Below are 144,179 nucleotides of genomic sequence, written 5' to 3'. Positions count from 1 at the left end.
AATGATCACTCCAAAAGGTCAACAGTATTTCTCATCATGTACTCTCCCACACCACACCGTGGTAAAGGAGGACAGTACAACGACCAAAGTTTGGGTGGTGTACAATGCATCATGTACCACTTCGAACAGAAAATCCGTTTAAGACATATTGTGCATCGGCCCACTGCTACAAAATGATTTAGGAGGAGTCTTCATAAAGTGGAGGCTAAATCGTTACGTGTATGAAGCAGATATCCAACGAATGTATCGCTGTATCGACATGCACCAGGATGATGCTCAATTTCAACGCATCATGGTGGAATGATCAAAACGAAATAGCCGAGTACAGCGTACATACTTTCACTTTTGGTACTGCATCAGCACCGTACACAGCCATACGCGTGCTCCATTAACTCGCTTAAGACGAACAACATCGCTTAGTAACTCCAGTCTTATTAAATGAAGTATATGTCGACGACGTGCAAACTGGTCACAATACTATTCATGGAGCATAGGAAATACGAGATCAACTTATCGCTACATTTAAACCGGCAGGAATGGAAATCAGCAAATGGGCATCAAATCATCCACAGATCTTATTCGGAGTTCCTGACCAACACATGGCTCAAAAAAGAAATGTAAAGGTAAATTTCCAGAAGATTATTAAAACTCTGGGACTTTATTGGAGCCCACACGAGAATGTCTATAGCTTCAAGGTTCGATTTGACCTTCCTGCCTTCTTTACTAAACGTTCCTTTTTTTTTAGTAGTCGCTAGCCTCTATGATCCCTTAGGCTTTATAGTTCCTGTCACTACTGTTGCCAAGAGTATTCAAAAGGACATCTGGCCGTAGCGACCCGCGACATCCGACAAAAACCAATCCGCTCTCGATTGGGACGGCCTGTTACATTCAATTCTTCAAGCCCAATGGGAAGAATTCCGACATCATTTACCAAACATTGAAAAGTTGAAAATACCTCGATGGCTTGGTCACCAGACCGGTAAACCACAGTCACATCAACTACCCGCCTTTTGTAACGGCTCCTCGCAAGCATAGGCTGCCTGTGTTTATCTCCGAATCTAACATCAATCCGGTAGAGTGAGCACGGCCCTATTGGCAGCACGGAGTCGAGTCACGCCCACGAAGCCACTAACAATTCCTCGAATCGAACTCTCTGGTGCAGTGTTGGCTGCCCAACTGACTAAATGGGTACTAACGCAGTGTTCATCCACCGGAACTCCCATATCCATTAATTTCTGAGCTGATGCATCAATCGTTTTATATTGGATTAAAGGAAATCCGACACGTTGGAAGACTTTCGTTTCCAACCGAAATGGCAAAATTTTGGAACTAAAAGCCAATCGCAGCACGTACCTTCGGGAGAAAACCCATCCGATTGCGCTTCAAGGGGACTTACCTCTCACCAGCTAGCCAGGCATGACATCTGGTGGTTCGGTGCCGATTGGCTACGAGAGAATGAGAATCGGTGGCCGAAGAACACGTACTCTCACCCCCCTGACCAACATCACAAAGAAAAAAGACAACCAAACAACATCACAGCACATGTTTGTTCAGTTGGCGACTCAATCAGTTGGTTCATCACCTCTTATTCATCATATAACAAATTGTTACGCCACCCACAAGGACTTCGTCATGTGGACGCGATTCGAGTACCAGAATTACGAGAAGCTATGCCTCAAGTCGTAAGGATGGTGCAGAAAGAAGCCTTTTCTCCAGAGATCAGCCGAGTCCTGGCACATAAATCTTTATCCAGGCACAGTGCCCTCAGCACTCTTTGCCCGTTTTTAGACGACTGGGATTCTGCAAATCAAAGGTCGACTAGAGAACGCTCAACAACGCTTTGAAGCCACTGGCGTAGGCCACACGGGCGCCTTTTACCCACTCTTACGACCCGTGGAATACAATGGCAATTCAGCCCACCGCCCCCAGAAACCATCTCATGCTGATCCCAGCATTCCGGGGGCGGTATGTACGGGCGTTATTTAACTTATTGATTTATCGCTCCATCAATAAAGCATAATTTGGGTGGAAATGATGAAATATTTGCAGGGAATTGTGAAATAGAACAGAGGTAAAAACTAGGCAATGGCTTGAGCGAGGCCGTCGTCTCATGATAGAGGAACGCGAAACAACCAGGTAGACGACTTGTGATGTAAGAATTATACAGAATAATTAAAAAGAAGATATACCGTTTTTATTTAATAATGTGTATAGTTTTAATTTTATAATTTTTACAATTGTAATGTAACATATTTGCTGCGTTGTAACGATGATTAATTTTTTTACAACAGATTGAATTATATTTCTGGATAAAAAAAATGGGACGCGATCGTGACATTGGTAGAAAATTTGAAAGTGGAGGGTCCTAAGCCAAAAAAAGAAAAATACGAGATTTATTATTCAAGAAACAAGAGGGTACCATCGAAAAATGTTTTTCTTGTCCATGAACGAGTAAATCTTCAAATACTCTCATTGTTGGGGACTCCCAAAAATCTCTTAAACATACCTTACTATCACAGGACAGAAACAACAATTTAACAACAACAATGGTTGCCATTGACGACTTCCGTAACAATTTTTATCGTTAAATTTGACCCAACAAAATATTACAGATGCTTGCAGAGATGCATATGACGGAGCAAATAAAGGTATTTCAGACACTGAAAATATTAATGAAAGTTTGAATGTAACTTTAAGAATTAGAGACCAATAAGCGCATTTGATCGTAGTAAAGACTCATCGGACGTTGATGGTAATTCTTATATTTCGGCCCGTTAAAATGATCGTTTATACATATTTGTATTATTTCCATAAATTTGTGCATCTAAGATTGTGTTAAAAGTAAATTTATAGTATTTATAAATATTTCGGATCAGCCAGCAAAAAAAAATTCGTCAGATCATTCGACAAAAATTTAAACAAATCTTAATAACCCTGGAGAATGGTCTAAAAATTTGACAATTTCGCAAATTGAAATTATTGTTGAGAAAGGCCCAGAGTTTAAAATATCCAATATCGTCGAAACGTTGAGGATCGTAATTTTTCCGATTTTCACTACTGTCGCGTTTTATCAAACGGAGAACGTGTCGATCGACAATGGCTAGTCTCTCCATAAAAAAAGATTTTTTATTCTTCTTTTGTTGTAAAATTTTTCAAATCGGCGCAAAAACAACTTATCGACTTGCAGTTCTTGGGTTTCAAGACAGGAAACATACAACTTCAGCAATAGAGAGCCACGAGTTATCACAAACTCACTTGCTAAACTTCCAAAGGTATACTGACTATTTTAATTTTTAAATTACATTCAAACAGTTTTATTAATGTGTTCCACTAAAACGTTTGATTGCTTAACAGATGATTCGTATGAAATACTTTGTAGAGAGAATAGCCTAATCTTGACTTGATTAACGACAGTAGCAAATATTCGCTTTGAGTTACCGTAAAACATACCTTAACACCAGGGCCGTAGCTAGAGCCTCGGGGGCCCTGGGGCAACAAGTAAATTTGGGGCCTCCTATACGGAAGTCTTTTGCCCCGGTGGGGCCCCTTCCCTTCGGGGGCCCTGGGGCACCGCCCCACCTGCCCCATGCTAGCTACGGCCCTGCTTAACACAATTGTGGAGTGATTATAACCTCAATTTGAAAAAAGAATGCGCATTCTACCGCAAAATCCATAAACCGACATTCTGTAAATAATTCATCGTTACATTGCAGGTGGAAAGAATCTGGATTAAGAATTAAACAAGTATCAGGCATTGATAAAAAACTTCAAAAATTATACTGGATGAAACGATGCATTGAAGTATTGCATATCACGTTGTACTTAGCAGAACATAATTTGGCAACTTTTTGGGGCTTGTCGAGATGATTGCACGGAAAAAAACTTGGAATCTCATCCCAAGAAATACACGATCATTATCTCGGAAAGGACACGCAGAACGAATTTATAGCTTTGTTGGGAACTACTGTTCGCGATAAAATCTGTTTAAGGATTTCTTCAGCCAAATACTTCGCCTTGATTCTTGATTGTACGCCTGACACGAGTCGCCAAGAACAAATATCTTTTGTCATCCGATTCGTCGATATGGAAACTAAAGATTTTCGAGTTAAAGAAAGCTTTTAGACTTCGTACCGGTTTTATCTTCCACTGGTCAAAATTTGACGAATGTGACTTGTACTGAGTTGGACAAATTGGGTCTTCCTATTGCAGATTGTCGGGGTCAGGGTTACGACAATGCATTGTCGGGAAATGAAGGGAAACAAATCAGGGGTTCAAGCACGAATCTTGGAAATGAATCCTCGAGCATTCTACATCTCCTGCGCATGTCACAGCTTAAAATTAGTGTTATGAGACATGGCTTCCGAAAATCGTCAAGCAGATTATGTTTTTGGCATCCTGAATAAAGTTTACTGCATTTTTGGATCATCAACTCAGAGATGGTCGATTTTGCATAAAAATGTTGCGATTGGTGTAAAAAACTCGTCTGAAACAAGATGGGAGAGTCGTAAAAACAGTGTCAAAGCAGTAAGGTCTGAGTATTCTTGTTTAGAGTCAGATCTTGTAAATAAACACAAAGTTGAGGCTATAGTAGAAAATATGATGAAAATGGAATTCCTCGTAGGTCTAGTTGTTTGGTACGATATTTTGCACGCTGTAAATGTCGTGAGAAAAAAAATGCAGTCAAAAGATATGGTACTTGATGATGCTGTGAAAGGGCTAAAAGGTATTAAAAGTTTATTATCCGAATATCGCTGGTTTGCACGGTTTGAACGGTTTGAGCAATTCGAGAATTACGACAATCTTTTTGGATTTCTGTACGATCCGAAAAGATTGAAAAAAATGCCTGAAGACGATTTATAAAAGTATTGTAAGGACCTCGAATTAGCGCTACGTTACGAGAACGAGAAGGACCTGGATGGTGCTAAGCTTTTTACGGAACTCATAATTTTCCGACATTTCATTACGGATGAAACGCAAATCAGGTTCTTCGATTTCTCCGTTCTTACGGAAGTGGTTTCCCGAACACTATTATTGGATATCGTATATTATTGACTATTCCCATATCTGTAGCTAGCGGTGAGAGATCGTTCTCAAAATTAAAATTAATTAAAAACTATTTGAGATCAAGTATGGCTCACAATCGAAAAGATTGTTTCACGTTCGACTGATTTCGACACTGTCATCGACACATTCGCGCAAAAAAAAAGCTGGAAAGTTTGACTTACATGTCTAAATTGAAACAAATAAATTTAATTGAGTTAAACGAATGTAAAAATATTTCTTTTAATTATATCAATAAGGCCTCGCGATAAATCCACGGCCCTGGGTCTCGCGTTGGCTAACGCCGGCCCTCAAAAATACCCATTCAAAAATAATTGTAACATAAACAACATTAAATAATTAGCAAGTAAATAAATAAATGAAGTTCAATGCATAACTCTGGCTAGTCGTTTGGATTCAAAACCCCCGAGCAGAACTGTGCTCAACTATGACATTCCGCCCATGAAAGGCATATCTCACAACAGACTCCTTTGGCCTTATTAACCATTGTGGAAATATTAGCAAATTTAAGTTTAGTGTCTAATAGGACGCCGAGATCATTAACCTGAGTAAATTTCTCTAAGGCAATCTCATAGAGAGTAAACGTAGCCTGCAGAGGGCAGAACGATACAAAGACAGAAGCTTGCATTATCTTAAGTTCTTCTTAAGTTTCTTTAATTATTCAAGTATCAAATCTTTAGCTTAAAACCATTTTTTGAAATTTTCAAGATCAGACTGAAGACTGCTTTAGGCAGAAATAGATTTTTACTGAAGACAAAGCTTTACATCATCTGCATACATAAGAACTAGAGAGTTCGTTAAAGCAGGGGGCAAGTCATTTATAACAAGAAAAGAAAGCTAACTTCGGGCAGAGCCAAAGTAGATATACCCTTTCAGTTGAAACCGGATATATATTGCAATAATCGGATATAGTTGGCGGATCCTTATGAGAGTTTCATAATATAACCAATTTATTACAAAATACCAAATCTTAAAAAAGTCCCAAACTTCTATATTCAAAAAAATCAATGTTTTCATTTTTACCAAATACCACTTCCGATCGTTCAAATATATGGCAACTGTAAGATATAGGCGGCCGATCGTTATAAAATTTGGAAAGTAGGGTCAACTGACCAAAAACAGAATCTGTACGAAGTTCCAACTTTTTTTTCAAAAACACACAGTTGGGCAATTTCCGATTGTTCAATTATATGGCAGCTATAGGATATAGTCGGCCGATCCTTATGAAATTCGGTGAAAATATTTCGCCAAAAGTAGCAATCATGCAAAATTCAAACTCTGTCGCTCTAAAAGCACTGAAGTTATAGCACTGAAGTCCTTCACTGCGTTGCACACTTTTGACCAAAATTATAATACCCCCTCTGCAAGGGTATAAAAAGAGTAAATAATAACGGGCCAAGATGACTTGGGACGCCAGATGTAGCACGGACCAAACGGGTATGAATGTTTTAAATAAAACTCTTTGTGTTCTTCCATCTAAGTAGATGGAATTCCACGTTAAGAGGTCTGTAGAAAATCCCAAAAGATTCAGTTTACTCAACAAAAGTCCGTAAAAACCTGAAGCAATTTCTTTACTAAAGTCTGTGTAAATAAAATCAGTTTGAAATCCTTCCCTTCTTTTGGAAGCCATCTATGAGGAAGGATGTCAACTCCAGTAAATTTGTGGTGGTGGAGCGACGCTTAATGAAGCCATGCTGACATGGAGAGATGATCGAAGAGCAAATGAGGAGTTAATAATTTTTTAAATAACTCTGGAGTTGCCGACAATTTAGAGATGCCTCAGTTGTTGGCAGCATCGGACTTTTTCCCTTTTTTATTTATTTAGTTATGAAAAATTCCTTCCACTTAAGGGGAAAAATCGAGGTTTCCAAAGATAAGTTAAAAATTCTATGTAGAAGTTTGCACAGATCCCTGATACTCCATCTGGGCCTGGCGAATAAGTGGGTTTCTGTAACATTCAGCGTTATGCATGGTAAAATATGACCGAGCTAGTAGATATCTTGAAAAATCTATACTTCTGCGGGTTTTTTATATTTAAGTAAGAGCGTATTTTTAGTATTTTGTAGGACAGCGAATCTTATTTGCCACGCATGGAAACTACTAATCGATACCAAAAATGGTTTCGATAAAGACCTCCAGCGTGGGGATCCATATTAGATCCTCTGGGGTTGAAATGGAAATAGCTCTGAAGAGAGTGTTAGGATTCCTCATTCGATTCGCCCACAGCTGCAACCTGGTCACGATCAGTCATAAGATTAAAAACACATTGAATAGCGGACAAATGATGTCAATATGCGGGTGGTTCGGATGAAGGTGGTATATATGAACATGTAATGTATAAAGATTTAGAGGAAAAAATGATTGTAAAGCAAATAAATTCTATATCACCAAACTCTTGTGATTTCACCTCTTCAGAAGCAAGTTGCGAGTCTACCGAAATGAGAACTCCACCCCCCATTCGCTGAGGTCGATTACGTCTAAAAGTGGTGTACTTACTTGAAAAAAATTTCGGAGCTAAAGATCTCCGGATTTAGCCAATTTTCTGTAAAGGGTATAATATGGGATGCAAAGAAAGAACTATCAAAATATAGTTTAGGGAGTTTGCTACGTAGCCCCCTAGTATTCTGATAGGCAAAAGTGACGGAATTAGTTACGATATTAGTTTTTTGGATAAGTGGACGAAGAAGAGGTGGAAGGTTGGTTCGTGGTTCTAATATGGGGAAGTTTACTCCCAGTGGTTTTAAAACTTTTTCTTTACTGTACTGGGCTGATATTGTTAGACAAAAATGTTTTCTGGCCAAAAACTGGGTGGAAAAATTGTTTTGAACATCAGCGCGGGTACACGAATCTTGAAAGAAGACGTGCGCCTTATATAATTATATTTTAATTTAGCCGTGTCCTCTACCTTTATATCGGCTTTTGTTTTGGCTTTGATATAAGCCGAGATATCAATCTTTGAAGTACCAGGGACAAGCCGAGAAACAAATATATGCTTCGATGGAGGAATCACCTGTAAGGGTTTTCGCAAGTCCGAAAACGGCAGCGTCTGTCGGTGACTGCTGTCCGGACTATGAAATACCCCGTTGGGTAACTCTAACGGGGGTTTCATTCACTAGGGCAAAAATTTTAACAAAAAAAATTTGACAAAAATTTCTTACACCGATTTCGTTTTTTGATGCATTTGTATTGGAGTTTGCTCTGCCATTAGCAAAGATTGGGCACCATTGCTTTAAAGTTTAATGATTTTGAAAGCTCATAAGGTGAAAGACTGTTTACTCTGAAGTAGTGAATTTGTAAACTGTGTAAATTTTGAATCTGTGATATTTGTATATAGCTACATCAATAGGAATTAAAATTTTCTTTTACTCAAAAATGTTGTAAAGTAATTATTGTAGCGCCATCTAGCGTTTTTCGTGGCTTTCGATTTCAATTATTTAAACCAATAAATCTCAGGTTTATTATCTATTTGCGCATGTTCTACAATAAGCAACAAAGTGCACACAAAACTGGGAACAAGACGGACAAAAATAAATGCTGATAACAAGCCGCTACTGAAAATTTTTTTTTAACCAACAAGCTACCCCCTATTTCGAGATAAAGTCGGTATGCGACCAACAAAGCGAAAACCATTAATAAAGATAAAACTTTAAGCTACTGCATGCCATACTCCCACAGTCCCACTCTAGCAACGCCCGTTGATGCTCATCGCCGTATGGACTTTTTCTTTCTTTTATAATTTTTATTTTTTTTCTTTAATTGTAGTATTATTAAAGAAATTATTAGTAATTAAATGATAAGTATTAGAATTAAATTATTCTTAGTTACTAAACATTATATCCGGCTAATAAAATTTCAAGGTAGTCCGTCCGGCATTTCGTCATCCGACACGTCCGTCACTTATTTTTACAACAATTGTAATACAATGCAATTCAAAATAATAATAATGTAAATATGAAAAGTAAAAAAAAACTATTAATAAAAAAATAAAAGTAAAAAAAAAAATAATAAAAAAATATAAGAAAAAACAAAAAAAAAAGGAAATATAAAAATAATCATAAAACTAAAGCTTTCTAAAAAATCAAACCACCGCCCACTAATGGAATCGAACCCAGGACCCCAAGTATAAGTATCGCGCCCTTTTCATCTAGGCTACCCTCCAATTTTATTTAATGAGACTTAAAATTGGTTTTGAAGTAAGCGCGAGAATCCATACCGAAAACAGAGCTGAAAAGTAAAGATAGTAGAAGATATTTCAGATCTCTTTGAAGAATTTCTTAGTCTGTCTCATGAACGACCTCATTTCGTCTTAAACAAAATGACAATTATCACAGCAATAATGTAAACGAGACCTACGGGAAATGGCATCCGAAACTGAGTCAGTGAATCCGGCACACTTGGCGTGTACGACGTTTTGACATAGCCAGCCATGGATGGTAGGCTGGGACGAGGAGATTGTCTTGTTACGAGACATTGTCTTCATTGAACGGACGAGCTTAAATTCCATTTTAAAAACTAGGAATATAAAAAAAATATTAAAAGATAAAAAAAATACTATACCTCGAACCACTGTGCCAAATAGAAGCCAAAGCGGGAGCTTTGGAGAGAGCAAGGAAAAATACAGAAATAGAGATTGCACAATAGAGATTGCATACGAAAGAAACAAAAAACGGGGAAGAAGCAGAGCTAATCTATGCTTGGAATTGAATTTGAACAAATTATTAAGGGGTTACGCCACCCTGACCGCGTGGAAACGGGACGGTTTTTCAGGAATTTCTTGTGACTAAACTAGTTGAGATAGAATTTTTCCACTTTTATTTCTATTCAATACAAGTAATGAGCTTTAAAAATTCTAAAAAATAACTTGTTTTTAATGCTAAATGGCGGATATAGGAACCTCGGCGATCATCGGTTTTTTCGGAGTGCTCCTTGATGGTGGGCATGATTCACGTGTCAATTTTCATCTAAAACAAGTAAACAACATTTTTTTTTTAAAAAGTGATAAATTTGGAACAGAGTGACGTAGCCGTTTAGGAAAAAAAAAATTACGCAAATGAGAGCACTTCAAAAATTGACTCAATTTTTTGGGCAAAAAATTTCGTACTAAAAATTGCATAAAAAATTTCTATCCATTGAATCGAAAAAATCCTACGTTACTCTATGGAAAATCTATGTAAGAAGATGTGTTTCAATTTTCAAGTCAATCGGTTGAACAATTTTATCATTTAATTTTATCATTTTTATCGACAATTTTTAGCGTTATCATGCCCACCGTCTTGAAAAAAGTGGTTTCCAGAAAAACGCAAAAGAAGAAAAAGAAGTGTCTTAGGTGCCCTCCTGACGCGCCGACTTCAAATGAACATAACTTCCATAATTATCAAGATATTGTCTTCGGGGACGTGTTAAAATACGCGTAAGAATATAGTCTTTAAAATTAAGTCGAAAAAAATCTTTTTGAAAATTTCAGGGTGGCGTAACCCCTTAATTCGCCTCCAAATATACAGCAGAACACCCGAAGCGATACGGCTTAAGTTAAAACTGAAGTTTCTCAAAAAATGTGATTTTCAAGCAAGTAAAAACCGGTTTACCAATATTTATCATAAACGCAGTGCGCAAAAAAAAAACAAGACCGTTCGCTTAATAGGAAAAAATAAAGAAGTTTTCCGACCATATTTCCCATTCAATCCGGGCGCTAACATAGTCATGTTGGAATGAACACTAAAATAGTGCATATTAATAAAAAAAACAAGAATGGAAAGCTAACTTCGGGCGGAGCCGAAGTTTATATACCTTTGCAGCTAAAACCGGATATATATCGCAAACATCGGATATAGTCGGCCGATCCTAATGAAATTTTGGTAGGTTGGATCAACTGACCAAAAATAGAATTTGTACTAAATTCCAGCTTTCTATCTTCAAAAACACGAAAGTTGGGTCATTTCCGATCGTTCAGTTATATGGCAGCTATAGGATATAGTCGGCCGATCCTTATGAAATTTGGCATGTCGTATTATTTTGCCAAAAATAGCTCTCATGTAAACTCTAAAAAAACAAAAGTTATACTATTTCCGATCAATCAATTATATGGCAGCTATAGGATATATTCGGCCGATCCCGGTCGACCCGACTTATATACTGCGTGCAAGGGATAGAAAGGTGTAGAAACAGACAGACAGACAGACGGACTGACGGACATGCTCATATCAACTCAGGAGGTGATTCTGATCAAGAATATATATACCATATAGGGTCGGAGATGTCTCCTTCACTGCGTTGCACACATTTGGACAAAATTATAATACCCTCTGCAAGGGTATAATAAAAGTAAAAAAAGAAATCATATAAAATATATAAGAAAAAAGAAAAATAAAAAAAAAGTAAATATAAAAATAATCATAAAATTAAAGCTTTCTAAAAAATCAAAGAATAAGTATCGCGCCCTTATTTAACGATACTTAAAATTGGTTTTAAAGTAAGCGCCAGAATCCATACCAAAAACAGAGCTGAAGACCGTTCGCTTAATAGGAAAAAATAATGAAGTTTTCCGACCATATTTCCCATTAAATCCGGGCGCTAACATAGTCATGTTGGAATGATCACTAAAATAGTGCATTTTATTATAAGAAAAGAAAGATTTTCTAGCAACAGTTCTTAAATAAATGAAAAACTACGTGTCCCTATCTATATTTTCTCTGAAGAAAACTTTTTTCAACCAAATTTTTTATGCATGCATCAGAACAATGATGCACGTCGTTTTCTTACACAACCCTATTAGTGGTGATCTAAATAGCCAGCATCTTAGTTTCTTGTAGAAGAAATAGAAACTTTTGTCCCCTACTCTTTAGGCATTGTAGTTCGACATGATCCAGCATGATCCCTTTAAGGCAGGGGTGGGCAAGCCCATAGCTCCTCGGGCTCTCAAGGCTCCCCCCGTTATTCGTAATTTTTGGCGCCAGCAAATCGGGCCAGACGATCGAGTCGCGCGGTCAGTGAGCCGTGAAGATTTACAAAAACAATTTACAAAACAATTTCGAAGCAGGTAGCGGGCCCGACCCCTCGGTCCCGAGTTTGCAACAACAATTATTAAGGGTGCGTTTGGCACAACGCGACGACAACCATCGCGAGGGTGGTGGTTGTTGTTGTAATTTGTTGTCTGGCCGAGCTGCGGCTCCGACCGTTAGATTTCGTGCCCACCACTGCTTTAAAGTATAATCAAATATTATGCAGTACATAGATGGGACATCTCATAGCTGCAACGCTGCTGAAACAAGTGGGTTCTACAGCGCACAAGTTAGGTTTAAGAATTTTTTCGCGCGACAATGAATAATTAAAAAAAAAAAATTTTTTTAAATCACCCACTGGCAGGCCGCGTTGTGGGACCCGCTGAAAATTAAAACAAATTAAAACACAAACGGCTGGCAAATAAATGAAAAAAGAGATAATTTTATTTTGTGAACGTAACATCTTAGGAACGATAACGTTCACATCGAACCAGTATCGATTGTAGCGAGTAGCGAGAGAGCGAGTAGCGTGGTACCTAGGTGGTCGCTAACATCACTGACCGAGATGGAGATCTATCGTGTCCGAGGCCACAGGATCTTGGTGTCAATTACTCTGCTCGACATTCCGTGTGGCACCTCTAAGGACGATTACGGTGCCAAAGCTAGAGTTCTTACAATCGGGTACCGAGTTGTTGGCTTGAATTATATAGCCGAGTTGAAGGTCTACCCTGGGGAATATTTTTGCTAGTGAAATTCTGATGTGGCGCTGTCTTGTATTCAAGATGAAACCGCTCGTTTTAATAGTTTCGTCGCCAATCGACGGTCACGGTTCTCCATATCTACTTGGAGCCAAAAACCGCAAACCACGGTCTCTTCTGGGATTCCCATCCCATCGTTGCGTGCAAGAGTTTTGCTCATCCAGCCGTACTTCCCAAATCCAATTCACGAGATCAGTTTGGCAACGCAAACCGTCTTGTCGAGTCAGGCAACAGAAAACTTCTAGTTTTAAACAATAATAATTAATAATTCATAATGCACGCATTGTTGGTCACAAGCCGACTCTTTCTCGGCTGCTCATCTTTAACTGATTTAGCATCTTAAGATAAAAAGTTTTCGCTCAGCAAATTATCTAATGAGAAATTAACAAAATGGCCGGATAGTCGCCATGTTCAATGACGTCAAGGCCATCCACGGGAGCTTAAGAATTTGGATATTTCGGAGCTCGAAGCGACGATGTTTGCCCGATGACCACGAGACGTCACATCGCTCTGCTACAGGGTTAAGTCAAAAATTTCAATCTTTAAAGCGGTGGATATTTGGAATGGTGTGAGTTCTACTCGATTCTCTCTACAATCGTCGGCAGCAATCCGCGTATCAGTAAGGTATCAGTAAGTCCGCTTTTGAAGCAGTTCATTGCTTGGAAGTCTCCGACTACAATTATGATATGCCACTGAATTTTTGGGGAAACGATTTAATAACCGTCGCCTAATATTTCAGGCTCATGTGAACGAGATTCAACGAGTCTTTTGGAAAGTGGCTCAACAGCAGCTCTTTCAGAGCTTTCGGAAAAATTCAATGCCCATATGAAAGCCTTGAAGAAATCGGGTACGACAATTCAGAACGTCAGCTGCATCATTGTCCAGGTGCTTCTTCTTGTGAAGCAGCGATGAAGGATGCTGGAGTGCGCTAAGGTGAAAAGGCGTCGAGTTTCAAGTAATAGTTGATCATCTTTTATTATTACTAATTTACCTCCCTCTGCCTGTACTTTATGCGGTGCATGGTCCCATGTAATGTCTGCATGCCACCTGAGATCCGCCTTGGTGAGGCTTAGCGACTCGGTCTTTGTCGGAAAAGTCTCCAAATGGCTTATAAATTGCGAGACTTTTTGCCAATTGTCGCAGTTGTGGAAGGAGGCATCCAGCCTGCTTCATTTTCTGGAATTGCAGTTTTCTAGCGGCCAGCCTTCGGGAGTCTTTCCTAAGAGTCGTTCGAGAAGTTGCCGTGAGAAGTTGTTCTGGGATAAAATTCTTCCTACTTTTAGGAATAAGATTTGTTGCAGCTTTGGTTGGGCGCAGCGCACCGAATTCTTTTGAATGTCGCTGACACCGAGATAAAGGATTCTTTGATTCACCATTGAGGCGTATGGTGCTTGCGAGTATGTCGTGTCGTGCAAGTCATTTATTCTGCTTGAAGGGTCTGCAAGTCATTTATTCTGCTCGAAGTCCCGGGTCGCGCCTTTAAAGACGGTTACGGTGCCAAAGCTGAAGTTATCGGGAGCCGAGGTATTGGCTCGACTTATGTCGGAAGTAGCGCAGTTAAAGTTCTAGGTTGGGAAGTATTTTTGCTGGTGCGGTTCTGCTGTGGCTCTATCTTGGATTCAAAAAGACTTCTCTCACTTTAATATTTTTATCGTCAATCGAGTTTGGACCATTCAGGAGTTAATTAGAGCAATGGAGTGGCGGTATGTTCCCTCTTCTCTGAGCCATACGGCAGACATACGGTCGCGCGGTGCGATTTGAATTGATTAAGAATAATCTGTGGTCTGATAGTTCTCCATTTCTACTTAGAGCCCAAGACCGCCAACCGCGGTACCATCTGAGAGATCGACCATGGAAATACATGCATGGGTCTTCCTCATTCAATCTCCTTACGTTGATATAACAACGAGCCCTAAGTACTTTTATTAGTTTTCAACACTGCACAGTTCATTTTTTAACTGGTGGTCCGTAGAAGTACCTTTTTCAGCAGCGCTTTAAATGGCGTGTCTCCGGTCCTGCCTTGACCCTGGCCCGATGTGGGGCTATTCAAAATGAGAAATAACCCCCAACAAAATGACTGCTTGCGAGAATTATCGAGCTAATCCCTGATCGAGATGGAGTCTTTCGATGGCGGTGACATACCTAAACCGCATCTGGAATTACCAAGCGCGCAGTGTCTATGCTGTGCATATCTCGCGAAGAATTCTGTGACATTCAGCCGCTTTTTTCTTTTGATGGAACATGAAACATCACTTCCCGCAAATGGCTTTTTCCAGGCACAAAATTACTCATTTTCAAAGGCAAAAATTGGCAAGACCACGATAAATTTTCGATTGTTGTTATGCACTGTTTTGACACTTATATCAGTGGCAAACAAAACGTCATAGAGGTTATTAGCAAAAACAACGCGTGTGGGCTAGCGACATCTATTAAGAAAACCGGCAAGGACTTTCCGGTACACCTGGTTATTGCCTCTTAAGGATGACGTTGAAGTAGAAGCCCCAGCTGGGGGGAGAATTTCGGGAAATCGCATCATTAAACAACAAGCCGAAATTGAAAAGACTGCAGCCGGGTCTGATCTATAGCGAAAGCGCCAACGAAAAGGCGAACATGACTTAGTGGAAGAACCGTTGTACAAATGGTTTGAGCAACAGGAAACAAACAACGTAATTCTTGATCGGCATGTAATTTTAGCTAAGGCACAAGAGTTTTGTCTAAGGTTGTAACGAACAGTGAGGTGGCATCTCTGGATATATCGGACGAGAGGAAGGGGTTGCACGCTGTGTCCGGCCAGATCTCGCCGGCTAGTGGGTGGGTTCTGAAACACCCCCTTCTCTCCCCTCGATGCTGCCTCGGGAATCATAAATTAAATCGATAATGATGCGTGCACGACCTCACGAACAGCGTGGGTCAAACCTGAGCTCGTCAGAAAAGAGCATATTAGGATACTTCGGAGATCCCTAAGAAGGTACATGGCATAGGTTGGCGGCAGGGCGGTGGCGACCCAAACGAGGCGAAATATGTTTTCTTACTCCATTATAAACTTCATTGTTTTATTCCTTAACAAAAGACCTTAAAATTCTAGATGACATCCTTATTCTAGCTCCCTAACTATTTCAATACTTCAATATATGATCTTTCTGACTATGCTTAATAATATCTTATTGCTAAAGATTTGCGAACTTAAATGTATATTCGATTTGGTAGGATTTGCGGACTCGCGTTCAATATCATGACATCGGATTTTTAGTTGCTAAGAGAGCGCTACTATAAGGACCACGCGTGTGGTTGATCGTCTAACCGGTGAAGCCTCTTGGGCTGGAACTCGGAAAACGAGGAAAAAATATTGATCGGAGAATTCCGCATCACTTCAGCTGGCTTGGCAAAGAACGAGGATTACTCACTTTTTGTATCCGTGACGAGTCGTTGAAGCGCTTCCACCACTCGAGGCTGGAAAAGATAATATGCAATTCGGGAGGGCCTTTGCCTAACCCGTCAACAATGCCAACAACAAAACATGCAGCCAGCAGCAGTGCTCTAGCTGAAATCTCCGGACACTATTTCCGCTCTCGACACCGTTTGGCCATCAGCCGGACGAGTCTCTCCACTCCCTCGATCAATAGAGCGGCTCTTGAAAGCGCCGCAAGCGCCCTGTCCCTGCTTCCTATCATATGGCTGAAGGCTAGTCCACGCCTGCTCCTCCGAATAACGGAACGCTCCGTTAAAGCGCAGCCAGCGCTCCGCTCCCGCTACTGCTCCTATAGGAATTCGCCTATTTCGCGGCGACTCCTCCGTTCGACGGCGTGCTCCTTAACAGCGCCGCCAGCATTCCGTCCTTGTCTTTACTCCTCCAGGATGGCGCCTGTTGCACGGCTGCTCCTGTGATCGACGGGGTGCCGCTTATAAGCGCCGCCAGCACTCCGTCCTCCTTCACTACTCCAGGATGGCGCCTACTCCACGACGACTCCTGTGAGGTTAGGGCCGTACCCTATCCGAGGGGCGGAGCGCCCCTTAAAGCGTCGCGAACGCTCCAACTGCTTCCACTCGGGTCGAGTCTCACTGTATTTCCAGCTCCTACTTGGTTTTGGATGACTCCCCTCAGCCCCGCCTTGTGGGCGGCCTGACTGAGAGACTCGCGCCGCAACTGTGACCCGCTCTTCTCTTCTTCTTCTGGCCAAGCGTTGCTCGCCCTACGCCTCTTTGCCACCAGGGGTCGAGCTCGCACGCTGGTACCCCTGACCTAGCTAAACGAAAACACCTACGTCAGGCTCGCATAACCACGACCAGTCTTAAAACTCACCTAGCTTCTACGATCGCGCCCTGCCTTGACTGAGCAGTACGTACACCGCCAAATTGCCGCTTGTGGCCCTCTTTCTGTATGCCTGCTGGTCCTGCACCAGCACGATGGTTCCTCAGCGGGTAAAACTACGCTGCAGTTGCTCGAAAATTTCCGGATGCTTCTCCTAGCTTGCCCGAACTTGCTTGTTTCGTGGTTAAATTCTAAAAGAACGCCGCTCCCACGCGGTTTCCTAACCTTAGCTTTGAGCGCGTTACCAGATCGATCAGACCCTCCACGAATCGCTGAATAGGGTCCTATTACGCGATCGGGCTGCCAGAAAGGCTGAAACACCGCACCGCAACAGGCTGCCAACCCGTTCGAACTAACGCCGACGTTACAAGGTTCAACGACGACTATGAACCTGATGCCAACTGGCTTTGGCACTGGCGTAAGGTCTCAACATAAAATATGGGAAAATTCATGGTGAAATTGCGGCAAATAATTCTGTGTCGGCGAATGAATATCAACAAGACATTTTACCTGGATTAATTATAGGCTACAATCCGGAGAATATTTTTAACGCTGACGAAACTGGGCTATTTTATAAAGCAATGCCAACTGCAACATTTTACACTTGTGGAAACCATAGAAGTGGCAATAAATCGCAAAAAATTAGAATAACAATTTTGTTTGTCTGCAATGCGACTGAAAGTTATAAAAAAGACTTTCCAATCGGCAGGTCAAAATTCCCCCATTTTTTAAAAATGTCAATTTGCCACTACCGTATTATGCCAATAAAAAAGCATGGATGACTAGCGAGATTTTTCGACAAATAATCACACAAGTTAATGCAGAAATGAAATTGCAAAATCGAAAGATATTGCTCTTTATCGATAATTCATCAAGTCATTCTGCCGTAAAAGGATGTGATCACATTAATTTTTGCTTTTTGCCAACAAATAAAACGGCTCTACTGCAACCGCTTGACCAAGGCATTATTCACTCTTTCAAATTGGAATATAGACGTATGTATTTTGGTCAAACAACAATTGATTGCTGTAAATTGTGGAAAACCCACAATTGAATTTTTAAAAACACTATCTATGCTGGATGTTGTTCACTTCATATGTCAAGGATGGGCGAAAGTTAAAACTACAACTATTCAGAACTGCTTCAAGAAGGTAAGTAAGGCATATAAGTCCCATTCGCCTCAACTTACAAATGTATCTTTTCAGGCGGAATTTAATCTATGCTTTGATGTTATCGAAAGCGTTACTGATGAAGCGCAATTCGTGGAGACCGTATTTGATGCTCAAAATAATTGGGAAGAATGTGCCAATGACGACTCTATATATATATATATATATATAATATATATATATAATATATAAATATATGTATATATTTTCAAATATGAACTAATTTTACAATTCGTTTTTTCTGTTCCTTAAGAGTCCATTCTGGTTAAAGTTGTCATAAATTTCGATTTTTATGCTTTAAAAAGCTTTAAAAAGTTTTCAGTTTTCAATAAAAATCCCTCGTTCACGGACTAGCTAATATCATAATAAATAAGTGGTCAAAATTTGGTGTTGATCGGATTAGTAGTTTTTTAGTAATCGTGTCCACCGCAAAGGTAATTTCTAAAAAAAAGATTCTGAGATAATCGCGTTTAAAGTTTCACGTTTGTTCAAGTTTTATGTGCAGGTAGTGCGCTATAAATAGCTACAACTTTGGTTCTAAAGCTCCGATCGTTATGAATTTTCAGACAGTATTCTCAACAGTATATACTTAAAGAATATGTAATAAAAAAATTTTTTCATCTATCACAACTGTATATAACCCTTTAAATCGGGTAACCCCTTTTGACAACCTTATATGAACAAGTAGTATATAAAGATTTCTGCAAAGAATTATTTTAATGCAAATTCAATTCAATTCAATAATTTTGCTTTATTTTTCAATATCATTTTCAATTTTGCTTAAAGCTAACAAATTTTTTTTTACTTAGAGTTTAGACGTATTAACTATCTTTACAAATATAATATTCTATTTTTTGTTTATTTAATATTTATTTGTTCATTTTTATTTACATTTAATAACCCAAGAAAATGGTAAAACTTGGCTCAAAGGGCTTAAAGGACAAAGATAAAACTAAGACTGGTGCTTCGTGGTTACTAGCGTAATACTAGGAAGGGAAGGACCTGTCAGCACGCGGATGTGCGATATAGGATTTGCGAATATTGAATTTGTTTGTTAAATGAGAGATGAGTGCATCGATCATTTTAATATCTGCTTTTAAATGCAGAAGGTTGGTCGCATAGAAAAAAGGTAAATTATAAATCATTTTTAAGATTTTATTTTGAGCAAGTTGTAATTTATTTATATGGGTCTTGGCACTACAGCCCCAGATTTCAGATCCATAAAGCATTATGGGTAAAAATATTTGTTTATATATTGTTAGCTTATTGTGATTTGACAGATTTGATCTGCGATTTATAAAAGGGAAATATTGGCAATATTCGGATGGTCCTATTTATTTTGTCAATGGTATGACTTATGTGACCATTGAAAATAAGTTTTTTGTCAAAATTAATGCCAAGATACTTTATGGAGTTTTCCCATTTAATGCCAGTGTTATTTAGTTTAAGTTCACTATTTGGCAGAAAACACAGTTTCCGTTTTTTGGTGAAGAAAATTGATTTCGTTTTTGAAGCATTTGTTTTAATTTTCCACTTATAAAAATAAGATTTTCTATTGAATTATAAGTAGTGCCAGAGCTAAACAGGGCTGTGTCGTCGGCAAATATACATAAGCGTATGAAATCTTTGAAATAGGGGGATGTCATAGGTGTAAATGTTATAAAGAACTGGTCCGAGCACAGAGCCCTGTGGGACACCTGCTTTGATTAGTTTTTTATTCGAATTGGTACCATCAAGACTGACGTAAAAGTACCTATCTGAGATAAAACTTTGGATGATCTTTGTTAAATATATTGGGCTGTTACAAGTGATAAGCTTATGGATTAGACCAGAGGTCGGCACGGCCCTATCTCGGGGGCATAGAAAATTTCTCTGCCCGAGCTCTGCCACACACACACAGTATAAATGTGTGAAACGTCATGCTCACAGCCTACTTTCTGCTATTCGTTACTAACACTAATGCGGTAAAATCATATCAATGTATTGGGGTGCCGACCACTGGATTAGACCATGGTGCCAAACAGTACCAAAAACAGCTTCTATGACAAGCGTTACCATGCCAACTGACTCCTTTCGTGCAAAACTTTCTGTTCAAGTTTCAGTTTTGAAACGGAACTCATTGGAGTACGACCTTTATTTTGGGGCTCCTCTTAACATTTGGTCCTTCGGGGCACCCTGACGTTTTCCCCCCTGTGGTAAGAGACTCAGGGTTAAAAAATTGGCACCTATAAGGGGCTGAAGAAAAACAAAAATTCTCAGCCCATGGTAGCTAAAAAATAAGGCTGCGATCTGGGTAAAAAAGAGCCCAGTTTAAAAACCGTAGTCCTCTGTTGTTTCCCCCCAAGAGGTAAGGGACACAGAGATTGAGAATTGCCATCGAGCAATAAGTGCGTTTTTGGCTTAGCGCAGGACTGTCCGAGGCCTTACATCGGAATATTTATTGAAAATCTTTGGGCTGGAATTCAGCCATCGGATCTCCAAAGCGATACGGCGCAAGGAGTTAAAAACACAACTTGTTGTGGGAAATCAAAAATAAGATTTCAATTAAAAAGAAAAATAAGTTTTTCCGGAACAACACCGGAAATTTATAAATATTGAAAATAATATACGGCGTGTTCGAGGCCAAATATCGAGCAAAAACAAAAGGTCGGGTTCCTGGGAACAACGACAGCCAAAGTCTTTGGCATTTTATACGGCGGGACCAACGTCTGCGGCAGGACCACCGGCGAGTAGAAGAACAACATCAGCGGCTGAAAAAACAACGAGCTACACCATCAGCTGCATCAAGGGCGGATCCTTTTACATCATTTGCAGGAGGAACACGCATCAAAAAAGAAAATTTAACAACTGTATGGTATGGTCAAAAACAAAAAAAAAATATTTACAATTTAAAAAATAATGATTAAAAAAAAATCGATAAAAAAGATATTAATTATCAATTAAATTCAATTAACAAAAAAAATTAAAATTTAAAAAAAACATTAGCCCTCAGTAAAACAAAAATTTTAAAATTACAGTCCACTAAAAAATCGAAGAAAAAATTAATTTTTCAAATGAAAATGAAAAAAATAGATATACTAAGCACTTTTGTGGCCCCTTGCAGGATGTTCAAACATTAGGTTGAACATAACATATAAAAGCTTAAATAATTTTAAAATATTTATAGTTCAAATTAAATAATTCTTGCACAAATTATTAAAAGCAAAATGTATTAACAAAATACGAAAACAAACATTTATACAGTCCACTTAAAATTATAATCGAAGAAAAGGTTAAAGTAACATCAAATTTATCCAAAAAATATTAATCAAAAACACATTAAAATTACGCCTCTTTTTGTGGCCCTTTCCAGAATGTTCAAGCATTGAACACTATTTTTTATAGAAATTCCTAAGTTAGAGTTTCAAGGGATCGGACCCATGAAATATGAGTCAAACACATGGTTCAAAACCGATCCCCTGCAGCCTAACACAAACAAATACATAAGTGGTGCGCTTATCGCACTGGAGAAAGGGTCGCATAGCAGGTCAGCGTGCAGTGCGTTGACAAGAAGTTTTAAATAGATTTAAGATTCTCATGTATCGTACTTATAAGAGAACTTTGACGAATAAAATCAGTTTCCATAAGGAGCTCATTGGAGTAAGACCTATTTATTTAGGGCTCCTCTTAACACTTTCCTTTATATAGTTAGTGATTTGATCAAGTGGGTGAATACAGTTCAGAAAAGCACGAAAGCCATATTGGACTGGGGGTAAAATGTTATTCTCTTCCACATGCAGATTGAGCCTAGATTTAATTAATCTTTCAAAAATTTTTGAAAAACCACATACCAAACTTATCGGACGGTAATTGTTTGGACAATCCGGGGGCTTCCCTGGCTTAGGAATTGGAATAATTCTTGCAATTCTCCAATTTTTGGGAAAATAACAAATTTGAAGACATTTTTCATGATTAGAGCAAGAAAGTCTATCGCCTTTTTTGGTAAATTTTTTAGACAAATGTTTGGAATTTTATCAATGCCAGGTGATTTGTTATTTTTTAGTGACTTCATTATGACGTCAATATGCTTAGGAGTGATTTCAGGTGTTAGGTTATTTAACAAGCAAATTGTTAAATTCGCTTAAAGTGTTTTGTACTTCAGTTTAGGTATTATAGTCTGAGAAACTGTCAGTAATGTGATGTTTTAATTCAAAAACTTCTGCTAAGATATCTGCTTTTTATGCTCTTGTGGTAAACACTATGTCAGCTTGAAGAATATTGACCATTACATCTATTACTTCTTGCTCCGCTTCAAAATCCGGAAGAGCTTCGAGAAAAAAAGATTCTGAGATAATCGCGTTTAAAGTTTCACGTTTGTTCAAGTTTTATGTGCAGGTAGTGCGCTATAAATAGCTACAACTTTGGTTCTAAAGCTCCGATCGTTATGAATTTTCAGACAGTATTCTCAACAGTATATACTTAAAGAATATGTAATAAAAAAATTTTTTCATCTATCACAACTGTATATAACCCTTTAAATCGGGTAACCCCTTTTGACAACCTTATATGAACAAGTAGTGTTTGGTCATCGAGAGTTTTCGATGCCGTAAATAAAAAATCAGAATTTAATTAATTTCAACGTTATAAAACTTTATTCAGGCCGCATATGAAATTAGGATTTATGTACAATATTTCAAATCCAATTTAGGATGCGAGCGCAGTAAGAAGACGAACGAGAGTGGCGCCAACCTTGCAGAATAGGCTGAGCGGATGCTCGCTAACTATAAGCGCCGAAGTAGCGAAGCCGAGCGGCCGAAAGAGAGTCGGCTTGCGACCAGCAAAACATCAGTTACTTATTAATTGTTGTGTTTAAATTAGTTGCTTGCTGCTTGACCCGACATTCTCCCCCCAGTTGGGGCTTCTACTCCAACTTCATCTTTAAGGGGCAAAAGGCACAGCTTAGTCACTGCTCGCTTGGTAATTCCAGATGAGGTTTTTATCACCGCCACTCGAAAGATGCCATCCCGACCAGGGATTAACTCCATTATTCTCGCAAGCGGCCATTTCATCGGAGGTAGATTCTCGTCCTTTACTAGCACCACATCGTTCGGGGCCAAGGCAGGACCAGAGGCGCGCCATTTGGAGCGCTGCTGGAGAAGACTTAGGTACTCCTCCTTCCATCGGGACCAGAAAGACTGCTGCAGGAAAGACACGCGCTGCCAGCTGTCCAACCGGTTGAAGTTCAGCTTTGTGACATCAGGCTCGATAAAGCTGACTGACGGACCACCAGTTAAAAAATGAGCCGGGGTCAGAACATCAAGGTCTGCAGGATTTTCTGAAAGAGACAATAAGGGTCGTGAATTTATAACAGCCCCAATATGGCACAGCAGCGTTCGCAGCTCCTCGAATCCCAGAACTGCAGATCCGACAGCTCGGTAAAAATGGTGCTTGGCGGTTTTAACAGCCGCTTCCCACAGACCACCGAAATGCGGAGATCGAGGAGGAATAAAATGCCATTCGATGGACTCCATAGAGCAAAACTCCAGCAGTGACCGTTGATGCTCTTCGCTTAGAAATAATCGGCGCAGCTCCTTTAGCTCGTTTTTGGCTCCAACAAAGTTGGTTGCGTTGTCAGACCAAATATGTTGAGGACTTCGGCGGGTGCATATAAACCGCTTCAAAGCCTGCAAAAAAGACATTGTGGACAGATCCCTTACAAGCTCCAGGTGGACGGCTTTCGTAGCAAAACAAATGAAAATGCTAATGTAACATTTTACTGGAGCCTTATTACGCACTTCCGGCTTATAATAGAACGGTCCACAAAAATCCACACCAGTGACTCCGAAGACCTGGGAGCCGCTAACTCTTTCCTCCGGGAGATCAGCCATAATGTGCTGCAACAGCCGAGGCTTAGTCCGGAAGCATCGGATGCATTTGTGTAATGCCTTCGTCACGGTTTTTCTCCCCCCAATTGGCCAATATTGGGACCGAATAATTGCCAACAGTGCGCGAGGTCCCGTATGTAAATTTCGCTCATGGAGGTCAACAATTATAGCCCGCGTAACTGGATGGCTTCTTGGAAGTATAATTGGATGCTGACTATCAAAATCCAACGACGAATTTTTTAGCCGGCCGTCTACGCGCAACAGTCCAAATTTGTCCAAGAAGGGAGAGGATGAGGCAAGGGCACTGGATACCGCTATGTCTTTTCCATTTTGAAGAGCCTTTATTTCCTCCCAAAAATGCACACGTTGCACTAGCCGCAATAACAGCTGTGTTCCAGATTTTATATCGCTAGCCGTAACACCGTTGTGGTGAATTCGTTGAGAAAACTTGTATACGTAAGCGAATACCCTCTGCAGTGCTGGAAACGAATTAGCGTACTTAGAAACCGCTGTTATATCCACGTACGGAGACTGAATGAGCAGGACCCTTGCACGTAACTCCAGGGTTGATCTCTCAGATGGGACCGCGGTTGGCCACGTCTCTTGGGATCCAACGAGAAACGGAGGACCATGAGACCACAGCTTATTCTCAACCAAATTATTGGGAAGAGCACCACGCGACAGGATATCTGCTGGGTTCAAAGAAGTGGGAACATACCGCCACTCCATTTCTCTAGTTAGCTTCTGAATGGTCAAAACTCGATTGGCGACGAAAACATTAAACCGAGAGGGTTCTTCTCGAATCCAAGACAGAGCCACAGCAGAATCGCACCAGCAAAAATACTTTCCAACGTAGACCTTCAACTGCTCTACTTCCGACATAAGTCGAGCCAACAACTCGGCTCCCGATAACTCCAGCTTAGGCACCGTAACAGTCTTTAACGGCGCAACTCGGGACTTCGAACAGAGTAAATAGCTTGCAGATCCTGCGCCCTTGGACACGACATAAACGCATGCCCCATACGCCTCAATGCTGGCATCACAGAATCCATGGACCTCCACCTCGGATTTCGATGTTAGCACCCATCTAGGGAATTCGGCGCGCTGCGTACTACCAAAGCTGCTACAAATCATATTCCAGTCGCAGTGAAGAGCTTGAGGAAGACTTTCATCCCAGGACAACTTCTCACGGCACAGCTTCTGAAGAAAGATCTTTGCCTTTGAAATTACAGGACCAACAAGGCCTAAGGGGTCATAAAGCCGAGCGACTGAAGAAAGCACAATGCGCCTAGTGGGCTTTGAGATTGACTGAATCCCTTCAAAAGAAAATAGCAAGCGGTCAGATGCAGGATCCCAAGCAAGACCCAGTGTCTTTGTGAAGTTGCTACCATCATCAAACTTTAGGAAAGACTCCCGATCTTCTTCAGGCACCTTATCCAGAACGTCAGCAACATTGGAGCACCACTTCCTTAACCGAAAATGGCCTTTGGCAAGGATGGCGGATGTTTGCTGCATTATGCTAATAGCTTCATCTATAGAGTCGCCTCCGGAAAGCAGATCATCCACATAAAAGTCGCGACGCAGAATTTCGGCCCCCTTTGGAAACATTATTTGCTCATCATCTGCCAACTGATGCATTGTCCGAACTGCTAAAAATGAGGCAGGCTTCGTTCCGTAGGTGACCGTGTCCAGCTTAAAAACCTGTAACTCATCCTGGGTGGAATCCCGCCAAAGAATACACTGAAGATAGCTGTCCTCAGGAAAAACCCTGACGCAACGATACATTTTACAAATATCTCCAGTAATGGCCACCCGATGGCATCGGAACCTTAACAGAATATGCAGTAACTTTGGCTGAATAACTGGGCCAGACATCAACACGTCATTCAATGAATACCCAGAAGTTGTGACAGCAGATCCATCAAAGACAACCCTGAGCTTGGTTGTTGAACTGTCCTCCTTTAAAACACAATGGTGTGGAAAAAAGTATTGGCCAGTGACGCTCGCATCAGAAGGGACTGGAGACATGTGACCCAACTCCAGATACTCCTTTATGAAGGCAGCATATTGCTCCTTTAATTGAGGACGGCGACAGAGCTTCCTTTCGAGGGAAAGAAATCGTCGAACAGCTTGGGGGTACGACTCTCCCAGCAGCTTAGAGCCGCATTTTAACGGAAGCCGCACAGCGTAAGCGCCGGAATCCAGCCGAGCAACATGTTGCACGAAATGCGCATCGCAATCTCGCTCTTCCTTCGTCCGCTTCACAATAGGCTCGGAGCAGTCTTCGATTTCCCAAAACCGGCGGAGCAAAGAATCCAGCTGATCATCCAGCATTGTTGCGCTCTCCGGAACATCCTTGTGGGCAGTGGAAACGAGTGATCTTCTCTGGACCTGTGAACCGCCTCCACACACGACCCATCCAAGTTGAGTTTTCTGCAGCAATGGCAGGCCGGCTGAGAGCTTAATTTGCCCAACACACAACAGCTCATAAAACAGACTGGCTCCGATAAGAAGGTCGATGCGCTGTGGGCGGAAAAATTCAGGATCAGCCAAAGAAAGATTGCCAGGAATATTCCAGCTGGAGACATCCAAACTGAAGCTAGGCTGCAGGTCCGTGATATTGGCAGCGATGACGGCGTTAACCAGGGCCGAGTACTCGGAACAGTGGGAACGTAGGAGAACATCAACAGCGAATCCATCTGTCGCAAAGCCGGCATCTCCAATACCAGACACCGCCATGAATGATTTGTACCTCCGGAGCTGCAGCTGACTTGCCAACCGGGAAGTGATCACGTGCACCTGAGATCCAGAATCCAACAAAGCTCGGCATGGAACAAGGGATCCAGCGCGACTACGAACAAAAATGTTCGCTGTAGCAAGCAACGATATATCGCCGCTGTGACCTTGAGCAACTAGTGCATTAGCAGTGGACGGCGAAAAGGCTGCAGGCTCGGCGACCTCGGCTATGGCTGACGTGGGAGGACCAACCAAAGTCTGGCCGCTAGATGCCGGCGGCTCCAGGAAATGCAGCAGGCTGTGATGCCTCCTTCCACAACTGCGACAACTAGCAGCGAGGCACTCACGCATGTGATGGCCCGTTTGCAGACACTTCCGACAAAGACCGAGTCGCCTGGCCTCACCAAGGCGAATCTCAGGGGGCATTGATAGAAATCGGGGGCATGCAGACATTATATGGGACCATCCACCGCATAGAGCACAGGTAGAGGGAAGCGAATTAGTAACAATAAAGGATGATCTACCATTATTTGCACCTCGACGCCTTCCCATATGAGCGCCCGGGGCGTATGCAGCCATGGCCACGTCCATAGCCTCCAGCGTCCTACACCGCTGCTCCAAAAATTCGGCCATCGACTCCCAAGTAGGGATGGCGTCTGAACCTGAGGAGTTTTGACTCTCCTCCCACTTGGCCTGGGTAGCTGGGTCCAACCTTTGAAGCAGAACTTGGACGATGATGCAGCTGGCGATCTGAACTGAAGTACCCAAATTCTTTAAGGCTCGCATATGGGCATTAAATTTGTCCGAAAGACTTCGAAGCGCTGATATTGAGCCACTTTCCAACAGACTGAGGCCCAGAATCTCGTTCACGTGTGCCTGAAATATTAAGCGACGGTTATTAAATCGTTTCTCCAATAAATTCAGCGCAACATCATAGTTCTCGTCGGAGACTTCCAAGGAACGCACTGCTTCGAAAGCGGACTCCCGAAGGCAAGATCGCAACCTTTGCAACTTTTCCACCTTACTAATACGAGGATTGCTGCCGACGATGGTAGAGAAGATCGAGTAAAATTCAGCCCATTCCGAGTATCCACCGCTGAACGTAGGGAGCGGCAAAGGAGGCAGCACCTGAAAACTTTGACCTAAACCTGGGTCAGCCTGCATGGTGGACATTCCGTTGGAAAGGGTGGAGTGGGCAGCAATTCGAGATGAGCGAAGGGTCGTCTCGTGCTCAATTTCCGCCTGCATCGTCGCTACGAGCTCCGAAACAGTCCATCGAAGGTCACTGCTGATCTGCAAAATGTCCAAATCCTCAAGCTCCCCGTGGATGGCCTTGAAGTCGCTGAACATGGTGGCTATCTGACCATGTCGCACGTGTAGCATGGCATCGTCCACCTTGGAAATAGGCTGAAGAGCTCCTTGGATCCTCTGTAAGTCCTGGAAAATACCCAGGGTCTTGCACTTTAAAATTGCACTCCGGGTTGGAGTGGGTGCTCCTGTGACGGCGCCGCTGGAGTTCATGATTTATTATATTGAGTTCCGAACAACCGAAATAAATTTTATTTGCTCGCGGCGAACACGATCTGTCCCACTGTGCGTTCAGAACCGTAGCGGAATTGTGGAATGTATATATATATGAAGCTATGTGCGAGCGAATGCACTTGCGTTGTGGATCGTATGTTTGTATGAAGTCTATGCGCGGGCGAATGCACTTGCGTTGTGGATCGTAAATATGTATGTGTGCTTGTGAACTAACGTTATGTTTATGCCTGTATGTATGTATAATATAATAATATATTATAATTTGTTTATTATTGTAAATAAACTTATTAGACAAGTATGATAATTCGATAATGATAATTTCACATAACACTGTTTACAAAATTGTTTTGTTTTTGTTTTAGCAATTTGTTTATGTGTATATTAACGATCACGTCGGGGTCACCAATGTTTGGTCATCGAGAGTTTTCGATGCCGTAAATAAAAAATCAGAATTTAATTAATTTCAACGTTATAAAACTTTATTCAGGCCGCATATGAAATTAGGATTTATGTACAATATTTCAAATCCAATTTAGGATGCGAGCGCAGTAAGAAGACGAACGAGAGTGGCGCCAACCTTGCAGAATAGGCTGAGCGGATGCTCGCTAACTATAAGCGCCGAAGTAGCGAAGCCGAGCGGCCGAAAGAGAGTCGGCTTGCGACCAGCAAAACATCAGTTACTTATTAATTGTTGTGTTTAAATTAGTTGCTTGCTGCTTGACCCGACAAGTAGTATATAAAGATTTTCTGCAAAGAATTATTTTAATGCAAATTCAATTCAATTCAATAATTTTGCTTTATTTTTCAATATCATTTTCAATTTTGCTTAAAGCTAACAAATTTTTTTTTACTTAGAGTTTAGACGTATTAACTATCTTTACAAATATAATATTCTATTTTTTGTTTATTTAATATTTATTTGTTCATTTTTATTTACATTTAATAACCCAAGAAAATGGTAAAACTTGGCTCAAAGGGCTTAAAGGACAAAGATAAAACTAAGACTGGTGCTTCGTGGTTACTAGCGTAATACTAGGAAGGGAAGGACCTGTCAGCACGCGGATGTGCGATATAGGATTTGCGAATATTGAATTTGTTTGTTAAATGAGAGATGAGTGCATCGATCATTTTAATATCTGCTTTTAAATGCAGAAGGTTGGTCGCATAGAAAAAAGGTAAATTATAAATCATTTTTAAGATTTTATTTTGAGCAAGTTGTAATTTATTTATATGGGTCTTGGCACTACAGCCCCAGATTTCAGATCCATAAAGCATTATGGGTAAAAATATTTGTTTATATATTGTTAGCTTATTGTGATTTGACAGATTTGATCTGCGATTTATAAAAGGGAAATATTGGCAATATTCGGATGGTCCTATTTATTTTGTCAATGGTATGACTTATGTGACCATTGAAAATAAGTTTTTTGTCAAAATTAATGCCAAGATACTTTATGGAGTTTTCCCATTTAATGCCAGTGTTATTTAGTTTAAGTTCACTATTTGGCAGAAAACACAGTTTCCGTTTTTTGGTGAAGGAAATTGATTTCGTTTTTGAAGCATTTGTTTTAATTTTCCACTTATAAAAATAAGATTTTCTATTGAATTATAAGTAGTGCCAGAGCTAAACAGGGCTGTGTCGTCGGCAAATATACATAAGCGTATGAAATCTTTGAAATAGGGGGATGTCATAGGTGTAAATGTTATAAAGAACTGGTCCGAGCACAGAGCCCTGTGGGACACCTGCTTTGATTAGTTTTTTATTCGAATTGGTACCATCAAGACTGACGTAAAAGTACCTATCTGAGATAAAACTTTGGATGATCTTTGTTAAATATATTGGGCTGTTACAAGTGATAAGCTTATGGATTAGACCAGAGGTCGGCACGGCCCTATCTCGGGGGCATAGAAAATTTCTCAGCCCGAGCTCTGCCACACACACACAGTATAAATGTGTGAAACGTCATGCTCACAGCCTACTTTCTGCTATTCGTTACTAACACTAATGCGGTAAAATCATATCAATGTATTGGGGTGCCGACCACTGGATTAGACCATGGTGCCAAACAGTACCAAAAACAGCTTCTATGACAAGCGTTACCATGCCAACTGACTCCTTTCGTGCAAAACTTTCTGTTCAAGTTTCAGTTTTGAAACGGAACTCATTGGAGTACGACCTTTATTTTGGGGCTCCTCTTAACATTTGGTCCTTCGGGGCACCCTGACGTTTTCCCCCCTGTGGTAAGAGACTCAGGGTTAAAAAATTGGCACCTATAAGGGGCTGAAGAAAAACGAAAATTCTCAGCCCATGGTAGCTAAAAAATAAGGCTGCGATCTGGGTAAAAAAGAGCCCAGTTTAAAAACCGTAGTCCTCTGTTGTTTCCCCCCAAGAGGTAAGGGACACAGAGAATAAAATTATATAAATGCCAATGAGCATAAAATAAAAGAAATAATAAAAATGAGTAAAAAAAAAAGGCTCAAGGAGTATTACCAACCGTATTTTGGGGCTCCTTTTAAAATTGGCACCTAAATAGTGGCTAGATGTGCATTGACACAGTCAGTCAAAGGTAGCTAAGATGGCTGCGAACTGGGCATAAAAGAGCTCAGTGTAAAATCGTAGTCATCTGTTGTTTTCCCCCAAGTGGTAAGGGACACAGAGATTGAGAATTGCCATCGAGCAATAAGTGCGTTTTTGGCTTAGCGCAGGACTGTCCGAGGCCTTACATCGGAATATTTATTGAAAATCTTTGGGCTGGAATTCAGCCATCGGATCTCCAAAGCGATACGGCGCAAGGAGTTAAAAACACAACTTGTTGTGGGAAATCAAAAATAAGATTTCAATTAAAAAGAAAAATAAGTTTTTCCGGAACAACACCGGAAATTTATAAATATTGAAAATAATATACGGCGTGTTCGAGGCCAAATATCGAGCAAAAACAAAAGGTCGGGTTCCTGGGAACAACGACAGCCAAAGTCTTTGGCATTTTATACGGCGGGACCAACGTCTGCGGCAGGACCACCGGCGAGTAGAAGAACAACATCAGCGGCTGAAAAAACAACGAGCTACACCATCAGCAGCATCAAGGGCGGATCCTTTTACATCATTTGCAGGAGGAACACGCATCAAAAAAGAAAATTTAACAACTGTATGGTATGGTCAAAAACAAAAAAAAAATATTTACAATTTAAAAAATAATGATTAAAAAAAAATCGATAAAAAAGATATTAATTATCAATTAAATTCAATTAACAAAAAAAATTAAAATTTAAAAAAAACATTAGCCCTCAGTAAAACAAAAATTTTAAAATTACAGTCCACTAAAAAATCGAAGAAAAAATTAATTTTTCAAATCAAAATGAAAAAAATAGATATACTAAGCACTTTTGTGGCCCCTTGCAGGATGTTCAAACATTAGGTTGAACATAACATATAAAAGCTTAAATAATTTTAAAATATTTATAGTTCAAATTAAATAATTCTTGCACAAATTATTAAAAGCAAAATGTATTAACAAAATACGAAAACAAACATTTATACAGTCCACTTAAAATTATAATCGAAGAAAAGGTTAAAGTAACATCAAATTTATCCAAAAAATATTAATCAAAAACACATTAAAATTACGCCTCTTTTTGTGGCCCTTTCCAGAATGTTCAAGCATTGAACACTATTTTTTATAGAAATTCCTAAGTTAGAGTTTCAAGGGATCGGACCCATGAAATATGAGTCAAACACATGGTTCAAAACCGATCCCCTGCAGCCTAACACAAACAAATACATAAGTGGTGCGCTTATCGCACTGGAGAAAGGGTCGCATAGCAGGTCAGCGTGCAGTGCGTTGACAAGTAGTTTTAAATAGATTTAAGATTCTCATGTATCGTACTTATAAGAGAACTTTGACGAATAAAATCAGTTTCCATAAGGAGCTCATTGGAGTAAGACCTATTTATTTAGGGCTCCTCTTAACACTTTCCTTTATATAGTTAGTGATTTGATCAAGTGGGTGAATACAGTTCAGAAAAGCACGAAAGCCATATTGGACTGGGGGTAAAATGTTATTCTCTTCCACATGCAGATTGAGCCTAGATTTAATTAATCTTTCAAAAATTTTTGAAAAACCACATACCAAACTTATCGGACGGTAATTGTTTGGACAATCCGGGGGCTTCCCTGGCTTAGGAATTGGAATAATTCTTGCAATTCTCCAATTTTTGGGAAAATAACCAATTTGAAGACATTTTTCATGATTAGAGCAAGAAAGTCTATCGCCTTTTTTGGTAAATTTTTTAGACAAATGTTTGGAATTTTATCAATGCCAGGTGATTTGTTATTTTTTAGTGACTTCATTATGACGTCAATATGCTTAGGAGTGATTTCAGGTGTTAGGTTATTTAACAAGCAAATTGTTAAATTCGCTTAAAGTGTTTTGTACTTCAGTTTAGGTATTATAGTCTGAGAAACTGTCAGTAATGTGATGTTTTAATTCAAAAACTTCTGCTAAGATATCTGCTTTTTATGCTCTTGTGGTAAACACTATGTCAGCTTGAAGAATATTGACCATTACATCTATTACTTCTTGCTCCGCTTCAAAATCCGGAAGAGCTTCGAGATTGGCTAAGGTTGCAACATTGAGGATATGCTTAAATTGTTTCCAGTTTGCTTTGGAGTATTGCAAGTGTGTAACATTTTTGCAATGAACTCCTTTAGTAAACTTACAAAGTACTGGTAAATGGTCCGATGAGAGATCAGTATGCACAATTGGCTCGGAGAAATTTATCGGTGAATTTGTAAGGAAAATGTCAAGAGTTGAAGGCTTGCTACTAAAGTTAGCTGGTATTTAGGTTGGATGAAGGCAATTTCCGAGTTAGCTCTGTTCCACAATTCCATAATCGATTTCTGCAGTTCAAGTCACCACCCAATATGTAATGGGCATCATTTTGTGAAAATTTTACTAGGTCGGCCCTGAACATTGTTTTTATGTGTTTATTTGTTAAAGAAAAGTTGCATGGATTGTTTAGGCATTGAGTGAATATTTTGATACCAATAGATATGGTTTTGATATAGTAGTCACTTATTTTAATGCGGACGAGAACATCATGTAGGAACTTGGCAGTCTGTTTAAGGACAGTAATAGGTGGCATTTAGGTAACCTCTTTTGGGACGACTTCAGGTTCCTCTTCAACGTCATCAATGTTGTTGTTGTCCTCAATAGTTTGAAGCGGACGAAAGTAATTTGTGAACTCGTCACGAAGAGCTTTGTTCAAAGTAATATTTTTCCTTTGACGTGGCATTTTGTTAATAGCGGTTGATGCTAGAGCGTCGCCAGTAATTGTCTTTTGACGTTTTATGTTTATGATAATATGCACTTTCAATCGACCAATCTTTCAGATCTTTATTTAGATAGCACGATGTGCTGATCGTAATAACTAAAGATAACAAGCGTGATCAAAGTATGCAAGACAACAGTACACTCGGAGTGTATGTCAGAGACTGATTTAATGCAAATAATTCTAGCAAAATCGTCATTATCAGCCGAATCAATATAGTCATGTCCATTGTTTAGAGGAGCCCTAAATAAATAGGTCTTACTCCAATGAGATGAGAAAGATGAGAAAGAGATGAGTACCGGGTATAATATAGTCGGGAAACTTGACTATAGCCGTCCTTTCTTGTTTAATTTAAAGCCGTCGAGCCCACACAAATATTATACATACACATTTTAGACTTGCCTTTGTGTTCCAATACGTAGAATTCTCCCGTAAGCCCACACTGTTTTCGATCATTGTACTATCTATGTATTTCAAATACTCAAGTATTACACCATTTATGTTACATTTAAACGTTTTTTCAAAGTTTTAAAAATTTTAAGAGAAAAACAGCTGCGAAGTCAGCTGTTGCAATTGAGAGCGCTTGGGCTTGGTCTACACACAATTTAGTGTTGAAGAGATGAGTACCGAGCCATCCTTTCTTGCCAGAAAATATCTTAGCATCGTGTTTTTGAAGATAAGATGCTCACTCACTGTTCCATTTTATTAAAGTTCTTTTTAGTAAACCACATTTTTTGTTTTTTGATCTGACGTTGAACACGAACAAGGCGGATGGTTTTTCAACTCGTGAGCATGCAACGTCTTACTGGCCATGTGGAAAACAATGATTTTCTAAATTTATGCCGCAAACACTAAGCAATTGGCCTTGTGACTAGTTAATTGTTATTGCGAACGCAAGGGGAACTGAAGTCAAATTGAAGATTATTCGGATTCAATGGTATTCGAGGAATATATACATTTTCACCTGCGTATTTTCCGTTAATAATAGTTGCCTCAATCAAATTCGGCATAAGTATTTTAATTGAAAGTCGAGTACCGTTGCAAAGCCGCGGTGGATTCAAATTACGCAATATCATTATAACTGTACCAACTTTTAGATGCAAGTTATGTGGTGGAAATCCTGGTAACTCCAGAGAGTTTAAAAATTCCGTTGGATAATATACTACATCATCGGGATTTGTTATCGAATCAACTGATTTGTATGTCACAAAATAGCCAGCAATTTTTTATAGATTGGTGAAATTCAGTGCGTGTGCATCATTATTCTTTGCGGCAAGAATTTCTCGTTGACTTAACCAAGCATAATTCTGATAATTCTCACTAATATTTGAGAAAATATTTTCAATAAGAGCTAATTGAGAGTTTACAAATCGGCAAAAGTCGTTGGTAAGAGTAATTAATCCAGATCGGGCATCAACTGGGACTTTTCCATTTCCAACAGCTAACAATCGTTTTGAAAATTGTGCAGCACTTTGATTATTTTGAAGTTCCACTCTCATATTTGTGGTTAGCGATAATGTTTTCACGTTAAGCATAGTATTGAGTTGACGAAAATCCGCTGTTGAAATTCTGATAGCGATTTTGCACTTTATTCGGCTGCCAAGGTAGTGTGACCAAAACAATGAAGAAATAAGGTAATACTGAACAGCTGTTGTTTGTAAACAAAAAACAAATAAGCAAAAATGAATTCAAAACGATTAGATGTTGGTGTTTTGTTTATGTATTTCGCCGCTAAGGAGCTGATTAAGAAATAGAAAACTGGGTCAAAATCAAAATCCAAATCAATTACAAATCATTTCAATGCCATTTTATGGCATTAAAATGCCCCTTGTGGGTCAAATCCCATATTATGGGCTTCGTCTTGACCGCAGAAATTAATTTTAATTTGTCCTGGCTCGTCAAAAATTTTCGGGCCGACTATTTTTTTGTTTGGTCACATGAAATCAGCAGAGAACAATGAGTAGCTGTCAAACAATGTTTTACGTGTTTTACCAATAAAATATTGGTTTATAGCAGTGGTCGGCACGGCCCTATCCCGAGGGCATAGGAAATTTCTCTGCCCGAGTTCTGCCACACACACAGTATTAATGTGTGAAACATCATGCTCACAGCCTACTTTCTGCTATTCGTTACTAACACTAATGCGTTTAAATCATATCAATGTATTGGGGTGCCGACCACTGGTTTATAGTATAGTATGTTAAACCTTGCGCAGCCTGAGACCGTTCCAACGAATGCAAAACCGTATAATCGGTTCGTGCTTTCTGGAGTTATAGCGTCATAAAGGAAAACCCGAAACTCTTGAAACTTTGCAAACACCCTTCTTTCCTTTGCACGCAGTATATAAGTCGGAACGCCCGGGATTTGCCGACTATATCCTTAGCTGCCATTTAACTGATTGATCGGAAATGGTATTTAGAGTTAGAGAGTTCAGAATAAGAATTTTAAATGAGAGCTATTTTTGGCAAATTAATACGACATGCTAAATTTCATAACGATCGGGCGACTATATCTTATAGCTGCCAAAACATAAATAACATAAGTTGCTACATATGTTACTTGCTGCCAAAACATAACATAAACATAAGTTTATCAACAATATCGGGTTTTAGGCGAGTCCTGCGCTCAGAAATTATTTACCCAACTATTACATTCTATATCTAGAATACATTCTATATTGGATACATTCTATATCTAATAGATATTATCTACCATATATCGGAACAATCGGGTATGTCATCATTTTTGTGTGTACGAGGATAAAGGCTTGGTACTTTTTCAAATTCATATTATTAGAAATCGATCGGATAATGAAATTTCCATTTAGCTGCAAGGGTATGTCAAAAACTTCCGCCGGAAGTAAGTCTTTTTCGCATATTTTTCCTGACTGCTTTCATTTGACATAGTAAAGAGAGCACATTTTTCGAGAAAAATTGCATCACTTTATGATATCGCAAAGATTGTTCAAATAATTACTTAAATGACGCATCAGTTTATCTTTACTTGATAATTGATCGTCGAATTTATTCAGGTATAACAAAAAAAGTTGTTTAAAAAAAAATAAGTTTCAGTTTTCGTCCATTTCGTTTAATTTTTCAAAATTAAATACTCATATTTTATTGTTATTTTTTAATCAATTAACTGTTGTTATTTTTATTAATATTTGTTTTTTCCTTTTGTTTAGTTTATGAGAACTAAAGAATTTAGAATTAGAATTTTATTTATTTAGAATTTTGACAATCACTCTCTCTTAGAGCAGAGCGATTATTTTTATTTTTTATTTTTATACCCTTGCAGAGGGTCCAAAACTGTGCAACCCAGTGATGGAGACATCTCCGACCCTATAAAGTATATATATTCTTGATCAGGATCACCTCCTGAGTTGATATGAACATGTCCGTCTGTCCCTCTGTCTGTCTTTTTCTACGCGAACTAGTCTCTCAATTTTATAGCTATCGACTTAAAACTTTGCACACACTCTTCTTTTCTTTGAACGCAGTATATAAGTTGGAACGGCCCGGATCGGCCGACTATATCCTATAGCTGCCATATAACTGATTGATCGGAAATGGTATAACTTTGGTGTTTTTAGATTTGGAGTTTTTGGAGGTTTAAATTTTACATAAGAGCTATTTTTGGCAAAACATTACGACATGCCAAATTTCATAAAAATCGGCCGACTATATCCTATAGCTGCCATATAACTGAACGATCGGAATTGAACCAAATTTTGTGTTTTTGAAGATAGAAAGCTGGAACTTGGTACAGATTATATTTTTGGTCAGTTAATCCGACCTACCAAATTTTATAACGACCGGCTGACTATATCTTATAGCTGCCATATAACTGAACGATCGGTAACGGTATTTGGTAGAAAACTCAAGTTTCGTATTTATGAAGATAGCTGTTTGGGACTTTCTTTAGATTTCGTTTTATTGTAAATTGGGGTTTATTATATTCTCATAAGGATTTTTTTTAACTGCAAGGGTTTATCAACTTCGGTTCCGCCCGAAGTTAGCTTTCCTTTCTTGTTTTTAAAATAAAATTACTAAATCAAACTAACAAAAATACGTAAGCCTTGATTTTCAAATTTTTTTTTGTATCAAAATAAATTTGTTTCATAATCAACTGAATTTTTATTTTAATTAACGATCTATGTATGTATACAAAAAAAAGCAAGGTAAGTTACTTCATTAGCTAGAGGGATCTGCATAGCGTTTGGTGAAAGCGGAGGGCATATTTGTCTATTAAGAGTAAACGTCATATGTTTACACTTCTGTTCATTTATTATAATGCGCCAGTCATACAACCACCTTTCCACTACTATTAGATGATTATATTAGATGACTGAGGATAGCGGTATCGTTGTTAGTTGTGCCTTCGTAGGAATATCCTTAATTTACAAAACAATTAGGCATTATACAAAACATGCGCTTTCTTGTGAAACTCAAGCTTCGATTGTGTAGTCGCCCGAAGTAGCTGCGTTGTATCTCACAGAGAATACCCTATTGATTCCAGTATGATTCCAGTAGCTTGTGGGTATATGTTGGTAAATACGACCATTCCATTAAGCTAAACTCGGTCGAAAGCTTGGGATACGTCTTGCTTGAGCTTGAGATCTCTTGGCTGTTCGAAGGCTGAGCGTATTTCGGATCGAAGGCTGAGCGGATGTTAATAGGTTTACTTGCTTGATGGTTCCGTGGTTTCTTCGGAAGCCAAATCGGTGTGCCGGGATAATATTGCAAGCTTCCAGATGTGGTATTATGCGAATTAACAAGCATTTTTGAAACAATTAAGACAAACATGATAGAAGGTTTATTGGTCTGTATGATGACGGAATTTTGTCGTCTTTTCCAGGCTTCGGTATCATTATAATCATGATCAGTATCTTTTGCGTCAGTAGGTCACCACTAGGAGCCTTTTTTGGTTTTAGCCCTCTTATGACTTTTTCGATTTCGTTCGGCCGAAATGAAGGTGCAGTAAGCTGAAGGCGAGTGAGCGGGTTGCTTTCTTAAGGCGTTGCTTTTAAGCTGGTGATCTGCTGTTTTGCAAATAAACGACGCGCGCGCTTCTTTTCCTTTTCTCGCAGAGCTGTTTGATTTGAGGATTGGATTTGTAGTATTTGTTTCAGTCGACATCTTTCCCTTAAGAAGTAGAGATTCTAGCTGCTGCAAAGAGAACTTCATCCAGGGCGCCCGTAGTGTAGTGTTCCACGTTGATATTCTTAAAGTCTGCATAGATAATTAAAACTTTGTGCTACAAGCAATTGTGGTTTTGAACAAGAGTTTGCATGGTCATTTTCATGAATGACATTAGCTACATCATACATTGACTATGATGCTTATAGTTTCCGTATTGCTATGTGGCTGTTCTAGAGCAAGCTGAGCGCTTTGTGTGTCAGGCTGAATTGGATTTTCCATTCCAGTTCGTAGAGCATCGGCATAGGAGAAGCCGTTGGTGGTGTTTAGTGGACCGAATGAGGACCTCGCAGCTTTGTCGAAGAAGACGTCTGGCGCAGTTTTTGACGCAATGTACACATTCTGTGGATTTTGGTTGCTCGTTGTGGTCGCTTTACGCATGCGACTCTTTAACTCCTTGTACACCATAGTTGTCCTTGACTCTTGTCCTTGTACACTTGTCCTTGACTTTTTTTACTCCTTGCAACCTCTAGATTGCACAGTGGCCGGATTGACCGATTTTTTTTGCATACAATCCAAAAATGACCCTACAGTGCTGTAACTTGGCACAATTGATGATAAGATCACCACAAAGATATAGCCAAAATTTGAATTCGATATGACCACGCCCACACCTACCGCCCCCAATTCCATTAATATGAACAAAACCCATGTACGCAAGAATATTATTAAAAGACATTTTATATATTTTATTTTTGTTTTTAATGTTAAAACTTAATATTATTCGTAGTAGTTATATTATTTCTACGTCCAGTTCCAATGAAAAAGAATCATTCGAATCGGAGCTGGAGTCGCTGTGTTCAGCTTCAGTTGAACTTTCGCTTGTCAAATTTAAAAGAACTGTAGGACTTTCCAAAAGTTCGATTACATCATGTGGGAGAATTTTTGTTTTGTTTTTGCATAGTCTTTTGTTCAGATAAAGGCTGGACAATAAAGTATCAGAGGAGTCCGTGGACCTATATTGAAGGAGGGACCTATAAAGAAGCTATATTTCTATTGTATTTAGCTACATTTTGGCTAAAATAAATGTCGAAACTCTTGACTTTTTTCAAAATGTTGCTTTTAGCTTCCGAGTCAAGATTTTTTATGCTCAGTTTTTCCAAAATGTAATCAGATACAGCATCTTTGTTTTTGTTGCTGCGCAGCCAAACCCCAAAAAGGATGCAGTGGCTGAATTCGACCTTGCCTTTAATCGAGAACGATAGGAAATGGAGCAAAAAGGAGCAAAAGTTTTTAATAAGATTATCAAGAACAAATATACATTAATACTTCTGCAAACTCAAATGGTGACAGAAAGTGACAGAAAATTAGTTATACTCCATAATGCACAGACACTTTTAATACAAATTAACTATTTTAAGACATCACGAAAACAATTCACAGAAAAAACACATAACGCTGATAACAAATTGGTTTCATTAAATTATATTTTACATACCACAAATAACATTTTCCATTTTGTTTCGTTAAAATTGGTGCCCGTATTACAAATTGCGGAAAGTTCAAAGTCTGTGTACAGCTTTCCGCCTTTTTGTTTTCGATAACCTGCTGATCTGTTAATGAACTTTGCAGCCCTGGTAGAAGCTCAGGGATGCAGATATTTAAATAAAACTAATGGTTTATATCTAGTTGGAGAAGCTACTTTAAGAATCCATTGACCATATACGTTTGTTTTGTCATGAATATTTGGATTTTATGCAAAAAAATCGGTCAATCCGGCCACTGTGGATTGGGTGGACTTCGTTCTTCTTCAGCGACCTGCTTTCTGGCTTTTCTTTAAGGGCGGTTTTTATTTAGGCGGGGGTAACATCGGGTTCGAGTCCCTTTAATACAACTTGTGGGCCCTTACTGTTTTTTTGAGCATTGACCAGATATTTTCACTCGGTTCGGCAGTGCTCTTCAGTTGTTTCATGGATATTCCCTTTTATAAGCGGGACAACATAAAAGTTGTCACCGTTCCCGAGCAACGCCGCAATTCGGTTGACCAGGGCACTAGAGCTTTTCTCCCTGATATACATTGGTGGGGGCTTGGGTTTTTTGCGGTGTCTTGCGATGGTTGGTTTTTTTCAACCTCCTTCAGCAGGGAAAATCTATTACTGCTGGATCTGCCTGCTTCTTAGTGGATCCTCAGGACGCGGCTGATTTTTGCTTTATTGCCTGCCGGATTACTCTGCGGGCTAAACTTGCGCCTAATTTTGATGTAACGATCCATTCCAGTCTGTGTGGCCGGGGCCGCTTTGCCACATTCCGAAGTTGTTGTTTTGAATTGCAGTGGTGGCAGAAATTGTAGCACTGCTTGTTGTTGGTGCGTAATTTGATTCCGCCATTTGAGAGGGGTTTTACACTGCAAGCTCTTTGACTCGTGAGTCGGGTTTTAAGCAGAGCGGGCTAGCAAGACCGTGCTCTTTTGCTTTCAGCGATCAGTAGAGCCGGATTGCTCTTAATCGCCGTTTTTCCCTCTTCGGTATCGCGGGTTGCAAAGTAAGAGTAGAAGCCGTTTCTTTAGTTCACTGAACTTCTACCTTCGTTCTTTTGATCGTTGCTTAATGAGTTCATTGCGTGGCACCTATTTATTTAAGGGGTTATATACAGTTGTGATAAATGAAAAAATCGATTTTTTTTATTACATATTCTTTAAGTATATACTGTTGAGAATACTCTCACAAAAATTCGATCGGAACATTAGAACCGAATTTGTAGCTATTTATAGCGCACTACCTGCACATCAAACTTAAACAAACTTGAAACTTAAAACGCTTATTTATTATGATATTAGCTAGTCCGTGAACGAAGGATTTTCAATTTTTTTGAAAACTCATTTTTTAGACCATAAATATCAAAAATCTTATACCTTGAAAAAGTACATTTTTTGTTAAAACCGTCGCCATTTGTTATACCCTTGCAGAGGGTATTATAATTTTGTCCAAAAGTGTGCAACGCAGTGAAGGAGACATCTCCGACCCTATAAAGTATATATATTCTTGATCAGGATCACCTCCTGAGTTGATATGAGCATGTCCGTCTGTCCGTCTGTCTGTCCGTTTCTACGCGAACTAGTCTCTGTTTTAAAGCTATCGTCTTGAAACTTTGCACACACCCTTCTTTCCTTTGCACGCAGTATATAAGTCGGAACGGCCGGGATCGGCTGACTATATCCTATAGCTGCCATATAACTGATTGATCGGAAAAGGTATAACTTTGGTGTTTTTAGAGTTAGAGTTAGTTCAAATTTGACACGAAAGCTATTGTTGGCAAAGCATTACGACATGCCAAATTTCATAAGGATCGGCCGACTATATCTTATAGCTGCCATATAACTGAACGATCGGAAATGACCCAACTTTCGTGTTTTTGAAGATAGAAAGCTGAAACTTAATACAGATTCTATTTTTGGCCAGTTGATCCAACCTACCAAATTTCATTAGGATCGGCCGACTATATTCTATAGCTGCCATATAACTGAACGATCGGAAATGGTACTTGGTAGAAATATCAACTTTCGTATTTTTGATGATAGAAGTTTGGGACTTTTTTTAGATTTTTTATTTTAGGTAATTAGTTTTATTATGATGTAATCATAAGGATCGGCCAACTACATCTGATGTTTGCGATATATATTCGGTTTTAGCTGCAAGGGTATATAAACTTCGGCTCCGCCCGAAGTTAGCTTTCCTTTCTTGTTTTTTAATCAAATATTTTACAAATCCTTCGTTCATGGACTAGGCAATACAATATACTAACGACATTTTTTTTGAATTTTTGATTTCAGATGAACCGTTTTTGAGATATGATGTTCACCGCAAGACACCATAAAAAAAAAAAAAATCTTGAAATTCGGCTACACTAATCTACACTTTTATTATTTTTTGTTATTATTTATTATTATTATTTATTATTATTTTTAATTTAAATAAGTGAAAAAATGTAAATAAGTACCCAGAAACATGTACTAAGCAACGTCGGTAAAACATTTTTAGTAAGTATTTTCTATGGTGTCAAAAAAAATCGATTTAATTTCATTTATTTGCGCGGTACAACTGTATATAACCCCTTAAAACAGTGCACTTTTTTTGGTTTAGCACATCACAGCTGTTATAAAAAGCTTGTCTATTGCTTTTCATAAATTGTGGTTCAGCGTCTTTTCGATTATATTGGGTGATCCCAGTTTTTTTTTTGTTTGTTTGGCTGTTTTATGCTGCAAATTTCCCGGAGCTTGGGTAAAGCACGTCCGCTCAGTTCGGTAGTTCGATGAAGTTCAATGAAGGGAGTTCGGTAGTTTCGCGCCAATCCAAGGATAGCTTCTGCTTCTTCCAACATTTTTTCTTGTGCAATATAGGTTTGTATCACTATTTCTGCGTTTTCCGTTCATTTACCGTAGGTCTGGTCTCCATTATTGTTGCGATAATTATCAAGATAATTATCAATTATCAGGACGAAATGAGATGGTCCATGAGACAGACTTAGATCGGATTTTAAGATTCGATCACTGATTTTGGATAAATCCGATGTTAGTGATCCACTTTAGCCTGGTCAGAGAATAATTCGCCGCTCGAATTAATCAGTACAAATGAGCAATTATCCGCAACGTCTTCCGTGACATAGGGTAAATCACCGAACTGAACACCGGTACTGACTTATGTTGCAGTCTTCGTACCTGCGACACAAAACCCACTACAGATGATTCCCCCATCGACACATATAATATATTTGTTTCTCGGTTTGCGCCTGAAACGACAGATTTTGGTAATTTACAATTTATTTTCATGAAAATCATTTTGTCCGGTAAATGGTTATATATGACCTGTTCATATATACCTTCTTCGTCTGAACCGCCCAATTGATTGTGGCCAGCTTGTAGCTGTGGGTGACTTTAATGTCCCACAACTAAAGTGGTGACTTCACCGCGGGCATGTTTTACATGCCCTTAGGCCAAATTAAACAGATTAGAAACTCGCCAGGTCGGTTTTTAAACTTATGTTTTGTATCTGAAACTTAGGATACCACACTCTTCAGAACTTTGCCCCTTTCAACCCCAGAGGATCCATATCCCCCACGCTTGAGGTTTCAATTGAAACTATTTCTTGTATCGATCAGAAGTCTCCTTGCGAGCAAATAAGATTCGCTGTGTCCGTTAGGATGATATTCACAATTTTAATCGATACTATCGATATCATACATTTGATTGCTTCGATATTCTTGCATGCACCGAAATAAATGTCACTTTAGAAAAATTGACGCTCTTTCAATAATAATTGCGAAAATGCTCTCACAATAAAAGTAAGAAAAATACCGATTGTCCAAAAAACTCAACGTGAACGGTCTTCACATTTTTTTCCATATATTGTTATGGTGAAAAGTACACTTATTTATTCAAGTCTCTTCCCATTTTACACAACAAATTTCACAACTTCACGTGTGTAAAACAGACGCTTAACGATTACCTTGCCTATGCGTGTGAATGTAGAGAACCGGTCCGGGCGGTAAAATTTTTCAACTCCATGGGTTGGGTTGGGTGTTTGGGCACCTCTGATGTATACCAATACATACGCAAAAGACCTTTTGCTTCACTGAGCGGTCTTGGAACAACCAGAACAAAAAAGAATAGACTAAAACAGTTTCGCTTTGAGCGCGAGCGAGCTCATTCAAGCAGCCATAAACCGGTTGCTCTCTGTGTCTTTTCGTCAAAAGTCAGAAAAACACACTTATTTGCAAGCTCAGTTTTTGATTATTATTTTTACTTCTCTACTAATAATAACTTCTTTGTAATAATTCTCTAATTTCTCTAATAATTCAAAAATTTTCATTCTCACTGAAGAATTCTTTCCAAATCGTTTTTGCTCGTCAAACATATTTTTCGATCTGAGTACTAGGACTTAAGGCAGTGATCGGGACCCAATACATTCATATGATTTTAACGCATTAGTATTAGTAACGAGTAAATGAAAGTAGCCTGCAAGCATGACATTTCACACATTTATACTGTGTGTGTGTGGCAGACCTCTGGCAGAGAAATTTCCTGTGCACGCGTGATAGGGCCGTGCCGACCACTGCTTTAAGGGGAAACTAGTTTAGATGGTTTAAAATCTCGATTTTTTAAGAATATGTTCCTTAAGTCTCAAAACGAAATTCCAATTAGTTTTGATGATATAAGCACTCAGATTCCGAAGTGCTGAGGCGCGCGGTCGTGCCTTACTTGACAGCCCTAACTTAAAAAAAAATAAATGCTTTCACTAACAAAAATGTTCTCAGAAATTTGGGAGGAATATGTTTTCTCCATAGAAAATATATGTAAGGAAGTGAAGAATGGACACTATTTAAGAGCAATAGAGGTGCAAAAACATCGATGTATGGAGACATCGATGTTTTTCGATGTTTTTCCCGAAACATCGATGAAACATCGATGTTTTTAAAAATTAAAAAAATATTTTTTAAATAAGTTAAATAGATAAATAGACATACGGTTGTAATAAAATTTTAAAATTTAAAATTAAAATTTTTAAATTTTTAAAATTTTTAAATTTAAAATTTAAAATTTACGTACCTTTTCTTTGCTTGTTCTCTTGATAGTGACGGCACAAAAACATCGATGGTCAAAAAAAACATCGATGTTTTGGAAAATTCAAAAAACATCGATGCATCGATGTTTTCATCGATGTTTTTTGCACCTCTAAAGAACAAGCCATATTTAATGAGAATTAAGGCGGGATATTGCGCCAATTTCAATAAAAATTATTCTTACATTACAAGTTTATACCCCAATAGATTTAAAAACAACAAAGAACTACTCTGATAAAAAAAATATCTATTTAAATCAGTTACATACAACATTGTTAATTTTCCAATTTCAATAAATTTGACGGAATGACTGTATAACGTAACTAGAAAATATTCGTTCACACTAAGTACAGAGAAAAGATGCCTTTGCTCGTCAAACTTGTTTCTCGAGCTGAGGCTTAAGTTGGTAGAATCATGATAAAATTATACTATAATTGTATAATTAATAATACATTAATACATTATATTAATTACAATTGTATCATGGGTAGAATACACAGCACTAGCCGATATATCGATATGAAATTGAAAATGTAACCAGGGGGAATACTAGAATTTTAAAAACCTGTTCAATTAAAAAGGGTAGAAACACTGCATTATCTTACGAATGCATTCATATATCAAGGAAATTTCCGTTATTTCTTAATAATTCGAAAATGCAGAAAACGTCATTTACGAACTTAGAATCAAAACTCTAAATACGCTTATCGTAATAAATCGAGCATGTAATAAAAGTTCACACAGGACCCCATTTTTCTCATGGGTCCCAGCTCTTCCGATCAAATGTTATCGCATGATGGATGGGCTCAGTGAAATTTTCTGCTTCACATATGTATTTATGTAAAATATTTCACTGTAATCGCTTAGTGTGCAGAGTTATAATAGTAAATATAATAAAAAACATAAAAAAGTTACCAGTTTCAACTTTCCCACATTGTTGTTAACTAGGCGACGCTACTTTGACGAATACTACGTTACGTATGTATGTATATTTACGTCACTCTTCCTTTCTATCCCTGTTCATTCCTGAACTGTGATAATGAATTGGTTTCGAACTTTGGACTGTTCCAAATAAATAAAAGCCAAGGAACAGGAAGTAACTTAATATAAAAAAAAAAAAAAAATAAAAGCCAATTTATATAAAGAAAAAACGAAAGAAATATTTACTGTCTTTTTTTAGTAACATTGTTTAAAGACTATTATTGTATGTATGTTACACCAACTAATCATTAAGTGCCGCTGGATTTAAAACATTTTTACTTACAGAAAACATGGCGACGGTAGAGAAGTTATCCACTGAAAGAAAGGCAAACCCCGCCAAGTCTTTTATAACTGGTGGCTTTGGCGGAATTTGTAATGTTTTGTCGGGCCATCCCTTAGACACAATCAAGGTACGTTTGCAGACTATGCCACGACCGGCTCCTGGAGAACAGCCCATGTACAAAGGTACCTTCGACTGTGCTGCAAAGACTATTAAAAATGAAGGAGTGCGTGGCTTATACAAAGGAATGTCTGCACCTTTAACGGGTGTAGCACCAATATTTGCAATGTGCTTTGCTGGCTACGCACTAGGTAAACGACTTCAGCAACGAGGCGAGGATGCCAAACTCACGTATCCTCAAATTTTTGTCGCGGGCTCATTCTCTGGACTCTTTTCTACTCTCATCATGGCTCCTGGGGAGCGTATAAAAGTGCTTTTGCAAACTCAGCAGGGACAAGGAGGTCAGCGCAAATATAACGGAATGATCGACTGTGCCGTAAAGTTATATAAAGAGGGAGGCATTCGTAGCGTTTTTAAAGGAAGCTGCGCTACAATGCTTAGAGGTAAGTTTTTTTTTAAATTTTATTTGTTAAAACTACATAACTACAAAAAATAAATTTAAAGTCCTTGATTAACTTTATGTATTATTCAGCACTTTGGCTGCTTTTCCATGATTGCTAATGTTTCATTTTGCATTCTATTCGTGGTAACCGTTTTCCTCGACTTTTCTTGTGATACCACTTTTCGCCAATATGGCAAAGTTTTTTTGTCAATCTTATTAGGGTTAGTGTTTGTGTGGTTGCTTAGAGTCCTACATTGAAGATACCTTCGTAGGACGTAGTAGACACTACGACCATTGTAGTTGGAGCAACGAGGGACAAGAGTTTTGTCCATTTCATAGACTTTTACACTCTTGCATATGTTACTGTGTTTTATAATTCCTTTTGAGCAGGATTTAGAAGTAGGGTTATGCACAACATTAGTTAAGCGATATACCCAGTTTCTCATCTGACAAGTACATTGCCAAGGATTCTGATCAAGGCGGACCACCAGAACTGCTGGCAACATAAAAAAACTTGTTGGCAAAGATTTCAGAAGGTTTCCTTGTAATTGAACCACTTCAAGCTCTTTTTGGTCATCTAGCAGACCAGGGGGAACACTAGTTAATTGATTGTAGCTTAAGTTGAGCATTTGCAAGCGCCTTGCACCTATTAAGGCGTCCATAGATAATTCCTCTATCATACAGTGACTTATATCGAGCTCCCTTAGCTTTTCCATTTCAGCGAAAACATCGAACTGTATTCTAATTATTCTTCCATGCATTGTGAGAACTTCCAAGCCATAAAGACCCTAAAAAGTATATGTTTAAAATAATTATATATAATAATAATAAATAATTACAAAAAAATGGAATGCATACTTTAAATACACCCTGCTCTAATGATTCAGCGGAAACATTACGAAGTACCAGAGTTTTTAGCTTCTGAAGTGAGTCAAACTGTCCGAAAAAATTCCATGTTTGCAGATGAAGGGCCGCTCTAACGCTCCCTAATTGAATTTCTTTTGTATCATTCATAACCCAAAAAGTTGCTGGAATGATGGTCTCAATTGGATTGCTCCGCAAGTCAATTATTTGCAACATGGGTAAGGGTGGAAAACTTACTTCGTTTAAACCAACCAGCAAGTTATCCGACAACTGCAGATTTTCAAGCTCTAGCAGACCGGCTAAACCCAAGTAATGTAGTCTTCGTATCATATTATGGGCTAATGAAATACTCTTAAGATTTTGGGCACCCGAAAAGGCAAACGGTGGAAGCTCTTTGATGCCATTTCCCTCCAGGCTCAGGTGCATCAATTGAGCCATCCCATCAAACATTTGCCAGTGCAGGTCTTCTAGATGGCATTTATGAATCCGCAAGGTTTTTAGACGACTCCATCCATAGAAGCTTATCATTTGGACCTGCTTTTGACGCTGTACATGTTGGTCGTATACTAAAACCTGTGCAGCACTTTTTTCAATATTAAATGCATTCTTAATAGAATTATATTCACTTCGTGAAAATATTTCTATTTGAGGTTTGTATTCATATTTTTGGTTTGGAAGTTTAGCGAAGTTAGGAAGTATCAAAGATTCACCAGCTTTCAACTGTATATCCTCAAAATAAGCATGTAGGAGATGTTCAAGAGGCTCATCAATAAAAAAGGTGGCTCCAATTCCTCGAAATTCTAATGATTTCAAATGGTTAAGATGTAGGAAGCTGCTGGAATTCACTGTTGTGTGATTAAAAAATCGTATGTGTAGTACAGTAATGGAAATACTAAACTCACCTGCCAGTTTTTGTTTTTTTTTCCCCGTGTATAATAAAATCAAAGCTTGTAAATCCCATGGAAGTGCATCTAATAGTTTCTGAACCTCCCGCTGCGTCTGCAACAGGCATGTTACCAGCTTTGTTTGATCAAAAATCAAAGTGTCATCTTTTCCATGTTCTACCCACCGTCCAATTGGTAAATTCTTTAAATAATCAAGTTGGCAGACGCAATTGCGGGGGCAGTCAACAAGTTCAAAATGTGGGTTTAATTTGCCCAGAATCCTCAACGGCCATGCAAATTCCCAGACAAACTAAATTGAACACAATAAAAATCATCTTTTATATCAGTATGTTTATTTTAGAGCAGTGGTGCCTTAAACCCCATTCCACGAAGTTGGAAATTTCTCTCCCCTGCCTCTACCTGCACACCGACACCGTCAACACTGTAAAACGACTTTAAAGTGTTTTTACGGGAGAATTCTACGTATTCAAACACAAAGGAAAGTCTAACATGCAAATATGTATTTATGTGGCCACAATTGGATTAAAGTTATTTTGATGTATGTAGCTGCCATTTTACATATTGATCGGAATGGGCATAACTTTGGGGTTTTTCAAGTTATATGTATGTTATGAATATGACTTTCTAAGGGATGAGCTAACATATTCGACCTACCGAATTTCATCAGATGAAATAAATCCGACTATAGCTTTCATATAACATACTGATTGATCGGAAATGTCATGGCTTTGGTTTTTTTATACCCGGTATTTGTAGAGTTCAAGGGTATATTGTATTTATGTGAATGTATGTAACATGGAAAAGAATTTCCTCCGGTTCACTTTGGCCGCCAACTAACACTTTTCTTTTTTAATTGCTATAACGAAATGTATTTTTTGCAGGGCTTTTGCATCACTGAATTAAAATAAGATAGGACAGCTATAGTCAAGTTTCACGACTATATTATACCCTATATTTCCACCCACAGTTTAACTTACCTTTGTAGTTTAAACTTTAAAGGAATGGATTCTCAGAACTAAATTTTTATTGCATACTTTTGTGCTAGACACTACAGACAGACTACGGACAGACGTATATGTTGACCATTAATATACATATGTACATATATACTTTAGGGGAGATCATACTCTAAAAGTACCGGGTATAAAAACCCGGTTATCGAAAACGCCGGATACATTCTATATCTAATAGATATTATCTACCATATATTGGAACGATCGGGTATGTCATCATTTTTGTGTGTACGAGGATAAAAGCTTGGTATTTTTCCAAATTCATATTATTAGAAATCGATCGGATAATGAAATTTCCATTTTCTTTCGTTTAATTTTTCAAAATTAAATATTCATATTTTATTGTTATTTTTTAATTAAAAAACGAATATATAATCGTACAATATGTTTTTATCGTAGCTCGCAATTAACTGTTGTTATTTTTATTAATATTTGTTTTTTACTTTTGTTTAGTTTATGAGAATTTAGAATTAGAATTTTATTTATTTAGAATTTTTACAATCACTCTCTCTTAGAGCAGAGTGATTATTTTTATTTTTTATTTTTGTACCCTTGCTGAGGGTCCAAAACTTTGGAACCCAGTGATGGAGACATCTCCGACCCTATAAAGTATATATATTCTTGATCAGGATCACCTCCTGAGTTGATATGACCATGTCTGTCTGTCCGTCTGTCTGTTTCTACGCGAACTAGACTCTCAGTTTAAAAGCTATCGACTTGTTACTTTGCACACACCCTTCTTTCCTTTAAACGCAGTATGCAGTACTATATCCTATAGCTGCCATATAACTGATTGATCGGAAATGGTATAACTTTGGTGTTTTTGGATTTGGAGTTTTTGGAGGTTTAAATTTTACATGAGAGCTATTTTTGGCAAAACATTACGACATGCCAAATTTCATAAGGATCGGCCGACTATATCCTATAGCTGCCATATAACTGAACGATCGGAAATGACCCAACATGCGTGTTTTTGAAGATAGATAGTTAGCTTTCCTTTCTTGTTTTGTATTATTTTTATTTAAAGTTCAGCCTAACAACTTATAAACAGTTAAGGTTTTGGGTATTTATTAGACTCTGTCGTTCGCTTAGTTTAAATTTTGGGTATTTATTAAATCCCGTCGTTCGCTAAGAATATATTGTAAAGCTGAAAATGCTCTCTCAACAGATACTTGAGTAGTCGGGATGAGCAAGACTACATGTGGACGCGCACTCAAGATTGGCGATTTTAGCCTTAAATTTGTATAAAAATTTAGTATATCGTCGTTTTATGGTAGACGACGATACATTTTGTCAAAATTTTAATTTTGTTTATTTCCCGTTTGTTTTAATTGCCATTTTTGTTTTAAACATTTTCTCTGAATAACCAAATGTCACAAAGCAAAAGAAAGAAGACCCACTAACTTTCACATACAAACATACATTCAAAAAAGAACTTTGGAATCGTCTCACAAAGTCAAACGGTCGTGGAAAGAACAGAACATATGGAAACAGAAATTATTGCTCGTCATTTGAGCGAGAGCAATATTTGTATATGAGCAAAGCAAACGATTGCTCAAAGACTCATTGAACAACACTTATTTTGAGTCCCCAGCAATCGGTTAATAGTTATTTGCGAGCTATGGTTTGTGGTTATACAATTTTCTTTAATTTTTTATTTAGAGATCCCCATTTTTTTTAGATTCCCATTTATTACACTATTATTTTAAAACTGGTCGAAATTTTGTAAGCTTGATATTTAACTCTGGGAGTATTTTAGCTCATACTAAGTTTTAGTTACCATTAGAATGATGGCCAGAGTTCTGTGTTTAATTTTAAAGTTTATAAATTTCCCGCTGTTAACGATCATACTTTTTTCTGCGTGACGATACAGTCAAATGAATTTAACGAACTGAGACAGTATCGCCCCAATTCTACTATGAAAAAATTTGTGAAAGATTCAGACAGCGTCTATTAAAATTTTTTTTATATTCTTCATTTAGTTGTATATAAAAGGAAGTGCTCGATAACAACATCCTCCTAGATAAGAAATACAAACATTTTTCAAATTTATGTGTACAATGCACACTTATATATATGTATACTTACTGATCCAAGTTCGCATGAACTAAAATAAAGAAAAACAGAAAGGATAGCTAACTTTGGGCGGAGTCGAATTTGATATTCCCCTGCAATTAAGTGGCAGTATCAGATCGGATATATAATATATTGCGAAAGTATGTAAAATGTATTTGAACGATGATTTTGAGAGATACATTATAATAATAATTTTTACAATGAATGTTTATTATAAGGAAAATATTAACTAAAATCCCAAGCTTCTATCTCCAAAAATACAAAGTTGGGTCATTTAATGGGACCCCCCACATTCTCGGTTTAAAAAAATCTATTTTTTTTTTAAATTTAATTCGAACTTATAACTATTCAAGAATGTTCAAGAACTCTTGAAGATATAGCCTTAAAACATATAAAGTCATAAAACTATAAACGCGTTTTTCTCGAAACAGTGTTTTTACAACTAGTTTATGTGTTTTTACCAGGGACCGTAATTTTTATAATTAAAAAAAAAAAAAATTAAAAAATAATAATTGTTTGTTGATTTTTATGACAAAAATTGAAATATAACTCTTTCTTTGAATTTTTATAATAATAATTAAGAATAAGAATTATTTTTCAATTTTTATTAAAAAAAAAAAAAATAAAAATTATGATTCAACTTTTATTAAAAAAATTGAAAATAAGTGTTATGATTCAATTTTTATTATAAAAATTGAAAATAAAAATTGAAAATAAAAATTGAATGCGAATAACTTCTGAACCGAGTGGACTATTAAAAAACCGCTTACATATTTATGATCTGCGGCGCAGTACCTTTCAAATGATGTATCGAAAGGACAAATGTCCTCAAAGGACATAATCAAGGATTCTTCAATTATTCGATGCATCATTCGAAAGGTACTGCGTCACAGATCATAAATATGTAAGCGGTTTTTTAATAGTCCACTCGGTTCAGAAGTTATTCGCATTCAATTTTTATTTTCAATTTTTATAATAAAAATTGAATCATAACACTTATTTTCAATTTTTTTAATAAAAATTGAATCATAATTTTTATTTTTTTTTTTAAATAAAAATAAGTTGAAAAATAATTCTTATTCTTAATTATTATTATAAAAATTGAAAATAAGAGTTATATTTCAATTTTAGCAATAGAAATTGAAATAAAAGTTTATTGTGTTTCTGGATTCCCTGGAGTCTTTCTCCCACTCCCCACAAAGGCTTTTTTGTCGTTCAATTTTTTTGAACTCATAAGTCTTATTTGCAGTCCCTGGTTTTTACGACAAAAATTTATTTAAATTTAAAGGTCCGCCAATTTGTTAATTTTTATGCGAAATTAATAATTCTAGTTCATACCAGAGCCAAACATGTACTCATTCTAATCCCGTTGGAATTTTTGGTTTCGGATGTTCGGAAAAATCACATGCGCCGCCGAAACGAAGGGCTTTTGTTTGATCACAAAAAAAAAAACAACACAAACTATGTAAAATTTGTTTCTTTCCTTTTATGTCTTCAAATAAATGTATGCAAAGTTACAACCCTAAAAACTAATTTCTGTTCATTTGAAAGTCGAAATGAAAGTCGGGTTTGGCAAGATTTAGCAAAATAAAAAAATCTGCGAATTGGAATGGAATATTTTAATGCAATAAACTCCCAATTAAACATCTCCATTAGTTTTTATACCCTTGCAGAGGGTATTATAATTTTGGTCAAAAGTGTGCAACGCAGTGAAGGAGACATCTCAGACCCTATAAAGTATATATATTCTTGATCAGGATCACCTCCTGAGTTGATATGAGGATGTCCGTCTGTCCGTCTGTCTGTCCGTCTGTCTGTCCGTCTGTCTGTCCGTCTGTCTGTTTCTACGCAAACTAGTCTCTCAGTTTTAAAGCTATCGTCTTGAAATTTTGCACACACCCTTCTTTCCTTTGCACGCAGTATATAAGTCGGAACGGCCCGGATCGGCCCACTATATCCTATAGCTGCCATATAACTGATTGATCGGAAATGGTATAACTTTGGTGTTTTTAGAGTTAGAGAGTTCAAATTTGACATGAGAGCTATTTTTGGCAAAACATTACGACATGCCAGATTTCATAAGGATCGGCCGACTATATCCTATAGCTGCCATATAACTGAACGATCGGAAATGACCCAACTTCCGTGTTTTAGCAGATAGAAAACTGGAATTTAGTACAGATTCTATTTGTGGTCAGTTGATCCGACCTACCAAATTTCATTAGGATCGGCCGACTATATCCTATAGCTGTCATATAACTGAACGATCGGAAATGGTTTTTGGAAGATATACCAACTTTGGTATTGTTAAAGATAGAAGTTTGGGACTTGTTTTAAATTTTGTATTATAATAAATTGGGTTATATTATCATATTCTCATAAGGATCGGACAACAATATCCGATGCTTGCGATAAATATACGGTTTTAACTGCAAGGGTTTATCAACTTCGGCTCCGCCCGAAGTTAGCTTTGCTATCCTGTTTTGACATTTTTGTGGTATTTTAATACCCTTGCAGAGGGTATTATAATTTTGTCCAAAAGTGTGCAATGCAGTGAATGAGACATCTCCGACCCTATAAAGTATATATATTCTTGATCAGGATCACCTCCTGAGTTGATATGAGCATGTCCGTCTGTCCGTCTGTCCGTCTGTCCGTCTGTCCGTCTGTCTGTCTGTCTGTTTCTACGCGAACTAGTCTCTCAGTTTTAAAGCTATCGTCTTGAAACTTTGCACACACCCTTCTTTCCTTTGCACGCAGTATATAAGTCGGAACGACCGGGATCGGCCGACTATATCCTATAGGTGCCATATAACTGATTGATCGGAAATGGTATAACTTCGGAGTTTTTAGAGTAAGAGAGTTCAAATTTTACACGAGCGCTATTTTTGGCAAAATAATACGACATGCCAAATTTCGTAAGGATCGGCCGACTATATCCCATAGCTGTCATATAACTGAACGATCGGAAATGGTTTTTTGGAAATACCAACTTTGGTATTTTTGAAGATAGAAGCTTGAGACTTTTTTTAGATTTTGTATTGTAATAAATTGGATTATATATTCATATTCCCATAAGGATCGGCCAACTATATCCGATGTTTGCGATATATATCCGGTTTAAGCTGCAAGGGTATATAAACTTCGGCTCCGCCCGAAGTTAGTTTTCCTTTCTTGTTTTAAAATTAAATTAAGTATGGGTCGCGAACGTACAATTTTTCCATATATAATATATTTTGTTTTTTTTTTGTTGTTTACCCCTTTGTTTTTATAAATAACTAAATGTTTTCATTAAAAACATGTTTCACAAAATTTTTTTTATTTTTATTTTATTTAAGTATTGGATTTTTTTGAAAAAATCGATTTTTTTGAAAAAATCGATTTTTTTTTTTAAATGAAAGTTTCATATGTATAGAATATACGTGCCAAGGGATATTTCGATGCGACGCGTCTTGAGCTAGAGCGTGTCAAACATACCCATGATAACAAGTTTCAAAGCAAAGTTTCTAAAAACTTTAAACGCGTTTTCTCGGAACCATGTTGAAATTGTCCATGAAATTGATTTATTTTTACCAAAATTTATTCTCGTTAGGTATAAGGCATAGGAAATTCCATCAATTTTAATAAATTATATGCATTTCTAATTTAAGTTTACTACCAGCGGCCCGACACTAGACAAAGCAGAAAAATAGAGGTGGACGAGATCCGCCATTTTGAATTTCCTGAATATTGAATATATATTTTAATCGTTAATAAACAACGAATCAAAAATTCAAAAGCTTAAGTTCGTATGTCTTTTCATTTTCCCGCAATCCATTCTCAAACTTTGCTTAATTTTCGGAAAAATCCAAAAGAACCTCCCCTTAAATAACGGGTGCGTTTGTCTCTTTTATCCATCTTCAAATATTTATAAGCTTGTTAAACAAAAATAAATGTTAAAAAAAAACAAGAAAGGAAAGCTAACTTCGGGCGGAGCCGAAGTTGATATACCCTTGCAGTGAAAACCGGAATATAGAATAGAATCTGTACCAAGTTCCAGCTTTCTATCTTCAAAAACACGAAAGTTGGGTCATTTCCGATCGTTCAGTTATATGGCAGCTATAGGATATAGTCGGCCGATCTTTATGAAATTTGGTAGGTTGGATCAACTGACCAAAAATAGAATCTGTATTAAATTCCAGCTTTCTATCTTCAAAAACACGAAAGTTGGGTCATTTCCGATCGTTCAGTTATATGGCAGCTATAGGATATAGTTGGCCGATCCTTATGAAATTTGGCATGTCGTAATGTTTTGCCAAAAATAGCACTCTGTCAATTTACGCGAACTAGTTTCTCAGTTTTAAAGCTATCGACCTGAAACTTTGGACTCATTCCTTTCTTTACTTTGCACGCATTGCACCGACTATATCTTACAGCTGCAATGTAACTAAACGATCGGAAATAGTATTAGGTGTTTGGTAAAAATACCAGCTTTGATTTTTTTGAAGATAGAAGTTTAGTAAAGGAGAAGGAGACTTCTCCGACCCTATAAAGTATATATATTCTTGATCAGGATCACCTTCTGAGTTGATATGAGCACGTCCGTCTGTCTGTTTCTATGCGAACTAGTTCCTCAGTTTTAAAGCTATCGACTTTGCATACACCCTTCTTTCCTTTGCACGCAGTATATAAATCGGAACGGCCGAGATCGGCCGACTATATCCTTTAACTGCCATATAATTGATTGATCAGAAATGGTATAACTTTGGTGTTTTTAAAGTTAGAGAGTGCATGGGAGCTATTTTCGGCAGAATAATACGACATGCCAAATTTCATAAGGATCGGCCGACTATATCCTATAGCTGCCATATAACTGAACGATCGGAAATGACCCAACTTTCGTGTTTTTGAAGATAGAAAGCTGGAACTTGGTACAGATTTTAATTTTGGTCAGTTAATCCGACCTATCAAATAACGATTCATATTTAAACCGATCGGTCGACTATATTTTATAGCTGCCATATAACTGAACGATCTGAAATGGTTTTTGGTAGAAATACCAACTTTGGAATTTTTAAAGATAGAAGTTTGGGACGTTTTTTAGATTTTTTATTATAAAAAATTGGGTTTTATTATCATATACTCATCAGGATTGGCCAACAATATCCGATGTTTGCGATATATATCCGGTTTTAACTGCAAGGGTATATCAACTTTGGCTCCGCCCGAAGTTAGCTTTCCTTTCTTGTTAAAATTGATGTATACCAACTGAAATTAAAAAATTTCAGCTAACACTCACCGCATCTTTGGAATACTCATCCAAAGTTAAAATCTTCGATTTTATTCATTTATTTTTGTGCTTCTAAGATTTTTATCCATACATTTCCCTGAGGAAGAATTTTTTGGTCCTATTGAAATCAATTGATCATACAATGTTTTAATTATTTACTTCAATATAAAGTAAAAATTGGTAAATATGTGTACAGCGGAAAGTTTAGGTGATGGAACCTATGTCTGTTTTGGACTTTGCTTCAGGGAAGCCTAAAGGATATGGAGCAAGTGAAATTGTGCATTGAGATTTTTTTCTGTCGATCTGTATCATTTGTTATTGTATTATCAACAAATATCCATAGTTGTATGTTACATTCTCGAAAGCATTCGAATCAATTTGAATGTAACCTCTAATTTTCACTCAATTCGATTAAAAAGCGAATTGAAGTGAGTGAATTGATTTTGTCCGAGTAAGAATCACACAGTCGTATTTATTTATTTTCGTCTCCTCATTCTATCTTACTCAATTCATTTTCAAGGTTGTGCATTTTAATGGTGTTTCTTAGCAATGCTTTTTGTTTTTTTTTTAGCTATTAGCTACGACCTCTAGACCTCTAGAAGGAACCTGTTTTTTTTTGCATTGGTTTTGGGCAGACCAAAAGTTATTGAGCAGGTTTGTCGACATGTGATTTTGAAATAAATGAAATACTAAAGTATGTTAATTAAAAATTATTAAATTGTATTTAAATTAGTAAAATTTTTTGTAAAAGGAAATAAAACTATGAATGCCAAATTTCTTAGGGATTGTTTGAGATATCCTTTAAAAAAAAATATTTTACATTTTAATACAGTGGTGGGCAAACTCTCATTTTACATAGCACGCGAGTATAGGGTAGGAAATTCTGCCGCGGCGCTGCCGACACACTGACACACTGAGCACTCTCAAATTTTTTTTAAAAGCTCTCTCATTTGCTCTCATTTTGATTCATTTGACAGCCCAAACTAAAAATAAAAATTTTTCCACTGAGAAAAATTTTCTCAGAAATTGGATTGGAAAAACTTTCCTTCATGGAGAATATAGATAGAAATGTTGCTAGCAAAGCTTTTTTTAAAATAAAATACTCAATTTTAGTGCCCATTTCAACTTTTGAATTAACGAAAAATGAAATAAAAAAAATACGTTTTTTCGCTCAGTGAATTCTCTGCTCTCATTGTTTTTCTCTGCTACGCATACACTCAAATTTTAAACATGTGTTAGTTTTGCCCCCCACTGTTTTAATATAAGAAATAGAGTTCTCTTAAGTTAGTATAAATCAGAGAACTGCAAAAATCACTACTTTCTTGATTTAATCATACGCGAACTTTTTCAATCAACTCAACTCACTGAACGAAACACAGTGATGAGTAAAAATCAACTCATTTTGCCGTACGCATCATTCCAATCATCTTGTGTCCTCGGTTCAAAATTTCTCACTCAATTCAACTCACTGAAAAAAAACAGTGATGAGTGAAAATCAACTCATTTTGCCGTACGCATCATTCCGATCCAAAAAATGAGCAGGTGTATACGAAAGCATCAATGGGATCAACTTGAGTTGAGTGTGGATGACTAAACGATTAGCGACAAGACGACACAATGTGAGCGTTACAACTGCATGTACAATAACAATTTCTATGCCAGCTTCTTGTAGTTTAGCTTTTAGTTTGTAGCTTGTCCTTTTTTTTTGTTTTTTTTTTGTCACATTCTTCGTTTTGCTTCATATAACATTTTAGTACTTCATAATTAGTTGCATTTTGTTACTTGATGGATATGGAGGGTATTATTGAAAAAATTCGCGCAAATGAATACCAATTGGCTGCCCGACATAAGGGAAGAAGTAATATTTGGAACATATTAACAGAAATTGTTAAGGAGGATGGCGTTGTTCTGGATGGTTTTTTATATTGCCGATCTTGTCATAATCTTGTGAAATACTCACCGAAACAGACTTCAAATTTAAGCCGACACAAATGCTGCAAGTTGCTTAAAGAGTCAAAATTGTTGACTACAGCGAAACCAGAGGACAAAAAAGATGCTATTGACGCATGTGTGGAATGGGTGACACAGAACTGCCGACCCTTTTCATCAATTAATGGCAATGGATTTAGGAACATGGCAAAGTTTCTAGTCAATATTGGTGGAGGGTATAAGGAAGGAGTTGATCTTGATGACCTGCTGCCTGATGCAACGACGGTGTCTCGAGCTACGCAAAAGTTGGCGGATGCGAAAAAAAACATGATTAAAGATGAGATAGCCGAAGTTGCTAATAGTGGTGGAGCAACTGCCACAGTTGAATTGTGGACGGACAGTTACGTTCATCGCAACTTTCTTGGTGTTACCTTACACTTCCAAAAAGATTTTAAATTGGTAGATCTCATCTTAGGTGTTAAGTCAATGGACTTCGAGCGTTCAACTAGCACAAATGTTTTAAACAAGTTGAACACTTTGTTTGCTGAATTCGGCATATATAATTTGGACCAAATGAAGTTCGTTAGTGATCGAGGCACAAATATCGTCAAAGCTTTGCAGAATAATATTAGGTTAAACTGCAGCAGCCATTTGCTTGCCAACGTTTTGAAGAATTCGTTTAAGGAATCTAAAGAAGTTGATAAATTAGTGCAAAAAAATTGTCAAATATTTTAAGAAAGCTAATTTACAACATCATCTACAAACATCTGTTAAAAATCAATGCCCAACAAGATGGAATTCGAATTTCACAATGTTTAAGTCTATTGTGGACAATTGGTTCAACATTAATGAAGTTCTAATAGAAAAACAAGAAAGTCAGCGATTGTTGCTACATTGTTGTTACATATCAACCCTAAAACAATTGGTAGACTTATGTAGCGATTTCGAAATAATTTTTAAGAAGCTTCAATTCTGCAGTTCTCCATCCCTGTGTTTTGTGATACCTTCAATTGAAAAAATGAGGCATTTTGAGGCACGCACCACAAGAGGAAGATGTACCGGCACTGGTAACATTAAAAGAAAAGATATGTAATAACGTTAATGAAATTTGGATTCCAAATATTTGTGTGTGGCATAAAGCTGCTTGTTTTTTGTTTCCACCTGCGTTACGAATGCAGCCTAACGATCAAGACGCTATACGAAAATTTTGCATTTCACAAATTAAGAACTTGGACGTTCCATCAACTAGTTCTGCTCAAATTAGCCCAAGCACACCAAACGGCGATTTCTCAGAATTTTCATTTGAAAGCTCAACTTTTTCAACAAGTATCCAAGCAGACAAAGATCAGAATGTTTCTTTTTTTTTCTCCAACCTAATTAAAAAGTCCACGCTGAATAGCTTCAAAACACCTGAAGATGAGCTGGAAAGCTATTGTAAAGAAATAGTTGATATAGGAGATAACTTTGATGTTTTAAATGGTGGAAGGATAAAGATCATATAGATCACATATCCCAGACTCTCAAAATTCGCACTTAAAGTCCACTCAATTCCGGCAAGTAGTGCTGCTGCAGAGCGCGGATTTTCTTTGGCTGGAAAAAGAGGAACCGTCTTTGCCCAAAATCTGTCGACAGCATAATATTTTTAAACTCGTATTATAAAGCATTTGACCATTGATTCTGTTTTTTGATCCTTTAATATAATTTCTTAATAAATTTAAAATCAAAATTAAAACATGAAAATAAACGCTTTGTTGTAAAATCATTTTCATTGAGTTGCATTTCACCTTTTTCTTCACACATTTCATCTGTGTTTGCGTGAATGAGTAAAATCATATTTCCATGAGTAAAATCATTCGAGTTGATTTTTGTGAGTTGAGTGCTATTCTTGTTCAAAAAAATGATTGTTGAACCGAATGAGTAGCGCCCGAAATCATTATGCTGAACACGAGCCGAACAATTTGGAGTGACACAAAAAATCGCTCGCACCTGAGTGGATTTAAAATCTATAACGAAAATGTGAGCGCATGCAAGATTGATTGGCTGATCCGAACAGTGCGATTATTCGGCTGTTGAGCGCGTACGAATTTTTTTCATTCACCCGAAGCCATTCTCTGGTATAAATACGATAACTTATTACTGACTTTTTGAGCTTGTTAACAAATTTTGACTCTTGTTCAAACAATTTTGTCAAAAAAAAAAAAAAAAAAAAAAAAAAAAAAAAAAAAAAATTTGCACTTTTTCAACGTTAACAGCTTTTCAAGAATATTCAATAAATATCTAATGTAAGTAAATGCTATATTTTTAAGTTTATGATATAATTTTTATGTTGCTAAATTTTAACAGCTAAAATTATGTTTTTCAGATTTACCTGCAAATGGTTTATATTTTCTGGTATATGAATATATACAAGATTTAGCAAAAGCTAAATCTGAAACTAGCCAAATTAATACAGGATCAACTATATTTGCGGGTGGAGCTGCTGGAATGGCGTATTGGGTTATAGGAATGCCAGCCGATGTATTAAAAAGTCGACTACAATCGGGTGAGAAAATATTTTATATTTTTGTTTAGTTATATATAGTTTAATTTTTTAAATATTTATTGCTGTTTCAGCCCCTGAAGGAACTTACAGACTGGGAGTCCGTAGCGTTTTCAAGGAGTTAATTGTGAAGGATGGACCAATAGCTTTATATCGCGGTGTAACACCTATAATGATTCGCGCATTTCCAGCAAATGCTGCCTGTTTTTTTGGCATTGAGCTAGCTAACAATTTCTTTAATATTGTGGCTCCAGAATTTTAAAAGAAAATTGCTTATTTTGTGAATTTAAAAGGTGTCTTTTTATGTGATAAAGTAAATTTAAATATCGATATATTTCAAAATATATTTTGCATATATAGTGTATATATTCGAAAGTCAAAATAAGGGTTCTGAACTAATACGATTGTTGGAACCGCCAAAAGTTATATATAATACATACATATATATAACTAGCTGACCTGGAAAACGTTGTTTTGCCACCAGATGACTTTATAATTTCTGTACAAAATTTACTCAGTTCTAGACATGTATTATGAAGTCATCTGGAGCGCTGTGAAGTATGAGGGAATATAAAAAGAACAAAAGGCAAACATTATTTTTAAGTTATTATTTGATCGTAATTCAGCAAGAATGAATCAAGGTCATTATAATCACAACGTTTATCACGCGATTGGCAAGTGCGCTTCCGAAACCCTCGCCGCCCATAAAGTAGATTTGTAAAAATTTATGTGGTGCGTTTATGTGGTGCAGTGAGCCCATAAACTTGTAATGTTGACCATTTGCATTAGTATTTCGAACTATTTATGTTGCTCCGAACGATGTCATTTGAAAGCATGAATTGAATGTTCGAATTGACTTCAGAAACACGTTAGAATCTGGATCCGTGCCGATAAGTAAGCCGTTCAATGGTTCAGGTGGTGCTTCAATTTCTGGAAGTTTCACTGTTCCTGACGCGCAACACATCCCAGCTGGCTCATTTTTGAATTTCAGAGAATGACAATGCGGAGATTCCTTCTCCATAGCACCAACTATCACTTTTGAGTGAGCATAATACTCAATATCAGGCTCATACTGGAATGCTAGACGCAGCCATGAATCAGATATAAATGATTGATGTATAATACCTGTTGTCGTTGTTAGTCATTTGTTCTGCCTCTATTGACTGTGAAACGGCGTGATTGTCGTTGTTCTAATCTTCTGACTTCATTGCGTTCATTGCCTGAATCTTCTGGCTCTTATTGATGCAATTGCGCTATTCTAACACGTACATCAGTATTTCGATGCTGGATTTGTTTCTTTCGGATCTTCTATTTCGCATGTTTCGAGATCTATTTTTTATGCGATTTTTGGTATGTCGAACAGGATTTAAGAGGATGAAAAATAGACGTTGGTGGGTTTTTAGACCTACTCAATACGCTCACAAAATACCATGAGAATCGGTATAGCCGTTTCGAAGGAGTATAGTATAAAAAACTGCGACATTTATATGCGATTTTTGGTATGTCGAACAGGATTTAAGAGAATGAAAAAAAGATGTTGGCGGATTTTCAGACCTACTTAATACGCTCACAAAATATCATGAGAATCGGTATAGCCGTTTCGGAGGAGTATGATAACAAAAACTGTGACACGAAAATTTGATATATATAGATGTACATATTAACAGCTTTGACAAGGGTGAAGTTAATTGTAAATGTTCTGAATCTATTTATTATTTTTTCCGCACTACCCTATGCTCTGTCTCTGTCTCTGTTTTTATTTGGTTTATTTTTGCCCTTGCTTTTAATTTTGGTAGGTGTTTTTGAAAGTGCGTATTCTCATGTTTATTATGATTTTAATTTATAATGCAGTTAAAAGGAAAGCATCTCGGAAATGCAAAGAAAACTGATTGAGGATATAGATGCGAACATCATAAAACATGGCTATTTTGTTTACTTGTGTGACGTATAAAAGAGATTGAAGTTGAATGGGTAAGGTTAGGATGGCTATACTGTGTTCGGTTACTTGTGATACCGTATGTGAATTTACTTCTCAGCCCCTTATGAGGTACACATGGTCTAGCAATTTCTCCACCCTGAGGCATATTGGTATATATTTCTGTATCCTTTTTGGATCTATATTTGGATATTTGGATAGAGGTGTCTGATTCTGTGATGTCGTGTAGGAATCTATCCCCGAGATGTGATATTCTAAGCGACTCCTGGGCTGGGCAGTGGCAAAGAAGATGCTCATCGGTTTCATCCTCCTCTTCGTGATTACAGCAGTAGCCGTGCTAATTTGGGTCCTATCCAATCTTAATAATTGGGATGTTCTTTTCTTTGAGACATTGGGACAGAGTTGGCGAAACGGTAATTTGGGATAGATTCCCAGTCCAGTTGAATTTTTCCTTTATAGGATTTCCTAAGCTGGATTTTGTATCTGGACAAAGTTGAGTTAGGCGAGATGAAGAGGCTATAGGTATACCTGTACGCTCCATTTTAGACTGGAGTGGTGTGGTTGTACCTGTGCGAGCCAGTTCGTCTGCTATGCTGTTGTCTGTGATGTCCATGTGGCCAGGGACTAATTTCATACTGAATTGCCATCTTATAAAGAAATGATCTACAGTCTGAGATTGTTTTCGAGTTGCTGTTGATCAATGTAATTGCCGCTTGGCTGTCGCTGTATATGTTAACTTTGCGGCGTGCGAGGCTAAAAGAATTTAGATGCTTTAGTGCAGGGGTGCCCAAGGTCTGCATACGGGAGCAAACTCCTATACCAATGCAAAAAATTACCATACCTTTGGTGCGAGAATTTTTTTCGCATCCATTAGGGTGCACTAAAAAATAAAATTATAGTAACATTCACAAGGGGTTTAAAAAAATTAAGATAATAAAAAATACATTATATTATAGCAATTAACAAAGCAAGTCCCTCCATTTTTTACAACAGCTTATTATTATACTATGACAAATAATGTAGAGCTTCTTACTTTAAAAAAAATGTTTCGCAAAGAAGAAATTTATCGCTTCAGGTCGAACATTTTGGCAGAAACACAAACAAGAATGAATTTCTTCATTGTGTGAAAAGTTTTCGGCACTCCAACAACAAAATTCATTCGGATTAGCACGATTGAAGAGGAAAACACGAAAAATTTTGATTGTAATTGCCCTTTGCCAATGCTGGAAGCAACGAAGCTTATGACGTAAGCAGTCTCACACAACTCCGTATGCATGAGCATTTGTAAAAACAAATGAGCAGTGAGAGCAATGGGAGGAAAACCACTGCTTTAGTGCTTCCTTTATTGCTGTTACTTCAGCCTGGAAGACGCTGCAGTGATTGGGTAGTCTAAGACACTCTGATGCCCAGTTGTTTGGAGTCATCTGTGTAGAAGCATATTGATTTTTGAGGCCGAGGGTTTGAGCATTCCATTCCTCGATTCCGGGAATGATGAGGCTTAGAGGATTTTTATGTATTCTTCTAGTCTGTGCTGCTGGGAGTTTGGGTATCATTAAGTAAAAGAGTGGAGTGTCCGGTGTTGTTCGGGTTCAACTGGTGTGTTTCTCTTAACCTGATTGCCGGCACTTTTGCTTGCTCCATACCAGCTAGTTCTGTATTTAGTAGGTTGAGTATGACGTTTAGGGATGAGTTGCGAGTGGTTCCGAGGGCGCCACTGATGCAAAGTGCTGCAGCTTTCTGAATTTTCTTCAACTTTTTTCTTTTCTTCTTTCTTCTTCTTCTCTTTCTTCTTTCGGAATTTTCTTTCTTCTTAGACGGTTTTTTTTCAGGGCTGGCAACCATACCACGACGCCATACAGTAGTATGTGTTTTACTGGCAGTGTAGATCCAGCTCACAATGTTTGGAGACATTCCAAATTTTAGACCAATGGCCTTTTTGAAGGTAAAAAAAGCTATAGCAGCTTTCTTCGACAGGGTCCGGCACTCGAAGTGTATCCAAATTTTAGACCGCTCGGGCAACTTATGTATGGGCATCAGCTGACTTTAAGTTTGCCAAATGACAGTTAAAGATCTTATTTACCAACCTAGGTAACCAACCTGTACCTAGGGCGAACGCAAAAAAAAATATTAAAAAAAAGTGAAGAGGCAACTTGAGCGAAATCCCCGACTAGCGACAATCCCCGTGCCTCAAATGAAAGAAAGAAATAAAAATATCTGACCCTATCATCCGCCGCATACTGAAAAATGATCTTGAGGTCAAGCCTCATAAGATCGTAAAGGCTCATGATCTTACACCGAAGCAAAAGCAAGTAAGACTTAAGAGAGCAAAAGAAATGCTTTGCTTGGCCGCAAGTAAACAATTACCGAACATTGTGTTTTCTGATGAGAAAATGTTTACAATAGAGCAATTTGTAAACAAAACGATAGGGTTTATTTGATTGACAGTTCGTTCGAGAATTTCAGCCAGCTATTGGTAACGAGGAGCCACCAACCCCCACAGGTAATGGTTTGGGCCGCTGTAACCCAGGATGGACGCTCTCCAATCGGTTTTGACGAGCCTGGCGTCAAGGTAAAAGCAAAATTCTATCAGGAAAGTATTCTGAAGATTTCTTTGAAGCCTCGGGAAGACAAACCATGGACATTTCAACAGGACTCAGTACCGTCTCATAAAGCCAGAGTGAACCAAGAATGGCTGGAAAACAATGTTCCGAACCTCGAATTCACCAGATGCGAATCCGCTGGATTATTCTCTTTAAGCATTTTTGGTGAGCAAGGTCCGAACTAAAAAATACAACAGTCTCGAGGCGTTGAAAAAATCCATTGGCCGTGAGTGGGCCAAAATACCTGGAAGTCACATTCGGGCTGCTTGCAATTCGTTCTTCGACCGTCTCAAGTCAAGGCACAATTTGGTCATATCAAGCAAAAATGAATTTTTCTTATATTGTAGATTTTTTTTAAACATACTGAGCCTTAAATTAAATAAAACTAACTTTCCAAACTTAATTTATAACCTTTTTAATTCGAGTTAAACTTCCATCTTATAACTAACTTCTAACTAGGAATCTAGTACCACACATAGGTGGTGGTACTAGACCCCATACCACAATGCGCTGTCGCTGAAAGTTGTCACTGGTTGTTTAATGTTGGTGGGGTGAGTGGTGTAATTTTTTACCTTCTACTGAAGAGGGCTAGATCTGTTTTTTGTGCGTTTATTCCTAGGTCTTTCCTGCGGGTAAAATTTGTCAGGGTCTACAGTTTTGCGCTCATGATGTAGCAAAGGGACTGGGCGTTTTTTCCCGTAATAATAATGGTAACGTCGTCCGAAGGCGCCACTACTTTGCAACCTCCCTCTTCCATGTTACACAGAATCGACTTTACGGCTATGTTCCATTGGAGAGGGGAAAACCTCCTTGCGGGGTTCCACTGCTGACGGCCCTCCAAAGGGTTGATGTGCCTAGTGTAGACATCACTGTCCTGCAAATTAGAAATTGATCAATGAGTCTCACCAAGTGGCCATTTACTAGGTACGTCAGGCCGTCAGTTTTGGTACGTGGGAGAACGTTATTGAAAGCTCATCTATGTCCAGGAAGGCCAAGAGGGCATATTCGATTTGAGATATGGCTCTTTCTATCCTAGAGATGAGCGCGTGGAGGGCAGTTTCTGTAGATCATTCCTTTTTGTAAGCTTTCTGTGCTTTAGATATAGGGTTTGGGCTAGAAAGAATCAGATGGAGGCCAATGATCCTTTCTAGGGATTTAAGAAGAAGGGACGATAGGCTGATGGGCCAAAAGTCTTTTGAGGCCATATGTGTTGGTTTGCCTGGTTCGGGTATGAACTTACACTTACAAACTTACACGGGTATGAAACTTACAAAATGTCATTCATCTTTTGAAGATGTCTGAGAACCAGTTCATGGCAATTTCTGAGAATCCGGGATGTGGGTATCCAGCCACGTGGCTAGAGATCTTCACTTGAACTGGTCCATGAGCCATCTTATTTTTTATGATAGCCTAAGATTATTACTGATTGGGATAGAAGGGAGCAGAAGGAATTCCATGAGGATCGCTTCTCTTTTCGGATGGCTTTTTTCTATGTGGGCAGGGAGGCCTCATAGTCGGTCCTGAGGCTTTTCTCGCTGTTAAACATTTCTGATTACCGTTTGGGTGGCTAGCTCTCATTCGCCGGGCTTGAGCCGCTTTTTTGGCTTTGTTGTCAGCTTTTTAGTGCCTTTTTGTTGTAGGCTTCAATTTCTGCACCAGAGTGTCCAGGCTCTACGGTTTGTGGATGTGGATGGCTGAGGTGTGATTTTGTTTGCAAGGATTTGGGGATATTTATACCAGTTAAATATCCTGAGGTTTTGAGAAATTTCTTGATTTGAGCTTTTAAAAAGTAAAGAGGTTTCTATATAGATAATAATTCAATATATAAACACGGCGAATCCCTAAACACCGGCCCCGTTGAAGGGTTCATCCGGCTTCAACTAATTGGCATCCGCGCCAGCTTGTGGACTGATCTCTTATATTCCGCTCCAGACCTAGTCCTGACGACGGCGACCCTGACCCTTCCGTCCGCTACGGCGTGCATTGCTCCGTCCCTTCCGGTGAGCCACTGTTTTGGCGGTTGGTGATCCTCCACGATCATGACTATCTCGCCTGTCCGAATGTCCTCCTGTTGGAACTAATCCTTCGACCGCGCCTGTAGGTCCAAGACGGGACCATTTCTGCCAAAATGTTTGCCTGATTGACGAGAAAAGCCGCCATCGCCGCATGCACGTTAAACCTTGCTGGTCCGGGGTGAGCGGCTCGCCTGTCAACAGGTGCCCGGGACTAAGCGCCTAGCCGTCGCTTGGGTCCTGACTCCAGCTCCTCTGCGGTCAGCCGTTCCCTACCGTAAGTAGGAGTAGGTGTTTTGCAGACTTCGCACCTGCCTCCTATAGTCCGCCCATTTGCAGAGTCCGTGGCGGTATGAACGCAAATACGCATCCGTTTCTTGATGCGTATTGTGTGACCTCGTCGACCTCGTCCTCGATTCTCCGACAAAGCTCCGCAAAGTGGCGACTCGCTCTGACGAAGTTCGTCGCGTTGTGGGACTTATAGGGTGGCTAACACGAATTTTCAATTTCGTATAAATAGGGCCACCAATCAATCCCGCAAATGGAGAATAGGCGGAGAGCACGAATTCGATCTAATGCTAAATCTCCCATTCTCCCATAATCTCATACAAGTGTTCGTGGACCGACCCACATGAAAATTCGACTCGTCCAAGTACCGGACCTAGCTCTGAAAGCATGGAGAGCGTTTTGTCAACAATACTGGAAACTCGGCATTGTACGATATAGGAGCATAAGCTAGTCGCCCCCATTCCGCAAAACCAAAAAGGTAAGCCCAGCCTCTAAGGATTCATGTAAAAAGGGATTTAGCTTTTGTAGACTAGGGCAAAAAAATAATTTTTTCGGTTCTTTTCTATTTCTTTTTGATACTATTTCTTCATGCTAGACAGGAGGCTTACTTGGAAGCTTCACCTAGTCAAAAAGCGAAAGCAGTGTTAAGTAAGATTGAAGGCGTACTATTGGCTGATGTGTAGGAGGTCAAAGCTAAGGACCTCTTCGAAAATCCTAATCTACAAGGCGATTATTCGGCCAATTTGGACATACGGGATCCAACTTTGAGGCACGGCCAGCAAGACTAATATTCAGACTATCCAGACGTTTGAAAATAGAGCCCTTCGTATCGCCACTGGGGCCCACGTCTACCACGACAACCAGACAATCCAAGACATGCTTGGCTGCCCATGGGTGAGGGGGGAGATCCAGATAAACAGCAGCAAGCACATCCAGAGGCTTTACAACCACCCCAACGAGTTGGCGACCACTCTCCTCGACAACAGCGAATAAATGCGGAAGCTGCGAAGAACTCACCCGCTGGACCTCATCCGGAATAACTCTTAGACATTCTTATTTTTCCACCTCTAACTTCAGTTAAAATAAGCCAAGTTTTCTGCCACAATATTTAATGGTTGTCCCTGATGGACACTTTTAAATAATACCACACAAAAAAAAAAAAGAAAAAAAAAATTTATGGATGACGCATGCAATGCATGTGACGTAGAAAGACCATCAAGATTAAGCACTGGAGGAGGATTTTCATTCGTTGGTGGTAACGCTAAGTTATTTTCGGTCACAGTAGATCGTTGCAAAAGTTTTTATTGCAATTTTGCACAAATTTGACATCTAGTCGATTTAGGTCGAAAAGGTCACATCGCAGAAAATTTATACATAGCGATGCTGACGTTACAAACTCACACTTGGCAAGACTATGGTCTTGTGCGTTACAATAACCGCAAGCTCCTTTATTGTTGAAAGCGGAGCAAGCCAACAAACTGATATTATGTTGCTTGCTGAACCCAATTCTTTCCTGTTCAGTCTCTTCAGCTGATAGATGCTGGAAGCTACGATTTAATATTTTATCGAAATCAGCAGCAATTCTTCATAATCAAGGGATTCTTACCATTTTTGCTTAGTCACTGAAGCCACTCTAATCAAAACTAACTAAAAAATGGTATACATCTCCTATGGATTATAATGACCCGTAAATCGATGACAGCTTGTCGGTGAAAAGTCAAAGAGGTTGTTTTTGAGTGTATTCCAACTACTATTGAACTTATTTTGAGAACTTACTTTAAAGTTTTCGATCAAAATATACATATAACATTGGCACGACTATGTTGCCTCATTGGTGTAGGTGTTTTAGGCAATAAAGCTACTAACTGACGCGCTACTAAAATATTAGGTTGTTTGGTAATGACATACCGATTTTTACATTCAAATTTCGCGCTTCGCTTGTGAAGTCAAATATAATCGTATCTGGCAATGCTGTATATCGTTTGAAATGTATTGGCTCATGAGTTATCCCAAAAAAACCTTCTCGACCTTGTATCAATCTGCAAATCTGTTGACTCGACTCATTTCTGCATCGGTTAGTCACTGGTAATAAAAAATGGATCACATATGACAACATAAAGCGTGAAAGATCCTGGTCGAAGCACGGTGAGTCGTCTTGAACGGTGGCAAAGCCAGGACTGACGGATCAAAAGGTGTTGCTGAGTGTATGGTGGGATATCAGAGGAATTCTCCATTACGAAGTGTTGCCCTATGGCCAAACCATCAATTCTGACCTTTACTGTGAAAAAACTGGAGCGATTGAAGATTGCACTTGAATAGAAGCGGCCAGCCATTGCGAATCGTAAGGGGGTTGTGTTCCATCATGACAACGCCAGGCTTCATAAATCTTTGGTGACGCGTCACAAGCTACGGGAGCTTGGTTGGGAAGTGTTAATGCATCCAAGCGATTACCATCTTTGTTTTGGCCATGCAAAATTGTTTCTTTGGACAAAAATTGAGTTAAAGGGAGGATTGTGAAAATCGAATCGCCGGAAAAATCTTTAGGAGAGGCATATGCAAGTTACCATCAAAATGGCAGAAAATCATCGAAGGCAACGATACATATAGCACTTAAATCGGACAATGCTAACTAATCGCATTTGTTAAAATCGTCATCAAAATCAATATAGAAACCGGTATGTCATTACCAAAAAACCTAATACAGGGTGACAATAAATAACCCGGACAAACTTTGAAGCAATCTATTATAAATGTGGTATGATGCAGCCCTTAAATAAATGCACTTATCAATAGCTTGTGTTTTTCTGAAACAAATATATTTACATTTTTGTGATTCTCATCAATTTGATATTTGTTTCGGGATGTCTAACAATCGTTGTGCAATTTTAAAACTGTTTCAACAAGGAAATCGCCAATGCGACATTGTTCGTTTGCTTGGAATACCAAAACAAACGGTCTCTGACGCTATCCGGCGATTTAATGAGCTTGGACATGAAGTCGACCGTCCCAGACGAGGCAGACAATGCACCGCTAACACTTTTAGAATTCGCCAGATCGTGAAAAAGCGGATCACTCGGAATTGCAGAGTCTCGTCAGAAAAATAGCCCGTGAAATTGGAGTGAATCGAGAAAGTGTTTGGCTGATTGCAAAAAATGAACTTAATCTCAAGCCCTACAAGCTGCAAAAAGTGCATCTTCTTACGGATGACAATAAGCGCGTGAGACTCCAAAGATGCCGTCAGCTAAAGCGTCGGGCCGCAGATCAAAAATGGGAGCGTATTCTCTTCACGGACGAGAAGATATTCACCATCCAACAGGCGCACAATCACCAAAATGACAGAAGCTGGTCGGTTGAAGCTACAGGTACCTCTGCAATAATCGAGCGCCGTCAATATGAGCAGTCTTTAATGGTTTGGGGAAGAATATGCGCCACCGGTAAAACACCCCTTGTTTTCATCGATCAAGGGGTCAAAATCAATCAGGAAGTGTACCACCGGGACATTTTGGAAACTGTTGTGCTTCCTTGGGCCCAGCAGCACTTCGGTGATACGGAGTGAACGTTTCAACAGGATTCAGCCCATAGAGCCAAATTGACTCAGGACTGGTGCAAAGCCAATTTTCCGCACTTTATCACATCCAGTGAATGGCCACCTTACTCGCCAGATCTTAATCCGATGCACTACAGTGTTTCGTGTTTTTTTGAGTCCAGGGCATGTGCTAAACGCCACATAAGTTTGGAGGCGCTGAAGCAATCATTGCTCCGAGAATGGGATCGATTATCGGAAGAAGACGTGCGGCCCATTGCGCTAAATTTCCAGAAACGTTTAGGGCTCTGCATCGTCGCCCAAGGAATCCACTTTAAAACCGGCTGAATCTATGGTAACACAATACCTATTTAAAAGTTGTGTATCTGCTTTTTTTCTCAAATACAGTTCCTTAAAAAGTTATGATCAAAAATGTTTGTCCGGGTTATTTATTGTTACCCTGTATAATGATTGCAAGTGTTCTCTGTTTTGAGTATTCATTATGTTGAATAATAATTTTAAAAATTTTAAATTAATTTAATTTTAAATTTTAATTTTTTAAATTCGTCAATCCTCTGGTTCAGAACTCTTTATTGAAAAGCGTTGCTGTTTTTTTTTCTTCTTTTTTTTACTTTTATAATGAGTTGCTATTTTTTCTCAGCAATATGTCTGATTATAACTGCAAGGGCATATAAGCATCGGACCGAACCGAAGTTAGCTTTCCTTTATTTATTTGGTAATTGTTTCAAGGAAACATTGTCTAGAGAAGAATTTCCAAGTTAGCTTTCTGAATTCGCCTTGTGTGGCAATGTTCCTTCATTTTTTCCTAGCTCTAAGTTTGTCTGGCTACTTAACCACGTTCGAGTCGAGCTTTTGCAAGAGTAAGACGTGTTATTGGTGTTTCATCAAGTGCATATTAATAAAAAACCCAAGGCTTTCGGGAAGTTCCTTCACTGTAGGAACTTCCACAATTGTCACAATTGTCCTACCTATCTTCACGTTAGCAAGCACTGGGCCCCGGCAATTGCTGGTGGTCCATTGATCTCCACGAGGCGATCTACTGCTGAAGCTTTAATCTTTCAACCGGTTTGTGTCTGAGCTAAGAAACAGCGACACACCAGCGGACATATATCCTGCATTAGTCTAGGCGGTTGTAGGACCGGCTTAGCATTTGTCTCCCATCTTAGTCAATTACTTAACTTTATTTGGTAAAGTTTTTGCTAATTGCTAAAAATGGATAAATCTCTCCAAAAACAATCCATCGATCTTAAATCAATGAGGAATACTGCTGGAGAAACTCCCGCCGAACTACGAGCTAGTTTGCGGGACGTTATAACGGACAGCTGCTTAAATGCTGACAGTACAACCAGATGGGCTCCCACATGATGCATCACAACTTGTACTGTAACGTCTTCGTTCTCATCTTAAAGGAGAAGGAAAAAAGTGACAGCGGTCACTTTTTCAATAGAAAAAAGAAAAACTGCGGGAGTAGCGTAGCTTTTCAAAGCTTGTGTTCATGGGGGACCCTTAGAGTCCTGATAAGGTACACCGCAACACCAAACTGTAAGATCCCAACTTGCATTTTTAAACGCATTTTTGCAGTATTCGATTTACTTTCATTCAGAAAAAAAAAAAAAAAATATATATATATATATATATTATAAATTAACTTATATTTAATTGTGAATTATTTTTTCTGCTAAAAATATTTGCTTTTATTATTTGTTATGGGCAAAATTAAAATAAGAAGGCCAAGGGTCCCATCAGGCCAATCAAGAGGATGTGCAAGTAAGTGATGAAGTAGATGTTTTGGAAATGGAGGACTATGAATAGACTGGACCGAATATGAATAATTCAACGATTCAAAATAGGGTCTAGGGGTAAAATTCTCTTAAGGGGTTATATACCTTTTTTTTTCTTAAAAAAAACGAAAAATTTTTTTTTGCTGAATCCTAAAGTATATCTCCTAGAGAATATTTTCCCAAAGTTTTATGGAGATCCGACTAAAGGAAAGCAGGAAAGCAGCGTTTTGAGGCGCGGTTCGTCACGGCTGCGGACAGCGTCAAGCAACTTTGAATGCGATTATCTCAAAGTCGTGTTTTTCCAAAAGTGCCTTCGCCGTGACCACGATTACACAAAAACTATTTGATCGATCTTCTTCAATTTTTTTTTAAATTATTCGTAATGATTGTGCCGAGTTCGTGAACGATTCAGTTTTTTTGCGTCCATTTTTATTTCGCAGATAAAAATTTTTTAATAAAATTTTTAGAACTGAAAACATCAATTTTTTGGAAAAATGTTTACTGTATGCAGGAAAAACCAAATATTCTTGAAACTAATCGTTCACGAACTGGATATAATATTATACTAATAAAAAAATTTTGGTTTTTGGATTTTTGTTGACCGGCTGGACTGCTATCGTGGTCACCGCAAGCCGCTATAAAAAAAAAAGGGTTCCGAGAGAATTGCCATAACTTTGTAAATTGTTTATATTTTTTTAAGAACAAACGCTTATTGTTTCAATAAAAACATGTACTTTTAATAAAAAATAACTTCAGTGTCATAAAATAATTTCTACACACACGAAATAAAAATCCAAAGTTCCCTCAATTTTTTCGCTCAAAAAGGTATATAACCCCTTAAGGGGTTATATACAGTTGTGATATATGAAAAAATCGATTTTTTTTTATTGCATATTCCTTAAGTATATTCTATTGGAAATACTCTCACAAAAATTCAAACCGATCGGAGCATTAGAACCGAAGCTGTAGCTATTTATAGCGCACTATCTGCATATAAAACTTGAACAAACTTGAAACTTTAAACGCGATTATCTCAGAATCTTTTTTTTGGGAAATTACCTTTGCGGTGGACACGATTACTAAAAAACTACTAATCCGATCAACACCAAATTTTTACCACTTATTTATTATGATATTAGCTAGTCCGTGAACGAGGGATTTTAAATTTAAATTTTTTGAAAACTCCTTTTTTAAAGCACAAAAAACGAAAATCTTATACCTTGAAAAAGTACATTTTTTGTTAAAAACGTCGCCATTTTTTTTAAAATCAAAATTTTTAAAAATCCCTCGTTCACGGACTAGACAATACAATATACTAACTAAACTTTTTTGAATTTTGGATTTCGGATGAACTGTTTTCGAGAAATCATGTCCACCGCAAGACACCATCGAAAAAAGACGATCCGGGAATTGTGCTATAACATTTTTGTTATGTAATATTTTTTTATGAAAAAATTTAATTAAGTACCCAGAAACATGTACTAAACAATGTCGGTAAAACATTTTTCATAAATATTTTCTATGGTGTCAAAAAGAAATCCATAAAAATCCATATTTTTGCGCGGTACAACTGTATATAACCCCTTAAAAGGAAGGTACAAATAGGGATCTTCATAGGGATATGAAGTCGTCTTTTTATACCCTTGCAGAGGGTTTTTGCAGAGGGTATTATAATTTTGTCCAAAAGTGTGCAACGCAGTGAAGGAGACATCTCCGACCCTATAAAGTATATATATTCTTGATCAGGATCACCTCCTGAGTTGATATAAGCATGTCCGTCTGTCCGTCTGTCTGTCCGTCTGTCTGTCTGTTTCTACGCGAACTAGTCTCTTAGTTTTAAAGCTATCGACTTGAAACTTTGCACACACCCTTCTTTCCTTTGCACGCAGTATATAAGTCGGAACGGCCCGGATCGGCCGACTATATCCTATAGCTGCCATATAACTGATTGATCGGAAATGGTATAACTTTGACGTTTTTAAAGTTAGAGAGTTCAAATTCGACATGAGAGCATTTTTTGGCAAAACATTACGACATGCCAAATTTCATAAGGATCGGGCGATTATATCCTATAGCTGCCATATAACTGAACGATCGGAAATGACACAACTTTCGTGTTTTTGAAGATAGAAGTTTGGGACATTTTTAGGTTTTGTATTATAATAAATTGAATTGGGTTATATTATCATATTCTTATAAGAATCGGCCAACTATATCCGATGTTTGCGATATATATCCGGTTTTAACTGCAAGAGTATATAAACTTCGGCTCCGCCCGAAGTTAGCTTTCCTTTCTTGTTTACACTAAGGTTAACGTTAGTCCGTATGTTCCGTTCAGCCAATGTTATCGCGGTTTAAGGTTTAATCATTTTGCTCAAAATTGCAAACAAGCCGATCAAAAATGTAGTAGCTGTTCATTATCTTTTACCAAAAAGCAGCAATGTAGCCAATTGGTTTGCGCTAACTGCAAATAATCTCACGTAGCCACCTGCTCTGCTCTTAAAAGAGCCTATGTAATTAAAAAGTGCATGGCACTTGAAAACCTATCAAAATCAGAAGCAAAAATTAGATGTCCCTTTCTGTTTAAAATTTTACATGAAGTTGATACTAACGACATCCCTCATTTTCCGCAGCCATCATGGCAAAGGAAATGAACTACACTAATTTTAAAAAATAACACGAAATTAGCCACGCATTAGCCTAACGCAAAACCAAAACCAAAGCCTAACCAATCAATACAATAGTTTTTTAACGTTGCTTGTCTATATACTTTTCTTAAGTAAAATCCAAATAAAAAAAAAAAAGGGCTCTTAAAATCCTCCAATATAATATTCAGAGCTTAACTGCAAATAACAATAAACATTTGATAGAACTATTTTTAGTTAATAATATAGACATAGCAATTTTGTCAGAAATCTGATTCCAAACAACTCTATGTGTAGCCTAGCAAATTATAATTTTGTCTGTAAACCTCGTGCCGACGGGTATGAAGGCGTTGGAATTTATTTAAAAAAACACACACATATATTTAATATACGTTTTAGGAAAATTAAATATGACATTAATATTGAAGCAGTTGGTGTCTGTCTAAAAAACAACATAAACATTTTTAGTATCTATGCCGCACCCAATCCTGACACTAATTCTTTTGAACAAGGTTGCAACGATCTTTTTTCTATTGCGTCTCAACTGAACGGTACTGCTATTATAAGTGGCGATTTTAATGCCAAATCTAGTATTTGGGGTAAAAACACGTTTGATGCCAGAGGAGGCATTTCGGAAAACGCTGTTTTAAATTCAGGATTTTTCTGCATTAACAATGGCGATCTCACCTACTCACCTAATCCGTCCTATTTCTCTACCCTTGATGTCACTTTCACAAACAACAATCATCTTAGATTTAATTGGGCTTCAGTTAATTCTAAAATTTCGAATAGCAATCACTTTCTGGTTTTAGTGTAAGTGGATAATGGCTTCTTTCAACTCTTATAAATATAATCACCCACAAATTATTAAAGATTTCTCAAATGTTCATATTACTTCTCTAGACACCCTTTTTACTTCTTCTCAAAACATACACGCCAATAATACGATAAAATTAAATGGGAATAAAAGATACGTTCCTAAAAAAACTAGGATGAGTTTTCGAAAAACTGTTTAGGCTAAGAAACGCGTGCAGACAAAAATACGTTAAATCCAAGCTTTACACAGATAATATTGCCTATATTAACAGTAATAGAAAACTTAATAATTACTTTTATAAAATGAAAAAGAATAACCTAAACAGGCTTTTAGATTATTTATCTGACCGTACCTCAATGAAAGATATGTGGGGAAAAATTCATTCCCTTAAACTTTATAAACAAATAAAACCTCCCAAAAGTACATCTTTTGACTCGGACCACCACGCTTTTCTTTGTTAAATAGCCACAGCTCCTAACACTGCTATTTGTTCTGATGATATTTTCCCTGACGACCTACTTTACACAAATTCTATCCCTAACTTCACATATCGTGAACTTCTGGTCTTTCTCAAATCCCGTAACCCAGATTCTGCTAAAGGACTCGATAAGATTTCATATAGAATGCTCCTAGCCCTACCTACTGTGCAATTAGAAAACCTATTGTTTCCTTGCTTTATTCTACTTTAGACCAAGGTAATATTCCAGATAATTGGCGTAGAATAAAAGTTATTCCTGTACCAAAGAAATACCTTGACTCTTCTGTAATTACAAACAATAGATCTATTTGCCTTCTAAGTGTAATTTTCAAATTTTTAGAGGGCTTTATTAAATTGAGTATGGAGAATCACATTAATAGACACGTTATTCTCCCTTCAAGGTGCTATACTTTTAGGAAAAACCACTCAACATCGCAATGTATCAATGATGTCATCAACACTATAGCTAATTTAATAGCTCGTGGCTTCCATGTAACAGCAACGGTTCTTGATTTAAGCAAAGCGTTTGACGCGGTCAAAATTCTTATCCTAGGTAAAAAATTAGTTAATTTATGTTTTAACCACTCTCATATTAAATTTATTATCAATTTCTGCAACGGTTCCAACCAAATTTTTTTTCAGAACATTTTTTCAGTGGAAACATTTTTTGTTAAGTTGGGCTATCAAATCAGGAAAATGGGAGCAAATGAGAGGGCTTCTAAAAAAATTAAGAATAATAATAAGAATTTAAGAAATAGAATTTAAAGTTTAAATAATAACAGTATGGATCTAGGGGGAGCTCGGACGCTAGTATGCAAACTCTGGGGGACCGGTCGACCCCCCAGTTTTAACCAGGCTTATCGTGACAAGCGTGCTATGTCATGATGGACGAACCTTTTCCCGTCTACTTTTGGGTCCAAATATGTATTCAAATATCTTAATTAAAAACAAGGTGTTTGATTCCAGTTGTCATAACGACATTATCGATGGCTTAACTGATTTTGCACTACTCCAACCTAACTCCATTCATATTACTCACGGCAGATTTCTAGACCTTATATTTTCCAATGTGACATCCGCTATCGCTTCCTGAAGACTTTCACCATCCTACATTATTAGCCTCGGTGTTATTCGATGTACCGCATAATGATGCTGGCTTTAATGTTCAACGTTCAACCACGTTTCAAATGCTTTAAGAAGACGGATTTTATGATTGCGAACATTTAACTGAAATCGTTTTACAGATTCGTTTACGAAACAGATTCGTTTTACGAAATAATTCACAATGATTGAATAAATTTGTTCCTGAATTTTCATCATCATTGTCAACAAAACCACCTTGGTTTAATAAACACCTTTCTCGCCTTAAGATCAGGAAATCTAGAGCTTACAAAAACTTTTTAAGTCAGTATCCTTGTTTAATCAGTCAAACTTTCCATATATTTGTAATTAATTTATCATTCTTAGCAATCAACTGTATAAGCGGTATATTATGAATTGTAAGATAAACTTTTGTAGTGATCCCAGCTTGTATATGAAACGTAAATCAAATTTTATTCCTCCTCTCCTATCATATACAAATATTTCAGATTCTTCTGAGCTAGGAATACGCACTCATTGCTTTTCTAGACAAAGAAGGTGCGTTCAACAAAATCTTACCTAGCTCGATAATCAATGCCCTGACAGGACTAGGAATAGACAATCAATCCGTAAGCCTTATAGAGCAGATCCTGGTAAACAGGACTGTTGAGGCGTCCCTAGGAGGAAAATCTATTCATAGATACGTCCCCTACTCTGGAACGTGGCGGTTAATAGCCTACTGCGATCCCTAGAAGGGGGTGGTTGCAAAGTTATCGCTTAAGCGGATGATGTCGCAATTGCCTACTCTGGAAAATTTCCCCAGACTCCTCTCAACGTAGGCAGTTAGAAATGGACTAGGTCCCGTCCAAAACAGAGCTCGTCCTCTTCACCAGGAAGTACAAAATACCAAACTTAAGGCTTCCGAAACTATTAGGAGCAACACTATCCCTTAGCGATAGCGCCAAGTACGTAGGGACACTATGGATAGAGCTAACAAGGCTACAATCGCGCTCTATACTTGCAGAAAAGCCATTGGCCTTAAATGGGGAATGTCCCCAAAAATAGTAAGATGGCTTTACACATAAGATCCATCCTTTTCTACGGGGTGGTGGTCTGGTGGCCTGCTCTCACCAACTCCACAATTAGAGAGAAACTTAGGAAAACGCAAAGGATGGCGGAGGTCTGTATCACAGGCAGCCTTCGTACCACACCGACGGATGCCCTAGACTTCATACTCGACCTATCACCGGTAGAGATAATGGGGGTCAAGATAGCCACGCTATCGGCAATCAGGCTACGAGAGATGGGCACATGGAAATGGACTGACTATGGACATACCAAGTTAGATCTACACCACTGTACGCCTACGTGGTGTACAGACTACTGCGTACCTGTCGATCATCCCACCTTAAAATACAAGGTATCCATTCCAAAAAGGGAGGAATGGGCCACACAAATCCCGGGACCAGCCGCTTCCCTCCATATCTACACAGACGGTTCAAAATTGAATGGCCAGGTGGGAGGCAGTTTCCATTGCGAACGGCTGTGTCTAAATGAGTCCTTCAGACTCCCCGACCACTGTAGTGTTTTCCAAGCAGAAGTAATAGCTATCGGAGAAGCACTCAGATCCCCAGCACTTATTGGAAATCAAGACACAATCTGTATATTTTCAGACAGTCAAGCGGCACTCAAAGCCCTTGACGGATTTTCATTCAACTCCAGGACAATAAATGACTGCAGCATCATGACATCCACCTCATATTGGTACCCGGGCATAGGGACCACGACGGTAATTGCGCCGCCGACGAACTGGCAAGAGCAGGTTCTACCAATCCTCTCCTACCGGAGAAGGAACCAGTAGGTATTCCCTTAGCTACGTACGTGTGGGCTGCAGGGATCACTTTAACCGCGCATCACTTTATGACTACTGCAGGAGCTGTGGGGACGAAGAAGAGGAAGAGACATTCGCACACCTTCTGTGTCAATGCCCTGCGCTGGGGCGAAGCCGACTCAAATTCTTGGGCGCAGCAATACTCACAGACCTAACAGACCTCGCGGAGGTCGCTCCACACAGACTCGTAGCTTTCATCCGTAAATCTGGATGGGACCGCGAGCCCATTTGAAGAGACCTAGTAGGAATTGTTCATTAGGTCGAGTATGGTATAAAACCGTGTTTGAAATTTTTCTAACACCCTCAAAATCTTGATTTATTTAGGAAAAATGGCGTCAAAGTCCGAAAAACACGACAAAAATATCAGTTTCTTGCGTAAAAATGTTATCCTTTTTGTTTAAATAAATTAAATATCTATTTTTTTTTCAAAAGCTACAACTTTTAACCATTGCACTATGGGCAAAAAGTCCGAAATTTTGGCATTTTTACAATTTTTTTGTTTTTTTTTGTATTAAATAACAAACTATTTCACCTGATTAAGAAAACCATCAGGATCCCAAATATAATTTTTAAACATTTTTGAATGTTATTTTTTAGTCCGTTTTTATTAAACGAAGTCGAAAGTTTGAGATCTGGTCTCACCTTAAAGAAAAAGCGCGCAAAAGTTGTCGATCTTTGCAGTTTCATAACTTAATAATTGTGAATCAAATAAAATCAGTTGAATGTGGAATTAAAAGGTCATGGTAAGCCAAAAAAGTTATAAGCTCTAAATTTTGGTTATATGTGTTGTGTTGTCCAATATTTCAATGTGTTGTTGCTGTGCTTTTATGTCCCAACTGAAAAATTTAGATGTGTGTTTCGTGGAATGAAACTAACAAGTTGACGAGGGTTAAAGCAAGGTGAAAGTTGAAACTTAAAAACTGATATTATCTGAACCCAATAACATAAAGCTCTTTTGCTCCTTTTTGTTCCATTTGGCAATAATTTGATATGATGCAGTTGCACTTGAGTTTTGCCATTCAACGTTGCTTGATGTATGGAATGACAATAATTGGCAACAAGCACCAGTATATAACTTTATAATGGAAAATATGGGCGAAATCGATTTAAACGATGCTCAGTGCAAATTGATTAAGCAAAAACTGAAGCAGTTTTTTGGTTTTTTTAATCAGAAATTGGCGAAATGCAACAGAAATCTAGATCGCTTCAAATCAAAACATTCGCAGTGGCTCGCGTCAAGTTTAAAATTTGGTGTAATGGAAAAGGACGTGACCCATGATACACGTGGTCGAAAATCCTTGACGTATGCTGAGGCAGGACCAAGACTGATACGGAAATTAGCATCTGAACTGGCAAAAGAAAACTAAAATTCCGTGCCATTATTGTTGCATGCGGCTTCAGTCTCGGCAAAAAAAACCAAACTAATCGATAGTGCACTTTTGCTACGAAACGAAAATATTAGCGGAAATGTAAAGAGCCCTAAGCAGAATGCTTTTATAAAAATAAGTCCTGATAAGGCCTTAGCCTTTTTAATAGAAAATGGGCTAACAAAACAGCAATACATCAACATTAAAGCCATATCTAAGCAGCATGGATGCGATATCTATCCGCCGTATTCTGCGCTTACTCAAATAAAACTAAAATATAGACCCAAACAAATTTGTTATTCCGAAACAAAGGCAGAAGTATCGCTTCAAGATTTGTTAAATCATACGCAGTGTAAACTCGGATCGGATAATCCATTTTGATGGATTGAAATGTTGAAAGTTTTAATCGTCTATTATAAATATTCTAGGAATCAGACTTTATTCCTGAAAATCAAAGGCTGTTTGCCCATAGCTTTAAGGGGGCGGAACGGAAGGCGTGGTCAAAATACAAAAAAAAAAATCCGAAATTCAGGCATAATTGTTAAGACATATCTGCAAAGTTTCAAGCCTCTATCTTCAAAAATTAAATCGGTTTAAAATTACGCGCTTAGAAATTTTTAGGAGCAAAAAAGTCCCGAAAAACCGTTTTTTCTAAATAAATCAAGATTTTGAGGGTGTTAGAAAAATTTCAAACATGGTTTCATACTATATTCGACCTAATAAACAATTCCAACTAGGTCTCTTCAAAAGTTCCAAATCACTGTCGCTTTGTGTTATCATCGGCTGATCAATGTGCGCTTCATCTGGAGAAGAATCTACTGAGACTGAATAATATTTCGACTTTTTTTTACCCTTCCGACTATTTCATTGAGAAACTTCTCGCCCATCAAATTTATTAAATGATTACAAATAGTCGACGACGGATAGTTGACGCGGCCGGTTCCTCGATTGGCTCGTTTTCTCAAATGAGTCGCGAGGAATGACGCCCCGTTTGCCCCGTGCTTAATCTGGCCCTGGTTTTAATAATCTAGAATAACAGATCATAGTTAATAATAAAAAAAATTTCATAAACATCGGATATAGTTGGCCGATTAATATGAGAATATTATAATATAGCCAATTTATTTAAAAATAGATGTATGTAAATGTATCTGAAAATATACGAACTCTCTAGCTCTAACAAGAAAGAAAAGCTAACTTCGGGCGGAGCCGAAGTTGATATACGCTTGCAGTTAAAACCGGATATACATATATCGCAAAAATCGAGTGTAGTGGGCCTATCATCATGAGAATATCATAAAATAACCAATTTGTTACAATGTTTAAAAAAGTCCCCAACCTTCTATCTTAAAAAATGCAAAAATTTTGGTATTTTTACTAAACATCAAGTTCCATTTCCGATCGTTAAGTTATATGTTGTCCGAAGATATAGTCGGCCAATCGGTATGAAATTTGGTAGGTTGGATCAACTGACCAAAAGTAGAATCTGTACTAAATTCCAGCTTTCTATCTTAAAAAACACGAAAATTGGGTCATTTCCGATCGTTCAGTTATATGGCAGCTATAGGATATAGTCGGCCGATCCTTATGAAATTTGGCATGTTGTAATGTTTTGCCAAAAATAGCTCTCATGTCAAATTGGAACTCTCTAACTTGTTCGAAATTGGAAATTGTTCGAGAATACAAGCTTTGCTTAAAATTCTTAAAAAGCCATGGTCGCAGGTGCCTCTCAACTAAACTGTGCGGGATCGTAGGATGCGGATCAAGACACCATCCTTTGCTGCAAAAGGCAGTGCGAATCTTAACATTGTTTCTTCACACCGAACTATTCCATCCAATGGGGGACCAAAATATTTTCCTATCGCACCGATAAAAATATACTTTGACAACACCTATATTGCCACATTTGCATTTCTAAATGATGGTTCATTGATGTGATGGTTCACACTCACTCACATCATCCTTTGGGCCTACAAATGTTCAGCTGTCAGTACGTCAAATACTGTCACCTTATCTACAGACACTCAACGGCAACACTGCAAACTGGCTTGGGCTATGCACCCGAAAGACCCTAGAGCTGCATTGATCCAGTCATTCAGCGAGCGGCTCTATACAATCGCCAAAGCAGCATCCACAGTGACACCATCAATATACTCCACTTCAGCAACTTACACACCCTTTGTCCAGTATAGCATGGATAATCAAGGCAGCACAGGATTTCAATCCACCAACGTATAACGCTTCACAAAGAGAAATTACCCATTGCATCGCCTGCAACAGTGAACTCCATCCTATCACCGAATGCGAGGTATTCCCAAAACGAAAAGAAACATGAAATTTTTCAAGAATACAAGCTTTGCATTAAAGATACATGGTCCCAGGGCTCTCACACCCCTAAATCCGGCTAAATGTGCTAAATATTCGCTAAATGTGCCTATATTGCCACATTTGCATTTCTAAATGATGGTTCATCGGTCACATTCATCCAAGGTAGTCCAGATTTGATCTGCATGAAGTGGGAGAATCAAACGATACGGAGGGAGAACGAATCCGTTTGTTTCAACATAAGAGTCTTTCGCATACAATAATAACAATAATAATTTGGGATTACAGAAACAAACATGAAGGAGTTAACCGGTAAATACACTCTTCTGCAACGGTTACTGATTGTATCATACACTGATGCTGAACCAACGGACTGAAATAGATAAGGCCGTTAAGGTAAAATTCATCGTAAAATCCGTGTTCGAAGGACATTTCGCAGGAAACCTGCTTAAAAATCGACGGTCGTAACATAAATGCCCTTCTTCGGCGACCTACAGACAACGTACTTTTTGAAAGCTACACTAACTCACTTAAACGACTGAACTGTCTGAAAGCTAAAATTGAAAGACAGCCAGATCTACGAGTGAAAATTCAGGATCAATATGACAATCTTCTGGATGAAGGCTATGCCGTCAAGCTGTTGGAAAATGCTTACCACAACCATATTTGGTACCTTCCAATTTTCATAGCTCATATCTTGCGCCCCGGACGTATCCGAGAGCCTACGACGCCATCTCCGAAGCTTATTATGTTGACGATTCTATACGACGATTGGTTAACCATATATCCTCGGAAGTTTCACGCTTTTATGATGCATCGAATTGGTGAGATTATAGAAACAACGAGCACCACACAGTGGCGCTGGATTCCTACACATGAGAATGTCGCGGATATGGGTTCGGAAATAATCGTCAAACCTAATCATGAGCAGTCGACCAGCGGACCGTCGTTCCTGATGGAAGAGACCCAAAGACCAGTGGCCTCTGAGAGTCGATAATAACAAACTCAAAAAGATAGTTATAGCTACCGGAGTATACAGTCGAGTACTTCTAAAAAAAAAATATAGAATCGTTCTTAAACTGGAAACGTATTTACCGTGCCACAACGTTGTCCGATGAAATAGTTATACAAGGAAAGAACCTGCTGTAAAAAGTATCGCAAAGAGATACTTTCAAAGAAGAATTAGGTTCTCTTAAAAAAAACAACAATAGCCACAGCCAAAGGGCGAGCGTGCTTACTGGTACGAATATCTACCAAGACGACTGCGGTATAATTCGCGCCCAAGGAAGGTCACAAACTATATGGTCGTCCAAATACCAGGTGACACATCTCCTTGTCAAGCACTACCACGAGAGCAACCAACATTTCCTGAATAAAGGAACTATAAATATAATCAGAAGTCAGTTTTTATACCTCAGTTAAGATTGTATATGAGTCTGTTAGACGGCCGTGCCAGAAGTACAAAAACGACGCAGCATCTCCAATAGCACCGCAGATGGCACCATTGCCAGCAGCCAGGATCGCCAGCTTTCAAAGACCTTCACTTATACGTTGTACTTCCCTCTCTTTCTCTTAAGCGAACGGTCGTGTTTTTTTTTGGGCGCACTGCGTTTTATTATAATTATTTGTAAACCGGTGTTTACTCACTTTATCAATTGAATATATTGAGAATCTTAAGAATCTTAAGCTTAACCCGAATCGCTTCGCGAGTGTGGTGGTATATTTGGAGTCGAATTAATAATTTGTATAATTTCAATTCCAAGCATAGCTAAGCCCTGCTTCTTCCCCGGCTTATCTCCATCTCTATTTCTGCATTTTTCTTTTGCACTGTCAAAAGCTCCCGCTTCGGCTTCCTATTTGGCACAGTGGATCAAGGTATAGTGTTTTTTAACTTTTTATATATTAATTTTATTTTATTTATTAAAAAATATGGAATTTAAACTTGTCTGCGCTATGAAGTCTCGTAACAAGACAATTTCCTCATCCCAGCCTACCATCCATTGCTGGCTATGTAAAGTGTGCAGGGTTCACTGCCTCAGTTTCGGATGCCATTTCCCGTAGGTCTGGTATACACTATTGTTGTGAAAATTGTCGTGCTGTCCAAGGCGAAATTAAGTCGTTCATGAGACAGACCAAGAATGGATTTAAAGAGTTGATCACTGGTTTTCGTAAAGTCAATGACCAACTCTGTGCGCTTGACACTCAGTTTAGCAGCTTTCAGCTACTAACGGAGTCTCCTTAGCGTAAGAAATCCGCTGTTTGTGATCCGCCTCAGTCTACTCAGCCGTCAATAACGCAGCCGCTCATATCTCTGGCCACCCCAAGGGCTAGAACTGAGAACAATTCGCCGTCCGAATTTCTCAAAGAAAATGAGCTTTTGTCTGAGCAAATGTCCTCTGTGGTATCCCTTCAAGTGAAGGGATTCCACTAGTAAATAAAACCCCCGTCAGAGGGTATTCCAAAGTCCTGACCACCGGCACCGACTGATGCTGCAGTTCTCGTACCTGCGACACCAAAACCCTTACAGGTGATTCCTTCATCGAAACATATATTTGTTTCTCGGCTTGCCCTTCATACGTCAGAGCCAAAACAAAAGCCGATATAAAGGTGGAGGACATAACTAAATTTAAATATAATTATACACGGCGCACGTCTTCTTTCAAGATGCGTGTGCCCGCGCTGATGTTCAAGACGATTTGTTCTTCCAGTTTTTGGCCAGAGAATCTTTTCGTCCAAGAACATCAGCCTAGTTCCGTAAAGAAAAAAGTTAAAAAACCAATGGGAGTGAGACTTCCTAAAATCGGAACCACTGACTAACCCTCCACCTCTTCTTTGCCCATTAACCCAAAAAACTAGTTTCGTCACCTGTCAGAACACTAGGGTGCTCCCTAGCCAACTCCCTAAACTATATTCTGATAGTTCTTCCTTTGCATCCCACATTATAGCCTTTACAGAAACATGGGTAAAGCCGGAGATCTTTAGCTCCGAAGTTTTTCCAAGTAAGTACACCACTTTTGGGCGAGATCGACCTCAGCGAAGGGGGGGGTGGAGTCCTCATTTCGGTAGACTCTACTCTTGTTTCTGAAGAGGTGAAATCCCAAGAGTTTGGTGACATAGAATTTATTTGCGTTAAAATCACTATGTCCGTGAAATCTTTATACATTAAATGTTTATATATAGGTTCATATGTCTGAACCGCCTACATATTGACAGCATTTGTCCGCTATTCGACACTTCTTTAATCTTATGACGGATCGTGACCAACTCGTAGCGGTGGGCGACTTTAATATCCCAGAATTAAAGTGGTCCAACGTCGATAACTCACCATCTTTGTTCCTTATCACTCACCTTGACTTCACCGCGGGCATGTTTGACATGTCCCTAGGTCAGATTAACCATGTTAGAAATTCGTTAGGTCGGCTTTTAGACTTATGCTTTGTATCTGATCCTGATGGTACCGCTCTCTCTAGAGCTTTTCCCCTTTCAACCCCAGAGGATCCTTATCACCCCACGCTGGAGGTCTCTATTGAAACTATTCCTGGTATCGATCAGATGTCTCAATGCGTGGCAAATAAGATTCGCTGCTTCCGTAAAGCTGATTTTCAGAAACTTAATAGCCTTATTGATACATACGATTGGTCCGATATTCTGGCATGCACTGATCTTAACGTCACTTATGAAAAATTTTACTATACTTAAAATAAATTTTTTGACTCCTATGTGCCATGGAAATATCCGTCCGCTTCAACAAATCCTCCTTGGTATACAAGGTGCCTCACTAACCTAAAAATATTAAAAATAGGCTCTTACTAAAATACAAAAAAACCTGTAGTAGTGTTGATTTTTCAAGATACCTACTAGCTTGGTCGAATTTTACCGTGCATCACGCGGAATGTTATAGGAATTATATTGACCGCTGCCGGATACAATTTACTCAGGATTCAAAGCAGTTTTATAATTTTGTAAACACTAAGCGTAAACACGTATCTTTTTCACACCTGCTTACGTTTGAAAATTCCTCTGCGACCTATGATCAGGCCATTGCCGATCTATTCGTAGAATTTTTTCGAACAACTTATTCTCCGCCTAATTTGACGGATCAGCCTTACGCATATAACATTCAAGCAGCAAATCTTATTTTCTGCCTTTTTTTTGTTCTGAGAACAACCTATTATCTGGTCTTTTAAGGGTAAAACCCATTTATTCGCCAGGCCCCGATGGAGTACCAGGCTGTGTGCTAAAATACTGCGCCAGGGCTCTGTGCAAACCTCTTCTAAGACTTTTCAACTTATCTTTGGAAACCTCGATTTTTCCCCTTAAGTGGAAGGAATCATTCATAATTCCCCTACATAAAAAAGGGAAAAAGTCCGAGGCGGCCAAAAACAAAGGCATCTCTAAGTTGTCGGCAATTTCAAAGTTATTTGAAAAATTAATTACCCCTCACTTGCAACACCTATGCTCTTCGATTATCACTCCTTGTCAGCATGGCTTTATTAAGCGTCGCTCCACCACCACAAACTTATTGGAGTTTACATCCTTTGTCATAGATGGCTTTTGTAAGGGATATCAAACCGATGTAATTTATACAGACTTCAGCAAAGCATTTGATTCAGTTAATCACTCACTCATGTTGAGTAAACTGAATATGCTGGGTTTTCGTAAAGACCTCTTAACGTGGATCTCCAGCTACCTTGATGGAAGGACACAAAGAGTCTTATTTAAAAACATACAGTCCCGTCTGGTCCGTGCTACATCCGGCGTCCCTCAAGGAAGTCATCTTGGCCCGTTATTATTTACGCTTTTTATAAACGACTTGCCCCCTGCTTTAACGAACTCTCTAGTTCTTATGTATGCAGATGATGTAAAGCTTTGTCTTCAGTACAAATCCATCTCTGCCCAATGCAGTCTTTAGTCTGACCTTGATAACTTTCAAAAATGGTGTTTAGCTAATGATCTAATACTTAATGGATTTAAATGCAAACATATGTCTTTTTATCGTTCTTGCCCTCTGCAAGCTACTTATTCTATTAATGGGATTGCCTTAGAAAAATTAACCCAGGTTAATGATCTCGGCATCCTATTAGACATCAAACTTAAATTTGCCGACCATATTTCCTTAAGGGGTTATATACCTTCTTTGTCGAAGAAAAAGAGGAAAGTTCGGATTTTTTTTTAGGTATGTAGCAATTATTTAATAACACGGATGTTTTAATTTTTTGATAGTACACTTTATTAACAATGTTTGTGCAAAATTTGGTGGAAAAATATTAAATAGTTTTTAAAGGGTGGCTGTTTCGCTTAGAGGCTTTCTTTTTTTTAGAGCCTTGCGGTGACAGTTCCCCAGGTCAAACAGGTCAACTGAAACCATAAAAGTAAAAAAATTTCATTAGTTTAGTGTAATTCCTTGTGCTTGAACGATCGATTTTAAAATTTTTGTTCTTTTTATGTGTACGGGAACGTTTTATGCTAAAAATGAACTTTTTGGCCTCTAGAAATTTCACTAAAAAATTCATTTCGGCGAAAAAAAAGTTTGTGCGTGAAAAGTCGATCGTTCAAGCACAGAAGAATTTCATTACGAACATTTAAAAAAAAATTTGAAGTAAATCGGTTCAGTAGTTTTCCGCCAATCCATGTCACCGCAAAGTCATTTTTCAAGAAACACCATTTCGAGATATTCGCGTTTAAAGTTTCAAGTTCAGTGCAAGGCCGCGACAAGGCGCGCGGTTAGGAGCGCTGTAACTTTTTTTCTACTGCTCCAATCTCTATGAAAATTTGGGGAAATATTCTCAAGGAGTTGTTCTTCAAGATAAAGCAATAAAAAAATTTTCGATTTTTTGAAAATAAAAAAGGTATATAACCCCTTAATGGTTAATAAGGCTAAAGGAGTCCTTGGTTTTATCAAAAGGTGGTCAAAAGAATTTAATGACCCCTATATAACCAAAACATTATTCATTTCTTTGGTCCGTCCTATACTAGAGTACGGTTCATGTGTCTGGAGTCCCCAGAACTTCCCCAGAAAAGAACTTTTTAATATTTGCACTTAGAGGTCTATACTGGGATGCAAATCTTCAGCTTCCATCCTACAGTAGCAGACTTTTACTTATAAAGTTACCTAGCTTAACAAATCGTAGGACAATGCTCGGTGTAGTTTTTCTGCATAACCTTATTAACGGGGATGTAGATAGCCAGCATTTACTAACACGTTTAAAATTTAACTTTCCTAATAGAAGGACTCGAAACTTTAGTCCTGTGTTCCTTAGCCATTGTAGTTCGACATATGCACTGCATGACCCTTTTAGGGTATTATGTTCGAACTAAAATGGTCTCTAGTAGAGAGTAGAGAGGTCTGCATGAATAGCTAAAAAACGACATTCAAATGCACAACCTCGAAAATGATTTGAGTGAGATAGAATGCTGAGACGAAAATTAATAAATGAGTGAGTGCGTCTGTGTAGGTCTCACTCGCACAACATTCGGGGGATGAAAACCGAATTGAATGAGTTAGAGTTACAGTTCGCATTCGAATTGTTTCGAATGCATTCTAGAATGTACGATACAACTATGCATATTTGCCTGTATTTTTAGACGCTGTTAATAAATAATAATAAAATAATAAATAAAATAATTCAAATAATAAAATATATAAAATAATAATAAAATATATAATAATTATAAGATAATCAAATAATTCAAAAGTGAATTAAGTCTTTGTTTTTTTTCCAGAAATATTCATTACTATGCTGTATATTTTATTTTACGTATTTTACTTATATAAATGTAAAAATATTTTCAATATTTATTAATAAATAATTTTCCAGCACAATTTTGCCGCTAAAAAAATTTGCAAAATAATTTAATTTGGAAAAACTAAACAAGAAACACTAAGAAAATAATAATAACAGTTAAAAACAAAAGTAAAAAAACACTCTATCATAATTCACCTTTCGGTCAATTCCCTCATTATTAAAAAAAAAAAAAGTATTTAAGAAGCGTTTTGCGCAACAGAAGAAAATAAATGAATGCATAGAGTGTCTTAAAAACCATTCGAGACATTCGCCTGCGTTCCTTATTCCAAAAGCACTCTTTTTACTTCCCACCCCAACTCACTCTGTTTCAAAGCAAGAGAATGCCCATGAGTTACAATGCTCTCTCACTCTCTCACTCCCTCTCATTCAATTCGTTGTGTCTCTTGCACTTATTCATTCTATTCCATTCGGATGTATTCTATGGCTGAGGCAATAAGAATGTATTCCTGCAGACCTCTAGTCTCTACTCTCTACTGTATTACATCTCTTTCCTGACCCTCTAATTTAAAATATAGAATTTTAAATTTCCTTTAAAAGGAAATTTTAAAGGGGGGGGGGGGGTAAGGTATTACTTTTTTTTTCATTTTTTTTTTATTTTTTAAATTGAATGCATAATATCTGAAGAATGCATAATATTGTGTCAAAATATTAAGTCAATTAAAGCAAAAACGAAGTTATTTGTATTTTTCTACCTGCCAGATTTTTGTACATGTACCTGACCCGACCCAATTATATTTGTTTCTCTTTACAATTTTCAAGACTTTTTTTTAGGAGACTAATTAATAGTTTTAGCCAAGGTGAAGTGAAATAATACCCGGTACTTTTCAAGCCTTTTTATTGGGTAAGTCGCAAAAATTTTCTTATAAACGTTTTACACTGGATTTTTTTTTGTTTAAAACTTTAAAGCGTTTTTCCCACAACTCACGTTTTCAAAGTCGGTACCCCTCATAACTTAACAACTACTGCACCGATCCTTTTGAAATTTTAAACACTATTTCTATACATATTTTACGAGGTAACGCTGTCATAATTTTGATTTTGCAATGAGAAATTAACCGATTTTTTCCCAAAAAATTGTGTTTTTCACTTTAATAAACCGTTGGTTGAATAAATAAATTTAAACTGTGTCGTCAGGAAAAAAATCACAAAAACATGGCTTTTTTCGCATGATTTGTCCTTACCCCCACCCTTAATATGTATTAACAAATCGTTTCTCGAGCGCCCCTCGGTCGTCTGGGCCTCTAAGCTTTATGATGAATACAGGTATGCTAGTTGATGCTCTTATTGATGCACAAGCCATTTCCAAATTCTGAAACACCGCGGAAAAAAAAAAAAATACTGGAGTGGACTTTATAAGACCTATTGCCGTGAATGTGTGACGAAACCAAGAAAAAAGATGGGGTGTGATATTCACATGCCTTACATATAGAGATAGCGCATAGCCTCGACACAAGTTCATGCGTAATGTGCCTCTCAAACTTTATGGCCCGACGAGGAACACCCAGCGAGATATATTCGGATAACCGAACTAATTTTAAAAAAGTAGCCAGGGAGAAGCTGAAGAATGTCTACTTCCACAACCCAACCGTCAAGTACGACGAGATTAAATAGAACTTCAATCCTCTAGCGCTCTACGCATGTGAGGAGATTGCGATCGTGCAATACGATCAATAAAATTTGATCTAAAATGCATCTCTTCTAATTACAGCTTTAATGATGAAAGCCTAAGAAACGCACTGATGAATGCCGAATACGTGGTCAACTCTCGTCCCCTGATATTCGTATCCTTGGACTCACTAGATGACGATGCCCTCACTCTTAGTCATTAATTACAAGGGTCTGCCATTGAATACAAGCCAGATGTAACCAAGGATTCGGATGCTATGCAACGATGGCACCAGGCCAATGAGGTAACTGATCTTTTCTGGAAACGATGGGTCAAGGAGTTTTTTTTTTTTTTTTTTTTCCTTATTACTCCTCTCGGGAGCTTAGGGCCTCTACAAGGGCTCTCCACCTAACTTTATTTGCCGCTGTTTGCTTTATTGTGTCCCAGCTGATGTTCTTCCGGGATATTTCTAGGAGTTCTGTACGGCGCCAGGTCATCTTTGGGCGACCCACTCTTCTGCTTCCTTGTGGGTTCCATTCCAGAGCCATCCTTACGATGCTTCCTGGTTCCTTCCTCAGAGCGTGGCCAATCCATTTCCATTTCCGTTTCTTTATTTGCTCCTGGATTGGGACCTCTCCTGTGCAGTGCCATAAGTCCTCATTGGATATTTTATCTGGCCAGAATACCCCAAGTATTAATCTTAGGCACTTATTGATGTAAGCCTGCAACTTCATCAATATCCTTTGAGTGGTCAGCCACGTCTCCGATCCGTATAGCAGTATGGATTTTACACACAAGTTGAATATGCGCAGCTTTGTTTTTCTGTTTATCTGCTGGTTTCTCCATACTCGGTGTAGTCTTCCAAATGCAGACCTCGCTTTGCGCAGTCGGTTCTCCACATCACTTTCCACTCCACCATTTGATGTTATGATAGTACCGAGGTAGGTGAAGCTGTCGACGAAGTCGATGGTATTATCTCCGATTGTGATGTTGTTTGTGTTGGAGTTGTTGATCCGCATAGCTTTCGTTTTTGATGCGTTGATCTTTAAGCCTACTGCGCTGGCTCGGATCTCGAGGTCCCTAGATTTGGCTTGAATGTCTTCGAATTTGTGAGCCAAGAGACATATGTCATCCGCGTAATCCAAGTCTTCTAGATGTCGGGTGAAGTTCCAGGTGATTCCGCGTCTGTTCATGCATACTTCTCTCATAATTTCGTCGAAGTGGTGATAGAGGACATCCTTGCTTGACGCCTGTGTTCGTCCGGAAGGGTGCACTAATTTTCCCGTTGTGCAGTGCCGCCAGCTCAGCATCATCATACATAGCTTTCACTATGTTTATGATTTTCACTGGCACTCCCTTTCTTGCAAGTGCCCTCCATATCGCTGCTCTGTCTACCGAATCGAATGCCTTCTGGAAATCTATGAAAAGGAGGTACAGCGGCGAGCGCCATTCCACAGTTTGTTCGGTTATTGCGCGTAGTGTGTTTGCCTGGTCTACGCAGACCCTGTGTGGTCTGAAACCTCCTTGTTCATCTCGTATTATTGGCTCTATTTTTTCCTGAAGACGTTCGTTTAGTGGAGTGGCTAGTACCTTGTAACTTGTGTTCAACCGGGTAATGCCTCGCCAGTTGTTGCAGTCACTGAGGTCTCCTTTCTTCGGTAGCTTAATGATGATTCCTTTTTTTCAGGATGTTGGGATCCGCTCTCTTTCCCATATATTATTGAAATGTGGATGCAGTGTTTCGGCCATTAGTTGCGTGTTAATCTGGAGAAGTTCGGCCGGTATGCCGTCATCTCCAGCCGCTTTGTTGCGTTTTAATTTCCTGATTGCATCCTTTATTTCTCTAATTGATGGTGCCGTGGGTGATACTCTGGGGTTATTGCTCGGTACAATACTCCTGAAGTTATCTTGCGTGCTGCTCGGTTGTTCTGTGCAGCTGATCTCCATAAAGTGCTGTCGCCATCTCTGGAGTTGTGCCTCATCATCAATAAGGAGTCTTCCATCTGTGTCCCGCACTGGTTGGGTTCGTCTATGGCAGCTTCCGGTCAGTTGACAGCGAGCCTGTCCAGAAATTTCCTTTTGTCGTTTCGTGCTGATTTCTTCACCATCTTGCACAGCTCTTTGTGTTCGTCGCGAGCTCTGCAGTCATGATCTGCTTTCGTACTGCATGTTTGTTCCCATGAGTGATTCTCCGGTTGTGCTGTCATCTGTTCACGCAACCTTGTGGCCATTCTGGTGGATGGGTTGGAGTCACTCAGCCGTTGTACATTAATGGGAGGCGGTCTTCTTGTGGTCCTGTTGACAGTGTTGCTATTTCGTCTGAGCTTGATTAAAAGCTCTCCGAATATCAGCTCGTGGTCACTGTCGATAGACGCACTTCTCCTATTTCTAACATCCATTATCGAGCGTCTCCATTTCCTACTTATGCAGATGTGGTCGATTTGGTTGCGAGTATGTCCATTCGGAGAGGTCCATGTGTATTTATGGATTTCTTTGTGGGGGAATACAGTGCCACCAATAACCAGTTGGAAGGTCTGACATAAGTCGATTAGCCTGTCACCATTATTGCTGCGTGTGCCAACACCATGTCGGCCCATGGTTGTTTCCAATCCGTTGTTGTTGGGGCCGATTTTCGCATTGAAGTCTCCCATAAGAATTTTTATGTCACCTCTTTCGATCCTAGTGAATGAGGATGTGAGGGCGTTGTAGAAGTCGTCTTTGATGTCATCGCTGGCGTCTTCTGTTGGGGCATAGCACTGCACGATGGTGATGTGTCTAGCATTGCATCGGAATCTGGCAATGATGATTCTGTCGGATACTGGGCTCCAGGAAATTAGTGTTTGTTTGTACTGTTTGGACACATATATCCCGACTCCGCTCCTGCCTCCATCATTGGTCCCGCTGTGCATCACTAGATTGCCGCTTGATGATGTTGTTGTCCCGTTGCCTATCCATCTCATCTCACTGATGCCTGCGATTGCGATCTGCATTTTCTCCATTTCTCCTTCAAACTGCGCCAGTCTGGTTGGTTCCATTAAAGTCCTCACGTTCCATTGTCCAATTCGTGTCCGTTTCGATATGCGAATGGTCGTCAACGGGTTGGGGGAGTGGTTGGTTTCTTCTCTTTTTGTATTAGTTTCGTTAATCAATTGTTATTCGGTTGATCCGGTGATTAGCCAGGTGCAACCTATTCCAGAGGTGGGGCTGCCACCTGGGATATATCTGGGAATACCGTTGTTCGACCTCACATGTTTAGTAGCATCGGAAAAGAGACCACTAAGCATAATGAAGCCGAAAAACTTTGGAGGTCATGATTGCCATGAGTGGGGTTCGAACCAACGACCCAACGCTTAGCGTGCAGCTACACTACCCACTAGGCTATGGGCCTCCCCAAGGGTCAAGGAGTACATCCCTACAATTACTCGTCGCTCAAAGTGGCCACCGGAGCGGCCACCATTGCCAATTGGAAATTTCGTCTTATGGATGAGAGCCTTCCCAAAAACCTTTGGCCGCGACGGGTGGGTGCGTTTGGCTACAGTAAAGCATTATATTATATTAACGCCAGAACTAGACGGACGGACTAGAACTAGAGATATATTTTCAAAATATTGAACCAAAATATCACAGTCTCAGTAGAAGCAAACAAGAACGATTTTTTGAAGCTCACCAATTTTATAAAATAAATATTAAAACATCCTAAAAGCGTGCCATAAACCCTTGTATTCTTTCACTGCACATCCTGGGCTGCAACAATAGGTATATAAAACTACATATTAAAAACTATTCTTACACGAAACTTGTCTGTATTTTATATATTTTTGTATGCACGTGCCGAATAACAATAGTTTTAATGAGTTTAATGAATATACCTATATTGTTTTTCAAATCAATTGATCAAAAACAAAATCTAAAGAAAATCTCAACTCTCTAACTGTAATAAGTTAAAGCTATTATACCCGAATATATTGTACCCGGTACCCCTTTCTTCTAATCACACTTTAACTAAAGTTTAAAGGTATGGACTCTTAGCAAGAAAATTTTTGTTGCATACTTTTGTGCTCGGGAGAAAATACACTAAAGCTATTCAGTATGAAGCAGAATAAAAAGTCTATAACTCTAAAAATTGTCCGAAGAATACGCATTTGAATAGCTGGGCATAACAAATTTTTCAAAAACTTTTTTTATTTGGCGTGGCAAAATATTGGGCAAAATAAATATCTTGATCTGCGTAGATACCATATGATCAGGGACCGTAATCATTATGAGTTTTATTTTAAAAATCACAAAATAATCATTATTTTCTGAGCTAAAAAATAAAAATCATATTATATTTGATCTATGATATCAGCGTGTTCAAATTTTTAACACATTTGTATGGTAAATGGTATACATAGATTCCTGTATCTCCTCTAAAAATCTGCATATTGGGCTGAATTTTTTTTTTTCGAAATTAATTAAAAGTTGTCCAAAAATAAATTAACTGTACAAATAGTTTGCCATTAAAAGCTTTTGGAAGACTACCCGCGGGAGAGGGCGTGGCAAAAATTTTAAACAAACTTGAACTGGGAACAAACAAACTTAGTCATTGCAATGCATTGTAGGAGTCTCCATGCCAAATCCTATAGCTCTATCTCTTATAGAGCTATTTCTATAAAAGAAATATATTTATTTCTTTTTATTTATTTTATATTTTAATACCCTCTGCAAGGGCATAAAGACGAAAATAATTGGAAAGAGACTTATAAGGGTCACAAATAATAAAACATAAAACTTAATTTAAAAAAATTAAAAAACCCAATTTCCCTTGTTATTCCTGAGATATTGAATGTTCTGATTCTGATCTTGAGACTGATAATCTCATTCTGATTCTGATAATCCTCTTCCTAATCAGCTGTTCAAATGTTTACATTCACTCGGCACCATCTTCAGGGTCATTTCACCTTTAAAATTGCATTCGCCGCTCACGACTGCCAATTAGCACTCAGCTTGCTGGGGCTTGCACGAGTGGCGCGGCTTGTGTTTTCCTCTCAGTCGAATACGAAACTTTGGTGATAAAACTGCGGGAAAACTTCCGCCTAAGTTTTGGCATTACTTGTAGTGATAGTAGTGATAGTGCTTCCTGGTGCTTCATTATTGCTATCTAGCTTTGATAAAATCATGGAGGAGACGTATCTGTATGATCCCAGCCTGCTGAAAAAGCTTGTTTAAGCCAAGTTTAAGTCTTTCATTTCGGCAGCTAATCCCGGGGAGTCACGGATGAAGGTGAGACCCCTAAAGGATACGGACTACGACCGTGGATTCCTGCAACTACTCTCCCAATTCACGCATGTGGGCAATGTCAGTCGTACACAGTTTTTAACCCGCTTCTCGCAGATGAAAGCCAGTGGGGATTACTTTGTAACCGTTATTGAGGATACACGAAAGAATGAGATTATCGGAGCAGCATCCTTGGTGATTGAACGCAAATTTATCCATAACTCCTGCTGTGCGTGGCCGCCTCGAGGATGTGGTCAACGATACCTACCGCGGAAAACAACTTGGCAAGCTGATCGTGGTAACAGTCTCACTTCTGGCCCAAGAACTTGGCTGCTATAAAATGTCATTGATCAAGTTTTACGAATCTCTAGGCTACGTGCTCATCCCAGGAAATTCCAACTCAATGACGATTCGGTACGATGCAGGACCGACACTAAAGCGTAAAGTCACCTCATCCGGCTCCATCGGAACAGTGGGCGACTCCTGCCAAACTGTGAGCCTCGATTTTGCCTCTTGACAATTAGCCGCCAACGCTGCTCCAAAGTCCAAGCTTTGAGTGACTACCACTCATCTCAAGGCTGAAAAGTGCGCGAGGCGCAATGCAGAATATCATTTGATTGGACACACATTAAAATTAAAAATAATGCTTTACATTGTCAAAATTCCATTGCGCTGAGGGCACGATGGATTTTTGGACAGCGCTGGCCGGCGGTGGTGCCCTTCGGTTCTCACCCACCCGCGAGGACCTTACGGGAGGACCTTAATTCTTACGGAACTCTCAATTTAATAATTTTTTCTCCCCTTTTTGCTGCTGAATGTGCGGCTCAACTCTCAACCCCAAGGTTGTTGTAATATTACCTTTCAAAAGCACTTTTATCAAGTAGCACTTACATTTTATAAACACAAATAAATAAAATAATAATTTGATAACGGCTTAACAAATTAGCATTGTCCCCAATACTTTTAACAATGGCTACCTACTATTGAATAAATGGCTGCCTTCCTATTATTCAAAAAATGCCCCTACCTACTAGGAATTATAAAAATACCATCTAATTATGACACCATATGCTAGAAACAAGTCAAACTAATATATTTAATACATACCAAGAATTTTAAGATATAAAAATTTATATAGGTCTGTACCACTTAGCACTTTAACAATTAAAACATGATATAAAATGAATTATCTCTTTAAACAGACAAAAACGAGGTCTAGTAGACATTGTGGGGTGAAGCGCACACAAATATTTATTTGGTACATTAAGAGAAGATGAAAATGATTTAGAAACCCAACTGAATAAAAAAAAAAACGTAATAGACAATAATGAATTTAATGAAATCATTGGAATAACGAATAAACGAACAGAAGAAATAAATAAACTTATTAGAGAAGAAAAAGAAAATGAGGCCTTTCCTCAGTATTCTTTATAAATTTTTTATCTTTTTCTTTTCTTTATTCGTTATAAATTTAACTAAAATATATATTGAATATATTGAAGTATGTATTTTTAAGAAATGGGAATCCAGTTGACAGGAATAGGAATATTTAGTTCAAAAATATTAAAACATGAAGAAAAGATGATATTAATGAAGAGAAAATATTATCAATAAAGACTTCAGCTTGGACATGCAGCCAAATAAGCTATACAGCTATTGTCAAGTTCAGTGAAGGAAGAAAATTTTCTTTTTTGAAGAAGAAATTTCAGTGAAGGAAGCAAGAGAAGCTTCGGAAAGGAACCTATCTAACGTTGACGACCATAGCAAGCGTAAAAAGGACAATGATTTGAGAGTATGCACCTGGAACGTACGAACATTGTACAGACCTGGTGCTGCTCAACAACTAGCAGATACCCTCAACAAATGTAGGGCTGACATCACTGCTATCCAGAATATGCGATGGATAGGACAAGGCTGCATTAAGAAGAAGAACTGTGACATTTACTACAGCTGCCATCCAGAACGGCATGAATTTGGTTGCGGTTTCGTTGTAGGTGCCAGGCTGCGGCGCCGAGACTCTCACTTTCGGCCAACAAACGAGAGAATTGCAAGGATCCGAATTACTGCCAAATTCTTTAACATCAGCCTGATATGCGCACATGCCCCAAATAATGCTACCAAGGACGCTTTCTATGCGGAGCTCGACCGAGCTTATGGCCGCTGTCCTTCCCATGACATTAAAATTCTCCTCGGGCATTTTAATGCCAAGGTAGGATGAGAAGACATATTTGGTGCCACCGTCGGGCGATTTAGTCTACATAAGACCACCTCGAGCAATGGCCTCAGATTAATAGGCTTTGCAGCTGCGCATAATATGGTAGTTCGTAGTACTGGGTTCCGTCATTTGGACATCCATAAAGCATCTTGGCTTTCTCCCGATCGACTGACCAGAAATCGGATCGATCAAGTTGTGATCGATTCAAGGCACGCATCTAATATACTTGACGTGCGATCCTGTCGGGGTCCCAACATCGACTCCGACCATTATCTTATTGCAGCTGCAACACAACAGGCGAAGATTGCATTCTCCACTCACGTCTCGGGGCTATTAAGCCGAGCACCTTCAATACCTGAAGACATAAGCGATATGTGGGCTCTCATATCTCACTCCCTGCGAGCTTCGGCAGAAGAAGTGCTTGGATTCCAGCGTCCTCTAACAAGGAATCCATGGTACGACCAGGAGTATCATGACGCCAAAGCTGCAAAGGACGCTGCATACGGAAGAACACTACAGGCTGGGGCGACACGAGCTATTGTGGATGTCTACAGGTCGAGAAGAAGAGACGAAAAACGCCTTTTCAGACGCAAGAAGAAAGAGCAGGAAAGGCGAGAGTGTGAGAGCACAGAGAACAGCAGAAGCAGAAATGAAGCACGTAACTTCTACCAGAGGGTCAAGCGTCTGACCCAAGGACTTAAGACTGGTGCAGTGGCGTGCAGGGATGGAAATCTTGTCACAGAAGCAGAGGTCGTGCTGAGGTTATGGAGGGATCACTTCTTGAGTCTTTTATCTGGCTCAAGCACAGACTCTGAAGATTATGATCCACGAACCCCAATCTATGGCACTGATATTGAAGTGGCAAAGTCAAGGATGCAATCCAACGGCTTAAAAACAACAAGTCTGCAAGTGCTGACGGCCTGCCGGCAGAATTGTTTAAGGCAGCTGGTGATATGTTGGTAGGGAGCATGCACCAACTAATCAGTAAGATATGGCTCACGGAGAGCATGCCCGAAGATTGGAACCTCAGCATGATCTGTCCCATCCTGAAGAAGGGTGATGCCACGGTGCGCACCAACTACCGCGGAATTAGTCTTCTTCCAGTTGCATACAAGGACCTAACGAGCGAATTGTGTGAAAGACTGAAACCCCATGCTGAAGCACTGATTGGACCATATCAGTGCGGGTTCAGGCCTGGCAAGCCCACTGTCGCCTTTATGCCGCCATGTCTGAGCTCGGTATACCAGAAAAGCTGACTAGACTTTGCAGAATGACATTGAGCAGGAAACCCTGTCCACACTTGGTGTTATCAACTGAGGTAACCGATAAAAGGGTTGTCATGGCCATAAAATATATATAGTCGAGTTCCACAACTATATTATACCCGGTACTCATCTCTTCCACTCACAATTTTTTTTTTTTGCGGTTTTTAAGAATTTGGAAATGGTTTGTGCATCAATAAGAGCATCAGCTAGCATTCCTGTATTCATCATAAAGCTTAGAGGCCCAGACGACCGAGGGGCGCTCGAGAAACGATTTGTTAGTACATATTAAGCTATTTGAAATTTGTTAAGCTAAGAGGAGTTAGTAAGGAAATTTAAAATTCTATATTTTAAATTAGAGGGACAGGAAAGAGATGTAATAGAGTAGAGACCATTGTAGTTCGAACATAATACCCTAAAAGGGTCATGCAGTGCATATGTCGAACTACAACGGCTAAGGAACAGAGGACTAAAGTTTCGAGTCCTTCTATTAGGAATGTTGAAATTTAAGCGTGTTAGTAAATTCTGGCTATCTACATCCCCGTTAATAAGGTTATGCAGAAAAACTACACCGAGCATTGTCCTACGATTTGTTAAGCTAGGTAAGTTTATAAGTAAAAGTCTGCTACTGTAGGATGGAAGCTGAAGATTTGCATCCCAGTATAGACCTCTAAGTGCAAATATTAAATAGTTCTTTTGTACGGATTCTATGCGGTCCTTATGTACTCCATATTGGGGACTCCAGACACATGAAACGAACTCTAGTATAGGACGGACCAAAGAAATGAATAATGTTTTGGTTATATAGGGGTCATTAAATTCTTTTGACCACCTTTTGATAAAACCAAGGACTCCTTTAGCCTTGTTAACCATTAAGGAAATATGGTCGGCAAATTTAAGTTTGATGTCTAATAGGATGCCGAGATCATTTACCTGGGTTAATTTTTCTAAGGCAATCCCATTAATAGAATAAGTAGCTTGCAGAGGGCAAGAACGATAAAAAGACATATGTTTGCATTTAGATCCATTAAGTATTAGATCATTAGCTAGACACCATTTTTGAAAGTTATTAAGGTCAGACTGAAGACTGCATTGGGCGGAGATGGATTTGTACTGAAGACAAAGCTTTACATCATCTGCATACATAAGAACTAGAGAGTTCGTTAAAGCAGGGGGCAAGTCGTTTATAAAAAGCGTAAATAATAACGGGCCAAGATGACTTCCTTGAGGGACGCCGGATGTAGCACGGACCAGACGGGACTGTATGTTTTTAAATAAGACTCTTTGTGTCCTTCCATCAAGGTAGCTGGAGATCCACGTTAAGAGGTCTTTACGAAAACCCAGCATATTCAGTTTACTCAACATGAGTGAGTGATTAACTGAATCAAATGCTTTGCTGAAGTCTGTATAAATTACATCGGTTTGATATCCCTTACAAAAGCCATCTATGACAAAGGATGTCAACTCCAGTATATTTGTGGTGGTGGAGCGACGCTTAATAAAGCCATGCTGACAAGGAGTGATAATCGAAGAGCATAGGTGTTGCAAGTGAGGGGTAATTAATTTTCCAAATAACTTTGAAATTGCCGACAACTTAGAGATGCCTCTGTTTTTGGCAGCCTCGGACTTTTTCTCTTTTTTATGTAGGGGAATTATGAATGATTAGGGGGAAAAATCGAGGTTTCCAAAGATAAGTTGAAAAGTCTTAGAAGAGGTTTGCACAGAGCCCTGGCGCAGTATTTTAGCACACAGCCTGGTACTCCATCGGGGCCTGGCGAAGAAATGGGTTTTACCCTTAAAAGACCAGATAATAGGTTGTTCTCAGAACAAAAAGAGGGCAGAAAATAAGATTTGCTGCTTGAATGTTATATGCGTAAGGCTGATCCGTCAAATTAGGCGGAGAATAAGTTGTTCGAAAAAATTCTACGAATAGATCGGCAATGGCCTGATCATAGGTCGCAGAGGAATTTTCAAACGTAAGCAGGTGTGAAAAAGATACGTGTTTACGCTTAGTGTTTACAAAATTATAAAACTGCTTTGGATCCTGAGTAAATTGTATCCGGCAGCGGTCAATATAATTCCTATAACATTCCGCGTGATGCACGGTAAAATTCGACCGAGCTAGTAGGTATCTTGAAAAATCAACACTACTACAGGTTTTTTTGTATTTTAGTAAGAGCCTATTTTTAATATTTTTAGGTTAGTGAGGCACCTTGTATACCAAGGAGGATTTGTTGAAGCGGACGGATATTTCCATGGCACATAGGAGTCAAAAAATTTATTTTAAGTATAGTAAAATTTTTCATAAGTGACGTTAAGATCAGTGCATGCCAGAATATCGGACCAATCGTATGTATCAATAAGGCTATTAAGTTTCTGAAAATCAGCTTTACGGAAGCAGCGAATCTTATTTGCCACGCATTGAGACATCTGATCGATACCAGGAATAGTTTCAATAGAGACCTCCAGCGAGGGGTGATAAGGATCCTCTGGGGTTGAAAGGGGAAAAGCTCTAGAGAGAGCGGTACCATCAGGATCAGATACAAAGCATAAGTCTAAAAGCCGACCTAACGAATTTCTAACATGGTTAATCTGACCTAGGGACATGTCAAACATGCCCGCGGTGAAGTCAAGGTGAGTGATAAGGGACAAAGATGGTGAGTTATCGACGTTGGACCACTTTAATTCTGGGATATTAAAGTCGCCCACCGCTACGAGTTGGTCACGATCCGTCATAAGATTAAAGAAGTGTCGAATAGCGGACAAATGCGGTTCTGTAGGCGTAGACATATGACAAATGTAGGCGGTTCAGACATATGAACCTATATATAAACATTTAATGTATAAAGATTTCACGGACATAGTGATTTTAACGCAAATAAATTCTATGTCACCAAACTCTTGGGATTTCACCTCTTCAGAAACAAGAGTAGAGTCTACCGAAATGAGGACTCCACCCCCCCCTTCGCTGAGGTCGATCTCGCCCAAAAGTGGTGTACTTACTTGGAAAAACTTCGGAGCTAAAGATCTCCGGCCTTACCCATGTTTCTGTAAAGGCTATAATGTGGGATGCAAAGGAGGAACTATCAGAATATAGTTTAGGGAGTTGGCTAGGGAACCCCCTAGTGTTCTGACAGGTGACGAAATTAGTTTTTTGGGTTAATGGCCAAAGAAGAGGTGGAGGGTTAGTCAGTGGTTCCGATTTTAGGAAGTCTCACTCCCATTGGTTTTTTAACTTTTTTCTTTACGGAACTAGGCTGATGTTCTTGGACGAAAAGATTCTCTGGCCAAAAACTGGAAGAACAAATCGTCTTGAACATCAGCGCGGGCACACGAATCTTGAAAGAAGACGTGCGCCGTGTATAATTATATTTAAATTTAGTTATGTCCTCCACCTTTATATCGGCTTTTGTTTTGGCTCTGACGTATGAAGGGCAAGCCGAGAAACAAATATATGTTTCGATGAAGGAATCACCTGTAAGGGTTTTGGTGTCGCAGGTACGAGAACTGCAGCATCAGTCGGTGCCGGTGGTCAGTACTTTGGAATACCCTCTGACGGGGGTTTTATTTACTAGTGGAATCCCTTCACTTGAAGGGATACCACAGAGGACAGTTGCTCAGACAAAAGCTCATTTTCTTTGAGAAATTCGGACGGCGAATTGTTCTCAGTTCTAGCCCTTGGGGTGGCCAGAGATATGAGCGGCTGCGTTATTGACGGCTGAGTAGACTGAGGCGGATCACAAACAGCGGATTTCTTACGCTAAGGAGACTCCGTTAGTAGCTGAAGGCTGCTAAACTGAGTGTCAAGCGCACAGAGTTGGTCATTGGTGCCAAATAGGAAGCCGAAGCGGGAGCTTTTGACAGTGCAAAAGAAAAATGCAGAAGTAGAGATGGAGATAAGCCGGGGAAGAAGCAGAGCTGAGCTATGCTTGGAATTGAAATTATACAAATTATTAATTCGACTCCAAATATACCACAGCACTCGCGAAGCGATTCGGTTTAAGCTTAAGATTCTTAAGATTCTCAATATATTCAATTGATAAAGTGAGTAAACACCGGTTTACCAATATTTAGCAAAAAACGCAGTGCGCACAAAAAAAACACGACCGTTCGCTTAAGAAAAAGAGAGAGAATGACATATATGTACATATATTTGTATATAAATAAATATTTAGCTGCACTAAATTCAACTATTTTGTTTGGCAAAAAACGAACGAGTGGTAAAAAGGGGGGGGGGCGAGAGTGATGTGGATATGTATGTATGTTGTTTATCTATTTTACACACAGGCAGTTTGTTATTTATTTTAACCAAACTATTCAAATTGTAAGCTCTACCAATTTTAAGTACGTATGCGCCAAGAATTGAAAGGAGGGTTCAATATTCCAGCACAAGGCGTAGATTTAATTTGTCTTTCTCAACTTTCAATTTTTTGCACAAATACCTGCGGTTCTGCCTTGGGATCCTTTAATCCCGCTGCCACTTCCTTGTGCAGTCAATGCAGGTACACGGCATGAAGGTGGCGATGATGATCCTTGGATTGCGGCTTGAGGCAGTTTCACGACGCTGTGAATTTTTTTTTTTTTTTAATTAAATTGCACTTTACGGACGCGTTGCGAGCAGATCTTTGAATTTTGGTCTTTATTGTGTGTAATAACACAGTGTCACTGTCACTTTATGGTCAATTTAAAACCAACTTTATTTCAACCAATCGGGGAAGCCAAAATGTTTAATGAGATTAGTTTATCTCACACTATAAAAAAATAAAAAATAAGGTTGGCTGCTGAATATTTAAATGTGACGAAACAAAAAAACAATCTGTCCTCTTAAACGTTATAATTCCGATTATATTTTTCTCTAATCTTAAGCCTAACTTATCTATTGTGGCGAAGCGGGGCGAATTCGCACAAGAGCGAATATGAGCTTTCGCTCCCGCTCCGCCCTAAGCTATCTTAGACTAAATTTTTTTTTTTTTTTTATATTATCAATCAATCAATAGTTATATTTAAAATCTGTCCGGAGATATGGACAATAATTAAATTTTATAATGGGACCTTAACTTAATGAAATATTGAGTAGTACAATGTTTGCTTATCCTAGGAAACTAATTTTAACAGTAAACCTTAGCGATAGAATTCAAGTTATTTCGCCCGAGTGGCAGAGGTCCAATGGGTGGGTCCGTTTCAGCCTCCTTGTGGTGTAGCTGTTGTCCAAAAGATTGATGGCCTCAAATTAAGAGACTAACAACTACAAAGAACAATTCAAATTAAACCCAACTTCAAAATAATTTAAAATCTAATCAAATACGACGAATCCGTTAACATTTTTTTTAAATTCTCTCTTTATGGATTATTCTATTAATTAATATCCATTTACTTTTTTGTTAACGATCACTCTCACTTTGTAGTGTCGTTCGGTGGATTTTTTAATTTTTCCAAAAAAAATATTGAGTTGTTTGGCCGCGCATGTTCCGTTTTTGTTTAACTTATTTTTTATTAAACTATTTTTTTTTTGATATTTATGTGACGCGGCCCACGTTGGGCCAATTAAACATGTTTGTCGGGGAAATAAAAAATATAATTTTTATTTTAAATTATGAAACTTGGTGTTAAACCTTTATTTTTTAAACTCAATTACTAAAAGACACATTCATTACTCTTAATTATTTTTTGTCATCCGTTCGCAGTGTCGTTCAAAATAGGACTGCCTCTTTAATTCTTAATCTGATTCAAAGAACCTCGGCCAAGAGCTTTTCTTTTTGAACTTTAAAATTTTAATTTATTTTTAGATTAAAGATTAATTTATGTTAAGAGATTAAAAGCAATAAAGCTGATCGATGCAATTTGGGGGGAACTTGAAACACAAAAGGCGCTATTGATTGGGCTTGGAACGGAAGCTGATGTTTACTTTTGCTTTCGATTTGCTTATGGGAAAGGTTTGAAAACAGTTTGAAAATATTGTTTATGAAAGCCATAAGTGGCCTGGATTTACGGGTTGGATAACTTGTACATATAGAGTAGCGGACAATAAAATCCGGACACCTAAGTACTTGCACTAAATGTGAACTGTGCTTTAGTATGGTAGGAGCGCGTGTTACCGAGTTATAATTTTTTCGTTATATCCAAACGGTATTTAGCTTTCATGATCTGAAAGCATTTTTTTAAATTATTAAATTTCTTATGTCAAAAAAATTTTTTTTGTTAAATATGTCAAAAATTACTGAAAATTTTAAAGGGGCCATATTGGCTTTACAATCGAAAATCCTAGGCTTCCGAGGAAAAAGCTCTAACGCTGGACTAGTTAAGTCTTCTTTTGAGGATTTCGTTCAAAATTTTGGAAAAACCAGAACTCTAAAGAATTTGCCAGGATCAGGAAAGAAAAAGAAGACCAACTACCACAAGGATCGTATCCTTTCACGATTAGGCATGACTGATCGTTTCGAATCAGCAAAAAATGTATAAAGTAAGTTTTTCCAGTTGAAAGGAGTCGAAATAAGCACTCGAACCGTTCGAAGGAACATTGAGGAGGCAGGACTTCATGGCTGGCGAACAGCGAAAAACCCTGTGTTGACCGCAAAAGTGCTCCAGAAAAGGCTACAGTGGGTCAAAATGCACAAATCTTCGAATGTACATGATTGGCGAAACGTCATTTCCTTCACTGTAACTTATGATTCCCCCCAGCAACTCTAATTTCTGCAGCCCCAATCCGAGCTCGACTTCCCAGTTTGGCACTGCCAAAATTCAGTGGCAATTATTCCGAGTTTAAAAATTTTATGAGTCTCTTTGAGACAGTAGTAGACACAGATGTGAACATTCCTGTTATCGAGAGATTTAATCATTTAATTTCTTGCTTCTTGGTTGAAGCCAGAGGAACTATTAAGGCATTCCAAGACACCGAGCGTAATTATGACAAAGCAATCGCTAGTCTAAAAAGAGTTTACGATAGCGAATGTCGCATCTTTGCGAACCACATAATCAAATTATTAAGTCTTCCGAAAGTTTCCCAGCCATCTGCGTCGTCGTTAAGAGGTCTCATGAACGCTGTGTCATCGATTTACGGGACATTATTATCCATATAAGATGATACTAAACTTTCAATCTTGATGATTATTTATTTAGTTTAGAGTAGAGTTAATCCAGTGATAAGACAAAAATGGGAAGAGTCACTGGATTATGTGGAATTGCAGCACCTGTCTGCTAAAGACACTGGGAAGCCAAACCAGGACAGAACTGGGATCAGCAAGTAACATAATAGAAGTTCGTTGGCTTGCTCCGCTTCCAACAATAAACAAGCTTGCAGTTATTGTAACGCACAAGACTATAGTCTTACCCAGTGTAGTCCGTTCGCTCGCCTGCCGTAATGCAACGGTTTAAGTTTAAAAAAAAACAGCCTCACTATGTATAAATTGTCTGCGAAAAAGTCACACGGATGCGAAGGGTAAATCGACAAGGTGTAAAATTTGTGCAAGATCGCACCACAAACTTCTGCACCGATTTACTGTGACCGAAAATAGCTTGGCGTTACCACCACCAAATGAACATCCTCCTCCAGCGCTACATCTTGATGTCCCTTCAACGTCACATATTTTGCATGCGTCATCTCTAGAAAGGGTTTTGTTAGCGACGTCGATCGTAAGCGTTAGAACTAAAAATGGCGAGCACATATTGGCCCGAGCATTACTTGACTCTGGGTCACAAATGAACTTTATTATTGAAGATCTTGCTCAACGCTTACAGATCCGTAGAGAGGAATCGTGTATCAACTTGCTTGGAATTGGTCAAGCTAATTCCCAGGTTAAGAAAAAGATACACACTGTGGTGAAGTCAACAACAAATGGTAGTGAGTTAACAATCGACTTTGGATTTTAAGAATAATTTCGGGTTATCACTCTGACCACTCAGTGAATGTGAAAGATTGGGACCTACCAAAGATTTTACCGTTAGCAGACCCATATTTTTATAAACCTCAGCGGATAGACATGTTAATGGGAGCTGAGTCATTTTTCGAACTGTTGTCCGTTGGCCAAATAAAACAAGGTCCGAATCATCACTTTTCCAAAAAACTCTCCTTTGATGGATAGTATTGGAAAAATGTATGGCTAATTCCTCAACTCCTCAACAGCCTGTCTCTGCAAGAATTGCCAAGAATTACTCAAAATGCACAAATCTTCGACTGTACATGATAGATAGATAGTAATTTGATTCTGGTCGTTGGAAGAAGCACCAACTTAAAAAAAAAAACAACTTTTAAAAAAAAACCAACCAACCAACAAAAACCAACACCAACCAACTTAAAAAAAAAAAACCCTCGTTCCAGCGGGTTCCAGCATGGGAACCTGTGACGTCGCAGGGGATTATTTGAGTATAGAAAAGAACATATTGATTAAAAGTGATTAAAAGAATAGAAAATAAAAGTGTTTTGCTTTGATCACTCAAATTTTAGAGCCAAAACACTTTAATCATGAACAATCGTTTATAAGAAATATTTTAGCCTGTAAAAAGGAAATTCTGCCTTTGATTGAGAACATTCAGAGTCGATAGTTTATAAGCCTTGATCGGTTGTATCAACAGAAATGTACACTAACATTTGCTCATCTCTTAGTATTAAAGGCGCATCTGTAAGTATAATAGGAATTAGAGGTCTGCATGGATACATTCTTATTGCCTCAGCCATAGAATACATCCGAATGGAATAGAATGAATGAGTGGAAGAGACACAACGAATTGAGTGAGAGGGAGTGTGAGAGTGAGAGAGCATTCTCACTCATAAGCATTCTCTTGCTTTGAAACCGAGTGAGTGGGGGTGGGAAGCAAATAGAGTGCTTTCGGAATGCCGAATGCAACCGAATGTCTCGAATGGTTTTTAACACATTCTATGCATTCTTTTATATTCTTCAGTTGAGCAAAACGTGTAATCTCTATTTCATAATTATGAGTGAGGAACAAGTTGTTGACCCAAAGGTAAATACCCGTGTTAGGTGTGTTTATTCGCGAATGTAGGAATATTCCACATATTATATGTTTTATGTTTATGTTAAGTGTTTTTATTAATTTCTCTTTGCATTTTCTTGTGTTTCTCTTGTCTTTTTTATATTAGTTTTTCAGACTTTTTTGGCGGCAACATTTTGTTGGGAAAATACTAAAATTATAAAATTAACTATATGGGCACAACGCTGCCATTCTGATTACAAAATAAATAAATTATAATAAAATATAATAAAAAAAAACATTAAGTTAGTATTTTAATTAAAATACGATTTCTGCAATGCACCCGCTGTTGCTACCAACCTACATCATTGAGAAATATACGTATCTTTTCAAATTGTGTTGGTAGCTTAAAGGCTTAGTTGTGGACTCCTAAAACCTAAGCACGAAGGTTCAATTCCCAGTGGCGTCAATTCTTATAGAATTTTCAGCAAAGTATTTTATCGACTTATTTTTTTTGCATTATTGCAAAAACTTCGTACTGCTTATTAAAATAAGTCATAAAACAATAATAATTTTAATATAATAAATTTTTATAATAATAATAATAAAAGAAAAAAAAAGATTATTTGAAGATTTAATAATATAAAACTTAAATTGATTTTTGTCCCTGGCGTTAACTGCACCAATTAGGAACTGATGCGTTGTGATTTAGTTAGCTTGCTACCGTCATATATACCTTCTTCGTTACATGTATGTATGTGTGCGTACGTATTTATGTAATTTTTGAATTATTTTTTTTATTTATGATACTAAAGTTATAAGATATTACATAGGTTGTGATTGCTTCATCTGAAATAAAAGAAAAAATACTAAATGGAGACTACCAACTAGTAGAAAAAAGAGGGCGTAGTAATGTGTGGGAGTTTTTCGCCAAAATCAAGGACGAAAATGGAGAGGAAATTGACGGTTTTGTGGCATGCAAAATGTGCTACACCGTAATGAAATTTTCCGGCAGCACATCAAATATAGTGAAGCACAAATGCTACACAATCAATTCACACAAAGCCCAAAACGCAGCACTCGTGGAAGTGAATCCTGAAGTGAAACAGGAGGGTGTTGAAATTTTGACGGAATGGGCAATAAAAAACTGCCGATCCTTCAAAATCGTGGAGGATAGCGGTTTAAAAAAATTTGTGTCGTACATTTTAAAGGTTGGAGCAACGTTTGGGCCGAACGTTGATGTAGAAAAGCTACTTCCACATCCAACGACCATTTCGAGAAAAATTTCATCCATGTATGAGACACATTTCGGCCCAATTAAACAAGAAATAGTCACAAATAAATGCAATGGTTATGCCATAACGAGTGACATATGGACGGACAATTTTTTAAAAGCCGCATATATTTCATGCACAGTCCATTACATAAAGGATGGAGTTTTGATTGAGCGTTTGATGGCCATGAAGTCGATGAAGGATAATGCGTGCACAGGTTTGCTATTCAAGTAACTCTTAAATCCAAGATTCTTATTTTTCCCTTTATTTCATAGGTGCAAATATTTTGTTAAAAATGGATGAAATTTTAAGCGAGTTCGATTGCAATTTGGGAAATGATAAGCCAGTAATCGTTACTGATCGCGGGTCAAACATGATTGCTGCCTTCCGGGACCATAATAAAATCCACTGTATTAATCATGTGCTTAATAATACAGTGGAAAAAGCCATTAAAGAAGTTCCTGAGATGGGCGAAATGGTGACAACCTGCAGCAAACTTGTTAAATTTTTTAAAAAATCTGGGAACAATTCGCTGTTAGGCTTCACTCTAAAAAGCTTCTGTCCAACTAGATGGAACACTGTGTTCTATTTTATTAAATCAATAGAAGCCAATTGGTTGGACATAAGCAATATATTAATTGAGAAAAATCAAATTGGAAGACTAGAAGGCCTTCACATAGGTGAACTTTCATCTGTAGCAAAAATATTAGAGGTATTTGAAAACGTATCAAAAAAACTTGAGGCTAGCAAATACCCTACAATACATTTGGTAATACCCAATATCACCAAACTAAAAAAAACATGTTTGAGCGGCACAAACGACTCAAAAATAGGAGAGTCCCTAAAGATTGCCCTCTTCACAAATATTTTGGCTGTGATAGAGCCGAATATTGAAATGTGGCACAAGATCGCTCTATTTTTGTTTCCGCCAACAAACAAATTAAAAAACTTCGAAGAAAGTGAAAAATTAAAAATAATTACTGAGTGTAAACTGATTATGGAAAGTTTTAAAGATTACACCAACATCGCAGAAGCCGAGTGGAAAGAGGAAGACGACGAATTTTCAGAATTCGTTGACGAAGCTTCAATAAGCCAAGGTGTCGACGATGTTGAAAGGGAGATTACAGGATATAGCAATATTAATGTCCCTTATGCAACCAATTTTGATTGCTTAGGTTGGTGGAATATGCATAAAAATTTCTTTCCACTATTGCATAAAACGAGCTCCAAAATATTTTGCATACCAGCAAGTAGCGCATCCTCCGAAAGAATATTTTCGGATGCAAGAAATTTAATAACCGAAAAACGTTGCATATTAGCAAATAATTCAGACAATGTAAATAAAATAATGTTTTTACATTCCAATTTAAATTAGTTAGGGTATAGTAATTAAGAAATTATAGAATTATAGAAATTAAATTTAATAATACATATATGTAAATTAAACGAAATAATAATGAATTTAACCAAAACAATTTACAAGGACTTGCCTCCACTTTTCAATTTTTTTTTTCAGCGTTTAAAAATACAGGCAAATATGCATAGTTGTATCGGACATTCTAGAATGCATTCGAAACAATTCGAATGCGAACTGCAACTCTAACTCATTCAATTCGGTTTTCATCCCCCAAATGTTGTGCGAGTGAGACCTACACAGTCGCACTCACTCATTTATTAATTTTCGTCTCAGCATTCTATCTCACTCAATTCAATTTCAAGGTTGTGCATTTGAATGTCGTTTTTTAGCTATTCATGCAGACCTCTAATAGGAATCCGTGGTGTTAGTATATTTTCTTACCTCTGAACTTTCACCTCTGAACTATCCATTTAAAATGCTGGCTTCGATCACGTTTTTCATTAATTTTTGATTGACTGATCGCGTACCGTGTGCACAGCCGGGGCGGGATCAAACGCACAACGTTTCCTGACGCGCAACACATCCCAGCTGGCATGACAATGCGGACATTCCATGACCGTAGCACCACTTTTGAGTGAGCATAATACTCAATATCAGGCTCATACTGGAATGCTAGACGCAGCAATGAATCGGATATAAATGCTTGATGTATAAAACATGTTGTCGTTTGTTTTCTTACCTCTGAACTTTCACCTCTGAACTATCCATTTAAAATGCTGGCTTCGATCACGTTTTTCATTAATTTTTGATATGTTCTTCGGTTCTTTCGTATCTTCTATTTCGCATGTTTCGAGAGCTGCTTGTATCACGGCTCAAATCACCCTCTTTGCGTTTTCTTGGCATTGCTCACTGTACAAAACACTCATAAATAGAATTAATGTACTTAATTAAGGATTTTTGCCCCAGTTTAAATTGAGTTAAAATGCTATGGTAAACGTGAGTTCGTCAGTGTGATGAGGTAGTCTCCCACTTTATTTGCGATTTTTGGTGTGTCGAACAGGATTTCGGATGGATGAAAAGTAGATGTTGGCGTATTCTCAGACCTACTCAATACGCTCACAAAATTTCATGAGAATCGGTATAGTTGTTTCGGAAGAGTATGGTAATAAAAACTGTGACAAGAAAATGTTATATAATAGATTTATTATCAGGATCATATCCTGATATTATCACCCCTTTATTCGACATAGGCGATATTCCTAAATTTTTTTTTTATTTTTTAACTTTTTTTTGTAAATTTGAAATTGTTGAGAAACGGACTCCATTCTGGCGGCGTTGCCAGTGTTCGAGTTGCAGATCGACGCGTCGTCTTTTCTTAGTATTAGTTTTTCTTCTTTATACACATTCCGGCGCTGCGTCGCTTTTAGTTTTTTAAGTTACTTATTCTTCAGCAGTGAATCAGTGAACACGCCTCATAGTACATACAGTCCACTTCAATAAAATATTTTGGAAACTCAACATCGCATTACGTTTCTCATCATAGAAAAGTTTGGTCCTTCAGACCCGGATTGACTGGAAGAATAATTCGCTAGGTATTGCCTTTAATGGAGGAATACAAACTACTGGTTGCGGGCCGCCGCAGACTCAAGAGTACGATCACGAGGATCGTGTCCTTAGCTGAGCGTTTACGTGCAACACAATCAAAGGATGGAATCGAAGTTTTGCTGGAACGATTAGATTTTGCATGGAGCGAATTCGAAAAGCTTGGAGATGCATTATCCGTTCATGATCAGGTCGATGGGTATGTAGATCCTGACGACGACAACGCAGAATACGAAGGAAGGTACCTGAGGGCAAGGGAGTTCCTTGTCTCAGCAAAGCGCTCACTGGAGCCACAAGCACCATCAACAAGTCAATGCAATGACTCAATGGGCAGTGGAGTCGCACTTCTCCAGTTGCTACAACAACAACAACAGATGCTGGAACGTATGGCTGTTTCCGACGCAGCAAGTACACCTATTTCAAACAATGGCGTCGTGGACGCAGAACCAATGCACAATGAATTACCGAAAATTCAAATTAAGCGTTTTGCTGGAGACTACAAGGAATGGCCAGCATTTCGAGACATATATGACAGTACCGTTCATAAGAAACGACATCTATTAAATACGCAGAAGTTGCATTATTTGAAGTCACTGTTGACCGATGAGGCGGCAAGCCTTATTGCACATTTACCAATAACAGAAAGCGCACGAAACAGCAGTTTTGCGTTTAAATGAGAGATACGACAGACCACGCCACATTGTTTATTCCCTATTGGAGAAATTCACGAAGCTGCCGGAGACCACAAAGATTGATGTATCGGTCCTACGTAAAGTAACTGATGGAGCAAATGAGATAGTTCGAGCGTTGGATGCGATCGGAGAAAACACACGAGATTGCTGGATCATCTTTTTGATTTTGCAAAAAGTGGATGCCGAAACACGCCGTAAATGGATCGAGGACAGCCGCGATCTGAAGTCACCAAAAACCAACGATTTGTTTAAGTTCCTGGATACTCGCTGTGAGGAATTTGAACTCAGTCAACGCCAAAGCAATTGGGATGGCAAACCTAAGCAGCAGGAAAAGGCAAAAAGATCTATGCATGCCAATGCCATGCTGGCTGTCGAGAGGGGTACTTACGTCAGAGGCAATATGAACGAGCACCACTTAGCAGGCTCTGCGGACTTCCTGGCGGTGAGTGTTGAGCAACGGCTATCAATGGCAAAGGAAAAATCGGTATGTTTCAACTGTTTGAGATCGGGACATTTTACAAGGCAGTGTGAATCCAAATTCAACTGTAGAACATGCCACGGACGACATCACACGCTACTACATGTACAACAAGCTGCATCCGCGCAAGGCTTTGCAGCAACTACGAACACTTCGCAGGCTACGGTACAGGACGTACCAACTGGAAGGGAGAATCAGCGTAATCAGGACGAATCTCAAGCTACATCGGTGACAGTGAGTCACATAGCACGAGCACATGGCTCACAATCGGCTGCATACGCACAAGGCCTTGCAGGAATTACACACAAACATGGGCGTCGCCAAAGCACGCTACCGACTGCATTGGTATTTGTTCAGAACGCAAATGGAACATATACAAGCTGCCGGCTACTATTGGACAGTGGTTCTGAGTTGTCATACATTTCGGAACGTTGCATTAACGCACTTGGACTTGCACGTTCATCATCTCGGATATTGGTATCGGGAATTTCTTCCATCAAGGCTGAGGCAACCAGAGGAATCACACAGCTGAATCTAAAATCGCGATTCACAGACAGCGCACTAAAGATTACTGCACACGTTCTCAGTAAGATCACATCGTCTTTGCAGAGAAACAACATCGAACCATCATCACTCAAGGTGTTCGATGGATTCCTGATGGCGGATACCGACTTCGCAGCGGTGGCTCCGATAGACATTTTATTGGGGAGCGACTACGTTTGGAGCACGCTAACGGGCCAAAAGATGCACGACAACATGGGCAATCTTATTGCCATATCTTCGATATTTGGATGGATCATCACATCGGTTGGAGTTAATCCGTCTCCAACAACTACAACGCTATTCTCCACATGCAACATTGATAGTACACTACAACGATTTTGGGAGATAGAATAAGTCAGCAGCTACGCTCGCAAGGATCCAGACGAAGACACGGTGGAGAAGAGCGCACCAGCACTGAAGAGCGCACCCACGCTGAAGAGCGCATCCGCGCTCGCCCCTCTTTGCGCTCTCGCTCCTTCGTCGGCCGTCGTCGATCGTATTTTTTCCATTACTTTTGCCTTGTTTTCTTTCTAAGTTAAGTTTTTAATTCGATGTACGCAGCCAATAAAGCTGAACGCGCTTCTTTTGTAAATTACTGAAGACGCCCCCGACTTTTCATTTCATCCCCAATTCTGGAGTCTTTTGCGGAATCAACGCCCCCCTACAAACATTGGTCCTTCGAGCCGGATAATTACTGGATTTTCTTCTGCCAGCAGTTCTCGGCATTGTTCCGCCAAAAGATAAGTACATTTTTCCGTCCCCATCTCTCTGCCGGTCTTCAGCAGTGATCCGAACATTAAATTTCGTTCACACTGCTGCAAGATTGTTTTTCCCTCCGTGTCAACTCCAAGTCCGAGTTTTCCGACACAACGGCAGGTTGAGATTTTTCTAATAATCTATAATAATCTTAAAATTCGGCAAATTTTTCTATCCGTCTCCGTTTTGTGTGCTGCCCATATTCCTCGCCGTTTTCGGCCTCTCCGTTATTCATTCGCTTGCCAACGGTCGAGGCATATGTGCATCCGCATACATACATACGCACATACATATTTTTTTGGTGCAATTAATCCGCGAAAAATTCGCAAGTGAACAGTGAAATTGTGTGGTGACAAAAAGGAGGCATAATTAATATTGGCCACCGGTGTGAATTAGTTCCGGAATTTCCAAATTCACCGAACAGTCCGCCGCTGTCGTAATATTTGTTTTTATCTTCCTCAATCAGTGTCATTTTTTACACCACATAACTTTTCTGTTCCCCCAATTATACAGTCCACTTATCAAAGCTCCACTGTGCCAACATATGCCCACATGCCCTTACATATATCCGTACCTGCATGCATGTCCATATATTTTCTGCCTTCAATTCCAGGAAATATATAACCGATAAAATTTAACATATACAGTCCACTTATCGAAGCTCTACTGTACCATCATATGCCCCACATGCCCTTTCCCTACTTGCATGCATGTCTATATAATTTCCAAATATTTTCTGCCTCCAATTTCAGGAAATATAAAGCCGATAAAATTTAAAAAAAAATTTACATTTTCTAAAACCAACAATTATAAACCGCCATTTCACTACAAATCCGTGATTGTGTCGCTTAAATTCTCGACCTAGCCGTGTTGTGTTTTTCGGTTCTGTTTATTTTTCTATGAGGTACGTACAGGGTGCCGACGGCATAACCGGCTGCATAACAAAATAGATTAAAAAATCAATTAATTATAAATTTATGTATTTATAATTATAACTACGAAAATTTATTTAATTCTTATTTTCCGTTCGAGCAAAGGGCCAGGTTTTTTAATTCACCTTTCCGGCCACTCAATAATTAAAGTCGAAGATTTAATTATCGGAAAATTATAATTAATTAATTTAATTATCCACCTTCTGTCCGAATAGAACCGCGGTTTTTTTTTTAATTCCATCTTCCCGGCTTCGTGTTAATTAAATTCAATAATTTAAATATTTTGGTTTCAATTCCACCGTTCCAGCTTCGTGATAATTAACCTCAATTGAGTAAAAATTAAGATTTACAACTCCACCCTTCTGGCTCCATCATATTTAAATCCGACAGTTAGCCAAAAATTTATTATTTATATTTTTGTGTGTTAAATTCAAGCCAAAGTTAAGTCCACCTTCCGGCTCCGCAAATTCGAAAATAGTTAAGAATTTAATATCTCAGTATATATTAAATTCAGCACGAACCACACAAGTCGAAATATACATACATATATAGACCATCATTTTTTTCCGAACAAGCACGAATTTTCCGGTACTTTTTCCATTTTTCGTGCCTCCAACTCTGCTTCTACTCCGCATCAGGCAACATCCGCCTACAATCCGAACAAACCTCGTCCCCTTTTGGGTTTTTTCTGGTGCCTGAAGTTTTTCTTTCCACATTCGAATTGTGCCGCACACGACTTTCCTTTCCACATCGGCGCCACTAGTTCGCACTTGCTCCTTGTAATTGCCTTTCATCCGCGATCTCACCGTTCTCATCACATTAGTGCGACCGGCCACCACTTCGTACGGGGCACCTGTTGCGCGAGTCAGTCGACAAGCGCTGACCAGCGAATTGGACTCTGAGAATGCCCACGGGAGACGACAAAAAGCCGCGTTCGATCCCAGTCATCCGTTTGGACAGATCTCAATCCGCATCTCCGCGGACGCCTCTTTTGAAGCCTAAGGCTAGCAGTGCCAGTCCAAGGGCAAGGAGTGACGAATCCGTCAATACAACCTCCGGTCCTTCACAGAGGCAGACTCACTCCGTTGCAAAAATGGCTCCAAGTGCGGTCGAAGTGGCGTTGAAAAAGTTCATCGCCACAACAGATCGAATTATCCAATTTGAGGCTAACATAAGTACTCCGAGCGTCCCAGAAACGGAAATAGGCTCCCAATACATGTGCGAAGTTCATCGGGACCAAATTAAGGCACTATGGGAAAGGTGGAGAAGAGCTATGAGAGCTGCTCCGATTTGCTAGCCGTGTCCGACGACAATGCGGCCGCCTCGACAGTGCTGGAAGCGAAGTACAGCTACTGTTACTCCGTCTATTCGAGATGTATTGCCCAGCTTCGGGAGAAAATTGCTTCCCAATCCACTCAGGCTCCCGTCAATGTCCACACGCCCGCGCCTACAGGCTGCCGGTTACCTCCGGTGGATACCGAGGTCTTCGCGGGTGATTATCTTCGGTGGCCCACCTTCAGAGACTTGTTTACGACAAGTGGTGACGCCCACGCCATTGTTTCTAAGGCTCCGCTTACCCATGAGGGGTTGGTCGCCGCATGGCAAAGCCTCACAGACCGCATTGAGAACCGGCGGCTATTGGTAAACAGCCAGTTGAAGATCCTTTTCAACATCCAGGCTATTTCTCAAGAGCCCGGGGTCGCGCTGAAGGAGCTGCAAGCTACCATTCAGAGTTGTTTGACAGCCCTAGAAATGTCCTCCGTTAATGTTGAGGCTTGGGACTGTCTCCTTGTATTTATGATTTCGTCAAAGCTCCCCAAGGTCACACTTTCTATGTGGGAGCAATCCGTACATAATAAGGCCGAGATTCCAACATGGAAGGAATTAGATAACTTCCTGACAGAGCGCCATCGCACTCTGGAGGCCATCGACGACGTCAGGCCTAGTGGCTCCGTTCAATTTCCGGCAAGGTCGGGACTTCCTACTGCCCCTGCTCGGAGGCTCACTTCATACGAGACTCGAGTGGTTCCGGGCCAAAAGGGCTGCGATCTCTGTTCGAGGGAGGACCACCCCATTCGCTTATGTCCGCGTTTCCTAGAAATGGATGTAAATGGGCGCTCTCACTACATAAGGAGGAAGCAGTTATGTTTAAACTGTTTTGCCCGAGGGCACCAGCAGCGAGACTGCACGAGCGCCCATACCTGCTCTACATGCCACAGCAGACACCACACCCTCTTGCACCGCGGCAATCCATTCGCAACCGCTCCAAGTCCGCCTACGCAGCTTACCGCTCCAAGTCCGCCTACGCAGCTTACCGCTCCAAGTCCGCCTACGTCAACAAACGGCTCAGAGGATCAGTCGAATGTGCAGGTGTGTTTCGCTTCCAGGTCAGGAGCCGTCCTACTGGGCACGACCCTTATCAACGTGTGCCATTTGGGGTGCACCGTCCAGGCACGAGCACTGATAGACTCAGGCTCCGAAGCGACGTTCATAACGGAACGACTGTTCAACCTCGTCAAGCCTCCCTTCAAGACGATTCAAGCCCAAGTTTCCGGCCTCAATCAGACCATTTCCGCGCAGTCTACTAAATTGTGCCATTTTTCCATTCGGTCGCCGTCTAGACCCGAGCTACAATTAAAGACTGCGGCTTATGTTCTTCCTCAGTTGGCAGGAAATCTGCCATCATATATATCATATTTCGCGAGATCGTCTCAAGGGGCTGCCCGACATCCCCCTGGCGGACCCCAACTTCTTTGAGAGCTCCCAAGTCGATGTGTTATTAGGAGCTGACATTCTTCCGTCCATTCTCCTCGGTAATTCCAAGGCTAACATCTGCGGGTCGCTTATCGGTCAGGAGACCATTTTCGGATGGGTGCTGACAGGCCCATTATCTCCAGCCAACCCCCGCAGCGTGTCTGTTTTTTCCGCACGAGTTGCCAGCAGCCTCGGGGACTCACTGGTTCAGGGTTTCGATTCAGGATGCGAGCATAATTCTGTTACGACTCCTTCGATTTACACATCGCATCACGCTGCACGGTGGCAATCAGCTGATGATCCGACTGATCCGGGCCTAATTCTAGATTCCAAGGTCATATTCAGCACGATGTCGCCACGCCCACGCAACGCCCCGTCACTGGAAAGCAGATGTACTCGAGGTACACTATCCTACCGATGCCGAGTCTGCAAATGGGATCCATCCGTTGAAGAAGTGTCGGCGCTTCCTACGCCTTTGTGCCGAGACGTGGCTCCGGGCGGTTCTCGTGAACCGGTATTGCTCCAGCTGCCTGGCCCACGAGCACTCCGATGGATCGTGTCGGCGTGGAGACGGCTGTAGGACGTGTGGTCAGGATCACCATTCACTGCTGCACCTTGTGGAGAAGCCGCACGTCAAGAGCCGCCGCTCCATTCTGGCGGCGTTGCCAGTGTTCGGGTTGCCATGGCAATGCAGATCGACGCGTCGTCTTTTCTTAGTGTTAGTTTTTCTTCTTTATACACATTCCGGCGCTGCGTCGCTTTTAGTTTTTTAAGTTACTTATTCTTCAGCAGTGAATCCGTGAACACGCCTCATAGTACATACAGTCCACTTCAATAAAATATTTTGGAAACTCAACATCGCATTACGTTTCTCATCAGAAATTAAAACAAAATTTCTTTTTGACATTTGTAGGTTTATTTTTAAATTTGAACTGTTTTTTGCAGACTTACCCGCGAATGGATTTTATTTCCTAAGCTATGAGGCATTGACTTCAGAATATATGCGACGTTACAATAGACCTAATGTAGATCTTTTTCCTGCCATATTAGCGGGAGGAATGGCTGGAATATTTTACTGGATTGGTGGTATGCCAGCGGACGTTCTTAAAAGCCGCTTACAATCAGGTAAGTGCGAAATTAAAAACATTCTTTTTATTTTTTTTAATATATAAAAAAAAAAAATTTTATTTTCTTTATTATACAACAAGCCCCTGAAGGAAAGTTTAAGCACGGAATACGAAGCGTTTTTTCGGATCTCATTAAAAACGATGGCCTATTTGCACTTTATAGAGGAATCACACCTGTGATGCTTCGGGCTTTTCCAGCGAACGCTGCCACCTTTTTTGGCATTGAGCTGGCAAACTCATTTTTTCGTTACGCTGCACCAGAATTTTAGGCGAAACAGATTCTTTCTATTAAATCTTATACAATAAATACCAAATTTACAAATATAACTTAAGTCAAGTGTTTAGCTAAAAACTTAATTGTGTACTAAACAGATTAGTATAAGAGAAGGTAAGAAAATGTGTTTTTCTAATAGTATTTTCATTTTAGGGTATTATTTATTTTGTATTCTTTTTTTATACCTTTTCAGAGGGTGTTGTAATCTATATATATAAAAGAACAACGTGTTTTATGTTACAACACTTATAAATCAAGAACGGAAGAACAGATTTGAGTGAAAATTGGTAGGGAGGTAGCTTAGAGCCAGGAGAAGGACATAGGATACTTTTTGTCCCGTTCGACAGCGTTCCTCCCTGGCCCATACTTTTTTATTTAGGCAGACAGCTAAGAAGAAAATGTCAAATGTCAAAATGTCAGTTACAAACGAAGTCAAATTCATAGTCAGGCTCTCAAATTTAACAACGAACCAAAAAGATTGTGTTGCGCTTCCGGGAAAGTGAAATTGCCTCAACTTGAAGCACCACTAGAGCCTCTGCACTCTCTATTGATATTTGTAAGAAATCAATATTAAAACTATTTCTATTAAATAAATAATTAACAAGTGGATTGAAGTGAAGTGAAGTTTAATTAATAATGCCGCGACCAAGACGATCGAATCTTTCCCGACAAAGCCGTAATGCAAGAAGAATACAAAATACTGCATATGAAAGGACTGAAGAAGAACGAGAAATTGCACGTGAACAGAGCCGCAATAGTAAGGCTCGACTTCGTGCTTCTCAAATAGATTTTAATTTGCGACGAAAAATTTTAGCTGATTTGAATCGAGCTGCGTTTCGATACGATTGCAGCAATGATTACAGCTTGCATCCTAGCGTTTGCATTGGGCAAATGGACGTTGTTTGCGAGTATTGTGGTGCATTAAAGTTTTCCGGAGAAACGCCTGGATTATGCTGCGTTAATGATAAAGTGAAGTTGCCAGTAATTCCAAGATCTGCGGCTGCCGACGAAATAAACGCTTGCCTCAAATCGTCAAATCTATGGCGCTATGTGAAGAAACTGCAGCTGATAACAAACATGAGAGTTACATTGCTTAATGATACATCTGCTGAAGATTTCTCGGAGCAATTTCTGACTATCGGTAATGGTCAAGTACCTGTCGATGAATCGAGCGGATTAATATCATTTCCAAATAATTTTTGTAATTTTGTCTCATCAAAAGACGAACTTATCAACAATGTATTTCCAAATATTATTTCTAACTACAAAAATAATGAATGGTTGAGTGAGCGAGCAATTTTAGCGGCTAAGAATAAAGATGTAGATGACCTGAACTACATAATTCAAAATAAGATCATTGGAACAATGCATTCATTCAAATCTATTGACTGCGTCACAAATGAAGATGAAGCCACCAACTATCCAATTGAATTTTTAAACTCTTTGGACGTGCCTGGCTTACCACCGCACAATTTACGCCTAAAGGTTGGCTCCGTAGTAATCATGCTTCGAAACATAAACCAACCAAAACTGTGCAACGGTACGCGTTTGGTGGTTAGTAAATTGATGAACAATGTAATTTACGCTACGATAATGATAGGAAAATTCAAAGGTGAGGAAGTTCTAATTCCGAGGATCCCGATGATCCCAACCGATATGCCGTTTGAATTTAAAAGACTTCAATTTCCGATACGTCTTGCATTTGCCATGACAATCAACAAATCACAAGCCCAATCCTTAAAAGTTTGTGGTTTAAATCTAGAACATTCATGTTTTTCCCATGGTCAATTATACGTGGCATGTTCACGGGTCGGAAAACCATCTGCGTTGTTTGTTTTTGCGCCTGATAATAAAAAAAAAAATGTCGTGTATCACAAGGTGCTTGAGTGAAGAGCAACCTATATACTAAAATACAGAAATAATAATGAATGATTAAGGAGGAGAAACAAAGAATATTGTATACCCACAAGTATTACAGAATTTAATTAATTTGAAAATTATTCTTTTTTGTTTGACTTATTTTTTATGCGTGCAACAACAATATGCCACAGCGAAACGTGGCAGGGTACTGCTAGTATAGGTTAAAAGTATGCCAAGTAGTAAAGGAGACATTTACAACCCTATCATATGTATTATATCATATTATTATCTAAAAATTGATTTAAAACTGATATATGTAGTTTTTTCAGTATTTTCTTGAAAATTGGTAAATGCATGCAAATAAAAATACTGCTTTATAATGCTCAAAGTAAAGCTTTTATGTATCTTTGCCCAATAATCCGTTCAAAAACCAAAATCTGCAACAACATTTTTTCTGATTTTTAGTCAAAATCATTCATACCCAATCCTATGTGGACGATACCACCTTCCTGACCACTGCTGACAACGCTACAGAGGCAGCTGCTGTCATGCAGGAGCAATATCGGCGATTGGCAGAGAAGGTGGAATATTCAAGTGAATAACGATAAATCCACCGCCACCGAAATTGCCCACCAGTCCACCGCAACAGCTCCCCCATCCCACAAGTAGAAAACCCAAGATACCTGGGCTTCATGCTAGACAGGAAGCTTACTTGGAAGCCTCACCTAGTCAAAAAGCGAAAGCAGTGTTAATTAGGATTGAAGGCGTACTATTGGCTGATGGGTAGGAGGTCGAATCTAAGGACCTCTTCGAAAATCTTAATCTACAAGGCGATTATTCGGCCGATTTGGACATACGGGATCCAACTTTGGGGCACGGCCAGCAAGACTAATATTCAGACTATCCAGACGTTTGAAAATAGAGCACTTCGTATCGCCACTGGGGCCCACGTCTACCACGACAACCAGACAATCCACGAGGTTCTTGGCTTCCCATGGGTGAAGGAGGAGATCCAGATAAGCAGCAGCAAGTACATCCAGAGACTACACAACCACCCCAACGAGTTGGCGACCACTCTCCTCGACAACAGCGAACAGATGAGACGGATAAAAGATAACTCTTAGACTTTCTTATTTTTCCACCTCTACTTAAGTTACACATAACCCAAGTTTTCTGCCACAATATTTAAATGTTATCCCTGTTGGACAGTTTTAAATAAAACCACACCTGTCATAATAAAAATATGTATTCTTGATCAGGATCACCTCCTGAGTTGATATGAGCATGTCCGTCTGTCTTTTTCTACGCAAACTAGTCTCTCAGTTTTAAAGTTATTGACTTGAAACTTTGCACCCACCCTTCTATCATTTGCACGCAGTATATGATTCGGAACGGGATCGGCCGACTCCTATAGCTCCTATATCCTATAGCTGCCATGTATGTAGCTGATAATTCGGAAATGCTATAACTTTGGTGTTTTTAGAGTTAGTGAGTTCTGACTGGGACCACTGGGGTTGTCCCTTTTAGGGAATGAGAGAAATTGTTATTTCTAGTTTGGTTATGTGTTTGTGAATTTCCATAGTTATTAAAGGTTGTTGTGTTGAACTTGTGGGATGTCAATTCTTGACTGAAATTTGTGTCTTTAAAGAGTTGAGACCAGTTCTGGGCGAGTAGGTTGTCTATTTTTTTTTTTGTCGGAAGTTTTCTCGTTATTGTTGGTTACATATGTGTATTTGTTTTACTGGATTAAGACTGCCAAATCGTTAAATGATATTTCATATTTTACTTGCGGGTGAGTTCGATTAAATGGTTTATGTAAATATGGATGAAGCTTTTTTCCCTTTTTTAATTACTCTTTTCAAAAGTGCGTTTGCTGAGCTGAGGTCAATGTTTGTGAGAGTATTGGGTGTAGTTTAGTAAGTTTGTGACTTGTCAATTTGGAGGGCTAATTGGGATTGTTTGATAAACTTAGCTACTTTATTACCTATTGAGTTTGAGTGCTTGGATCCCCAACTTTTGTTCCAGCTATTAAAGTCTCCAGTTATCATGAATGTATCGATGTTGGTGCTAAGTAAGTTGTTCAGTTTGTTACGCGAGAAGGATTTGATCAATTCTGTGCTGATTGTGAGTGTAGTTGGCGGTAATATTTTTGTATCACGTGTGCCATTAATTTAAGTAAATTTTTTTTTTTTAATTTTAATGTCTTTTATGTTTTTGTTAGGCGTGTGGCATTATTGCTGACTCTTTTGCAGTTCTGCCCGAAACTTTGTTTTCTTTAATATCGGAGTTCGCTGGGATCCAAAATACATTTATCTTTGGTTGCAAAAGCGATCCAAAGTACAGTGGGTGTTTGTTGAACTTTTGAAGGATTTCGGATGGCTTCGATCGCTCCAAAGGAGTCAGAGCAAATTAAAGATATCCCTCTAATATTTTTTGGGATATTTTTTTCTATTTGGCTTCAAGAACTCCAATTTTGGTCAAATTCCAATTTTGGTATAATTTTGGTCAAAAGTGTGCAACGCATTGAAGGAGACATCTCCGACCCTATAAAGTATATTAATTTGTCGAGAAAGGTTGGTCGTTTTCACTTGTCATTTTTCTGTTTCACAACGCGCAGCGAGTCGCAATGATCTTCTTCACATCCGTACACTTCTGAGGGCTGTTCTTATTTGCCTCTCCTTTTCCATCATTGCGCCACACTCAGCAGGGCTTTGCTCTCCTTCCCCACCGCGCTCTCATTCAGAAAGCTTCTCTCTCTTCATTCTCTTTTCATATGGACAGCCCATTTATTTCTTATTAAATTATACACTGCAAACTTATAAATAATTATTGAATAATACAGTGCACTGTATTATTATGTATACAGTGCACTGTAACACTGCAGTGTTTCAAATTAAATCTAACTTATCTACGACATATTTTTGATCACAATCACCTCCTGAGTCAAAATGAGCATGTCTGTTTCTACGCAAACTAGTCTCTTCATTTTAAAGCTTTGAAAAAATTTGAAACTTTGCACAATGTGTGATCTTTTCTTTGCACGCAGTATATGAGTCGGAACGGCCGACTATATCCTATAGCTGCCATATAACTGATTGATCGAAATGGTTTCACTTTGGTGTTTTTAGAGTTAAAAAGTTCAAATTTTGTATGAATGCTTTGTTTTGGCAAAATAATATGACATAAGGATCATAATAATCGGCCGACTATATCCTATAGCTTCCATATAACTGAACTGAGCAACCTAATTTCATATCGATTGGAAACGGAATTTGGTAGAAATATCAATGTCGGGTCAGGCAGCAGCACAGCTGTTTAATGATATTGTTTAAATAATGTCAATGTAATGTTTAGTGTAATGTTAATTTATTAGGCTTAAGTTTGTACAAATCGCTTAGTTGGTCGCAACCGACTCTCTCTCGGCCGCTCGACTCAGCGGGCCTTTCTTTAGAGAGTTTTAGCTCCGCAACGTCTAGGTCGGGCCGCCCTCTCTATTATCGAGACCTTTAGCTTCGGAATGACTAGTCGAGCAGCCCTCTCTGTATATAACTTTGACTCCCTGCATGCACCACTTGCTGGTCTATCTGCTGATCATCCTCCTTCATCTGCATGCAGAAATTTTATATTTATAATATAAATTTACAGAAATTTATATTAAATATAATTGCTTTTTTTATTTACAGAATTGAAAAATCTTAATAAACAAAAAATCAACTTATATATTTTTAAAGATAGAAGCTTGGGACTTATTTTAGATTTTTTATTGTACTGATTTGGTTTTATTATGATATTCTATTAAGGATCGGCCAACTATATCCGATTTTTGCGATATACATCATGTTTTAACTGCAATGGTATATAAACTTCAGCACCGCCCGAAGTTAGCATTCCTTTCTGGTTTTTTTTTTTAAAGTTATTCAAAAAGAAAATTTTTTTCTGTTTCTTCATGAGTATCGATTTTACGGGAGTACATGTCCAACAGACACACACTCTCGTCTAACAACTTCGTCAGCTTCGTCCGCCGCCACTGCAGAGTCTTTGCCGCATTCATCTCTCGATCATCTTTCTAGTTTTAAATATATGTATATAGTGAACAATAAATATAAGAACAGTAAATTGGTGACCTCTACGTGATCACCATGTACACGCGAGTACTGGTGCTTATAATGGCAAACAACAACGCCCCACAAGACGACGCCGAGGTTTTTCACGATACCGTTACTCGCGGTTTTGACGCAGTTATCAACCGTGTAGCTGTAAAAATACCGCTGTAAAAACTTAGCTAAGTTGGCAAATAAAGTGATGGAAGTCGGTGATTTTCATCAGGTACGCACAGTTTACGCCAAGTCGGCGCCAACCAGCAGCGCCGTTTTCGACGATCGTCTAGACCGCATCGAGCAACAAATTAGCGCGCTGTTCAAAAACCGTTCTCGCAAGAACAGCTTGCAAACGGATCGCAACAGCGTCATAGATGGTACCACAGCAAATTTGGCAACGCCGCCAAGAAATGTCGCCAACCATGCTCTTTTTCATCCGAACCAAAAAACTAAAACAATCTTCGGATTCAGCGGAAAAATTCGAAGAAGACCACAACACAATTGCCCACAGCAAATTTGGCAACGCCGCCAAGAAATGTAGCCAACCATGCTCTTTTTCATCCGAACCAAAAAACTAAAACAATCTTCGGATTCAGAGGACAAATTCGAAGAAAACAACAACACAATTGCCCGCCTCGCCATCAACGACAATTTCTCCAAAACACAGTTTTTCATACCGGCGCCGACATTTCAGTGATGCCACCCCGCAAAAACGCAAAAACTTAGCTCACTCCAAAGCTTCTTTTTGCTGCCAATGGCTCGAAAATACAAACCTATGGTAAAAAACGCATAGCATTGTCCCTGGGATTGCGACGAAACTTCGTGTGGACCTTCGTGATAGCTGACGTCAACTGCGCAATCATCGGATTCGACTTTCTTCAACATTTCGACTCAATCGTCGATATGAAACGACGCAAACTCATCGATCGGGCTACGCTGCTGGAATCAAAATGTCACGCGCCTCAACGTAAAATCAACGCGATTTTATCCTACGACACGAGTAACCAATACGCCACATTGCTTCACGAATATCGCGATCTCGCAACGATTAGCAACGTCCGAAGTAACGCACTTCATCTCGACCAACGGCCCTCAAATAGCAACTGGTCCAGCCCATTGCACCTGGTAAAGAAAGCAAATGGAGAGTGGTGACCGTGCGGCGACTACCGAGCACTGAACAACGTAATAGGGCCGGATCGATATCCATTCCGTACATACTGGATGTAACGAGCATCTTATACGGTAAGAAGATATTTTCGAAAAAAAAGCATATCACTAGATTCCGGTCGAACCACAAGATATTCCCAAAACAGCAATTATCACGCCTTTTGGGCTGTTCGAATTTTTGTTCATGACGTTTGGTCTGCGCAACGCAGCGCAAACTTTTCAACGTCACATAAACGACGTCATACAAGGCCTCGACTTCGTTTTTGCATACATTGACGACATTCTGATCGCTTCAGAATCCGAGGCGCAGCACGAAACGCACCTCCGCACGATCTTCGACCGCATTCGAAAAGCACATCTCACCGTAAACTTTGAGAAGTGCCATGCGGTAAAACACAACTCACAATCCTGGGTGAGTTTTTGCAAATCTCTGGAGAGGAAAACAACGTGGCTGATCTTCTGTCACGCATCGATACCATTAACTTCGACGAGATGGCACTGGAACAGGAAAACGATGCGTAACTATAATCGCTTCTCCGTTCTGACGCCGAAAAACCCATCTCACTAACAAAATTGTCTCTTTCAGGCTCAAACAAGCAATTGTACTGCCACGTCACCAATAACAATACACGTCCGTCTGTGCCCAGATGCCTACGCCAAATCGTGGCCGAGGCCCTACATTCGCTGAGCCATCCGGGAGTTAAGGCAACGAACAAGTTGGTCGGCAAACACTACGTTTGGCCCCTCAAGGCAAAGGATGTCGCTAAAATCGTACGCTCTTGCATCCCGTGCCAGAAGGCCAAAATCCAACGTCACACCAAATCGCCACTAGGAGAGTACACCGCCAGCGACGCCCGTTTCGAACACATAAATATCGACATAGTCGGCCCGCTGCCTTCATCGAACGGATACCGATACTGCCTCACGTGTATCGATCGTTTCTCAAGATGGCCCGCAGCAATTCCTTTAGTAGACATCACAGCACAATCTTTAGCCAACGCACTGATATCGGGCTGGTTCGCTCAGTACGGTATTCTTCTCCACATCACAACCGATCTAAGTCGACAAGTTCACCGAGGCTCTTCAAAAAACCATGTCTCAACTGCCAACCACTAAGCCAGTGCACCATCATACACCGCAAGAATTAATGCACCCGGACCTAAACCATTGTACCCAGTCTTCGTCCGAGTGGATCGAATGAAAACCCCGTTGGCAGCAAACTACGAGGGTCCTTTTGAAGTGGTAAAAAAACACGACAAATATATTACACTCAAGGGCCACACAAAGGACAACAAGGTTTCCATCGATCGACTTAAACCAGCCTACATCTTCAAAGACGAAACGCCTCCAACACAGGAGCAGACGACAGCGCCAACTGCTCAGACACCCGAGAAAGTATCAAGATCAGGACGATGAATCAGATTCCCAGCAAAGTATCTTTTCCAACTGGAACTCTAGGAGGGGTGTACTGTGGCAACCCTTTTTAGCTCTCGTTCTCGACCAAACTCGAAAACTCACGCGAGTATCGATTTTACGGGAGTACATGTCCAACAGACACACACTCTCGTCTAACAACTTCGTCAGCTTCGTCCGCCGCCACTGCAGAGTCTTTGCCGCATTCATCTCTCGATCATCTTTCTAGTTTTAAATATATGTGTATAGAGAAAAATAAATATAAAAACAGTGAAGAGCCAAAGGTCACCTTTGGTACTCTTAAATTATACCAGTAAATTGAAAAAAAAATTTCACTGAACATTTTTTAATTATATAGCTTAGGGAACTAAAAAACTAGTATAGAGAATTGGCTGTGTCTTCATCGCCCGCAAAAAAAAACAGCATAATTTGGACGTTTTTGAAGTAAGACCTTTCAAATAAAATCATCTGTGGCGTCGTAAAGCCAATTGGCAATGCCCGAGTCAAAAGCTGATCAGGAAGAGGTACTAGTTTTTTAGTTGTTCTTTACATAAATTTCCTTTGTTTTGCTAAGTATTAAATTCATAATTATTTATTACAATCATACTACATTTACCCAAATCATTTTTTTAATTCATACTTAAATAAGCTAAGCTAAATAACTGTAACTGGAAACTATAGCTCCACAAAAACGTACGGACTGCACCCTAGCGAAGTCATTGACAAGCGGGCCAATGCTCTAAAATACTTTACATATGTAATCAATAGAAAGTGCTTTCGACTCGTGACCTCTGTGATAGGAGTCTCACTCCTAACCTCAAGAACGAGTATCAAGAGCCACCACGCGGTGAGACGTAACCATCGGCATCAGCAACATGGATGGAAAGCGTCGGCCCGGGAGTGGAGCGTCGAATAGGAATCTTGCGGCAGCGGCGGAACCAGACCTACCGAACGACACTGTACTAGCGATCACTGTACTACTACCGATGCGGGAATACTTCAAGCTAGTGATGCGAACTCAGTCGCGATCTCTGCGGCACCTTTTGTAATAAGCTTTTAAAACAATATATATATAGTTTTAGCTAAAGCCATGTGCTTTTTATATTTTATCCATCTTCCGCCACGCTTACCAGTGTGACCATCCTTCGATAATATTATACTACTTAATATCTATCAAACTATAAAAATACTTAATTTATACTATTATTACACATTTGGCTATAACTAGCGGGACTTCGGAGACCCTGGATGGAGAAGCTGCAGCGCACGTCGGCGGCACGAATTAATGGATCAAGACATTTCGCCACTAAGTTACCAAAACGTCGGAAGAAATCTGGGATCCTATGTACAGCCAAGTATCTTTAAAAACGCTTCGTACCCTGTACAGGGCACGAAGGCTAGGGAGCAATCCAGGACAGTCTCTAGTTGGCGGCTTTCTGAATTCCACCGTGTACACAGGAGGGAGGACACAATTTATCTGCGATTGGAAACATGGGTTTCGTGCAGTAAAACGAACAGCCCATAACGATTAATGTAAAGCTTAGTGGATCATTTTACCGACAGCATCAAGAAACTAAGCCAACGAGAAAAGGAGAGTTTGTAAAACAAACTAAGCTATGTTGGAAATGCTTAGGTAAACTTCATAAGAAACTAAACGGATGCACCAGAGAGAGCCTCAAAAGAAGAGAGGAAAATTCAGAAAGAAGCGCAACAGTTCTGCACACCGGACAGAAAGAAGCAACACTGTTTCGATATGTTCCAGTGTTTACGGACCAAACGGCTCGGAAAACTCTTATGCACTGATAGACGAAGGTTCAGCACGCACCTTAATCGAGTCTAAGCTAACTGAAAAACTAGGCATTGACGGTCCATCAGACAAGCTCTGCTTACGCTGGACAAGCGAAACAGGACCACGAGAACCGGAATCCAAGAGGATAAACTTATCCACATCATTGACAGAGACATCGCGCCAGTTCGAGATGCGCAATGTAAGAACTGTAAGAAACTTGGATTTACCAGAGCAGACTTTGAAGGAGTCAGTCAAAATCATCAGCACCTGTAGAAGCTACCGCGCATTAAAGGATGTAAGAGCTTCAAAAATAATTGGACAGGATAACGTTAAACTAGGTGCACTATTGACAATCACAGAGTCAGACTTGGGTGGTCGGTCTACGGACGGCAGAAGAGCAACTAAAACAGGAGCAAACCAATAATGCACGTCTGCGAATGCAACCATGACCTACAACTTGAAGGCATTGTAAAGGAGAGCTATTCATTAGACGTAGTAGGTGTATATGCCAACAACGGCACCATTAGATCCAAAGAAGATGAACGAGCTTACTCAATCCTTGATAAGACGACTAGATACATTCCAGACGCAAAGCGATGGAAAAAAAGTGATGACGAGATGACGCGCCTAGCTATGGAGGTCCGAAAAATACATCGAGAAAAAGGGCCTCAAGATGAGAGCAATAAGCTCTACGAGAATAACACAACAACGAGGAGAAGCATATTGAGTTTGGTGGGGAGGGGGGAGTTAAGTCGCTAAGCTTATTGGACATGCCAGACCGATCGCCAGCTGACCGTTGACCCTGTAGCAACGAGAGCTTACCGAAAGATTGACATGGCAGTGGAAAAAAGTGGACAGAGGGTCATGTCAAAAGCTGAGCAGGAAGAGGTACTAGTTTTTAGTTGTTCTTTACATAAATTTTCTTTGTTTTGCTAAGTATTCAATTCATCATTATTTACTACAATCACAATCATACTACATTTACCCATATCATCTTGTTAATTTATACTGTAATAAACTGAAATATACCTGTACCTGCAAACTATAAGTACTCAAACAACTTACGGACTTTATCCTCAATATGCGTTAACGTTACAGTATTTATAACGTTACAGTATAAATAAAATATTTTAGTTAAATTAAGGTATACAGGTAGAAAAAATTTAAAAAATTATTATATAGAGAATAATTTTAAAGCTATGGTCTAAATATTCAATTTTATATTTTCAATATTTTATTCAGATTGGATAAAAAACATAAAAGTTATTCAGTAAAAAATGTATACGGGCGATAACAGAGAAAAATGAAGCGAATGTTTTTGTACGCTGTAAAGCTCAGAGTCGTCTTAAAAAATGCGAAATACTCAAAAATAGCACTTTAAGTCTACATTATTAATAAGTATTATTGATACATTATTATTACTATTAAGAGAATAAAACACTCCTTTACACAATATAAAAATTAAGGTTAGGTTGAGGAGGCTTGTTGCAGGCATCAAATTCTTGCCGACTTGATCTCGTCAAAGGTAAAAGAAGTTGATGTTTGTTTTGAAGACGGGTGTTTTATGCGATGAATGAATCGCAAAACATAACCGAGCGTGTGACAATTACTTGCGCAGTTAGGCAGTTGGTTTTGATCTCGCTTTATATGCGTTAGTCTGAAAAAGAAAAACAGTTGTGAGAAATGTCTCCTTCACTGCGTTGCACACCTTTTACCAAAATTATAATACCCTCTGCAAGGGTATAAGGGTATGACCATAAGTCACTGTGCAAAGTTGGAAGTGCTTGATGGGTTCTGACTTATTCTCTCGCCATACAGTTGTCTGAAAATTTATATTCTTCTAGTTTTTCGCTTACCCAGATTTAAGGGAAAATTTTGACTACATCCGCTAAAAAATAGTATTTGTACAAACGGAACCGCAGGCACACAGCAAACAGGTCTCACTGAATACTGGGTCCAATTGAATGTGTGTCGTTTAACGCCTTGTCTTTGGCACCCCGGTATGAGGCGTCGAAGAATACCCAGAGTTTTCGACCCAATACAGGATGATGTGGTAGGGAGAAATTTCTTCCGTTGGTAATTTCGCTCGGTGAGATTTCCCGCTAGGTGAGATGTGCCCTAGATTTTGGTATTCTCTCATGAAGATTATGTAATCCTTACATAGCTGTTAATTTTGTGCTAAACGGCGTCCAACCTATTTGAACCGCTGCAGAGCTCTTTAAACGGTGTCTATGAATTCAGGATCTGAGAATGTAAAGGGATGCTCCACGATGAGTTTGCCATTATCGTCTCGAGTTTGTGTTTTGATTAAATTTACAAAAAAAATGATTTATTTTTTAATTGTTAAATCAAATGTACAACTATTGAAAATTTCAGTTCATTCGGAGTTAAACAGACTGAGATATGACGTCAAGCCCCGAGCCCCTTCGAAAATCGTTGAACGCGTCGAGCAGGTAGCCATTTTCTAGTCCAAAGAAGAACCTTTTTTGGAGTCGGTGTCCACGATAACTCAAAAAGTTAGGCACTGATCGTATTGAAATTTTGCACACTTGTGCGATTTTACAGCCACAAAATGACGCATTTTTAGGGCTAAAAACATACAAAACATAAAAATAAAAACAAAATTTCCTTTTAAAAGGGCGACGTTGTCTGCGAGATATACTTCTAAAGAACTAATTTGTTTTTATCCCATGTGTTTCAGATGCTTCTACGATCTTATATCCAGGACACCGCACTGTGCGGAATTCCGTTGAGTGCCTATTTCTAGTGGCTGCAACTTCGTTAATTTTCGACATTTTGTTGTCTAGAAATTCGAACACATATTTGAAATGTCACTAAATAATATGATAATAAAACTGTTCACAAATATTCAGTATTTTCAGAAAAAGGGCTTTTTTTTTGCCCTTTTTCTTATGAAATTTGTGCGTTAGGATCGTCCTGATCCTCACCAGTTTGAGCGTTCGTACCAATTGCGTGTTCCGTACCTTGCAGATGCAAACTGCTCCATAAATGAATTCACGATGAGCCGATGACGATTATACCTTTCATTAAGTCGCTCCCACGCTGTGTGGTACGCTGCATCTGTAATAGTTAGATGTCGCACCAAGTTTGCAGCTTTGTCGATTAGAAGAGATTTCAGATGAAAAAATTTGTGTGTAATTGACAAATTCGCCTTGTTGTGAATTGTGCTGTCGTAAATGTCTTTGAAAGCTGGCCACTCCGAATAGTTACCAGCGAACCGTTTGATTTGAATTTTAGGCAATTCGCTTTAAACTGATGCCGGACCATTGGGGCGGTACCTGAATTTGCCCCACTGACGTCACCTCGTGCAGGTCTTAGCAAGTTTGCAGTGGCTCGTTCTGCCGCCAACTGCTTGAACAATAGTTATTATTGTTGTAACAAACTGATGATTGTTGATTGATTGTTGTTGATTTACAGCCCGCTGCTGCCGTTCTCGCTGTTTACAGTGGACGGGCTAGGTCTTGTACCTCCCATCGCCGAAAGTAATGAATGCGCCTGAAGATACTTTCCCTCGTAGAAAGCGTTGTCATGCTCCGGATCCACATAGCCATCTACTTCGTCTAGAACAGCTATTTCATCACCAAATCGAATGAATTCCAGCCTCAAATTCATTGTGTTGAGATGCTCCAGCCTCGAAGACACCTCCGCCGATGTGGCGTCTGATTGGTGCGCGTCCTCAGCCCAAGCCAAGCTCCGTTTGATATTGGCCTTGAGTCTGGCACTTCCCTTTACCAATGCTTTTAATTGCTCCATTGAAGAACAATTACCGTGAGAACCAATGCACAGAAAACAACCAAAACATTCGACTCCTCCGATCCTAAATTTCTTTTTGCAGTGGGCTGTATATTTTATTGTTCTTGATTGATTTGCTGTCTAATTGCTGTCTCTAACAAAAACGATATATTCCATCAATAGACATAGAAAAGGCCGTTTAAAGTCGAGCGGCCGAGAGAGAGTCAGCTTGCGACCAACTGAGCGCTTTGTACATACAAATAAATAATAAACAATTTATAAACTAATTAAGCGGCTGCTGTCTGACCCGACAAGGGGTAATATTTATTTAAAACTCTCCTTACTGGACAACCATTAAATTGTTTCATAACAAACTTGGCGTATAGAAAAATTAATGTTTGAGATAGGTATATGAGTGATTAGGGAAAAATCTATGGTAGGTCCTGTGGGTGGGTCCTGCACAGGCTTCTCGTTTGCTCGCTGTTTTCTAGTCCAACGGGTTCGGGTGGTTTTGTAGCCTCTGCATATATCTTCTGCTGCTTCTCTGAATCTTGGCCTTCACCCATGAAAAATTAAGGACCTCAAGGATGGTAGCGTAGCGTCATTACAAGTAAGACTAACGTTGAAAGGATTTAGACGTTCGAAAACAGAGCCCTCCGCATATCCTCCGGGGCCCACGTCTTTCAAGAGGCCCCAGCGTTTTTAGCAGAATTTAAAATTTTGCCATTGACGAAATCGGCTGCTCCTATTGGATATGGGTAAAGTGTGGCTAAATGGGGTCTCCTCATCAACCGCACTAATGGCACGCACCGTCGTATTTTAAGGTAGGGCGTCATTCGGGTCTGCTAAGGCTTTTTTCTTTTTTTTTTTTTGCTTGGCAAATGGATAGCCCAAAATGATAGGCAAGGGATATAGATTTCATCAACGCCTTTTAATCCTTCGTATGGTCGGATGAAATTTGTGGCCGCACCCATGTCGATGAGAGGTCTCATGCCGATCCCCGCTATTCTTCGGCTTTGCCTAGAAGAGGACATCCGTGAGACATCCGTGAAATATGCAAACGGCAGCATTCCTGAATTTGTCACATAAAATCCTTGCCGCCGACGTTTCGTACGACATAGTGGCTTTATTGGTGAGAAAGGTAAGCTATTTCTCAACTTCGTCGTAATAATGCAAAAGCGTGAGGCTTCCTGTCTGAGGGTACTCATCTCCTGTTCGGTGACATGATTCTGACGCTTGTCACTGAAAGTTAAATAAAGTCGATTTTTTATCGCATCGAAGTTCAACAAAGTTCCAAACGAGCACTGCACGGCATTGGCAGGGCCTCTCATTTTACTCCTAATAAAAGTAACCGGCTGATAATGGCGCGACCGCCAGGACCGCTACTGCCGCTTTTTTTTTATACACTTTTGCTTTATTAGTCTCGACAACCATTAAAATACTTAACATAAATATAAGCAAATAACGGGGGGGGGGGGGGGGGGGTGGTTGTTCATGGATGATGGATAGTGGGGGCTTGAGAACGGGCGGGACGACCGCTAGGCATTGCTTCGCCCGCCACAGGCCCCAACTCTCCACCCTACCGCCTCTCCTGCTCGATGCTCCTGAGCCTCTGCATTAACGCTGCAGCGAAAGATGCTACTGCGTCCCAGAGCATCTGGTTCTCCAGCATTACCTCCACTAGGTTTCCCGGGTGGATTGATCGGCCCACCGTCGTCTTCAGTAGGTGGCGCTCTCGTGCAAACCGGCGGCACTCAAAGACAATGTGCCTGGCGTCCTCGACTATCGATCTCCCGCACTCCGGGCACCAGTCCTCCTCCGCGTGGCCAAAACGCTTCAGGTATTACCGGAAGCAGCCATGTCCACTCAAGACCTGGGTCAGGTAAAAGTCGACCTGCCCGTGGCTTCGCAGCACCCACCTTCTAAGGTAAGGAATGAGGGTGTGTGTCCATCGTCCCTTCGTCGACGCGTCCCAGCATTCCTGCCAAGCTGAGAGCGACCTCTCCTTGGCCTCCTCCCTTGCAGCTGTATTGGGGGTGCCGCTGGCACCCTCATTGCGAGCACGGTTTTCCTTTAGCTCCTTGAGCTCTCGAGCGCGCTCCTTCAGCGGGACCATCTCCGCAATGACCAGAATGGCGTCGTCGGAGACTGTCCTAAAGCCGGACGCGACTCTTATAGCACCCAACCTGTAAACTGCATCTACCCCTCTCCTGTAGCTGCGCCTCAGTCCAGATGGGCACTGCATACAAAATTTGCGCCGAGGCAACGCTCACGAGGAGCCTTCTCCTGTTCTGCTTGGGGCCTCTGGTGTTTAGAAGGATCCTGACAAGGCCCCTGGTAGTGGCTGCAGTCTTGCCCTGGATATAATCAAGGTGCTAGCGGAAGGAGCCCAGGGTGAAACGGTTACTTCGCCCTGAGCGGACGTTGAAGCAAGGTTACTAGACGTCAAAGTGAGTTGCGAGACTCACTATGTTGCTCTTTTATTTTAGAGGTTTTAAGGATTCAGTTTCAATTAAGCATTAAGGAGAAAGTTGAGAGCCTGACAGAAAGTTCCGATACTTTAGAAGGATCCTGGCGAGGCCCCTGGTAGTGGCTGCAGCCTTGCCCTGGATACATTCAAGGTGCTCGCGGAAGGAGAGCCGGGCGTCGATCATCACACCCAGATATTTTATGGCCCGCTGGTAGGTTATGGCCATTCCACCAACCCGGATTGTCGCCGTTTTCAGCACCTTGCGGCTGCTGACCAGCACCGCTTCGGTCTTTTGCGGAGCTAAGCTTAGACCGGCATTGTGGAGCCACCTCTCCATTGCCTCGATTGCCTTGTTCGCCGCTCTCACCGCTTTCTCCCTGTGCTTGGCTACGTCGTCTGCGAAGCCGACACACACGTGTGACAGCGGCCGAACTCCATATAAAAAAACGATGTGAAAAAAGGAAGAAGAAGAAATTTTTGTCTCTTAGATTTTGCCGGTACTCTGACGACGAAAATTACGGCTATCAAATTGAATGGCGTTGCCGAATCAAAAAAGTAAACAGCTGATCTCGGGGTGTAACAATAATTCATTTGATTTATTTTGACATCCAAAACATGGAGCGAAAAGTGAAAGAAAAAAATTGTCGGACCGAAAAATGTTCGGCCCGCGAGGATAAAGTCAAGCTAATTAGTGCGGTCAGGGCCTTTGAAATGATTTGGCATTGAAATGATGTGTGATTGATTTTGATTTTGACCCATTTTTCTTTTTTCTAATCAGCTCCTTAGCAGCGAAGTACATAAAGAAAACACTAAAATTATGGGCTTCGCCATAATACGGGATTTGACCCACAAGGCGCATTTTAATGCCAAAAAATGACATTGAAATGACGTGTGATTGATTTTGATTTTGACCCATTTTTCTTTTTTCTAATCAGCTCCTTAGCAGCGAAGTACATAAAGAAAACACCAAAATTATGGGCTTCACCTTGACCGCAACAAAACAAAAAATTACCAAAATACCAAATTTACCAAATTTTGCTTATTTTTTTTTTATTTACAAACAACAGCTGTTCAGTATTACCCTTTTCCTTAATTTTTTTGCTCACACTAGCTCGGTAGCCAAATAAAGAGCGGTTTCGCTAGCACACGTGTGACAGCGGATTTTCGTCGTCAGAGTACTAGGCTTTACCTGCAAATCAAAATTCAGCTCAAACGGGCATTTTTTAGATAAAATATATATCAGTTCGTGATTCGATTTTTAGAGATGTCAGCCGTAGGAATTAGAAATTTTACTTTGGTCAGACCTTCACAAAAAGTAAACAAAAAAGGCAATGCGATGGATAAACTTAAATTTTTTATTTACAATCGGCAAATAAGAACCGGAAAATGTATTTCCAAAGTTGATAAGTTTATACAACTTTTATGCACGACGTTGCCACCTGTGTGTTCGTATGTTGCCCAATTCACGAAATGGCGTTTATGCAAACACGAATCGTCAGAAATCGTGAAATGAAAGCATGAATTCGGCATCCCATAAACACAGTAATAGAGTAAGGAATCGAACTATAATCCAACTATAATATTTCCCTTGGAAAAGTGTTAAGACTATATAAGATAGAAGACTATCGAAGACTATATGAGATAGAACTATCCGATTTGGATCTTGGACTCGTATGATATCCACGCGCGTTAAGATTTTGTCACGCCCACTCCCGCCTCCAAAACAGAAATCTCGTTTTAGCGCATTCAAACAAGTTTTTGGAAAATTTTATGAAGTGTTCCAAACTTTTCAATCGATAATTCTAAACCTAAAAATCGAAATTCGGATAAATCGGATAATTTTAGCGGAGTTATAGACTTTTTAGTCCAATGTTAATTTGGTGAAAGCTTAAAAATCAAAGAGTTGTTAAATTCAAGGAGGAAGAGATGAGTACCGGGTATAATACTATATAGTCGGGAAACTGGATTACAACATTATTTATTTTATTTAATTTTTATACCCTTGCAGAGTGTATTATAACTTTGTCCAAAAGTATGCAACGCTGCGAAGAAGACATCTCCGACTCTATAAAGTATATATATTCTTGATCAGGAACCTGAGTTGATATGAGCATGTCCGTCTGTCTGCTTCTACGCAAACTAGTCTCTCAGTTTTAAAGCTATCGACTTGAAACTTTGCACACACCCTTCTTACCTTTGCACGCAGTATATAAGTCGGAACGACCGGGATCGTCCGACTATATCCTATAGCTGCCATATAACTGATTGATCGGAAATGGTATAACTTTGGTGTTTTTAGAGTAAGAGAGTTCGAGAGCGAGAGCTATTTTTGGCAAAATAACACGACATGCCAAATTGCATAAGGATCGGCCTTATGCCGACTTTTGTGTTTTTGAAGATAGAAAGCTGGAACTTAGTACAGATTCTATTTTTGGTTAGTTAACCCGACCTACTAAATTTCATAACGAGCGGCCGACTATATCTTATAGCTGCCAAATAACTGAACGATCGGAAATGGTATATGGTAGAAATATCAACTTTCGTATTTTTGAAGATAGAAGCTTGGGACTTTTTTTTTAGATTTTTCATTGTAATTAATTGGTTTTATTATAATATTCTCATAAGGATCGGCCAACAATATCCAATGTTTGCGAAATATATCCGGTTTTAAGGGTATATCAACTTCGGCTCCGCCCGAAGTTAGCTTTCTTTTCTTGTTTGTTTTTCAATTATTATGATTAAAATTATCTGTTTTAAACTTTTTCGGAGTAAGGTTTGTTACCTTTCTTGTTTGTTTTTCAATTATTATGATTAAAATTATCTGTTTTAAACTTTTTCGGAGTAAAGGTGGTCTTATTGGACAATAAAACAATTGCAAAATACACTTGATAAAAAAGGTTAATAAAATCTATTAATAAAATTTGTATATGTACATACAATATGTACAATAAAATATAATAATAAAATACTTTTAGGTACATTTATATATTTTTCAATCACGCAAATACGCGTTTTCTTAAGGATGTAGTCTCATGTTCCGGCCTACTTTTTAGAGGTTATTTCGAGAAATTTTTTTTGTAATAAAAAATAATGCGATCGTTTCAATTTTCACATATGTTTTTATAGGCATTATAAACTATTTGAAAATATTTTGTTTATTTTATTGTTGTGTAGTTTAATACACTTTATAGCATGCCAAAGTATGCATATAAAAAAAAAGGTAGGTCCCTGGCGCAGGTGATTTCGACTGCTAGAGTCATCCGAAACAAAAAATTAGAATAGATTATTGTTTTGTAAGCTTATGGCTCTGTCCCGTACTAGAATAAATTTATTTTCATCAATAAACAACAAAATGGGGAACACACAAAAAAAAAAATTTGTTATAATTTAAAAAATTTGTCTTAAATTAATGATAAAAAACTAATCATTAAAAATAAATGATTCTAGTACGGGACAGAGGTGTTACTTTTTAGAACAACATATCCAAATTTCAGCTAGATCGGTACCATAGAATTTTGTAAATCACCTGCGCCGCACACAAAAATGTCGTTCCGAGAAAAACGCGTTTAAAGTTTAGACGCTACCGAGAAATTCATACTTTTCGGTGTAGGCGCGCTCTCGATTATGGGCTGTATCTCTGTCATTATTTGATATTTTTATACCCTTGCAGAGGGTATTATAATTTTGGTCAAAAGTGTGCAACGCAGTGAAGGAGACATCTCCGACCCTATAAAGTATATATATTCTTGATCAGGATCACTTCCTGAGTTGATATGAGCATGTCCGTCTGTCCGTCTGTCTGTCCGTCTGTCTGTCTGTTTCTACGCGAACTTGTCTCTCAGTTTTTAAGCTATCGTCTTGAAACTTTGCACACACCCTTCTTTCCTTTGCACGCAGTATATAAGTCGGAACGGCCGGGATCGGCCGACTATATCCTATAGCTGCCATATAACTGATTGATCGGAAATGGTATAACTTTGGTGTTTTTAGAGTTAGAGAGTTCAAATTTGACATGAGAGCTATTTTTGGCAAAACATTACGTCATGCCAAATTTCATAAGGATCGGCCGACTATATCCTATAGCTGCCATATAACGGAACGATCGGAAATGACCCAACTTTCGTGTTTTTGAAGATAGAAAGCTGGAACTTGATACAAATTCTATTTTTGATCAGTTGATCCAACCTACCAAATTTCATTAGGATCGGCCGACTATATCCCATAGCTGCCATATAACTGAACGATCGGAAATGGTATTTGGTAGAAATATCAACTTTCGTATTTTTGCAGATAGAAGTTTGGGACTTTTTTTAGATTTTGTATTGTAATAAATGGATTATATATTCCTATTCCCATAAGGATCGGCGAACTATATCCGTTGTTTGCGATATATATCCGGTTTTAACTGCAAGGGTATATAAACTTCGGCTCCGCCCGAAGTTAGCTTTCCTTTCTTGTTATTTGAAACTTTAACATATTTAACATATTTTTATCGAAATATGTGAAAAAAAAATCGATTTTTTCAACCTTAGACATGAGACTACATCCTTAAGTTTCATTGATATTCAATTATTGACCATGAATCAAATAGTAATTGAATAGTAATAGTTCCAAAATAAGCTTCTATTTTCAAAAATACCGATGTTGGGTCATTTCCGATCGTTCAGTTTTAAGGAAATTTAAAAATGAAATTTGGTAAGATGTATTGGCTAAATATAGAGAAATATATTTATAAAGAAATATATTTTCTATAGAAAATCACAAAGTTTTGACATTGTTTGTTCTGCTATTTTGTTGTGCTACATCGGTCTACATCTGTTTAAGAGCTGCCAATGATAGCATTTTGAAATTTTTCTTGTTAAGGAATTCTATTCAAGATCAGCAGTTAGTATTCATATTGAATATCGCTACCTATGACACCAGGCGTCCTTCATATTTAGTAATGCGCGCAATGTATTATTTAGCACAGCATATTGGAGGTATTTTTATGTGGATTTCATATTCGCCGGAGGCTCTTTAAAAGAAAAATATTCAAATACATTAAATTGATTAAAAAAATCTGCGGAAAATT

The 144,179-nt window shown here is 39.0% G+C and overlaps 3 protein-coding genes and 1 pseudogene across 6 annotated transcripts; 3 read left to right on the top strand and 1 right to left on the bottom strand.

The window, feature by feature from the left end:
• Positions 1–46,514: 46,514 nt before the first annotated feature.
• colt (carnitine/acylcarnitine carrier protein colt, mitochondrial) lies at positions 46,515–122,612 on the top strand. Of its 3 annotated transcripts, none has more exons than XM_043213915.2 (4): positions 46,515–46,726; positions 46,785–47,342; positions 122,104–122,283; positions 122,367–122,612. In XM_043213915.2, exons 2-4 carry the CDS (start codon positions 46,790–46,792, stop codon positions 122,552–122,554), a joined length of 921 nt encoding a protein of 306 aa, XP_043069850.1. In that variant the 5' UTR covers positions 46,515–46,726; positions 46,785–46,789; the 3' UTR covers positions 122,555–122,612. The 3 variants fall into 3 exon arrangements, with proteins under 3 accessions (XP_043069850.1, XP_017091139.1, XP_017091138.1); XM_017235650.3 differs by lacking the exons at positions 122,104–122,283; positions 122,367–122,612 and adding exons at positions 61,760–61,939; positions 62,011–62,300 and having other exon boundaries at positions 46,516–46,722; XM_017235649.3 differs by lacking the exons at positions 122,104–122,283; positions 122,367–122,612 and adding exons at positions 61,760–61,939; positions 62,011–62,300 and having other exon boundaries at positions 46,516–46,726.
• Positions 47,344–52,030, bottom strand: LOC108121511 (carboxypeptidase N subunit 2-like). Of its 2 annotated transcripts, XM_043213914.2 has the most exons (5): positions 51,904–52,030; positions 49,275–49,399; positions 49,108–49,204; positions 48,200–49,050; positions 47,344–48,129 (listed from the first exon to the last, which is right to left on the bottom strand). In XM_043213914.2, exons 4-5 carry the CDS (start codon positions 48,731–48,733, stop codon positions 47,428–47,430), a joined length of 1,236 nt encoding a protein of 411 aa, XP_043069849.1. In that variant the 5' UTR covers positions 48,734–49,050; positions 49,108–49,204; positions 49,275–49,399; positions 51,904–52,030; the 3' UTR covers positions 47,344–47,427. The 2 variants fall into 2 exon arrangements, with proteins under 2 accessions (XP_043069849.1, XP_070132859.1); XM_070276758.1 differs by having other exon boundaries at positions 49,108–49,399.
• Positions 98,270–99,302, top strand: LOC108132069 (probable glucosamine 6-phosphate N-acetyltransferase; annotated as a pseudogene).
• A 6,109-nt stretch (positions 122,613–128,721) lies between the features above and the next one.
• Positions 128,722–131,099, top strand: LOC138925871 (uncharacterized). Its single transcript, XM_070277461.1, has 6 exons — positions 128,722–128,893; positions 129,310–129,579; positions 129,648–129,758; positions 129,830–130,201; positions 130,270–130,713; positions 130,861–131,099. The coding sequence occupies exons 1-6, from the start codon at positions 128,722–128,724 to the stop codon at positions 131,097–131,099; spliced, it is 1,608 nt and encodes a 535-aa protein (XP_070133562.1).
• The last annotated feature ends 13,080 nt before the right edge of the window (positions 131,100–144,179 follow it).

This window comes from Drosophila bipectinata, chromosome 2L, assembly GCF_030179905.1.
Source record: "Drosophila bipectinata strain 14024-0381.07 chromosome 2L, DbipHiC1v2, whole genome shotgun sequence".
Lineage (NCBI taxonomy): Eukaryota > Metazoa > Arthropoda > Insecta > Diptera > Drosophilidae > Drosophila > Drosophila bipectinata.
The sequence above is the reverse complement of the archived record's forward strand: the minus strand, read 5'-3'. Positions and strand labels throughout refer to the sequence as shown.

Excerpts from the sequence above, each read along its gene's own strand:
- colt (XM_043213915.2), top strand. The coding sequence starts at position 46,790 with ATGGCGACGGTAGAGAAGTTATCCACTGAAAGAAAGGCAAACCCCGCC. Across the intron at positions 47,343-122,103 it reads CTGCGCTACAATGCTTAGAG|ACTTACCCGCGAATGGATTT; the intron begins GTAAGTTTTTTT and ends TGTTTTTTGCAG. Across the intron at positions 122,284-122,366 it reads TAAAAGCCGCTTACAATCAG|CCCCTGAAGGAAAGTTTAAG; the intron begins GTAAGTGCGAAA and ends TTATACAACAAG.
- LOC108121511 (XM_070276758.1), bottom strand. The coding sequence starts at position 51,972 with ATGATCGTTAACAGCGGGAAATTTATAAACTTTAAAATTAAACACAGA. Across the intron at positions 49,400-51,903 it reads CTCTGGCCATCATTCTAATG|TTTGTCTGGGAATTTGCATG; the intron begins GTAACTAAAACT and ends TGTTCAATTTAG. Across the intron at positions 48,130-48,199 it reads TAGAGCAGGGTGTATTTAAA|GGTCTTTATGGCTTGGAAGT; the intron begins GTATGCATTCCA and ends TATACTTTTTAG.
- LOC138925871 (XM_070277461.1), top strand. The coding sequence starts at position 128,722 with ATGGAAGTCGGTGATTTTCATCAGGTACGCACAGTTTACGCCAAGTCG. Across the intron at positions 128,894-129,309 it reads TCGCAACAGCGTCATAGATG|CATTGTCCCTGGGATTGCGA; the intron begins GTACCACAGCAA and ends AAAAACGCATAG. Across the intron at positions 129,759-129,829 it reads TGTAACGAGCATCTTATACG|CAATTATCACGCCTTTTGGG; the intron begins GTAAGAAGATAT and ends TTCCCAAAACAG.